We start from the raw sequence: 144,179 nt of genomic DNA, 5'->3' as shown, positions 1-144,179 counted from the left end.
GAGCTAAGATGCTCTGAAATGGACTCCGGAATGTATAACGGGTACTTGTGATAACGAGGGAGGCTGGAGGCCAATATGAGCTTTAGTATACTAATAGGTACCACAGATACCGTTTGTCCCTTGTGCCAGTGATTAGGAAACTGGCCCCTTTGGTAGTTCCTGAGGAATACTAGCTTTTGTCTAACACCGAATTTGGGGAAGTGAAGTTTACTTTGGGCATGACTCACATAAATAAAACCTTTTTTAAAAAAATCATCCTCTATAGCTATACCTTTAGATTAAAAAGAAAAAGGAGCCGGGCGGTGGTGGCGCACGCCTTTAATCCCAGCACTTGGGAGGCAGAGGCAGGCGGATCTCTGTGAGTTCGAGACCAGCCTGGTCTACAGAGCTAGTTCCAGGACAGGCTCCAAAGCCACAGAGAAACCCTGTCTCGAAAAACCAAAAAAAAAAAAAAAAAAAAAAAAAACAAATAAAAAGAAAAAGGATTTTTTTTCCAATTTGCTGACTTGACAAATAAGGAATATCGTAATTACAGTAATCATATTATTAGTTTAGGAAGAGAGACATGTGGCCTTGCATCTAGCATTGCTTTATTAGTGTGACACAATTACAGATTCCTGATCGAGCCACGTATAGGGACAGACAAGAAGAATGAGTTCACTTATTCTTCTCATCAGCCTTCATCTTCTGAGCTGAGATCAACGCACAGCCCAGGCTTGCCTCTGTCAACTCTACAGGAGATGCTGCTGTCCTTGTCTCTAGACTTAAGCTTCCTGAGGGCAGGGACCGGATCGTTAGACCTTTGGGTCTCAACAAGCGTCCAGCAGAGGTGTGATCAACTGCCTTCAAACCACAGCGAAGACATGCTGTGAACAGAGCGAGCTGGGAATACAGACTCAGAGTACAGCAGCGCAGGGTCGCTTCACCCAGATTTCCCTTTCCTGTGCATTCCCAAGTCCTCTGTCCTACTTCATTTTCCGTTGCTGTGATTAAAACACTGACCAAAAGCAACTCGGGGAGGAAAGGGTTTGTTTCAGCTTACCACCTGCAGTCCACCATGAAGGGAACTCAAGGCAGGAACTGGAAGCAGGAACTGAAGCAGAGCCCATGGAGGAATCTGCTTAGTGACTTGTTCCTCGTGGCTTTGCTCGGCCTGCTTTCTTGCGCAGCTCAGAACCACCCACTCTGGAGGTGAGCTGGGCCCTCCACATCAATCGCTAATCAAGAAAGCAAATTCCCCACAAGCCATCTGAAGGAGGCATTTTCTCAACTGAGGTTTCCTCCTTCCAGATGACCCTATCTTGTGTCAAGTTGACAACCTCGTGTTACTTTTTCTCAGGGCCTTCTGCATAGGTGGGAAACAGTTATAATTTCAGTTCCCTCAAATTGTGTACAGATTTCTCAAAACCATCTTACTGCTGTTCCTCTTCTGATTGAGGAGTCATTCTAGAAAAGGGCCATTTCAATTACAAGCCGCACAGTGCCTGTATACCAAATACTCAAAACCAGCCTCCTAAGTGAATAGATTACTGCATAGATCAGACCAGAGGCCCCAAACCCTTTCTGCACAGTGAGGCAAGAGACAAAAACTTCTATGTCCTGAGTCTCTAATAACAGCCAGGCAAAGGGAAATCAAACTGACCAATGATTGAGTTCTCATCATTAAGACGCTCACTCTGCTCAGCTAGTCTCCACGGACACAGCCCGTCTTCAGGCAGTTTTCCTAAGTGTTCTTTCACGTATTGCATAAGAGTACCACAGGAAGTACTCCAAATGCTGCCTGAAAGACGAGAGGGGCAGCCACTGTCACACTTCCGTCCCAGTGTGACAAGGGTAATAGTACATCAGCCCTACACAAAGAACTACAGGTAACTAGGGAGTGTGGGAGAACTGTCTTCCCCAGGGAAGCCACACTAAACGGTTGTTTAATATAAAATGGTCAGACCTGAAAGCAGATACATACAAATAACAGTATGCAGACTGAGAAGGTTGTATTTACGTCATCAGCAATGTATATATACATCTACAGGCATATATACACGCATATGTGTAACAACAATTGAAGAAGACACCATGACTTTGAGAGAGAGAGTCAGGGGAGGCGCAGGGAGGTTTGGAGGGGGAAAAAAAAGGAAGAAAGAAATAATGCCAAATTTTTTAAGGTTTCATAAAATATTTTTTTAAAAAACCCTCCCCCTTGAGGGGAGGGAAATGGGAGGCGGTGGCTGGGAAGAGACAGAAATCTTTAATAAATAAATAAATTAATAAAAAAAAAACCTCCCCCTTGAGCCAGGAGTAGTGACACAAGTCTTTAATTATAGCACTCAGGAGGCAGAGGCAGAAGGATCTCTGATTTCAAGGTCAACCTGGTCTATATAATGAGTTCAAGGTCAGCTTGGTCTACAGGCCAGCCAGGGCTACTTAGATAAACCCTGTTTTAAAAAACTAAAATAATAATAAACCAAAAGTAAAAATAAAAACCTCCCTGGTAGTGCAACATTATTATCTGAAGTACACACACGTGTGCACATGCGCACATGAAGGTGAATAATAAATAGCAAATTTGGCAAAATTAGAAAGAGCAGATAACCCCAGAGGCAACACAGATTGGAAAGACAGAGAATATATAAACAACTTCTGTTGGCAAAGGCCAACAAAATTTGAAAACTGAGAAAAACCTGAACAAACTCATAGGAAAATAGCAGATTTACAAAGAAATGAGAAATCTGAATAGTTACCACCAGTAAGGAAACTGAGAGTAGACTAATAGCTTTAATCTGTCATTCCAAGAATAAGGAAGCTCTTTCAGGTCCCAGCAAAGAGGAAACACAGAGCTCACTCCAGCGAGCCAGCAAGACGCACAGGGCAAAGCACAAGCGGAAAACACAGAGACCGTTTCACTGAGGAAGATAAAGGCAGACGCCGTAAAATCAGTGCAGTGGTTTGAGCAAGAATGGCCCCCACAGCAGACACAATATCTAGTGGATGAGCTTTTTGGGAAGGATTAAGAGATATGGCCCTGCCAGGCAGTGGTGGCGCACGTCTTTCATCCCCGCACCCGGGAGACAGAGGCAGGTGGATCTCTGAGTTCCAGGCCAGCCTGATCTACAAAGTGAGTTCCAGGACAGCCAGTGCTACACAGAGAAACCATGTGTGGGGGGAAAAAGAAAAGAAAAAAACCTCTCAGCTACTGCCTAGTACCATGCCTGTCTGTTTCCCATCATGATAATGACTAACTCTCTGGAACTGTAAGCAAACTCCCAATTAAATCCTTCCTTTTACAGGAGTTGTCTTGGTCATGGTGTCTCTTCCCAGCAACAGAACAGTAACTAAAGCAATTAGCAATACATGTGCAGGGTTGGCTCAGTGGGCAAGGTGACCTGAGTTCAATCCCTGAAACCCAGAAAGTGGAAGGAGAAAATGGATCCCACAGAATAGCCTCTGACCTTCACATACACGCCACAGCACATACATGCAGCACACACACAAAATAAATGGATGCAAAAAAACTTTTAAGAATAAAAACATCTTGAAAATCAGCATTGTAGGGATGGAGAATTGACCCAGTGGTAAAGAACACTCACTGCTCTTCCAGAGGACCAGAGTTCAACTCCTGCCACCAACATCAGGCAGCTCACAACAACTGCCTGTAACTCCAGCTCTCCAAGCGTCCTGGCACTGCTGGCCTACATGAGCCCCTGTACACACAGATATGTAAATTTAAGAATAATAAAAATACATCTGTTTTTTTAATTAGAATTATATAGCCCAGCATGGTGATTTAGGTCTTCATTGAGGAGGCAGAGACAGGGGGATCTCTGTGAGTTTGAGACCAGCCTGGTCTACACAGCAAGTTACAGGACAGCCAGGGTATATTTAGAGATCCTATCTCAAAAATAAAAAGCATTTTATGAAAGAAACATGGAGCTAGGAAGCAGGCTCAGAAGTTAAGAGCATATATGCTTTCCAGAGGAGCTGAGTTCAGTTCCTAGTGCCCACATCAGGTGGCTTGCAACCTCTAACTCCAGCTCCAGGGAGATCCCTGAGCACCTGTACTCACAAACATGTGCACACACGCATGCAGACACACACACATACACACACACACACACACAAAACAAACAAAAAAACAATTTTTAAAAAAAGAAAAGAAAGCCAGGCACATTGGCACAAACTTTAATCCCAGCACACAAGATGCAGAGACAAGTGGATTTGTGTGGATCTGAGCCTACCGTTAAACCCTCTCCCCAAAAAAAGACACCTGACCAAATTGTACTCATCTCAAGAAGACAAGGTCACTTCTCTATTAGATACAGCTAATTAACTAAAAAATTTGCCACATTACTAAATTAAAGGAGAAAAAAACATTATACCTCAGTAAATAAAAAATTTAAATAAATCTTACTATTCATTCAAGATAGATACAAATACAAATCCTTTGTCCACTAAAATGCAATCTCCATCACCTCTGGCAGCCTGTCAACAGCCACACTCTCATTTCCAGTGACATATTGAATGCGTACTTAATGGCTTTTCCATTTAACACTGCATTTGACGAGAGGAATAAAAGTACAGAGATCAGAATGAAGATATTCATTACCCATATGTGCAATAGCCATCAGAAAACACAAAAATCTATAGAGAAATTATTGACTTTAATAACAGTTTAGCAAGTTACTGAACGTAAAACAAAAAACTAATACACAAAGTCACTGAGTTTGCACAATCAGCAACAAATTCTTTTTTTTTTTTTTACGTTTTGAGGCATGATCTTGCTGTGAAGCCCTGACTGGCCTTGAACACACAGAGATCCACCTACCTCTGGCTCCAGAATGCTGGTCTTACAGGTGTGCACCATCACGCCCAGCTTTAATAATCTTTATTCGTCCCATCTCCTGCTGCAGGGATAAAACACCAGGACCAAAGCAATTTCCAAAAGAAAGTTTCTTCCAACTTAGGTTGCAAAGGGATGAGAATCCATCTTGGCAGGGAGGGTGGAGGCAGGAGCAGGAAGCTGACAGCTCATCTCTACAAATGCAGCCAGAAATCAGAGAAAGTGAACTAGGAATGACACACGGTTTTAACTCCCACACCCTCTCTCCAAGAGACTACTCCTTCAGCAAGGCCACACCTCCTAAAGCTCCCCAAACAATGCCACCAACTGAGGCCCAAGGGTTCAAATATCTGGGCCTGTGAGGGCTTCTCACTCAAACCAGCAACATACCAAAGACAAACCGAAATAAACAAATGTAACAAATCGCAGCAGTGTTTTGTGAAAAAAAAAATATAAACTCACTGCAAAAAAAATAAGATCTAAGAAAATGAGAAATTTTATAGATACCTAATTGCTTTTCTTCTAAAATATTTTTTTGAAAACTTAAAAAATTAATTTTTATTTTTTCAAGGTTTTTTTATTAAATTGTGTGTGTGTGTATGAGAGAGTAGTCTAAGTCCTGCATTTTAAGTATTTAAACAGACAGTACATGCGCTCCTCAGAAGCCAGAAGCAGGATTGACAAGAGGAAGTGGGGTGGCTGGCCGTGGGCAGAGGCCCCTACCTGGTCCCACCAGCTCTGAGAGGGTACAGCTGAGTCAGGATGCTCTGTTTAGAAACTCCAATCAAGCCCCAAGAAACTAACTCCAAGAAAGAGGTGCTGGGCTGGGCCCTTCCACTTCCCAGTCGGAAACTTAACCATCAGAGTTAAGTTTCTCTCATTGCATTGAGTTAGGTCTGATGTGGAGCAAGTTTGGTAGGCAGCTCCAGAAAAGGGGTAGAGATGAAGAGGAGACAGAACAGCCATTGTCTCTTCTGTTTGCCCATGAACTAAACCTGAAATTGATTCAACAAGCATTCCCAGAGTGCTAATCTCAATGCTGTAACTGAGAGTCCTAAGGCATGTATGTGCCAGGGCCAACGAGGCAACTTTTACACACTGCCATACACAATGCTCATTCCATGCAACAGCCTTGTGAAATAGATGTTATTCATTTCCTGATCTTACATATTAGGAGTCCAGGCTTGATGTTAAGGGCTGTAGTGAGTTGCTTGGTGGGGAAGGGTATCCATGTGTCCAGGGGTAAAGCACTATATTAACATGTAAGGTCTTAGCTACTAAGTTTGATTACCAAAACTAATAGAGCATTCTCTAAGTAAAGAAAAGAAACCTTGGATTATGAGAACCTCCTGTGAGCTCCTCCAAGGAGCACAGCCACCATCATCGGGGGCATGTTAGTGACGGAGGAGAGCCCTGAAATGTGGCCTCTAGATTCACAATCTCCTCCATGCAGAATGAGGCAGCCAGGAAGCCCCCGGCAGGCAAGTCTATGGTTTTAAGGTTGACCACTGGCAATCAGAGGAGGAGGACACAAGGGCGAGTAGGGTGGAAGGCTGGGTTCACTGCCGGCTGGCCAGCAGAGGAAAACAACTAGTTAAGATAAAGGCTAGAGGGTCACTGAATGGCTCAGAAGGTAAAGGTGTATGCCACACAAAACCAACAACCTGAGTTCAATCCCTGGAGCCAATGGTGGAAGGGAAACTGACCCCTGAAAGCTACCCTCTGACCTCTACACAAAACAGTACTCATACACCTGCATTCACACACATACACACTAATAATGAATAACATACTTAAAAGTTAGCAATATTGTGATAGTAGCACCAAGAACACACTGCAGCCTTTGCAAATGACGGCGGTAAAAACTGCAGCAAAAAAAAAAAAAAAAACCCAAAGCAGCATGGGAAAATACTTGAAAGATAAGTGAAAAAGAAAAATTTTAAGATCACATGTTCCCGTGACTACAAATATCTTTTTAAAGTTTAAGATCCCCCCCCAAAAAAGTAATAATTTTACGGTAAAAATTTATTTCTGAGTTGTGCTATGGTCTAACTGTGTATGTTCCTCACTAATTCAAATGCTAAAGCTCTAACTCCAGTGTAGGGATAAGTCCCGCCCTTAAGGGGGCGTGTTCGCCTCGGGCTAATGTTTGCCTATAAATTTGACGAGCATGCTCCCAGCCACTGCTTCTGCTTTCCTGGTCTCCGCAGGAACGGTGGTTCTGTAAGTCTATTTCTACATTAAAGCTATATATATATATATTACAATCTGTCTGCATTAGTTTACACTGCTACATTTTGGCGCCCAATGTGGGGCTCGAACCCACAACCCTGAGATTAAGAGTCTCATGCTCTACCGACTGGGGTGCAACACAGATGATTAGAAATGGGCTAAATTAATAAGTGAGAATTAGCCTAGAAGAGGCTAGAAAGAAATGGGCCAAGCAGGGCTGGAGAGATGGCTCAGTGGTTAAGAGCATTGCCTGCTCTTCCAAAGGTCCTGAGTTCAATTCCCAGCAACCACATGGTGGTTCACAACCATCTGTAATGAGATCTGGTGCCCTCTTCTGGCCTGCGGGCATATACGTGTATACATAATAAATAAATTAATAAAAAAAAACTTATTTTAAAAAAAAAGAAATGGGCCAAGCAGTGTTTAAATGAATACAGTTTGTGTGTTATTTCAGGCATAAGCTAGCAGGCGGCCGGGGTGCTGGGGATGCAGCCCCGCTGCTCTTATCACTACAACTCCAGTGTGACTGATGTGGACAGAGAACACTGAAGGGATGACCAAGACTACGTGAGGTCATGGGTTCTCTTATGGGCCCTGTCCCATAGAAAGACAATGAGGTCAGAGGAGATGGCTTGCTGGTTAAAGTGCTCAGTGTCCAAGCATGAGGAATCTATGCAAATGAGGGTTGGAGGTGACATCTGACAGCCCTCCTGTAATTCCAGCCTCAGAAGGCATTCACAGGGGATCCCCAGATCAAGCTGGCTGACAAGACTAGTCATATTGGTCAGCTCTAGCTTTGACTGAGACATCTTACCTTGATGAACAAAATGGAACAATCAAGGATATTCCCTACATCAACCTCAGACTTCCACACCCACCCACATATACATATACCCACACACCTGTGCCCACGTACATGGAAACACACACATACCTGAAATGGGGGTAAAAAAAAAAAAGAGGAGAAAGAGGAGGAGAAAGAGGAGATGACACAGCATAGATTCCATTACACACACCTGCAGAGATGCCAGGTGAGGACACAGGTGGTGCCACCTGCACTTCCACTACACACCTGCAGAGATGCCAGGTGAGGACTCAGGTGGTGCCACCTGCACACTAAACAGAAGGCCTCCACAGAACCAGCACTGCCACACCTTGACTTTCCCTCAGAACTGTGGGAAACTGAGTTGTTGTTGCCCCAGTCACACTACCCAGTCTTTTGTTATGAGCAGACCAACTGCAAGCCAATCAGCCACCGGGGCCTATCAGTTCTTCCATTGCCTTCCATTCCAATTCTTGTGCCCATTGCTTCCTCAGCATTCCAGCTGCCAACCTGGCTGGAGACCCCTTGTGCCCAGACACACACAGCAATCTGTGTGTGTACTCTGTGTGTGACTGTGTACTTCCTGCCTCCCTTCTTATATCTTAGCAACCAGTTCCTGCCTTGCTCCATCCTATCACCTCAAGTATCTCAGATGTTTGGCTCTATTGTATTTTCTCTGAGTACCAAGCCTAGTTCCCCCTTTCTAGAACTCTCTGTGCTCACTTATCAGACACAAGCACCTGATCCCTCCAGGAGTACTAGAGTCTCATCATTGTAAACGAAAAGGAAATCTGACTCAGACCACTGCCGAGATGGCTGCACGAACACTGTCCCTCTCTGCCACTACCCTGTCTTGCATCTCTGCCTTTTTTAGTACAATGTTCCCAGGCTTCATCTGAAGACAGCTTTTTCCATGTGAAGGGAAGAGAGAACCAGTAGACTTCAGCCTAAGCTTTCCAGTTAACCAAGCTTCAAGGGAATATCATGAGCATAGATTAGCCCAACATTAACATGTCAAAACCCACAGAGAACTGGAAGGCTCATTCCTGGGTAAGAGTCAACCATTTCCAAGAGGAAGGAGGAGTCTAAAGGTCACTGCCAAGGAAGAGGGAAGGCCCCATGACCACAAGAAGAAACGCTAAGCAGACAAACACGTCTACTCCTACAGATATCACTTGCCGGGCTGCAGCCAAGCACACACACCTTCCCCAGCACTGCTCCCATGGCTTCCGTCTCCCAGTGAGTGGACCTGACTCCCGTGCCGCCCCACCCCTCCCCAGCCCCAGAGAGGCTGTTCCAAGTCATAATCCGGTAGAGAGGCACTAGAGAGCCCTTGGAAGGATGGCAATGCCTTTCTTCTATCATGATTCATGCAAACTTGGCCGAGAGCATCCACAAAGAAAAGAACATGCCCAAAGCAGAACGCTTGAGTCCTTCCCGAATAAAGCTGGGTCTCAATTTGACAGAATGGATTTAGTTTACACAGCAGAGGGGAAACATCTCTCAGCTTTAAAGGTTAGGTTAACACTGGATTAGAACAGAAAATAAATCTACAGATGCTCCATCCTGGGAGACTTTAAAAATACAGTAAGCCCCTCTTGGCAACCGAAAGTGAATTAGACACATGGCTGGTGGTGTTGTCAACCAGAATAAGCCTCTCCGAGAACAACTTACCATTGTATCTTTCAAATACGAAAAATAAAACAAACCAAAAATAACTCTGAGTCAGATAGTGTATGCCTGTAATCCTCGAATTCAGGAAGCTGAGTCAGGAAGATAGCAAGTTCAAGGCCAGTCTCAGCAACAGAATGAGATCCATCCTGTCTGGGGGGAAAGAAAAGAAAAAGGGAGGAAGGGAGGAAGGGAAGAAGAGAGGGAGGGAGGGAGGGAGGGAGGAAGGAAACTACTATTTTTTATCCACAGATTTCATGGCCAACAAAAAATGGAAGATTTATGCAAAAATATGTTTACTATAATATTTTTGATTATAGTGAAAATGTATTAAAAACACAAGATGGCTAAATACATTGTGGTAAATGCTGCCTGCTATGGGATAATCCTCTTGTACACTGTAAAGATTTGTTGCTCAAATTGGTTTAATAAAATGCTGACTGGCCATTAGCCAGGCAGGAAGTATAGGCTGGGTGACCAAACTAAGGATGATGGGATGGACAGAGTCAGGGGTCACCAGCCAGACACAGAGGGAGCGGGAGATGAACATGCCATGCTAATAAAGGTACCACCACATGGCAGAATGTAAATAAGGAATATGGGTTAACTTAAAATATAAGAGCTAGTTAGTAATAAGCCTGAGCTATTGGGTGAGCATTTACAATTAATATAAACCTCTGATTATTTAGGACCAGGAGGTTGGGACTAAAAGTGCTGTTCACAGCTGGCTATGAAATTTTTTTAGTGATTAAAAATTATATTGGCTGGAGGGGTGGTTCAGTGGGTAAAGGCACAAAACCTGACAACTTGAATTCGCTCCCAGGACCCATCTGGTAGAATGAAAGAACCAATTCCCACAAGTTGTCTTTTAGCCTCCACACTCCATCCTGATCAGTAAAGGAATATAATTTTTAAATGAGCTAGGCATGGTAGCACACACCTTTAATCTCTGTTCTAAGAAGGTATAGTCAGACACAACTCTGCGAGTTCAAGTCCAGCCTGGTGTTCATAGCTAGCTGCAGGCCAGCCAGGGCTACATAGTGAGACCCTGTTTAAAAAATAAAAAATGAGGGGGCTGGAGAGATGGCTCAGTGGTTAAGAGCATTGCCTGCTCTTCCAAAGGTCCTGAGTTCAATTCCCAGCAACCACATGGTGGCTCACAACCATCTGTAAAGAGGTCTGGCACCCTCTTCTGGCCTTCAGGCATACAGACAGAATATTGTATACATAATAAATAAATAAATTATACATAATAAATAAATATTAAAAAAAATAAAAAATGGAGTTCTAAGACAGCAGGATTGTTACACAGAGAACCCTATCTCAAAAAAAACATAACAATCATAATAAATTAAAATGCTTAAAAGGCTACAGATAGGTTTTATGTATATGCTTATGACTGCATAAATATCTATCGTATAGTGTTAAGTAAAAAAAGATAAATTTTAAACCATTTATTGCATTAGCTTTTTGTTACCATAACAAACTACTTGAGAGAATCAACTTAGAGGAGAAAACACCTAAGTGGGTTCAGGGCTCCAGAGGTTTCTGTTACCTTACACACTGAGGAAGACCATCATGGCAGGGAACACATGACAAAGCTTCTTCCCTCAGGGCGGCCGGGAAGGAAGGGGAGAGGAAAGAATGTGAGACAAGTCACATGTTCAGCAGGGATGTGGTGCACACCTTTAGTCCCAGAGCTTGGAGGAAGAGAGAGCCAGGTCTTTGTGGGTTCAAAGCCAGCCTGGTCTACCTAGCAAGTTCCAGGCCAGCCAGGACTGCATAGTACAGAGTGAGATTATGTCTCAAAACAAAACCCTTTCAAGGGTGTATCCTCCTCCCATTAGACTATATCTCCCACCACCTTGCTCCCAGGAGTCCCTTCAGTCATGAATTAACCTCTCACCCTCCAGTCACTTCTTCAAAGCCTTGCCTCTGAACTTTGGTATCTAAGCCTTTAACACATGGGGACATTTCAGACCCAAACCATCGATATTATATAGTATTGTCACAATTATATGAAAGGAAAGAAGTTGATATGAAACAGGAGGGGGCGCTAGAGAGATGGCTCAACAGGTAAGAACACTTGCTCTTATAGAGAACCTGGGTTCAGTTCCCAGCACTCATATGACAGTTCACAACTGTCTGTAACTCTAGTTCCAAGGGATATGAAGCCCTCTTCTGCAGGCACCAGGCACGCACTTGGTGCACAGAGATACATGTAGGCAAAACATGCCTACACAGAAAATTAAATTAAATTAAAGATGTATGTACCTGTTTTTTAAAAACATTGAACATCTGGGACTGGAGAGATGGCTCAGAGTCAGAGCACTGACTACTCTTCCAGAAGTGCTGAGTTCAATTCCCAGCAGCCACATGGTGGTTCATCACCACCTGTAATGAGATCTGGTGCCCTCTTCTGGCTTACAGGCATATATATGCAGAACACAGTATACATAATAAATTAAAAAAAAAAAAACATTTAGTTGGGTGTAGTGATACATACTTATAATCCCAGCACTTGGGGAGTAGAGGCAGAGAAATAAAGAGTTCAAGATCAGCTTGGTGAAATGGCTCAGTGGTTAAGAGCACTGACTGCTCTTCCAGAGGTCCTGAGTTCAATTCCCAGCAACCACATGGTGGCTCACAACCATCTGTAATGAGATCTAGTGCTCTCTTCTGCTGTGCAGGCATACATGCAGGCAGAATACCGTATACATAGTTAATAAAAATTTAAAAAAAAAGACCAGCTTGGCAATGTGAGGACCTATCTCAGAAAACAAACAAACAAACAAACAAAAATCTTTTGGCCAGGCATAGTGGTGCAGGCATATAACCCTATCCCTCAGGCAGCTGAGTCGGGAGGATTCGCATTGAGGATATCCCATGTTACATGGCATGTACCAGGTTTCTAAGTTTCCTCTCTGCTGCTGTGAAAAATCTCCGTGACCAAAAGCAACTGAAAGGAAGAAAGGGCTTATTTGGCTTATACTTCCAGGTCATAGTTCATCGTTGAGAGAAGTCAAAGCGAGAACCCAAGAAAGGACCCTGAAGCAAAAACCATGGAGGAGTGCTGCCTGATGGCATGCTCCCACGTCCAGACTAAGCTAGATATGTTTTATACGGCCCAGGACTACTTGCCTAGGGAATGGCGCTACCCATAGCGCTTGTGCCCTTCTACATCAGCAATCAAGACAATGTACAGACAGACCCAGGGACCATCCTGATAAAGACAATTAGTCAACTGAGACTTTTTTCATGTAATTCTAGGCTGTGTCAAGTTGATGGTTTGTTGGAACTAGGACACCAGGCTAGCCAAAACTGCATAGCAAGACCTTGTCTCAAAAAATAAAATAAGGGGCTGGAGAGATGGCTCAGCGGTTAAGAGCATTGCCTGCTCTTCCAAAGGTCCTGAGTTCAATTCCCAGCAACCACATGGTGGCTCACCACCATCTGTAATAGGGTCTGGTGTCCTCTTCTGGCCTGAAGGCACACACACAGACAGATGCATAATAAATAAATAAATATTAAAAAAAATAAAAAATAAAATAAAATAAACTGTTACAAAATTGTGTTAAGAACCGGACAGTGGTGGCACATGCCTTTAATCCCAGCACTCAGGAGGCAGAGGCAGGTGGGTCTCTACGAGTTCGAGGCCAGCCTGGTCTACAAGAGCTAGTTCCAGGACAGCCAGGGCTACACAGAGAAGCCCTGTCTCAAAAAGCCAAAAAGAGAGAAAGAAAGAAAGAAAGAAAGAAAGAAAGGGAAAGGGAAAGGGAAAGGGAAAGGGAAAGGAAAGGAAAGGAAAGGAAAGGAAAGGAAAGGAAAGGAAAGGAAGAAAAAAAGAAAAGAAAGCTGATAACATGCTGGGTAGTGGTGGCACACACCTTTAATCCCAGTACTTGGGAGGCAGAGGCAGGTGGATCTGTGAGTTTGAGGCCAGCCTGGTCTACAAGAGCTAGTTCCAGGAGAGACTCCAAAGCTACAGAGAAACCCTGTCTCGAAAAATCCAAAAAAAAAAAAAATAATAATAATAATAACAATAAAAAAAAAGGAAGGAAGGAAGCAAGCAAGCAAGAAATAAAGGAAGGAAGGGAGAAAGGAAGGGATGGAGGGAGGGAGGGAGGGAGGGAGGGAGGGAGGGAGGGAGGGAGGGAGAGAAAGGAAGGAAGGCGCATACGGTCAGTATCAAAGTCTCCCACTTTTTGGCTCCATGACCCTGCATGAACTAAGTCTGCTTTGGTTTCCTAATTCCTTTTTGCTTTCCTGCCTCGGCAACTGCCTCAGATGAGGATGACACGTAGCTCATAAATCATCCTAAGTGCAGCCACAGCTGAAGACCAGACTCCTGTCAACTGATAGCGCCTCTTAGCAAGCAAATCGCCTGAGTGAATCTGAAGCTATGAAAGGCGTTGGCCCCTCTGACTTCTTGAATCCTCAGAGGGAGGAAGCAATGTGAAATACGGAAGAAACATATGCACAAAGGTCTTAATTAGGGAGGGAATGCAGCCATAAAAAAGTTATGATTACAAATTGCATGTAAGAGCATGGGGAAAAAATTATGGCACGGTGCTGAGGAAAGAGAGCGAACACGAAACTGCAGGCATCCTGTAATTATGACCCCCTAAGAAAATGCATGTGACAAAGCCTGGAAGGTACACACTCAGGGGCTGGCCATGCTTCTGCTCATTTGGTGGAACAATGAGGGAGCTTTTCTCTGTCCCGAAGTGTATTATAATGTGTTAATTTAAAAAATAATGTGTTTGAGACTGGAGAGATGGCTCACTGATTAAAAGCATTTGTTGCTCTTGCAGAGGACCCAAAATCTGTTCCCAGCCCTCACATTAGGTGGCTCACAACCATCTGTAACTCCAGCCTCTGGCCCTCACTGGCATCTGCATTCATATGAACAAATACACACACACACACACACACACACACACACACACACACACACACAGAAAATTAAAGTAAAGCCAGGCAGTGGTGGCGCACGCCTTTAATCCCAGCACTCGGGAGGCAGAGGCAGGCGGATCTCTGTGAGTTCGAGGCCAGCCTGGTCTACAAGAGCTAGTTCCAGGACAGGAACCAAAAGCTACGGAGAAACCCTGTCTCGAAAAATAAAAAAATAAAAATAAAAAAAAAGAAAATTAAAGTAAAGCCAGGCATAGTGGCACTTGCCTTCATGCCCAGCATAGGAGAACCAGAGGCAGGCTGATCTCTGTGAGTTTGAGGCCAGTCTGGTCTACATACCAAGTTCCAAGCCTGCCAAAGTCACATGGTAAGACCCTTTCTAAAAAAATAATAATTGTTGGGCAGTGGTGGCACATGACTTTAGTCCCAGCACTTGGGAGACAGAGGCAGGCTTCAGGTTAAGAACACTAAATTCGATTCCCAGCATCCATACGGTGACTCCCAACCATCTACAACTCCATTTCCAGTGGATCTGATGTCCTCTTCTGGACTCCAGTGGTACCAGACATGCACATGGCATGCAGACACATGCAGGCAAAAACCCAAACATACAATAAATTTTTTTATTAAAATTTTTAATTTAATTAAAATTTTTAATTAAAAATTTAAAAAATAATTAAAAAGTTAATAATGATAATAATATATTCATACGTCTTTGAAAAAACAGGAACTTTGGGCTATTCCATGGAGAATGATTCTTCTCTTTATTTCCTTTTAGAAAAAAAATAAAGCCTTTACATATGTCATTATTATCTATTGAGAAGCCATTTTATACTCTGTATTTTATATTCTAATTCAATGAGCTCAAATGAATCAGAGACCCTAAGACCATTTTGCAAGTAGGAGAAAGTGAGGCTCAGAGAGGTTTAAATGATATACAGTGAGGTGATAGCAACAGGAGGGAGACCCAGCTCTTTCCACAGCATCTCCATAACCACCCAAAGCAATTCTGTGTCTCATGCCCGCCAGAAAGAGCGCTAGCATTTTATACACACGCGCTCATGTAAGAACCGCACTGTGTCCTCACTGTTCAAATAAGGTATCAGCAGCCAGTGTTAGATACACCAAAGCTGGAAAGCAGCTAAGTGGAGAATCTAAGCCCGGTCTGTCTGTTGGTAGCCATAACCCTGCTGTGATCACCATGATAAGAAAAGCCCAGAAACTTTGAGATCCATACACAGAGTACTACCCCCACTGCAGCCACCACCTAAAGGGGAGTGTTCTGCGGGAGGGAGAATACGCAGCGCGAGGAGGTGGGTTCCCAGGCTGCCCTGAGCTGGTCGGACTGGCTCTGTTGTCATTTCTCTACCTGAGGCCTCGGGCTGGATGAGGTGGGGCCATGCACAGACGTTCAAGTGGCCTGGCCTTGGGCCAGCACAGATGTCACGTCCTCTTGCCAGCACTGACAGTACGGTGTTAACCTGCCAAAACGCTTTAAGAAATCTTAAAGCTCTCCTACGGATCCTCAGGGTGGGAGGAAGAGGGCACACCAGCTCTCCTGAGGTGGAAAATTCCCACATCACCTGGCTTGGCGTGAGAAAGTGCTATCTAACCTCTTGGACTGCCTCAAAACCACACCAGAGCCAAGACTGGAGCTTGGTACCAGGACCCAGAGCAAACAGTACAAGTAAGGACTCAAACTCCCTCAGAAGCAGGTCCAGGTCAGTCTCAAGGAGGCCAGAAAACAAGCAAGGCCTAAGGAGAGCCGGAGGGTCTGAGATGTGGGCCCCAGACTAGGGAACTCTGGGGACAAGGAGGGTTGGGGAGTCTCCCGAATTGTCGGTGTGGTTGGAGACGGACCCACGCCTGTAGGAAACAGTTAGTCACTGTCAGGTACACACATGCTCTGCTATGCAGCAGGGTCACTCTTCCTAGCACAGCAGACAAACGCCCACACATGGGCCCAGGATGTTCGTGGAAATAAAAACTGCAAACCCAGAGAGAAGCCTCAGTGGTTAAGAGCACAAGTTCTTGCAAAGGGCCCCAGTCTGAATCCCAGCACCCACAACTGCCTATAACTCCAGCTCTGGATGGTGTGATACCCCTCTGTCATGCTCCAATAAACAATAGTTAAAATTTAAAAACTAAAGCATTATAAAAAGATTTTTAAAAAAAATTAAAAGTGCAAGCAGTCCAAACAGCTATGAGCATGAGAATGAGGCATTTTTTAAAAATATTGTATTGGATTTGGAGAGATGACTCCCTTGTGAGACACCCAGTCTAGATGTAGGAAACTGAACTCAAGTCCTCTGTAAGAGATCGTAAGCACCTGTAACCCTGGCTGGCTTCAGGAAATCCAACAACTTTTTCTGGCCGTTGCAGACACCTGCACTCATGGATACATACCCACACACAATACACAAAAATACACACCTGCACTCATGGATACATACCCACACACAATACACACAAATACACACCTGCACTCATGGATACATACCCACACACAATACACACAAATACACACCTGCACTCATGGATACATACACACACACAATACACACAAATACCCACCACCACTCATAGATACATACCCACACAAATACACACAAATACACACCTGCACTCATGGATACATACCCACACACAATACACACAAATACACACCTGCACTCATGGATACATACACACACACAATACACGCAAATACACACCTGCACTCATGGATACATACCCACATACAATACACACAAATACACACCTGCACTCACGGATACATACCCACAAACAGATACACACAAATACACACCTGCACTCATGGATACATACCCACACAGATACACACAAATACCCACCACCACTCATGGATACATACCCACACACAATACACACAAATACACACCTGCACTCACGTATACATACCCACACACAGATACACACAAATACCCACCACCACTCATGGATACATACCCACACAAATACACACAAATACACACCTGCACTCATGGATACATACCCACACACAGATACAAATACACACCTGCACTCATGGATACATAACCACACACAGATACACACAAATATACACCTGCACTCACGGATACATACCCACACACAGATACACACAAATACCCACCACCACTCATGGATACATACCCACACACAATACACACAAATACACACCTGCACTCACGGATACATACCCACAAACAGATACACAAAAATACACACCTGCACTCATGGATACATACCCACACACAGATACAAATACACACCTGCACTCATGGATACATACCCACACACAATACACACAAATACCCACCACCACTCATGGATACATACCCACACACAGATACACACAAATACACACCTGCACTCATGGATACATACCCACACACAGATACAAATACACACCTGCACTCATGGATACATACCCACACACAGATACAAATACACACCTGCACTCATGGATACATACCCACACACAGATACACACAAATACACACCTGCACTCACGGATACATACCCACACACAGATACACACAAATACCCACCACCACTCATGGATACATACCCACACACAATACACACAAATACACACCTGCACTCACGTATACATACCCACACACAGATACACACAAATACACACCTGCACTCATGGATACATACCCACACAGATACACACAAATACCCACCACCACTCATGGATACATACCCACACACAATACACACAAATACACACCTGCACTCACGTATACATACCCACACACAGATACACACAAATACACACCTGCACTCATGGATACATACCCACACACAATACACACCTGCACTCATGGATACATACCCACACAAATACACACAAATACACACCTGCACTCATGGATACATACCCACACACAATACACACAAATACCCACCACCACTCATGGATACATACCCACACAAATACACACAAATACACACCTGCACTCATGGATACATACCCACACACAATACACACAAATACCCACCACCACTCATGGATACATACCCACACAAATACACACAAATACACACCTGCACTCATGGATACATACCCACACACAGATACACACAAATACACACCTGCACTCATGGATACATACCCACACACAGATACACACAAATACCCACCACCACTCATGGATACATACCCACACACAGATACACACAAATACACACCTGCACTCATGGATACATACCCACACACAGATACACACAAATACACACCTGCACTCATGGATACATACCCACACACAGATACACACAAATACCCACCACCACTCATGGATACATACCCACACACAGATACACACAAATACACACCTGCACTCATGGATACATACCCACACACAGATACACACAAATACACACCTGCACTCATGGATACATACCCACACACAATACACACCTGCACTCATGGATACATACCCACACACAATACACACAAATACACACCTGCACTCACGGATACATACCCACACACAGATACAAATACACACCTGCACTCATGGATACATACCCACACACAATACACACAAATACACACCTGCACTCACGGATACATACCCACACACAATACACACCTGCACTCATGGATACATACCCACACAAATATACATAATTTAAAATTAATACAATCCGATCCTACTCAACACCGCAAATCAGCTATAATTACAAGAATGGATCTCATAAACATAATATTGAGGGGGAAAAGTAAACCACAATATAGTGTTGACGTGTAGTTTCATTTAACAGAAATTAAAAAACAAAACCCTCCATAGTAGGTAACTTTGATGTATTGGATATGTGTCTGTGTAGGGAACCTACAGAAAAGTGGATGGTACACGGAATCAGGATGGTGATCCCCACAAGGGGTGAGGAGAGAGGATGGGATGAGGGAGCACATGGGGTTTCTAGTCTCGGAGACATTAAGCTGTGTGCTGGGTTTCCTGGACACTTTTTAGTATTTTTTAAAGCTGGTTCTGTACTTGTGTGCATATGTGAAATCTTACTCTTTTTGCTTTTATTTGTTTGTTTGTGTTTGAGACAGGGTCTCTCTATGTAATAGTCCTGGTTGTCCTGGAACTTACTTTGTAGACCAGGCTGGCCCTGAACTCACTGAGATCCACCTACCTCTGCCTCCCAAGTGCTGGGATTAAAGGTGAGCACCACCACTGCCCAGCTCATAGTTTTGTTTTTATTTAAAAAAAAAAAAGAAGAAGAAAAATCGTTGTTTGGGGGCTGTTGCTTGTTACATTAAGGTGGCCCAGCACTGGTAGCCTGCAAGGAATGGCCCAAGAAGAAACTACAAACCCAAGCTCTGTTGATTCAGTTAGAATGAGTGTGGAGGGCTGAGGATAGCTCATTAGGTAGAACATTTGCCCAGCATACACCCAGGTTTGCTTCCTAGCACCACATACACCAGGTATTCCAGTGCATATTTAAAATCACAGCAGTTAGGAGGTGGAAGAAGGAAGATCAGTAGTTCAAGGCTGTCCTCAGGCACGTAAGGAGTTCAAAGCCAGGCTGGCCAACCCAAGACATTGCCTTTAAAGTAAAGAGAGAGTGTGGAGGAGAAGACACAGACTTGAAGACAGAAAGGCCAAGTTCAAACCCTATCTGCCATTGCCAATGATGGCTGCATGACATGGTAAGTGTGTCAGCTGCTTGTGGTGATAAAACACCAGATGAAACAGCTTCAAGAAGAGACAACCTTATCTGGCCCATGGTTTCAGAGGACTTTAGTTCATCCAGTGGAAAGAGTCCGAGCCCAGGAATGGGCACCTTACTGTGTGTCTGATCAGCACTGCCCAAGATGGTCAAGGGCAACAACAACAGATCACAAACGGGAACATTTCAAATGACTTCATGTGGCGGAAGTATCTAGAACGGCCAGGTTCCTGGAGTCAGATTGAGCCTCCCTTACCAGAGGGTAGGGGTCAGGGAAAGGAGGAGTTTGTGATTAACGTGTACAAGAGTTATAACTTGGGATGATGAAGAAGTTCTGGAGCTGCCTGGTGGCAATGGTCACACAACAACATGAATGTGGTGAATGCCCCTGAATTGCACTTCCTGGGATCAAGAGTTCAAGCCCAGACTAGATTATATATATCTCAAAAAACAAGAAGTGGGGCTGGAGAGGTGGCTCAGTGGTTAAGAGCACTGGCTGCTCTTGCAGAGGACCCTGGTTTGATTTCCAGCACCCACATGGAAGCTCACAATCAATCTGTAACTTGTTCCTGAGGATCCGGTGCCCTCTTCTGGCTTCCCTGGGCACTGCATGTACATGGAGCTTTGTAGCGTGAATTCTAGTAGCTCTTAATAAAAATCTGGAGTCAGATATTAGGGAGTAAAAGCTCAGAGATCAGAGAAGCAGGGCAACCAGCCATGAGATCTTTTACCTCTACCGAATCCTCAGACCAAAAGGGAGATCCCGCCCTCACGGCCTCCTCAGACTTCACTGAGCTCCTGTCTCCTTCTACCTTATATACCTCTCTCTTCCCAGTCATATCACTCCTGTCTCCACCTCTCTAATGCTTGAATTAAAAGCATGGACTCTCAAATGCTGAGGTCACTTTTGTATGAGCTTTGTTTCTCTCTTAGACAGATTCAATCTCGTGTCACCCAGAGTGGGTTTAAATCAACAGAGATCCCTCTGCCTCTGTCTCCTGGAATTATAGGCATGAGCCACCACTCCCTGACCTCTAGTGGCTTAGCTCTGCACTCTGATCTTCAGGCAAACTTTGTTTATTAAAACACAAACAAAATATGACTACATTTCCCCTGTTTTGTCTAAAACAAAAAGGCAGCTATAACTAATATGAGAAAAACTATATAATAACTACATATAATATATGCAGGCAATAAATACATCAACAATGTATTTGAAAAATTCAGAGAAAATACTCCATTATCTATCCTATCTTAGTGAGTCCAAAGTATTGTACCTAATTCACTTTTTATTCTAACTTGTATACGAACTCAAAACTATCTTATCATATCTCTCAATTTTATATACTTTATCAATCAATAAATAAATAAAGCAAAAAAACTTTATATACTTTACATTTCTTTAGTGAATTTTGTTTTTGAGTCTGGTAAACAAGGAAAACTTTAACTATCTGATCTTCAACTCCCTCAGAGACCCAAGACAGAAATACTCTTGACTAAATAACCAAGCAAGGAAGTAACTTCCAAAATAATGTGATAAATGACAGAAATAGCAGGCTGCCTGGACACTCAAGTTTCCTCTGCAACATTGGGGCATCCATCTTCAGCCTACAGGCCTAGAATAATCAACATACTTTTCTATGAAGGAGGATTTTTAAAGGACTGTCCCACCTTGTCTTGGCAAGGTTTGGTAGTCACTCTCCCTTGTATCCTGTTTCTCCAATTAGGACAGCATACTGTCAGTAATCAAGGCAGAGTGGATTCAATAATCTACCCTTTTATCCTATCATATCTGTATCCCCCTTTTTTCTTTTTAAAACAAGAACCCTGAACCTAATCTCCTTTGTTTAGCTTTTTTTTCCTGACCATTAATAATAACTTGTAACTAATCCCCCTAAATAATGACAATTATTCATAACCCATTAAAAGACCAAAAACACTCATCCCACCTCTTGGGAATGTAGGTGTTGTGTTCTTAAAGTTACTTCCTGCTCTCTGGGGATGATGGCATCTGTAGGGGCTCCTGAAAATTTCTAGTTCTTGATTAGGATATTGAATAAAACATAAGAAAATCTAAATTAGTCATAGATTTTCATAGACCATAAAGTCTCTGGACTGGCCCACCATACTCATCATTATAATAAATGAATATATACATTCATTATAATAAATGTATCCGATGAATATAGCGCATGAATGACAATAGAAACTCACTGGGTGTGGGCTATATGGAAATTCTGTAGCAGTTTCTCAGACTTTTCTAGGTTTTTCTTCTTTAGTCAGTGTTTAAACATATATAACATTACTGAAGCATTTTTAAGTGTAGAGGTCAATGATATTAAGTACACTCACGCTAGCTACTCCATTTTCCTGAAAAGTCTGAACTATGTTAAAATTACATGCTTATATATTCCAAAAGAAAGACAAATGGTATGGGAGGAAAAGAGGGAATGGGGGAGAGGAGAATGGAGGAAAATGGAAAACAGGGCAACATAGGACAAAACACTGACTAAGCCCTTAGCCTCTGCCTGGAGGACTTTCTTTCTGGATCCTAAGTACCAGAGCTCCCCACCCCACCCCACACAGGGTGGATCTCTCCCACAGACTTACCATGTGTCCTGTTACTGTTCTTTTCCTTTGAAGAGGCACCATGATCAAGGCAGCTTACAAAAGAAAGCTTTTAATTGAAACCTTGCTCACACTTTCCAAGAGCGAAGCCATGACCATCATGGTGGGAAGCAGGTAGGCAGGCATGGCGCTGAGCAGTAGCTTAGAGCTCTCATCCTGATCCACAGTGGAGACAGAGAGAGCAAGAGACTGGGTCTGGCAGGAGATTTTGAAGCCTCAAAGCCCACCTCCAGAGACATACCCCCTCCAACAAGGCCACACCTCCCAATTCTTCCCCAAAACAGTTCTACCAACTGGAGACTAAGAATTCAAATATATAAGCCTACAGAGGGCGATTCTCATTCAAACCACTACACAATGTAAAATCCTCTTCCCAGGCTAGGACTGGTGCTCAGTGAGCATGCAGGAGGATCCAGCTAGAATCAACAGTGCCACATAAACCAAGCATGGTAACACACACACACACACACACACACACACACACACACACGTCTATAATCTCAACACCTGCAAAGTAGAAGTGGGGGGATCAGGAGTCCAAAGTTATCCTCAGAAATATAGTGAATGAGGGGCTGCAGAGATGGCTCAGAGGTTAAGAGCATTGCCTGCTCGTCCAAAGGACCCGAGTTCGATTCCCAGCAACCACATGGTGGCTCACAACCATCTGTAAAGAGGTCTGGCGCCCTCTTCTGGCCTTCAGGCATACACACAGACAGAAAATTATATATATAATAAATAAATAAATATTAAAAAAAAAGAAATATAGTGAATGAGCCTTACCAGCTTGAGCTAGCTACAGAAGGAAGAGGAGGAGGAAGGAGAAGGAGAATAAGGAGAGGATGGAAGAAAGGGGAGGAGAAAAGGCCTCTCATCTCCACTTATAGATCCATAAACACTGTGTCTCTCATTCTGTGTAATGTGTCTTTCTCCCCGAACTCCCCCTCCAGACCATTGAGAAATTAATCAATTGCCCCCTTTAAAAAATTTGTTTTAAGGGGGCTGGAGAGATGGCTCAGAGGTTAAGAGCATTGCCTGCTCTTCCAAAGGTCCTGAGTTCAATTCCCAGCAACCACATGGTGGCTCACAACCATCAGTAATGAGGTCTGGTGCCCTCTTCTGGCCTGCAGACATACACACTGACAGAATATTGTATGCATAATAAATAAATAAAAAAATTTAATAAAAAAAATTTGTTTAAATTTCCTTTTCTTTTTGGAGGGAGGTGTTTGTTATAGTGTACATGGAGATCAGAGGGAAAACTCGCCAGAATTGGTTCTCTCTTTCCCTTAAGTAGGTCCCAAGGACTAAATTCAACTCATTAGATTTGGTAGCAAGTACCATTACCCCCTGAGCCATCTTGCTGGCACCTATTCAATTACCTTTATTTTAAATTTCTTTTTAAAATTTGTTTTATGTGTATGGGTGTTTTTCCTGCACGTATGTTTATGCACCATGTATATTCCTGGTGCCCTTAGAGGCCAGAAGAGGGTGTTGGATCCCTTGGGACTAGAATTGCAGATGGTTGGGAACCACCATGTTTGTGCTGGGAATGGAACTCTGGCCGTCCGGAAGAACAACCAGTACTCGTAACCACTGAGCCACCTCTCCTGCCCTGTTTTAAATTTCTTACCTTTGACATTCAACATCTGCCATATCCTCTGAACCATGGCGTGGCAGGTGGCAGCTCCCTGAGAGAATATAGAAAGGCCACCTGAGCTGGAATTGTTGCCTCACCAAGTCATAACTTTTACTAATGCAGAGAGAGGGAGAAACCTCAGACTGAAATCACAGAATCTTTGAGGTCACCCTCTCCCTGACCCTCAACTTGCCACCAAGCAATATGTTAACACTCAAGGGCTCAGGGCATTGTGTCAGACCGCAGCTCGCTGCTGCAGGCAGGACTGGGATTGGAACAAAGTGTCCCGAGTCCCGGGCCTCTCCTGTAGCCTGTTGCTCTCCTACAGAGACAGGCAACAGAGTGATGTTCTGGGAATAGCTGGACTGGACACTACGACCCACTTTCCACTGAAACACTAGGTGAGATGTCCGAACCCTGTGCAGAAGACAAAGGAGACGGCAGAAGAACTCAAACAGGTCAAACAAGAATGAAAAGCAAGAACCTGGAGATGATATAGAAGCCAGATTGTCCCTAAGGTGACGTGGGCAATATGCCAACCCTAATGACCTTGAGCTTTGCAGCTGGAGGCTCAGAGAGGGGAGGTGGAGACAAACCCCAGCCTGGCTGAGGTGAGAGGCCATCAGAACCCTCCTATCGCTGGGATATGGTCTCAGTGGTGAGCTAAAAAAAATGCCTGTCCCCAAAAGAGCATGGGAAATGGCCCGTGTCCAACTTCAAAAGTTAAGGAAAGAAAAATGTTTTACCCTTATGTAGACCACAGTTATCCATTAATTATGTTTAATTTCATACACAAATAGGTTAAAACCCTCAAGCCATTCCAGCAGGGCTTTCAGGGAGAGGGAATTAACTCTAAGACTATATAAGGCTGAATGAGGTCAGTGTTCCCAAAGAGCAGAAGCAGAGGCTGACCTCTGACCTCTGTGAACATATACACTCACAACACACAGGCACACATACACGCCCAAGTACACACACGTATATGCCTACATGCATTATTTAAAAGACTAAAGCTGGGGATGTAGTTCAGTGGTTCAGTGGCAGAGGACTTGCCTAGCAGGCAATGAGGCTCTGTACTCGAGCGCCAGTGCACACATGAACACACACACGCGCACACGTGTGCACACGCACATACACACATGAGGGAATAGTATTACAGGTTCAGGCTGGCTAATAACAGGAACACAAGAAGGTCTCTGGATGTGGCAGGAGAAAGCCAAGGAGAAATAGACAACAGAAGACCAGATGGTACAAGGCCTGGTGTGGGCTTAAACCTCAGACTTTTTCCGTAGGTATTCGTCTCTTTCCTCAAGATAAAACTCCATGACCAGGACAACTTATAGGAGATTGAATTGATTTTTGACTTATGGTTCCAGTGGGTTCAGAGTCCACAGTGGCAGAGGGGAGGCATGGCATGTCAATCACGGTGGCAGGAGCCTGAATCTGAGAGCACGTATCTAGAACCACGAGCAAGAAGAGAGAAAACAAACCAGAAATAGGTGAAGGTTTTGTTCGCTGCTCCCAGTGGCACATTTCCTCCAGGAAGGCTAAACAACCTAAACCTGCTCAAACAGCGCCATCAGCTAAGGACCGAGTATTCAAATGATGGTGACTATAGAGGACGTTTCTCACTGGAACCGCCACATTCTAGAATCGAAGTATTTCAGCGGGGAAACTCTCAGAATATATAAACAGAAACAGACCGGATAGAGCACCGTTCCACAGAGCCAGGTGAAGAAAGATGGAGGCTCCAGGAAGGCCGGAAGGTGAAAGGATGAGGTCATATTTTAGGTGTGTTGCATACACAGAGAATCCATTCCTCGTGTTGGCTGAATATGAGAAACTACCGTGATGCCAAGGTTTTTAGCCGGAGAGACTGGAAGGAAAGAGTTACCATGGACCGAAATCGGGAACAGGCTTAGAGGAGGGGCACAGAGGCTCGGAACTCAATGGGTCTGAGACATCTGTGAGTCAAAGGATGCACCGAGTTCACAGATGTATGGAATGCAGGGGACCATTCCAGCTGCAGAGCCAAGCTTGGGATAGAGTCATGCAGGGATAGCGTATGAAGCCACAGGGCCAGATGAGATCATCAGAGTGAGTGCGAACAGAGCAGAGAAGCAAGTCCTGAGGACCAAGGCATAGCCAACAGAGGTCGGAGGGAAGAAACAGGGCATGGCGGCTGGGATGGGGCAGCCAACTGGGGCCTGAGAATGTGAGGCCCTACAAACCCACCCAAGGTGTGTGGGGGAGGGTGCGTAAGTCTCTAACTGCTGGCTGGTCAGTGGGGCAGGACTGAGCACCAGCCACTGATGAGAGTGGCCTCATGTGGTGAATGAGGCTGTTGGTTATAAAGAGAAAATCACCATAGGCCAGGCAGTGGTGGCGCACGCCTTTAATCCCAGCACTCTGGAGGCAGAGGCAGGTGGATCTCTGTGAGTTCGGGGCCAGCCTGGTCTACAGAACGAGTCCCAGGACAGCCAGGGTTATACAGAGAAACCCTGTCTCAGGAAAAAAAAAAATTAAAGGAGCCTAGGAGCAGAGGTTAGCATACACACACATACACACGAGAGAGAGAGAGAGAGAGAGAGAGAGAGAGAGAGAGAGAGAGAGAATCACCACCCACCAGGGAAGCTAAGATAAAAACTAGCCTGAAATCCTATGTATTGGCAAAGACACAAAGTAAATGAAACTTTCACACACTCCCTGTGGGCGTGGGGATTGGTGTAACCTTTAGGAAACCCTCTGACACGGAAGCTAAAGGTAAATGTGCATGATCTGTGGTCCATAAGTCCAGTCCTGGGTATGCGTCCCATAGCAAGCTGTGCATGTGCTCACCAGAGACATGAACTACAGCTTTCACAGCGTCAGCCCGGCAGCCGCAGATCAGATAACAGTCACAGAGTGACACATACCCCAGCCATGACAGCCAGCGAGCCACTGCTAGATACAATCACACAAATGAGTCACCTGGCTAATGCTGATGATTACAAAGTCATGGGCTGGGGACTCAATGGTAGAGCACTTGCCTAGCATGCACCAGGTCCTAGGTTCAACCCACAATATTACACAGCATTAAAAAAAAAAGACAGGCAGCTGAGTGGTGGTGGCGCACACCTTTAATCTCAACACTCAGGAGGCAAAGGCAGGAAAATCTCTGAGTTCAAGGTCAGCCTGGTCTACAGAGCAAGTTCCAAGACAGCCAGGGCTACACAAGAAACCCTGTCTCTGGGACTGGAGAGATGGCTCAGAGGTTAAGAGCACTGGCTCCTCTTCCAGAGGATCAGGGTTCAAATCCCAGCATCCACATGGCAGCTCACAACTGTCTGTAACTCCAGTCCCAGGGGATCTGACACCTTCACACCAACACACAAGAAATAAAATAAATTATAAAAAAAAAAAAGAAACCCTGTCTCCAAGAACCAAAAACAAAACTAATAATGGGTTGCATAACCCATTTAAAGTTCAAATTCACGTAAAACTGCTACACCCACCAACAACACCACCTCGCACAGTACACTAAGCTGGGTGTTGTGACACACACCTATAATACTCGTACCTCAGAGGCTAAAGCAGATGGATTCAGAATTCAAGGCCAATCTGGGCTACACAGTGAGACTCTATTTCAAAAAAAAAAAAAAAAAAAGCAAAATGTACACTAAGATTCACAGCAGTGATAAAAATGACCATGACTTTGAAAAAGAACAAGGAAGGGTATATGGAAGGATCTGGAGGAAGGAAGGGAAAGGGAAAATGATGTAATTATATTATAATCTCAAAAATAAAGATTTATAGCAATGTTATTCACAATAGCCAAAAGTAGAAAGGGCCCAAGTGTCCGTAAAGGGATGAGAAAATGCTGTACAGCTACACAGTGGAACACTATCTAGCCAGAACAAGGGATGAAGTGCTGAGACATTCTACGACATAGACGGACCTTGAAAATACTAAGCTGAAGGAAAGAAGTCAGACACAAAAGGCCCTGCATTAAATATGGTTCCATTTATAGGAAGCCTTCAGAGTAGAAAAGTCCGCTGAGCTCAAAAGCAAAGTCGTGGCTGGTACAGGCTGAGGAAACAGGGCTGAAGAGAGACTGCCTGCTAACGGGTAGGCTTCTCCTTCTAAAGTGACGCCAGCATGCTGAGGTTAGGAGCGGACTGGTTTGCCCGACACCACGAGTGTGCCGAGCGTCACTGAGTTCTACATTTTAAAATGGTTTAAGATGGTATTTTATGCTACATGTATTTTATAAAAAGATTAAATAGATCTATGGCATAATAAATCAGACCCGTAGTTACTTGATGCAAAGAGAGGGGTGCAGAATCCTGGGGTGCTGGTGGTTGTGATGTGGACAGGTTCACTTTATGAAGAGTTACTGAGAAGACAGAAAGAGCAGCTGATTCCTGTTTGTCTTATTTTCAGACTGTCTCCCAGCTTAGACTTGAACTCACAACAATCTACCTGCCTCAGCTTTCCAAATGCTGGGATTATAGTCGTGAGCTATCCACACACTTTTAGGTTCTTATTTATGTGTCTCCCTGAATGTACACCACATGTGTGGAGATGCCTGCAGGAACCAGAAGAAGGTGTCAGGTTGCCAGGAACCAGAACTACAGGCGGCCTTGAGTTCCCAGTGCGGGAGCTGCGAACTGAACAAAGGTCCTCCGAAAGAGGAGTATGTATCCTTAACCACTGAGCCATCTCTCCAGCCCCCTGAGTACAAACAATCCTTAAGGAGTTTTTCTTCTGCTGGGATAGAGGGCAGTAGTTACAGAGAAACATGGAATTGAGGGAAAGTTGTTTAAAATTGGGAGATAAAATAACATTTTTAAATTATTTATTTATGTGCCCCTGTCAGAGAACAACTTGTAAGAAATGGCTCTCAAGCCAGGCGTGGTGGTAATCAGGAGGCAGAGGCAGATGGATTTCTGTGAGTTTGAGGCCAGCCTGGTCTACAAAATGAGTTCCAGAACAGCCAGGACTATACAGAGAAAGCATGTCTTGAAAAACCAAAAGAGTATTAATAATAATAAAAAATAGTAAATAATATAAAGAAATGGCTCCCTCCCTCTACCATATGGGTCCCCGGGGCTCACACAAGGTCATCGAGCTGACTACACATGATTTAAGCTGATGTGTCATCTCACTGGCCCTATGATAGCATTTTTATACACCAAGGATAATGTAATAGAGGAGGGGCAAAGCAGGGGAAACAAGAATCACACAATAGTCCTTGAACAAAGGAGAAGAGCCGGCTCTACCGTGGAAGCAAGAACCTGAGTCTCGCCGGTGCCTGTTCTGGGGGCTGGAGAGCAGTAGTTAGTCTTCAGAAGTATCTGGAGCTTATTACCACGTTTCTTGTCCCCCAGTTTACTGATGCATGGTCTTACACTCCCCCCACCCCAAAAAAAGACAAGTTTGATAAGGGTCGAACATCTGGAGGCAGAAGTAGAACCATGTCTCTCTGGTTCCAGCTGGACCACACCGACTGTCCCTGAGCCTCAAGCTCATCTCTGTCTCTAAAACTGCGTTTTCTCTTATTTGCCCTCCAACAGCTTCTCGGATTTTTAGAAGTGGTTCTCTAAGCTCATAAGGACTCTGGGATCCAGTGAGCAGGTTTGCTCTGCCCTGTGACCTTGTCAACATCCTGATCATATGGAGGACTTTAATGACATGCAGTCCTTAGCCTCCATCTTTCTAGGCTAGAGGAGTCTCACTGAAGAGGCTGTCTCCATGGTAAAAGCCCTTCATTACTCTGCTATCTGGCCCTCTTCCAATGCTATTACATCTTTCTTGGAATGCAAAGGCCTTAACAAAAGACTCCACACTGGCTTCCATTTTGAAAAGCCCTTCGCAAGGACAAGAGTCCATTTGTATTCCAGATGATGGTCAGCCAAGCTATGGTTTGCCTGAGGGTGCAGAGAGTGTCATCAGGAGAAACTGGTTGAGAATCCCAATTGTCATCATCCCTCCACCATACCTGCCCTGGGCAGGGCTCTAGAGGGGCACAGGGTGTCAATCAAGACACACTCAGAAGGGGAAAGGGGATTGTGTCAGACTGGCTGCAAGCCATCAGGAAGATGTCCAGAACACTGTCATTTGCTTAACGGGGGCTCGATGACGTCACACAGTAGCGCTTCTCTTCTGCCTCGCCATGTGCCGGGGCTGTGGTGGGACGGATGGTGGTCCCTAAAACTATGTCTACTGCCTAAACTCCAAAACCTGTGTAACTTTATTTTGGAAAAAGGGTTTTTCTTCATCCATAATTAAGGGTTTTGAGAGCATCCTGGATTACTCTAGTGGGCCCTAAACCCAACAGCAAGGATCCTTATAAGCCAAACACAGGAGCAAGTCCTGTGACCACACACCCGAAGCAGTGAGGAATGAGCAGGTGCAAGCAGAGGAATGCTAGTGGCCCTCAGAAGCCAGAGCACCCGGGGCCCAAACTCTCCGCGAAGCCTCTGGCCAGAGCCTGCAACACTGCCGGTTCCGATTCCCTGCTGTGCCTTCCAGAACTGAGTGTCTTTTTTTTTTTTTTTTTTTTTTTTTTGCTTTTTCGAGACAGGGTTTCTCTGTGGCTTTGGAGCCTACCCTGGAACTAGCTCTGTAGACCAGGCTGGTCTCGAACTCACAGAGATCCGCCTGCCTCTGCCTCTGCTGGGATTAAAGGCGTGTGCCACCATCGCCCGGCCAGAACTGAGTGTCTTAAGAGCAATTAGCTTTTAGGTAATTTGTTTGGGCAAGTCTAGGCAAAGAACAGAAAGACCACAAAATATGGTTCTGAGAACTAACTTGGTGCCAGAACCCTGTGCACTGTCCCTATGTCCAACAGCGCACTTGACTTTCCCTAGTGCCCCGGGGCTCTATGAAAAAGGTAAAGTTATCAAGAGAAGGGAATGTGAGGGAGGCACCCAGAGGGTCTGTTCAGGTGTCGTGTGCAGGAAAGATGCCATCCCTAAGTGTCTGCTGAGAGAAAAGAGGACATGTGCGGTGGCCCGGAGACATGACCTTCATAGGCTCCAATACAGGACCGCTCGTCCTGGGAAGCGGCTGTACTCTGAGAGCGCTCCTGGGAAGTGCCGCCTTTCCGTGCACCTGGCGCCCCAGCCTGACTTCCTCCACAGGCAGCCCATCCCCACTCCTGCCATCCCTACCTTCTAGAAACAGTTTCCACCCAGCTGGCACACCTCCTGCTTCTGTAACTCTCACTGAGGTCACCGACCCCAGACCCAGCCTCTTCCCACTACCCTCCAGCAGGAACAAGAAGAATCTTCCAAAAGCGAGAACCCGCCATTACCACATTCCTGCTAAAGTCCTTCGGGCTGTCAGCTTCACCCCTCACTATGTACCCCAGTCCTCTCCAGTTCACACTCAGGAGACTGTACACACACAGCTCCCTTGGCCTGGACGATGCCCCTAACCACCTCTTGCCTGACTAAGTCCTTGGAGGGGCTCCTAGCTCCCCCTTTCTTTCCCCACGTACTCTGAGATCACTCCAACAGTTCTCCATGGCTCCTGTGGGTGCCATCACCCTATTCGAATCCCTTTAAAATAGGAGTGTGGCCATCCACATTCATCCCGAGTCTACAGTCCCGAGAACACAGCAGGCGTTCAAAGGTAACTGATGAACTTAGGAGGTGGAAACAGAAGAATAAAGAACTTAAGATCAGCAGCAGCCAAAAGCAAGCTCAAGGCCAGGCCAGGCTACTGAGACTCTGTTTCAAAAAGCAGCAGCCAACACCCATGACTGATGGCTCTGCATTCCTTTTTGCTGGGGGACCCTGTCATGACAGAATTAATAAAATCCCCATGCTTTTGAAAAAAAAAAAAAAAAAAAAAAAACAGCAGCCAAATATCAAACCCACACCAGACTCCCTTGCTTTGACTGAAATAAAATCCATCGAAGATTCTTTTTGCCAAATCCAAATATTTCCCACTTAAGAAAAATAAGCACACGAGCCTCAAATTCATAATCAGACATGAGTTATACCCTATGTTTGTGACCTTGGCCAGCTAGCTGTTTTACCACCCAAGTTTCTCTTTCTATAAAGTGGAAATTATAAACACCACTTCCAGCCAGGCAGTGGCACTCAGTGGCAAAGGCAGGCTAATCTCTGTAAGTTCGAGTCCAGCCTGGTCTACAGAGTTAATTCTAGGACATCCAAGGCTACATACAGAAACCCTGTCTCGAAAAACAAAACAAAACAAAACAGTACTTCCTGGACTAGGAAGATAGCTAGCTCAGTTGGTAGAGGGTTTGTTTGGCATGCACAAAGCCCTGGATTCCATCCCTATTAATAGCCTGTCATAGTAAGGTTTCGAGTATTGACGAGAGTTAGTCAACAAGAAATGCGCCAATTAATCATGTCATCTTGAACCAGATTTTGGAGACTGCAGAGTCAATGTGCTTTTACTGCCACCTGCTGGACGAGAAGAATAAAGCCACAGGTGGCCACTGGGAGAGATTCAAAGGCCTGCCTGCAGTTGCCAAACATATGGCTCTTACTTTTATCTGCCACGTTTGTGCAACAGCTAATGAAAAGTTGTCAGAGCAGATTGCTTCGAAAATCAAAACTACCTCATCAGGAAAAGAGTAAAGAAAGGAAAACGTCACGACATTCAGAGAATGAGAGAGTGCTTCCTGGGACAGCTTCTCTCTGACGTGAAGGGAAAGACCTGTGAGACAGCCCTGCAAGGCGGAGGGAAATACCTCCTTTAAGACCTGCGGCCAGATTGGGCCCCAAAGGTCACCATCAAGTACAAATCCTGTCCTCCTGTCCAGGAGGATCTAGTCTGTCCAGAACCAGCTCAATAGGAATTGCTGAAAGCTGGGAGGTCATTCTTCCCAAAGGTCTTGGCTTTGCAGCCAGACTTGCTAAGTCAACAACGTAAGAGCCAGCTCTGCGCCTTGCCTATCCACTACACCCTGCAACCGGGTGGTTCTTCTTGGCTTGTCACACTTACACACATTAGTGCACACTGAACACACACACCTCCAAAACCGTCACACTGTAATTTGAATGAACTCTAGAATGGGGAGGCAAAATCCAGATGGATTATGACCAGGATCTTTTTTTTTCTTTCTCCCTATTCCAACCCATCCTGTAAAAGCTGGGGCTAAGAATGCAAACTCTGGAAAACTAAGGGCAGTGCAGGTCCAAGATATTTACTTAGCCAATGAGTTTGCTTCTGTCTCCCAGGGAGGCAGGCTCAGATTTCTTCCTGCAGGCTTAGCTGAGTCCAGCCAGTTACTTCTGAGAAGGGACAACGTTCTCGGGAAAGGCCCTGGCTGGCCCAGGCACACAGGCTGGCAGCTTGGGAAAACACCACCCTGCAGAGACTGCCAGAAGTTCCTGGTGACAAGACTGCCATTCTAAACTAAGTTAGAAACCGAAGGAAGGCACACACTCCCCAGATTTCTCAACACCAAGAAAGCCATAAATCAAAATCAAAGGTTATTAAAGTATAAAAATGGGCCATCGAGATCGCTCACAGGCAGAGCACTTACACACAGGCCTCATGACCCGAGTTTAACATGTGGATCCCATAAGGTGACAGGATAATGTATTCCCGAGAATTGTCCTCTGACCTCCATACATGTGCCATAGGCAGACACAGACAGACACACAGACACACACACATGTTAAAGATAGTGCTTGAAAGAAATGACAAAATAAAACTTTTTCAGGGCTACACAGATGGTTTAGCAATTAAAAGCACCTGCTGTTCTTGCAAAGGACTCAGGTTCAGGTCTCAGCATACACACAGTGGCTCACAAGCATCTGTAACTTCAGTGCCACGGACTCTAACACCTTCTTCTAGCCTCAAAGGCACCAAGCACCCATGTGCACATGCATACACACAGGCAAAACACACACTTTTATTAAACTACCTCTTGTGGATCAGGCTGGCCTTGAACTCACAGAGATCTGCCTGGGGTTAAAAGTGTGCACCACCATTGCCCAGCCTGACACACACATTTTTTTTTAAATATGATTTAAAATATTTTTAAAATATTAAAAACAGTAAAAGTTTCTTATGCAGGTATGGTGGCAGTCCCCAAGTCCCAGAACTCAGGTGGACCTCGGGTTTGAGGACAGGCAGATTCTATTCTGTCCAAAACAAGGATTTTTTCCATTTGTCCCTAATAGCCCTCTGCTCCTCATTGGCCAGTTAGCTTTTGCCCTTCTCTGTTTCCTCCTTCTCTGTGCCTTCATCGCTTCCTCCCAGCCTGCTTCACACTTGTGACAGGAGCTGGGCAGCCACCACGGCCCTAGCCAAGAGGAACAGTGGCAAAGGCACAGTTGGGGTGATCACAGGAACTCCCCCGTCTCACCCCACAGCACTATTGCACAACCGCGCTCAGTCACACACCAGCAATGCCCTTTAGTCTCCTCTTCCTTGGCCTGCCTTCGAAGACAACTCCTCCTCCACAGAGTTCCTTCTCAGTTTGGCTTGAGTGGTGCCTACACTCACCGGGTTCTCCCCCTCTGCTTCCACAGCCTGTCCTTGTGACCAGATCCTTCCACACACCCACAACTCTTCACTCCTCAGGAAACAATCTTGACGTCTGAAAATACTGAGATGTCTACTAAAAACTGAGAATGTCTGTTTCCACCTCCAGCCCCTACTCCCTCCCTCCACCCCCTCAGTCTCAGACCCTTAGGATCGCTGCCTGCTGACTGTTTAACTAGATAACAACAGCCAGAGAGAGGAGGGGAATTGCTAACTTCCAGTATTTGAAAGAACACTAGGACCACAGGCTGAGCTGGGCCAATGCACCTCAATAAAAAGAAGACTTTTCTAATAAACAGCAGCAGCCAGCCATGATGGTTCCCTCTATGGCAGTAAAAGACCTGTGATTGAAGCAGGTAGCAGATAGCCTGGACCAAAGTGAACAACACGCATGCTCAAACTGCACACACACACACACACACAGAGAGAGAGAGAGACAGAGACAGAGACAGAGACAGAGAGAGATTCTCTCTTGGCCACAGTCCTCCCAGGGTATTTGGGAAACAACTTAAATACTCAGCTAACTGCTGTGGTCCTCAGGCTTCAGATCTGAAACCTTTTCTAAGGCAGGTAAGAAACAAGCTCTTGGCTTACTCTGATGGACCACAGAGGTCTGCGTCCCACCCAAAGTCCCTCTACCAGGCTTCGCAACAGTGGAGCCAACGAGGCTGCAGACTGTACATATGGATCTCGGTTCGCAGCTTACCACACAAGCCTGGAGAATTCTTACTCTCAGTTTTAAAATGAGGTAATTAGCCCCTGCCCACTGGGCGTACTAAATAAGCTTTTATTTCTCCCTTACTAAAAACAAGCTGGATATGGTGCTGCATGCCTTTGATCCCAGAAGCTCAGGAGATTGAGGCAGGTGGATCTCTGTGAGTCTGAGGTCAGCCTGGTCTACATAGTGAGCTACAGGGTTATGCAGACCCCATCCCAAAAACAAACAACAACAAAATAGTGGCTTCATATAATTATAAGAATTGAAAGACTAAGTAGAAAATAAAAGCTCATGCCAATTAAGGATTATATAATTGCTGTCTTAATTAATTTGCCTTTTAGTTTCTCAGCCAACAGAAAGTCCTAGGAAACTAAGTAAATGTTCCATTTTCTCATTAGTAGAAATAACTAGCAATCACCCACAGACTCACCAGTGTCTGCTGGAGTCCAACCCCTGCTCAACAATGCCAAAGGTATTTTTCCTCCCAGAGCAGTCTTAATTCTCCGGTACATCAGTCCTTAAAGCATAATTCATGTTGGGTGCCTTTAATACCAGCACTCAAGAAGCAGAGATAGGTGGATCTTGGTGAGTCCAAGGCCAGCCTCATCTACATAATGAGTTCAAGAACAACCAGAACTACATAGTAAGACCCCATTTTTAAAAAATAAGTACCAGAGGTGAAACCATGAATTTTTGGATCACAAAACAGACCAAAGAAGCCAGGCTACGGTGGTGCATGTCTTTAATCCCAGCCCTCAAGAGGCAGAGACAGGTGGATTTTGTGAGTTTGAGGCCAGCCTGGTCTACAGAGCGAGTTCCAGGACAGGCTCCAAAGCAGAGAAATCCTGTCTCAAAAAAACAAAACAAAACAACAACAACAAAAAAGAAAAACAGACCCAAGAGAGCATCCAGCATTTTGAGCAGCAGGCAAGGACCTGGAAGAGGAGCAAGTGCTCTTAACTTCGGGACCATTTCTCCAGCCCGTAGATGGTTGGTCTATTTCAGAAAATCCCTGGGAGGCAGAGGCAGGGACAATCTCTGAGTTTGAGGCCAGCGTGGTCTACATAGTGAGTACCAGAACAGCCAAGGCTACACAAACTCTGTTTGGGGAAAAAAAAAAAAAAAGCTAGAAGGAGAAGAAAAATGAACTGGGCAGTGGCGGTGCACGCGCCTTTAATTCCAGCACTGCAGAGGCAGAGGCAGGAGGATCTCTAAGGTCCAGGACAACTTAGTCTAAAGAGTGAGTTCCAAGACAGCCAGGGCTACACAAGTGAGAAACCCTGTCTCAGAGAGAGAGAGAGAGAGAGAGAGAGAGAGAGAGAGAGAGAAACTCCTTAAGCTGTGCTAGAAGTAGAGCCATAACTGAGTCTTGCGCATCGTTGGGTTCTCTGTAGGCTTTACAGCAGGCAGAGAAAACAACCAGGGTGAGGGAAGAATTAAACTTGGATCTGCCTGTTTTTGGTAACTGGTGCAGGGCCAAGACTTCTTGGAGTCTGACATTAGCTCGTGTATTTTTGCCATATTTAAGCATAGCACAATTTTGGGGGAAAGTTTTAAATAACAATCCATGAGCACAACAAAGCTGAAGATGTGTTTACTCTGAAGCTCTTTACAAAGTGCCTAGGGCTTTGTCCATAAGATGGGTTCTTGTTGACTTAGAAGCCATGCTCAAGATAAGATTCTAGGGAGAATGACTGAGGTAAACACAATGCCTGGCCCTGAGATAGCATAGGCTGTCGTAAAATATAAATGACATCTCTCAAAATGCGAGTTTTATGGCCTAGAAGGTTTTAGGGGAAAGGGTCTGGGAAAAGTAAAACCTAACTCCTGAGAGGTGTGGCAGAGCCTGACGGGTCAGACAGCAGAGATCACCCATTCCCAGCATTCCAGAAGGAACAGGTCAACTGAAGGACGCCTGTGTGTTTAACTCTCCTGAGCTCTCAGCGCCGCTTGCCCTCTACGCTTCCCGTGAAGCTTGCTTGTGTGTGGAAGGAGCAAAACACTCATTGCGGCTGGTAAGATGGTTCAGCAAAGGCTCCTGCCACCATGCCTGCCGACAAGTTCTGTCCCTGGGTTCTACATGGTGAAAGGAGAGAATCAGCCCCAACTATTTGTCCTTGTACCCTCACATTCTTGGGCACAGATGCACGCACACAATACATGAACAAATTAAATGTAAACCGTTACCAGTCAGCCAACACTGGAGAGAAGGCTCAGAACTTAGAAGCACACACTGCTCTTGCAAAGAACCGAACCCGGATCATCAGGCTTGGTAGCAAGCACCTTTACCCCCCAGCCATCTCACCGGCCCACTTCTTGGCCCTTGGTACCTCTTGGCCCAATGCTCCTGGAGTAACACTTGTATTTTAGGCTACTAGATAAACATTAGTCTTACACATTTTTTTTTTACTTTAAAATGAAAATAGTCTAACTCCAACTTAGTTGAAAATGGATGCTAACTCTGTTGTTGTTGTGAGTTGTTTTCAGTGGCACTGGAGACTGAAACCAGGGCCTCGAGCATGCTAGGCCAGCACTTTGCCCCTGAACCCCTGGGTTTAAAGAAAATGGTAATCAGCTAGACTATAGTGTGAAGTCGTGTAGGATGACTTGTTTCCTTGTCTGGACCAAGGCCTGACCTGGAACATTTTTGGTGTGGGGGAGGGGAGGGCTAGAATTTTTCTATAGTGAAAGCATTCCATGGAACTGCATCATCTTTATGCATTGCATATCTTACCAAGGAAAGGCAGCCAAGAACTGACTTCTAAGCAACGTATGGTGGCATATGCCTGGAATCCCAGGGAAGAGGAGGCAGAAGCAGGAGTTTAAGGTTATCCTCAGCTACAGAGGGAATTTGAAGCCAATATGGGTTGCATGAGACTATGCTTAAAAGAAGAAACGAAGGAAGAAATTGGCGATTTACTTCTCCTCACCAGGCATACATCTATTTTCTTGAATACTCTCTGAACACTGCTGGCTTTCGTTTCAGACTGTGTTCTCTCTGCAGAAGGCACTACTTCCTTCTCCTTGACGAGATTGAAATTGCCTAGGATACAAACCATGGAGTTGCCTGTGAGGTCACCCCAAGTGTTCAATGAAGGAAGAAAGGTTAGACCATCCTAGGAGCTAGGGGCCCAGGCAAGATGGCTCAGTCAGCCCAGGTGTTTGGTGCCACGCCTGAGGAGCCGAGTTCAATAGCTGAGACCCACCTGGTAGGAGAGAAGCGACTTCCCTGAGGTGTCCTCTGACAGCCACACATGTACTACAGCATGAGTGTGCACACACTCACAGTTTAAGGAGAGGGCAAGTGAGTGCACGAGTATGCATTGCTCTCTGCCTCCTGACTAGAGGCACAATGTGGCCTCACCTGTCTTCCTCCACACCGCTCCCATCTCAACGGCCTGGACACCAAAAGTCTGTGCCAAACAAAATATTCTTCCACGATGCCGGGCAGTGGTGGTGCACGCCTTTAATCCCAGCACTCGGGAGGCAGAGGCAAGCAGATCTCTGTGAGTTCGAGACCAGCCTGGTCTACAAGAGCTAGTTCCAGGACAGGCTCCAAAACCACAGAGAAACCCTGTCTCGAAAAATCAAAAAAAAAAAAAAATCCACCTTTGTCTTTTGTCAGATGTTTTGACAGAGCAAGAAGAAAAATAACTAATACACCCAAAGTCTAAAATTTCCAGAAAAAAATAATTGTTCTTCTGTTGTCTCCCTACAACTTTATAAATTAAGAAAACAAAACCAAACTTTAAACAGTCAAAATTATGGCGGTGGCAGTAGTGCATGCCTTTAATCCCAGCACTCAGGAGGCAGAGGCAGGCGGATCTCTGTGAGTTCGAGACCAGCCTGGTCTACAGAGCAAGTTCCAGGATAGGCTCCAAAACCACAGAGAAACCCTTTCTCGAAAAACAAAAACAACAAAAAAAGACATATTATATATACTCAATAGGAGAGAGGGTTATTAACTAGATCTAGAAGTTAGCCTAGACTATATAGCAAGATCCTATCTGTAAATAAATAAGATCAATACACACATACATAAAGAAAAAGCCCAGAAACAGAGGCAAAATATCTCTTCCTTGAGTAGAGAACGTGTTCTTCTGACAGCTCCCAGCTACCCCATTCCCCATCGCTCTCCACAGAGAGCCTTCCTTTCCTAAATGAGGGCCTTTCCCATGAGTGTGATCCCATCATTACGGATGCCCTGGACTCCACTGGCTAAGAAACTAATGAAGGAAGGTCTTAAAACTGATAAACCACAGGTCTGTTCAGGCCCTTATTAAACTCTGGGCCGACTTCCCAAGAGAGCAGCCAAACAGCCTACAGCACTCTTGGGTTATCCGAGCATTTACAAAAAATATTTGGTTGATGCTTTTAGAAATATGATTGGTCATCTCCAACAAGAGGCTTTATCTTAAACAAGACCATTAATTGCCAAGTCCTGGAATCCACATGGGGAGCCTCATGCAGGTGACAATTCAGGGCCATCTACATGCCAGTGGCCAAAGTGTCTCTAGCAGATGAGACATGCTTGAATTTTGTTCTGCAGCTCTTCTCTTCAACCTCAAAGAGAATGTTAAAAGTGGGTGCAGATGAAAGGGGGAGTTAGGAGGTCAGAGGTGCAGGGAGAAAAACAGGGCCTGTCCAGTCACAACAGGCAGCCCCCACAATTCTCCTGCCTTCTGGGAAGTTGGAATGTACACTGTTAAAAAGCCTCACAATACTGGAAGAAAGCCTGGAGAAAGACAATGGATTTCCAAGCAGAATGCTTTCGTGGTGCCAGGGACCAGGGTGGGAAAGGACTCGGCCTAAAAAGGCATGGTGTGACGACGGTAGCAGTCACAACAGCTCTAAGTGGTGAGACAATCAAAGCACAGGGTCTGGAAGCAGACTGGCTGGGTTCAAATCCGCCCTGCTGATTACTAAACATGGGTCTGAGCAGTGACCAGTTAGCTAATTCCTCAGTAACTTAGCAGTACAGGACCCAGCGACTCCACTTCTAAATGCCCCAAGGAACTGCAGACAGCATTAGACAAAACAAGGATGCTTGTAGCAGACCAGTCTCCAGCAGGAAGACACATTCCAGACGTCTGTCCATTGATGGATGAGGAGCAACAAAATGTGGTACATCCAATGCTGGAAGTATTCATCCGCAGAGAGGAATGAAGGGCTGACACACCCCGCAACATGAAGGACCCTCAAAACTATGCTGAGATGAGAGAAGCCAGGCATGGGAGACCATATATTACACGATTCCTTTTATAGTCAACTCACATTTTCCTACCCAGAATAGGTCAATGGATAGAGACAGAAAGATGAATGACAGCAGGCTCAGGAGCGGGGAAATGGAGTAATGACTGGCACGCAGAATCTGCTTCTGGAGTACTGGAACATTCTGGAACCAGATGGTCATGATGGTCATAGAACACTTTCACCGTGACAGATGCTTCTGAAGTATACACCCCAAATAGTTAAGTGACAGATTTATGTTACTCATCTTTTCCAACAATCAAAACTGTCTTTAGCTTACTCTGTGCCTCAGTTTCCTCATCTATAAAATGGACATAGGGGTTGTTAGAGAGTATGTTTTTAAAAAGGGGGCGGGGGGTGGAGAAAGAAGTCCCCTGGCAATGAGTACCCAGCAAGGGTAAGCCATGTGCTTCAGTCTCTCATGCATGAGAGCTTTCTCAAAGTCTGAAATACTTTCAAGTCTGTCTGGTGAACAGTGCCACGTGTTCCCTCCAAGCTCATGAAATGTGGCCAGGATTTCTCACTTTATAAATAACAAACTCCAGGGTTGGTGGCTACCAACTATTGAACTGGACAGTACAGTTCTAGATCCTCCTGCTCCATCCTCAGAACAACCTGAAGAGGCGGTTATTATCAGCCCCATATTAGAGATAAAATGTAAAATGGCCCTCACAGGCTCCTGCGTGAACACTTGGTCCCCAGTGGGTGGCGCTATTCAGGAAGTTGTGGAGCCTTCGGATGGGAGGCACAGGTGGTGGAGGTGGGTCAGGGGACTAGCACCCACGGGGCAATGCACGACCACCTGGAAGAGCCCAGTTCCTGGAGCTCTAATGCCCCTGTGGTCTGAGGGCATCAGGCATGCACACGGTACACATACACACACATAGGCAGGCACTCACTGGTACTTATAAACGTTTGGCACTTTCAACAGCTCTGCACTACCACATGAGCACCCTGTCACTTGTACACATGCATGCCCATCTACTTCCTAACCCTATTTGTCTGCCTCGGCCTCCTCTGGGACCCGGCACTTTCTCTTCTCCAGTTTGAGGAGGCCACCACCCTTTCACCATGGAGAAGAGTACATGCTGTCCTGTTCTGTCTGCCCTGACAAAATTGTCTCACCCAACTCTGCAACCCAAAGTGACTTCCTTTACCAATCTATCTTCATAGTCTTTACTGTGTGCCACCTTGGATCACTAGCCCAATTACTGTGCATATGCACAGAGCCAGGTCCAGCCTAAGCATAGTCCTACTGCCAAGGAGCTCACTGCTAAAGCAGGGCCCCACACTGAACAAGGGCAGCTGAGGACTGTAATAACTGTCTTGGATGAACCAGAGGCTGACTGGCACAACATTTGGGTTTCTTTAAATATAAAACAATGCCCAAATGTCTTTAAATATAAAAGAACACACATAAGCGACCTGGTGTTCAGGGTGAGCTGAGCATCCCACCAACATGGAGGCATCTTTAGATGAGCCTTATCTCCTGTTGCCCTTAGCTGGCCCTCATCCAGGCTCCCCAACCGCTGTCCCCCGCTCTGCCATCAGCTTCAACTCTTATTTACCAAGACACAGAGGAACCTCCAGCCTTGTTGGCCTTTTGAGGGCCATCTACAGCCATGGGCTTCCATTCCCCGCAGCCTCTTCACAGGCTATCACTGTCTCTGCTTGCCAGCCCACAGGCTTCCCCCATCCACGGCACCTGCCCACACCTTCCTACCCCAGGCTGCAGGCGCCGGCAGAGCTCACTTCTGAGCTGGGGGAAGCTTCCCACAAGCTCCACGGCAGCTGGCCTGGGGTAGTCACGTGGTCTCTAGCACCTGACCACAGTTGCCTGAAATTCCAAACCCCACTGCCAGTGTTCCACACCTGGGAAACCACTTAGCCACAAGACACCCAGGCTCTGGCTGCTGGCTAAAGAATCTACTGCAGCCGGGCGATGGTGGCGCACGCCTTTAATCCCAGCACTCGGGAGGCAGAGGTAGGCGGATCTCTGTGAGTTCGAGACCAGCCTGGTCTACAGAGCTAGTTCCAGGACAGGCTCCAAAGCCACAGAGAAACCCTGTCTCGAAAAACCAAAAAAAAAAAAAAGAATCTACTGCAAAGGTCTGTCCTCATCAGTGACTGCTCTGGGTGAAGGGGACAGGATTGCTGTCAGAAGAAAACTGGGCAGACAGTGCAGAGGGCATCGTGTGCCGACAGGACAAGCACTCCCCATGGCCCAGTGCTGGTTCAGAAACGACTTCTGGGGACTAATTCTGGCTGCAACTACCTATGTAGAGCTTACGGCTGGACGGCTAGCTGCTTCTAAAAAGGCAAGCCTAATTCCTACCCATTAACTGCTGTGAGCTTCAGCTTCAACACTTGAATTCCCATCACAGTAGAATGGCCCGAGTCTGCCTGATGGAATAAAAATGCCTCTGAAGTTCCAACCACGTTCCACCCAATATCTCACAGGTTTTTCTTTACTTCTAAGATGCAATTCATCTGTAATTCATCCACAAATGAGTTCTCAGCAACCAGGCCTCCCACCCTGAGTTAAGAATGGTTTTAGGGTTAACCCATTCAACACCAAAATAGTTGGTCAAAAACTCCTACATCATGTGGACCCAGTATAAACAATGACAATGTTCTGTCCTGGGACGGACTCTGACCAGAACCTGGTCACTCTCCTTGTTGCCTCAAAGCAAATAAGGTAGCACCTGGGACAGGCAGTGCTTACAGGGGAGAAACCCAAATGCAGACAGCCTCCACTGATGCATTCCCTTCTGAAGACTCTGGAAGTCCCACCCTGAAATTATATAAGCAACACAAAGTGCTGGGGGAGACTTCAGGAGTTGCCTGCGAGTTGGGGAGATTCAGCTTGTGGGCTTTTCAATCAACCATGTTCTCTGGTTCACTGGGCCACACTCGGTAAGGTCTATTGGAAGTGCTGGTGTGTGATGAACAGAGTGTTCACATGTCCCCAGGAGAAATCAGACAGCTGTCTACTTCCCCACCCCACCCCACCCCTGGTACTCTAGCTTTGCTCACCAAGAAACCTTCTCAGTCTTTTGAACATTAGTGAGTCTTTTCAACTTTATCTACCCCAAAGGATGTGTTAAATAACACAAGGCATTACGGGAAGAAAATAGGGTAAAGCTGACATATAACATTCAATGTTAGTTCCCCCCCCCCATGTAGACTTTCCTACAAAGAAGGGTATGTGGCCAAGTGTGTTCTGTTGTGCTGCTCACAACTCAAATGTGACTGCTGCCACTGCACTCCCTATCAGAATCTCTTGCAAAAAGGGAAAACAAAAGGTCTATTATCTGTACTGTCCAACATGGGTAACCACACGGCGTCTATTTAAGCACTTAAGATATAACTAGAGTGGCCCCTCATAGCAGCACAGACCTTCAATCACGTGGGGAGACAGAGGCAGGTGGATTTCTGTGAGTTTGAGGCCAGCCTGGTCCCACTGAGTCCCAGGCCAGCCAGAATTACAGTGAGACCCCGTATCCAAAAAAGAATAGAAAAGAAAAAAGAAAAGAAAAAGGTAACCAGTGTGGATAGCTAGATGCATATTCATAATGTGCATGATCAGACGGGGTGCCCCACCCTTGTGCCCTTGCCCCTAAAATAGACTACCACCAACCTCTTTGTTCCCTAGCCTACAGGCACCATGTACCTCTTCCAAAAATAAGAATATCACTCAAAAAGCTGCGCTTCCCAGGTCCAATTCCCAGCACCTCACCTCTGATGCCTTCTTCTGGCCTCCAAAGACATCAAGCATGCAAATGATACACAGACATAAAGGTAGGCAAAACACCATAAATATAAAATAAAAATTTTAAAATGCAAATGACAGGAGCCGGAGAGATGGCTCAGCGGTTAAAAATACTGACTAGTCTTCCAGAGCACCTGGTTCAATTCCCAGCACCCACATGACAGCTAACAACTGTAACTCCAAGATCTGATACCCTCACACAGACATACAAGCAGGCAAACCACCAACATACATAAAATAAATTTTGAAAAAAAAAACAAATAACAAGCAAACCTCAGTACAAAGGCTCAAAATAAAAACTACTATATACTCTAACCCACATAAGAATTCAATATATACTAAGGATTGTATAATGAACCAAACAGAACAATCTGACTTGTTTCCTAGTGCTACAGAAGTTGTCAACTACTTTAGAGACCTGAGTTGTCCTTGGCAAGTAGAGAGACTATAAAGTCTTCAATACTGAGGGTGTAGATAACAGTGTTTACCTCTCATGTGTGAGGCCCTGGGCTGATCTCAGTACTGGGGGTGGGGAGGGCATCACAGAAAAATTCTTCTGGGCATCAAAAACACCAAACAAAAGGAAGAGGAAACGAACTTATTTGTAAGAAATGAAAGACAAACAAAAGACTAACACTCTCAATTTCTTTTTAAAACATAAATTAGTAAGAAGTAGTTTAAACAATGATGCATCATTTTCATGTACAAAATGGAGAATTATAAAATGATGAAAATATGTAATTCCCAGTGAAGACAAGGGTATTGCCTTCTTCATATGCTGCAGGAAAGAGGAACCTGGTAAAACATCACTATTCTATCTTTTACCTAGATCCAGCAATTTCGCTGTCAAATAAGTACCCTAAGGAAGCACCCAGGGATGCGACCAAAGATTGACAAGAACCATCATCAACAGCATTTATAATGAAAACAAATATTAAATGGCAAGGTCTAGACACGGGATTAATAAAGTAAGACAATGGAATGCTATGAATTCATTAAATGTTTTTTAAGTTCATTTAATAGCATGAGAAATAATGTAATATTAATTAAGGCTTAATATTAAGTATCTTGTTCTGAATACTTTCCCAGTGATATCAAAACGCTAAGTTAAAGCCAGATCTAGTGATTCAGGCCTGTAATCTCAGCTACTTGAGAGGCTGAGGCAGGAGGATTGAAAGTTCAAGGCCAGTAAGAACTTAGACCAGCTCAAAACAGAAAATTAAAAAAGAAGGCTGAGGAGCTGTCTCAATGGGAAAGCACTTGCCTCAGATGCATAAAGATTTAGGTTCTATCTCCAGGATCAAAATAAGTGAAAGGATTTATTTCAAGCAATTTCCTTCCCTGCTCCCTAAATGCCCTCCTTTGTTCCAAGCCACCCCGCCATCCCTCCATCTCCCCCACGGGGGCACTGGGGCACTTCTCCACTCCCCAGCCTGCCCTTTTGTTTCTGGGCCTCCTCCTGGCTGTCAATCCTTGGGGTAAATCATTTTCTGCATTACTTTAATCTTCTTAAAGGACAACTCCCCCACACCCAGCACCACCTCCTCTGTTCCTCACCCAAGTCTCCCTTCTTTCCTGCAGGTGAAGGAAGGCCCATATTTCTTGAATGTACAAATATGTACAATGTATACATACAAATCCAATCTTGATACAGGAAATCAAGTCACTTAGATTCAACCTCATTTGGATTACAGATGGCTTTCTTCTCTGCACTGCCCTAGTCCCTCTTGTCTCCCTGATATGCAGGCTCTCACAATAAGGAGAGAGCACACAAAGCTATACTTTCTTGTGCATTTGAACTGGCTCCATCATACCTAGGCTGGATTAGAGCAGTGTGTGCTTGTCCTGGAACAAGAAATGAAACTCAAGCATATGATCTCCATGTATTTTAGATTTAACAGGCAGTGACAGTTCTCTTCTCTGGAACCAAAGAGTAATGCCAAATTAAAGTATGTCACAAAATCAATCAGCTACCCTGTCTGCCACGTCTCAACAATTCATACACACTGACTCATATTACAAACCACCCCAGGGGCTTGCAATACAATTTCACTGAATTGGTAGTACTCTTCGCTAGTGGCCAGCCTGATGCATGGCATGTTTAGCTACAAACAGCTCCGCTGACTGTCCCTGTAACATTTTCATGGCTCGCCAATAGATCTGTCCACAGTTCTCAGGTCTACCGAAGGGGTGGCTCAATTCTTCTTTGATGTAATCCATCCAAAGATCTTTAAAGAAAACAAAAAAAAAATTAATGTAAACCTAATTAGAAAGCTGGGAAAGCCTTATTAGGCAAATTCAATTATTTAATACTAAGCCAATTTAAAAGTTCTAAAAAACTTCCACACATAAAATTAAGTGAACTTAAGTGAAATTTTAAAATATATTGTGAAGAAAACGAGGTGCCATGTAATACTGATACAAATAAGCACTGTGTAATGTTTAAATAAAGTTACGCCTATCTTTTTCTGAAACATTCATCATTTCTTCACAGCAAAACTTTCAAACTCCTTTCTACTTTTTCGTTGTTGTTTTGGTTTGGTTTTAGTTTTTGGTTTTTGAAGACAGGGTTTCTCTGTGCAGTCCTAGCCGTTGGGAACTCACTCTGCAGACCAGATTGGCCTCAAACTCACAGAGACCTGCCTACCTCTGTCTCCCAAGTGCTGGCGTACTTCTCAGAACTCACTCTGTGAACTTGCCTCTGCCTTCCAAGTGCTGGGATTAAAGGGGATCACAACCACCACCCAGCACTGCTAGGTTTCCTTTCTACTTTTTAAAAGAGATGGTACACACTGTTGTTATCTAGTCAGCCCCGACTGTGCCACAGCACACTAGCCTTAGTGTAACTGACCAAGCACTGACTGACCCATCTTTTCTACTATGATGACCAGCTGTGACTACTGGCCTACACTAACGTTTTCTTTATAAATACTAGTCTGATTTAGTTTTGATTTTTTTAAATATTTATTTATTATGTATACAATATTCTGTCTACATGTATGGGCACCAGACCTCATTACAGATGGTTGTAAGCCACCATGTGGTTGCTGGGAATTGAACTCAGGACCTTTGGAAGAGCAGGCAATGCTCTTAACCACTAAGCCATCTCTCCAGCCCCTAGTTTTGATTTTTTAAGACAGGGTCTCATTCTATAGTACAAGCTAGCCTAGAACTCACTACATAGCCTAGACTGGTCTCAAACTCCTGGGAATACCCCTGCCTCCACCTCTGCAGCAATATTATAGTCATGAACCACTACATCCCAACACACATAATTTTTAAAAAGTTATTTACTGGGGCTGGAGAGATGGCTCAGAGGTTAAGAGAACTGGCTTCACTTCCAAAGGTCCTGAGTTCAATTCCCAGCAACCACATGGTGGCTCACAACCATCTGTAATGAAATATGCTGCCCTCTTCTGGCTTGAAGGGACATATGCAGACAGACCACTGTTTATTTAATAAATAAATAAATCTTTAAAAAAAAAGTTATTTACTTTATATTGTGTGTATGTGTACACACCTGCATGTCATGGCACACGCGTGGTCAGAAGACAACTTGTGGAAATAAGTCCTTTTTTTCTACATGTGGGCTCAAGAGATCAAATCCGTGTCTTTATGCTTGAAAACAAGTGCTTTTAGCCATTGAGCCATCTCACCAGCCCACGTAAACTTTTCTTTTTACAGGCAGATGTTTAATCCCAGCACTCGAGAAGTAGAGGCAGGCAGATCTTTTGTGAGTTCAAGACCATTCTGGTCTACAAAACGATTTCCAGGATAGCCAAGGCTACATAGAGAAACCCTGTCTAGAAAAACAAAAAGAGAGACCCAAACCAAGCAAATCTTTGCCTGATCCAGAGTTCTTAAGAGAACTAGTGGACACGATGGCTTACAAACTTAAAAGATAAGGAAAATCCTGTGCTACAGAGTAGACAGGAATACTACCAGTCTGAGGCTAGTCTAGGTTATGTACTGAGTTCTAAGGAAGCCTAGACGACAGGGTGAGACCCTGTCTCAAAAACCACAAGAGAAGGACAGTGCAAACCAGAAACACTATTCTACCCAGGTAACAGCTCAGAGAGTGCAGGAGCAGCGCTCACACCCGTAACTGAAAGTTTACTTACCAGAATCAGTAGAGCCAAACTCTCTCAGCGCCCTCTCATAATATTCCCGTAGGTTTGCCATCTTGCAGGGGTCCTGTAACAACAACCAGATCTGCCTTCATCCATCCAATCATAAACTCATTTTGCCTCTATTTTAAGCAACTACTATCTGTTAGGTATTTGAAGGAGAAGGATCAAACCAGCCTAGTTCTCAACTTATCCCAAAAAAGTATGAAAAACCAGGATGCTGGGATGGCTCAGCAGCCAAGGACACCTGACACCAAGCCTGACAGCCTTAGCTCAATCCCCAGCACCCACATGGCAGAAGCTGAGACTCAGCTCCCAAAAGTTGACCTCTGTCACACTCACACTGTGGCACACAAAAAATAAATAAGACCAAGAGAAGAAAAAACACGTTTACCAGAATGAAGTGAATGTCGACCAGGAAAGCACTTAGCTGGCTGACACAGGGAAAAGTCTAATTGCGTTGTCAGGGTGGAACTGGCGAGGTGTCACAGGAATAACACTTGAAACCCCTGAGGGGCTGAGTGGAATTTAAGTGAACAAAGAAACAGACAGTTCTGTAGCCTATGCTAGGATTTCTTCCTTTTGAGAATTTGTGCTCTAAGTTACGACCACCTTAAAACCTTTTTTTTTTGGGGGGGGGGACAAGATTTCATCATGCATTATGCATCTCAGGTTGGCAGAAGTTCATAGTGTTTGGTCAGCCACTGACACCCCTATATCCAAAGTCTGGAATGTTTGGGTCCAGGCTTCGCCCCAGCCCCTGGCATCCATTCTGGAATATTTGGGTGGAACTTTCCATCCAAGGCCCCTCCCCTGGTAGTTGCCTCAGTCCACTCCACATCCAAGAAAGCACGCCAAATGGTGACCCCTCCCCAGAGAGGCTTGAGACCACTCCCACAGGGTATTTAAACTGTCCCCAAGAGAATGAACACATGGTCTTCTGGTCTTCCTTTCCCCTCTCTGTATTTTCCCCGGTCTTTCCTCTCTTGGGACTGGAAGGCCACCTGGGAGTCCTGGCACCCATTAAACCTGAGCTTTTTCTAATTTGGTTTGATTTGGTCTGATTTGGATTATTGTGTCAGCAGAGGTTTGTTAGGCAGCAAAAACCTTTCACAGAGCAATCCTCCTAGGTGCTGAGATTAAAGGCATGAGTCGCCATGCCTAGCTCTAAAACTCCTATCACAATAACACATAAATACAAGTACATGATTATCAAGCTCCTTGAGGCTTCTAACATTAAGTACTCCTTCCCTTGGAAAGCACCTCAGCACCGTTACAGGCCACAAAGTGTGGCCTATGTCAGAACACAGTCCAGGAATGGAGTCAGTTGAGGAAAAAGAATTCTTGTTAGACTACTCCAAGAAAACAAGACAGAATCTTGTGACCTCAGTTTCTTCAAAAACACAGAATCATTCTTAGAATGTGTTTTCAGGCTCCTTCCAGGTGCAGCAGATAGGAATGACTTCACTTCAGATTACTCGTTATTGCTTGCTGTTGTTACTCAATTATCCTTTATATGCCTTCTATGGAAAGCATATTTTTGCCAGTGGCTCGTCCTTGTAATTATATATAGTCTGAACTCATGAGAACTTTATACATGTGACCTGTCTTCACCCTGAGTATAAATTGTCTGAGGCTCCAAATAAAGTTGGCTGTTGCATGAGATTTTAGTCCACCTCGTTTATTGGCTCCATTCTCCTAGGCCCTCCCACCTCTAGAGTGATGACAGGCTATGACCTAACAGAATAGTGGGCACTGCTTTTGTAGCTCTGGCTGTCATTGAACTCTGTGTAACTAAGGATGACATCTGGAACTCCTGGTCCTCCTGCCTCCACCTCCTAAGTGTTGAGACAACAGGTGTTCTTCACCACACCCAGTTTTTGTGGAGCTGGAAATGAAAGCCAGGGCTCTGCGAGCTAGGAAAGCACCCTACACGGCACCTCTAGCTCCACTTAGAGTATATTTTCACAGCAGATTAACATCATCTAAAGTCTTTTCGTTGTTATTATTTTGTGGTTGTGTGTGTGTGTGTGTGTGTGTGTGTTTTGATTGTTTTTGGTTTTTCGAAACAGGGTTTCTCTGTGTGCCCTACCTGTCCTGGAACTCACTCTGTAGCACTCTGTAGACCAGGCTGGCCTCGAACTCAGAGATCTGCCTGTCTGCCTCCTGGTTACCACCATCAGGTAAACTGAAGTCTTTTGTATGGGGCCGGAGAGATCTACTCAGCAGTTAAGAGCACTTGCTGCTCTTGCAAAAGACCTTAGCTCTTTCCTAGCCTAATACCTGGTGAGAGGTATTTTTATCGAAGCTTGTTCCTGACAATTGCACTATACATATTCTTTCTATCCAGTATCCCATTGGGCCTTACATGTCTCATACACTTTTAGCAGGCAGAGGGCCTTCTTATATAGATGAGGCTAAATTATACAATTAAGTGACTTGACCACAGCATAACTATGACATTAATAATCCAGAGATTGGTTATTAAATATTTTTTTTTAAATATTTATTATTTATTATGTATACAATAGTCTATCTGTGTGTATGCAGAAGGCCAGAAGAGAGCACCAGACCTTATTACAGATGGTTGTGAGCCACCATGTGGTCGCTGGGAATTGAACTCAGGACCCTCGGAAGAGCAGGAAATGCTCTTAACCACTGAGCCATCTCTCCAGCCCTGGTTATTAAATATTATGTTGAACTGTCTCATCATGTAAGACTATACTATACTTCAGCACAATAGGTACCTGACTTAAGCAACAATAGTCAAAACCATGAAAACAAGAGCTCTTGGGGCCGGGTGGTTGTGGCGCACGCACCTTTAATCCCAGCACTCAGGAGGCGGAGGCAGGTGGATCTCCATAAGTATGAAGCCAGCCTGGTGTTCAAGAGCTAGTTCCAGGACAGGCTTTAAAACTACAGGGAAACCTTGTCTTGAAAAACAAAAACAAAAAACAAACAAACAAAAAAAAAAAAAAAAACAGGAGCTCGACCTCACTAGTAATTTTTCAAATTTCAAATAAAAATAAATCCCTCCCATGTGAAATATAACAAAATCAAAGAAACAAAAAAAAAAGCTTTAATACCTAGAGAAGCTATGAGGAAATAGGTATACTCATCTATTAGCCATCTCTATAAACAACTATAATCCTTTTGGAAGACTATATATTAGTAAAGTAACTGTTAATTCTTTTGGAAGACAACATGTTAACCATATATAACATATATGGTGGTACGTATCTAAGTTTTTTTTTTTTTTTTTTTTTTTTTTTTTTGGTTTTTCGAGACAGGGTTTCTCTGTGGTTTTGGAGCCTGTCCTGGAACTAGCTCTTGTAGACCAGGCTGGTCTCGAACTCACAGAGATCCACCTGCCTCTGCCTCCCAAGTGCTGGGATTAAAGGCGTGCGCCACCACCGCCCGGCCGTATCTAAGTTTTTAAGAATTTTTTTTTTTTTTTATAGATTTCTCTATTTTTTTTGTCTGCATGGAAGCCAGAAGAGGGTGTTTGATCCCTTGGAACTGAAGTTACGGACAGTTGTTAGGAGTCCTGTTATAAAGCCCTGGCTGGCCTAAAACTCACTACATAGAGCAGGCTGACCTCAAACTCTCAGAGGTCCTGAGTGCTGGGACTAAAGACAAACACTACACTATCACCCTGAGTGTGTAACTGATTTTCACCCTCCTCATAAGTCACAGTTAAAACCACTGGGAACAGTAATTAAGCGCTCATCTATAGCCCAAGACAGGAACAGTGCACCTTGGCAGCAAGCAGCAGTGCAGGAAGCTTCCCGGGCATCCGGGCTTCCTGCTCTCAGACACATGCCTTCTCATCTAGGCTTGATTACCATTCTTAGCAGTTCTATGGACAGAGGCTGATCCAGGGGACCAGGAGCTCACACTCCACTCTAACTAAAGTTTAAACAAAAGATGCTGCCCTGAGTAATAACCACAGAGCCCCGTTTCCAGGCAGGAAGTGCTCAGAATACTCACCTGCTCCTTTTCAAACTGTATCATTTTCCTGAAAAAATCAACTGAAAACGGGCGGCTTTCCTGCAGACTAAGAGGAGTGGGTAAATGTTAGTTCCCACAATGACAGAAGGCCTTTTACAGCTTATAAGCATGGATACATAACAAGGTTTTGCTTCCACAACAGCTTTAACAAAAACTCAGCACCAATCTCAGGCACAACTGGACCTGACGGAGTCATTCCCATGCCTCAACTGCGAGTGACCGACCCCTTACCACCCTTGAACAGTTTCCCACACACATTTTCTGTGCTGTTGCTGTTCGTCTGTTTGTTTTGTTTTTATAACATGTTTCTCTATGTTGCCCTGTTTGGTCTCTATGCACTAGCTAGGTTCAGATGGTCTCCTAGGGTTACAGGCATGTTCTACCACACGAGGCTCCACACATCTGCTTTAAACAACTCCTGCTATGGAGCAGCCTCACTGCAGAGGAAAGTAGACAATCCAACGCTTAGCGATGGTATTCAAAACTGGAATTACAGTGTGCGTCAACTATGTAAGACACAATCACTAAGATGATGTAATAGGCTAGAGATCCAGCTCCGTATTCAACCCCTGTCTAAGTGCAAGGCCCTGGCTCAATCCCTACTGCTTTAAAAAGAAATGATCTGTGACCGAGCTGTTTGTACTAGTGACACAATTACAGTCATCAATGAGCTAAATGTCATTTCCTCTGCGTGTATGAATTGTTTTAACTATACAAAAACAGAAAAAGGAAGTGAGTTTTGAAAGTCTGATAGCACTTCAGACACTATTGTAAAGTACATAGTCTGGGTGTGAAGGACTGAGTGTGGGCAGGAGCACTCGCCAGTACCTTTTAAACACTGTTCTGGCCTTTTTGTAGCCACCACTTCGATAAGCCCAATCCAGGTATTTCTCCTTCAGAGTTATTGAACTGGCACCTGTGACAGCTGAAATAGCTCTCTACATTTAAAAGAAAAGAAACAAAAACAAGCTCTGTAAAGGAACTTAGTGATATCAAAACATATTACTAAGACACACCACAAGGCACTAAGTAGAGGCTTGAGCTATGACCACAAGGGACAGAAGAGAGGGCCTGTACCTTAAAGATTGCGTCAGTGTCCTCCTGGCTTTTAGCACTTTCACTCCATTCGGCCCAAGAAATCCACAAGGGCAGACAAGCCTGCTCACAAAAACAACAACAAAAATTGTTAGATTTGACTTTCCCAGCACTGTGCTCTGAACACTCATCACTGTAAGGACAGGGTCACTGCAGCCTCCTAGCCAAATCATCCAGAGGAACACTTCAATAATTGAGTTCAGTTCTGACGGGAATCCTGGCTATAGTCATCAGGAGCCATCGCCTTTCAGTTAAACAAGCAAATAAAAGCCACACACAGTCAGCCCCACAGCTACCCAGGTCATGAGTCTGTGGTCTGGGAGCACTTCATAAGAACTGATCTAGGCTGGCCTACCTGACCGTCACTGTGGAGAGACAGGTAGACAGCAGAAAGCAGTAATGTACTTTGTTCCCCAAAGTAAGTTTAGAACATTAACATTTAGATTTTTGTGATTTCAAGATGAGTTTATGAACAGATGTGGATGCAAAGTGAAAATATTCTATTAGTGTTTCTTATTTGTAAACCATTTAAGCAGAATAAGAAATCCTACATGATTTAGTAAACTTACAAATAAAGGATTAGAAATAGAAGTAACTTCTCTTCAATCCTCAAACCATTAACATTTAATAACAATTATTCTAGCATTTGCTCTCTTTAGACAAGCTTATTTTACTAATAAGCTTTCATAAAATCTTAAAGGTTTCTGAAAAGACGGTTGGAGGGCTTGAGAGATGGCTCAGAGGTTAAGAGCACTGGTTCTTCTTCCAGAGGTCCTGAGTTCAATTCCCAACAAACACACAGTGGCTCACAGCCATCTGCAATGAGATCTGGTGCCCTCTTCTGGCCTGCAGGCATACATGCAAACAGAATACTGCATTTTTTTTTAAAGAGGGCTGGAGATACTCAGTTCATAGAGAGCTTGTTTAGCCTGGACAAAGCCCTGGGTTCAATCCCCAGCACTACATAAAGCAGACATGGTGAAGTGTGCCTATAAATCCCAGCACTCAGGAGGTGGAAGCAGAAAAATCAAAGTTCAAGGTTCTCCTTAGGCCAGTCTGGGCTACATGAGACCCTGTCTTTTAAAAATGAAAAATGAGGGGCTGGAGAGATGGCTCAGAGGTTAAGAGCACTGGCTGCTCTTCCAGAGGTCCTAAGTTCAATTCCCAGCAACCACATGGTGGCTCACAACCATCTATGATAAAATCTGATGTTCTCTTCTGGTGTGCAGATATACATGCAGGCAGAATGCTGTATACATAATAAATAAATCTAAAAAAAAAATGAAAAATGAAACAAACAAAAACCAGTTTTCCAAAAAGAGCTGAACTGGGAGTTGGTTCTGTGATCAAGAACATTTGTTGCAAAGGACCGGGGTTCCATTCCCAGCAGCAATATGAAGACTCAACACCTCCTTGGGCACCATACACACACGGGACACAGACAGGTAAAGCACTTATACATATAAAATAAATAATTAATTAATTAATGAAATATGAAAGACACAATTCACAGACCTGGGGTTTGAGGTGTGCAAAGGCTTCTTCAAAATGCATAGCTACATCGGGGCTCTTTGACCCAATGAGCACCTGTAGCTTCATCTGCCACATTGTTGCAGAGTCTTTGAACAAGTCAGTCCCAGCTTCTGCCACCTGCAAAGCTTCTTTAAAGAGGTCCTGGCGCAATAACAAGTCAACCTGAGAAAGACAAAGCACATGTAAAGTGCCACTTGAAAGCAAATGACACATATAAAGAAAGGCATATAAAGATTATTTATGACAATAATCTCAACAGCCTTCCCACTACACCTTTCCCCACAGCTGATATAGGGCATCTGGAATTCCCTTCTTCCCCTGCTCCTACCCATAGGACAACCAGAAAATCAGAGAGACGGGCTGAGGAGAGAAATGGCTCAGCAGGGAAAGAAGGCTGCCCGGCAACCCAGTCAGCTGAGTTCTCTCTCAGGATCCCACACTGAAAGGAAGAATCACTTCCCAAAAATACCTCTCCTCACACACGGCATGACAGATACATACACAAAATCATAGTATTTCCTTTCAGAAAATAGATATATTCATTCAATGTACTTTACTGGTATAACTTTTCCAAACGTAATTTGACACTATATAACAAGAATCATGGAGGACTAGAGAAGTTAACGTTCAGGGACTAAGAGCTCTAGCTGGAGCTGGAGAGATGGCTCGGAGATTAAGAGCATTGACTACTCTTCCAGAGGTCCTCAGTTCAATTCCCAGCAACCACATGGTGGCTCACAATCATTTATAACGAGATCTGCTGGGCAGTGGTGGCGCATGCCTTTAATTCCAGAAAAGGCAGAGGCAGGTGGATCTCTGTAAACTCAAGGCCACCTGGTCTACAGAGCGAGTTCCAGGACAGTCAAGCTGTTTCAGAGAAACCCTGTCTTGGGAGAAAAAAAAAAGTGTTTGTGAGTGTACGCATGTGTGTTTTGATATAGGGGTGTGTGTGTGTGCGCACAAGCATGTGCACATGAAAGCCAGAGGTTGCTTTCCACATCGCTATCTTTTTTTTTTCCACGAGTGCAGTCATGCAGATGGAGGTCCAAAGCTGATGTTAGCTTCAGCCATAGCTCTCCACCTTACTCACTGAGGCAGTGTCTCTCAACTAAACCCAGAGCTCACCACAGAGCTAATCTAACTTAGCCAGGTTACTCTGAGCATTGTCTTTCCCTTCAGCACACTAGAATTCCAGGCATTTACATGGATACTGGTCCTGACACTGTACAGCAAGCACTTACCAGCTGAGCTATCTCCCAGCCCTCCACTTTATGTTTTAGGATAGTGTTTCTCACTGAACCTGGAGCTCATCTACTCAGCTCAACTGATGACCTCCAGGGTCTGCCTGTCTCTGCCTTCCCAGCACTGGGATTACAGTGCCACTACTGCAAAAATGACAAGAGTAAGAGAAAGCAAAGGGAAGGAGGAGGGAGGAGAAGGGGGAAGGGAAGGTGAAAGGGAGGGAACCCAGGAAGGGTGGGAAGCAGAAGGGAAAGGAAGAAATAGGGAAGGGAGAAAAGAGAAAAGGGCTGGAGAGAAGGCCCTGCAGTTAAGAACACTGGTTATTCTTCCAGAGGACTGCAGTTCAATTCTCAACACCCACATGTCATAAACAACCATCCGTTCCATGAGATCCAAAACCCTCTTTCACCCGCCACATATATGTTAGACATACATATATGCAGGCTAAACACTCATATGTATAAAACAAAAAAATAAATCCTTTGCTGGATGATGGTGGCACACACCTTTAATCCCAGCACTCAAGAAACAAAGGCAAGCAGATCTCTGAGTTCAAGGCCAGTCTGGTCTACAGAATGAGTTCCAGGACAGCCAGAGCTGCTACACAGAGAAACCTGGTCTCAACAAAGCAAAAACAAGCTGGGAGGTGGTGGCACATGCCTTTAAAGCTCTCAGGAAGCAGAGGCAAGTGAGCCTCTGTGAGTTCAAGGACAGTGCCTTGAACAGGACAGGCTCCAAAGCTACACAGAGAAACCCTGTATCAAAAAAACAAAAACAAAAATCCTTTAAAAAAAAAAAAAAAAAAAAAGGAGGAGGAGGGAACGTGGAAGAGAAGAGACACAGAAGGGAGGAAAAGAGAAGAGAGGGAATGGTAATGCCGAGTAGGCTTACTCTGATTTTCTGCTTTGGTGTTCTATAAGTTAAATCAGAATGAAGTATTGAAGTATACGTAATTGGCGATGAAAATGCTTTCTATGGCCTTACCCACTGCTTGTACTGGGCTTCAGAAAGGAGCTTCAGTTCATGGGCCTTTCTGAATGCAAGCATGGTTCTTTCCAGCCTCTGAAATCAGAAATATCTGGGGTCATTAGACAGAATCTGGCAGGGGCCTCTGGCCACGAATCTAGGCAAAGTGCTCTTGAACATTTCTGAGAATTCTGAGATGGGACCCAGTTCTGAATGGGGGTCACTCCTGGATGAGATGAGCTATGCACCTGCACCTGGCACAGCCCAGTAGGGGGGCAAAACAGACTAGATCTTCATGATGACAGGTCACCCATAGCGAAAGTCAAGTGGTTAAGTCTGAAATTCTGGGAGCTAACCCAAACCCCAAAAGAACTCTGTCCTTGTTTGGTAGCTATGCAACGGAAATCCTTACCTGTCCTCTGAGGGGTACACTACTGGTCTTCTTAGAAAACCTTTCCAAACAAAAGTTGATGTAACACTTCCACATGGCCTCTGGAAAAGTCAGGTGACATTAATTAGCTCACTATCCTTAGTCCAAACATCTTCCTTTCAAAGGGAAACTCCTCTAGAAAAAAGTTGAAGTTAGCAGCTAGAGATGCCCCAGTGGTTGAGAACATTTGCTGCTCTTCCAGAGGACCTAATTTAGGATCCTAACATCCTAACTGAGTGGCTCACAACCACCTGCAAATCCAGCTCCAAGGGATCCGACAACCTCTTTTGGCTTCTGTGGATACCAGCACATGTGACATTATTCACTCACCGGGACAAACACACATACACATAAAATAAAATAAAATATTTTTAAAAATAATAAAAATCATTTTTAAAAAGAAATTTTAAGCTGGGCACTGGTGGCGCATGCTTGTAATCCCAGCACTTGGGAGGCAGAGGCAGTAGGATCTCTGTGACTGCGAGGCCAGCCTGGTCTACTGGGCAAGTTTCAGGACAGCCAGAGCTGTTACACAGAGAAACCCTGTCTTGAAAAACCAGGGGAAAAAAGCAAAAGTTTAAATTGACCTGGACTTAAAAAAAAAACAAAAAACTCCCATTACAGAGAATCAGACATCAATCAGATACTGGGGGAAAGCAACTGAGTAATGACATAAATTCTCTTCTTTTTTTCTCTTCTACTGGGGACTGAACTCAGGGCACACGCTTGCTCTACCACTGAGTTACATCCCTCTACAGGAGACTCCCATAGCAGTTCAAGTGTTGACAATGAGACAATCAGTTTCACATTCCTGTACTGTTACTCTCAGCACAGACAGACTCACCTGTAGGCAGAGTCTTCACTGCCTCTTCGTACACCGCACAGCATCTTTCCTCCCTTCGGCCCACTTCCACGGCTTTGGCTTGCTTTGATACAGGCTGCTCTTCACCTGGCTGGGACTCGATCTCTAATTCTCGCCGTGCCACATAATCCCAAGTGAGTGGGTCATCGGTGTGCAGAGCTTGAAGGCTGAAAATTACAGCTCACTGGCACCTGCCCCCACGGTAAGAAACTAATTCCAGACTAATGGAGTTCTGATGATCTACTAAAGGACACGGGACACCCTTTTACAGCTGCAGTAAGTCTATACATTGCCAGAACAGCTTAATGTATAGACTTATCAATGGAACAGAGCTGTTAATTATCAATAAAATTTCAGAATGTTTCAGGCACCATTACAAATGTTAACTTTTAGCTGGACATGGTGGCACAAGCCTATATTCCCAGCGAGTCCCATAAATTCAAGGCCAGCCTGAGCTACATATTAAGTTCCAGACCCTGCTTTTAAATAAATAAATAATAAACAAACACCTAACAAATATTAACTTTAAAATTATAATAGCTCTTGCCGGGTGATGGTGGCGCACACCTTTAATCCCAGCACTTGGGAGGTAGAGGCAGGTGGATTCTCTGTGAGTTTGAAGCCAGCCTGGTCTACAGAATGAGTTCCAAAATAGCCAGGGTTGGCCGGGCCGTGGTGGCGCACACCTTTAATCCCAGCACTCGGGAGGCAGAGGCAGGCGGATCTCTGTGAGTTCGAGACCAGCCTGGTCTACAAGAGCTAGTTCCAGGACAGGCTCCAAAACCACAGAGAAACCCTGTCTCGAAAAACAAAAAAAAAAAAAAAAAAAAAAAGCCAGGGTTGTTATACAGAGAAACCCTGTCACAAAACAAACAAAGAAAAAATTATAATAGCTCAGGGAATGAAAAGATGGTTCATGGTTAAGAGTACCAGCTACAGCCGGGCGATGGTGGCGCACGCCTTTAATCGCAGCACTCGGGAGGCAGAGGCAGGCGGATCTCTGTGAGTTCGAGACCAGCCTGGTCTACAAGAGCTAGTTCCAGGACAGGCTCCAAAGCCACAGAGAAACCCTGTCTCGAAAAAAACCAAAAAAAAAAAAAAAAAAAGAGTACCAGCTACAGCTGGGCGGTGGTGGCGTACGCCTTTAATCCTAGCACTTGGGAGGCAGAGGCAGGTGGATCTCTGTGAGTTAGAGGCCAACCTGGTCTACTATTCTAGAGGTCCTGAGTTCAGTTCCCAGCATATATGTGGCAGCTTACAACCATCTATAATTGTAGATTACAACCATGTATAATTGTATTAATGTATAATTGCATTTGGTGTGCAAATGTACATGCAGGCAAAAAAACACCCATGCACATAAATTAATAAATCTTTTTAAAAAATTATAATAGCTCAAGCTGGGCAGTGGTATCCAAGCACTCAGAAGGCAGAGATAGGTGGACCTCTGTGAGTTTGAGGTCATCCTGGTCTACAATGCTAGTTCCAGAACAGTGAGGGCTACACAAAGAAATCTGTCTCAAAAAGAGAAAAACAATTATGATAGCTCTCCAAATCAGATCAGCAGTTATCTGTGGCCACAGAAGCCTGGAGAGCCTGGGCTCTTGAATTCTTGTAACAGAGGCAGAGAAAAAGTACAACCTAATCCTGTACCAAAACCCTGAAGACATCCAAAGAACAAACTGATGCATGGTCTAGTTTACCTCCCATGACCCCAGAAATGGAACCTAAGGAAGGAAGTAACTAATGTAAGCGCTATGCAGTGGTTTGAATGAGAAACATTTCCCCCAGAGGACCATGGATTTGAACACTCGGTCTCCAGTTTGAAGCACTGTTTGGGGAGGTTATGCAATCTTTCAAAAGTACAGCCTTGCAGGAAAAAGGACATCAGTGGGGGCAGGGTTTGTGGGGTTATAGCCATACTCCACTTCCGCTCACTCTCTCTGCTTCCTGTGTGCAGGTAAAGATGTGATCAGTCAGCTTCCTGCTCGTACCAGCATACCATGTCTTTCCCACCATATGGACTCCAGCCCTCTGGAACCATAAACTAAAATAAGCCCTTTCTTCTGTAAGTTGTTTTTGGTCATGGTGTTTCATCACAGCATAAAAATTAACTAATACATGCAAATAATTCTTAAATACCTGAACCAGACATGCAGCTTAAATTATCAACAATAAGCTATAAAAAATTATGAACACAACTCTGATTTTGCAGAAAAGAAGAATATATACTGACATAAGCTTTTAGAAAAAGATGGTAAAATGCACTCTATTTTAGAAACAAAGCCCATTATTTCAAAAAAAAAAAAAAAACCACTGCAGGAATATATATTTTCTATTCATAATATAACATAATTTTTCCTAAAGTTTGTAAAGCATATTTTTTTTTCCTTTTTTGAAACAGAGTGTCTCTGTATTGTCCTAGAGCTCACTCTGTAGACTAGGCTAGCCTCAAACTCAGAGATCTGCCTGTCTCTGCCTCTGCCCCCCAAGTGCTAAAATTAAAGGTGTGCACCACCACTGCCAGGTATATATTCTTTTTCACTTCTCCACAGCCTCAAATATTTATCACAAGACCAGAAATAGACATGTTCACTTTACCATTATTTAACTTACTCATCATAAATTTCTTTTTGTAGATCTTTGGCAAAATCAAATAGTTGTGCAATTGAAAGAAGTGACACATGAAATTCTGCACCTAAAATTTAAAAATCAAGGGAGGTTTATTGTTAGTTAAATTGCAAAGACAGACTTCTGTTCCCAACATATAAACAAAGACATTAATATTTTGAAATATTTCTAACTACTCCTAAGTTTCATAAACTAAAGGGCATAAGGCAAAGAATTAAATCATCTACTACTTTTCAACTCCCCCAAATCAGTTGACTACTCAACAAAATCTTTGAAATGCCCAATGATAGCTCAGAAGGAAACTTTGTCACACGTTAATAGTTCTTTTCATCACAAAGAGAACACCAACCCCCCCCAAAATCCAGAGAATACTTACCTTTAATCTTGCTTACAGAATTTTTGTAAATGATTCGTGCCAACTCGCCCTCAAGGATTTCTTCAGGATGATCAAAACTCCCCTACAAAGTGTACATCAACCATAACTGAAAAGGCAATACCAGAAAGTACAAACAAACAAAACCCACCAGGATGGAAATTAACTGTCCTAGACAACAGTGCACATGACTTCTGACAAATCCCAATTCTGAGGCCAGTCCCCTCACTTGTAAAGTGTGCAGCTTGAGCTGGGCGGTGGTGGCGCACGCCTTTAATCCCAGCACTTAGGAGGCAGAGGCAGGTGGATCTCTGTGAGTTCAAGGCCAGCCTGGTCTACAAGAGCTAGTTCCAGGACAGGCTCCAAAAGCTACAGAGAAACCCTGTCTCGAAAATCAAAAAAAAAAAAAAGTGTGCAGCTTGAACCTCACTAATCATCCTGCTCCTTCTCTCAGGTGATCTTAGCCTCACTCTCCATTTAGACCAGAACAGATTGGGTTACACATGCTTTGACGACCCCTCTATATAGTATCTTATTTGAATAAAAAAAGTTCTGAGGACTGGTGAAATGGGTCAATTGATAAGGTGCTTGTCACAGAAGTATAAGTAACCAAATTTGTAAATCCCCAGTATTCATGCAAAAAAAACAGGTGTGTACCATACACCTGAAATCCTAGTGGTAAGAGGAAGGAACCAATGGGGCCAGCTAGTCTAATCAAATAGATGAGTTCCACATTCAGGGAGTCTCTCTCTCAAAAAAAAAAAAAAAAAAAAAAAAAAAAAGGTGGAAAGGACCAGGGAGATGGCTCAACAGGCAAAGGCACTTTGTCACCAACCCTTATGACAGTTCAGTACTTGGGACTCATGAGGTAGAAGGAGAAAACCAACTCGCACAAGTTGTCCTCTGACCACCATACACATACTATGGTACCTGTGTGCTCCTGTCCCAAACACACATACAAACAGATGAATAAAAGTATATTACATCTAGGCACAGCTTTAATCCCAGTACTCAGGAGGCAGAGGCAGGCAAGTGGGTCCCTATGAGTTCAAGGCCAGTCTAGTCAACATATGAGATCTAGGCAAGGCAGAGCCAAATAAGAGATTCTGCCTCAAAAATAAATAAACAAATAAAGTATAGTAATTGTTTTTTAATTTTAATAAGGGCCAGTGACATGGTTTCATGCATAAAGATGCCTGCTGCCAAGTCTAATGATTTGAGCTGGATTCCTGGGGTAACTGATGGAAGGAGAAAACCAATTCCTCTAAGTTATCCTCTAACCTCTACAGGTGCACTGTGGCACACAAATAAATATAATTTAAAAAACAAATTAAGGGCTGTTGAGATGGCTCAATGAGTAAAGATAGCTGCTGCATCCTGACCACCTAAGATGGATCCCCAAGGCCCATGTGATGAAGGACAGAACCAACTCCTACAAGTTTTCCTCCACACACATACCATGATATGTGCTCCCCACAAAACAATATTTTCAAATGTAATTAGAAAATAAGATACAAGGTGAAAAAGCAACCTTTGGCTGCCACATACATGTACATACACATACAATTCTTACACTCCCTTACATACAAATGCAATGCATAACATATACCACATGTGCATACCCCACCTACACACAAAGTTCTGAACTGAAAACACAGTTAACAGTATAGCAAGTTCCTTTGTTTCTGTTTCTGCTTTATCTTTTGAATACAGGGTCTTGGTATGTATCCCAAGACGGACTAGAACTCACATTCCTTCTGGCTCAGATCACAAATACTAGGATTACAGGTATGTCCCATATTACCAGCCCTAACACTCAGTGCTCTTTATTTAAAGTTATTCTGTCACATTTCAAATTATATAAAAAGGAAAAGAGCTAGAAAGGGTGGAGCACACCTATAATCTCATCTCCCTGAAGGTTGAGGCAGGAGGATCAAGAGTTCCAAGTTTGCTGGGCAGTGGTGGCATACACCTCTAATCCCAGAGGCAGACAGGTGGATCTTCGTGAGTTTGAGCCCAGCCTGGTCTACAGAGTGAGTTCTAGGACAGGCTCCAAAACTACACAAAGAAACCCTGTCTTGAAAAACCAAAAAGAGGAAAAAAAAAAAAAAAGAGTTCCAGGTTTGAGTCAGAAAGATGGTTCAGTACAAAAAGGATCCATATGGTGGAAAGAGAAAGAGGGAACAGTTCAACTCCCTCAAACTATCCTCTGACATCATGACATAAACAAACACACATACACGCAAATGTAATTCTAAAAATTAAAGTAAATTACAAATGTATCTGTAAGTGAAAAATGTGACATTAAATTGGAAAGGAAAATGTATCTCAAAGATTCTTCTTTTACTTGTAAGCAGGCTCAAAAGACTAACAACTGAAGCACACTGAACTCTTACCATCTCCATGGCAGCCTTTTCAAATTCCTCCTTTTCCTTCCTCAGTTTCTCGGCATGCATCAGCTCCATCCTAAAGTACTACAAAAAGGAAATAATGACCTAGAAATCCTTAGAGATGCTTTTTAAATTAAAAATATCCAAGATGGCTTCTTTTAAATCATTAGTATCAGATATAGGGAAATGAGGGACCATATTTTACACTGGAATGAAACTAGCTGTTATTGATATATGATGGAAGAGATTATTTCACATGTAATCCAAGTGTATGAGCCAAAAGACTGAATGGAAGTTTCTGCAAGTAATTTCATTTAATCTCATCCATACACAGTAAAAAGTATCCACAAAGGCTGAGTAACTCAGATTTCTATCCCATTTAGCAACAAAGAAGCAGAGCCATGTGAAAATACGCTTACTAAACACAAACTGTCACTTCCTTAGGGTGGTGTTTGAATGAGAACGGCCCCACAGGTTTATGCATTTGAACGGTTGGTCCCCAATTGGTGGAAAGATTAGGAGGTAAGGTAAGATTAAGGAGGTGTGTCCTTAGGATAGGCTTTGAGGTTTCTAAAGCACACATCATTCGAATTAGCTCTCTTTCTGCCTCATGCCTGTAGATCAGAGGTAAGCTCTGATCAGATATTGCTCCAGCATCAAGCCTGCCTGCCTGCTGCCATGCTCCCTGCAATGATGGTCATGGACTTTAACCCTCTGGAACCATGAATCCCTAAATTAAATGCTTTTTTTAATAAATTCTCTTGGTCATGGTATTTTGTCAGGACAATAAAAAAGTAACTGCAGGGTGCAGAGGCTCATACCTTTGATCCCAACACTCGGGAGGCAGAGGCAGGTAAATGTCTGTGAATTCAAGGCCAGCTTGGACTACGTGGTGAGTTTCAGGATGGCCAGGGCTACGTAGAGAGACTCAAAAAAGGGAAAAAAAAAAAAAAGGAAGGAAGGAAACTAAGACATTTAATCTCACAAAATAATAGCCACAATAATGGATTGTGGATCACTAATTATAACAAGATCCAGGAAAGTATCGATGCATACACACATGGCTCCAACATCAACCTTTTACTCCACATGCACATACACACGAAACAATAATTCTTGCCAGGCCTGGAGGTACATGCCTTTAATCCTGGCACTAGGGAGCCAGAAGCAGAGGCAGGCGATCTCTGTGAGGTCAAGGCCAGCCTGTCTACATACATAGTTAAGTTCCAGGACAGCCAAAGATACACAGAGAAACCCAGTCTCAAAAAACCAAATAATAGGGGGCTGGAGAGATGGCTCAGTGGTTAAGAGCATTGCCTGCTCTTCCAAAGGTCCTGAGTTCAATTCCCAGCAACCACATGGTGGCTCACAACCGTCTGTAATGAGGTCTGGTGCCCTCTTCTGGCCTGCAGACATACACACAGACAGAATATTGTATACATAATAAATAAATAAATATTTAAAAAAAAACAAATAATAATAAAAATAATTTTTAAAAATTAAAAAATCCACTTTTAAAAATTAGTCATATTGCCGGGCGGTGGTGGCGCACGCCTTTAATCCCAGCACTCGGGAGGCAGAGGCAGGCGGATCTCTGTGAGTTCGAGACCAGCCTGGTCTACAAGAGCTAGTTCCAGGACAGGAACCAAAAAGTTACAGAGAAACCCTGTCTCGAAAAACCAAAAAAAAAAAAAAATTAGTCATATTTGTCAGGCAGTGGGGGCACACACCTTTAATCCCAGCACTCATAAGGCAGAGGCAAGTGGATCTCAGTGAGTTCAAGGCCAGCCTGGTCTACAAGAGCTAGTACTAGGACAGGCTCCAAAGCTACAGTAAAACCCTGTCTCAAAAAAACAAAACAAACAAATAAATAAAAATAAAGGCACAAAATTTTAAGAAAACACAATTACCCATTAGGAAAAAGAAAAAAATGCAGAAAGGGAAAAAAAATAACTGCATTTGAAGCAGTATACTCACTTCTTGATAGAGTTTAGGACACTCAGGATGAAATCGTAGAGCCCGAAGAAATAACTGTCTGGCACTTTCTGAAGACAAACGATCTTCCATTTCCCATTTGGCTGCCATAATCCACAAAGCTATAGGAAAAAAAAGAAAAAATATCAGAAACATATTCGCCATGTGTGCCATATTTGTCACATGGGCCACGTTTGTCATGTGTGCCATATCTGTCGTGTGTGTCATATCCGTCATGTGTGAACCAGTCGAAACCGGTCAGAGACTTGTCTGGTCCGGTCTGAACCAGACTGAGACCGGTCTGGACCCGTTAGGACCAGTCGAAACTGGTCTGGTTCGGTCTGAACCAGTCTGATCCTGTCTGAACCGGTCTGACAGATATGACATGCATGACGGATGCGACACGCGCGGCAAACATGACGCACGTGGTGAAACCACCACACATGACAAACACGACACATGTGACGGGTGCAGGCAGCACGACAGATCTGACACACGTGACAGATCCAGCAAACACGACACGTGCGGACAGATCCGACACGCGTGTCGTGTTTGACACACATGGCAGACGCGACACGTGTGCCAGATTTGACACATGCGGCGGGCTTTGACACGCGTGCCAGCGGCACACGTGTCGGGATTTAGCGCATGTGTCTGATGTGGCACATGTGTCAAATTTGACGCGTGTGGTGGGCGCGGCACACGTGTTATGTTCGCTGGCGTGTGTCATGTGTGTTGGTTGTGTTGTGCGTGTCGTCTTTGTCACACGTGTTGTGTTTGTCATGTGTGCCGTTTTCACCGCGTGTGTCGTGTTTGCCACGAGAGTCGCGTCCGTCAGGCCTGTCATGTCTGAGACCGGCCAGACCAGTTTAGACCGGCTCAGACCAGACCAGACCGGTTCAGGCCGGTCCCAACCAGACCAGACCAGACCAGTTCAGACCAGACCACTGAGCCGCCTCTCCAGCCCCAATAAGTTATCTTACCAAAGGGAAAGGGAGTTTCTTTTTTTTTTTTTTAAATATTTATTTATTTATTATGTATACAATACTCTGTTTGTGTGTATGCCTGCAGGCCAGAAGAGGGCAGCAGACCCCATTACAGATGGTTGTGAGCCACCATGTGGTTGCTGGGAATTGAACTCAGGACCTTTGGAAGAGCAGGCAATGCTCTTAACCTCTGAGCCATCTCTCCAGCCCGGAAAGGGAGTTTCTAATGTTTTGATAGAATTTGGCAACTCTAAGCTAGAAAAAAGGCTGCCAAGCCGCCTCATCAGGAAAGGTGCTTGCCAATCTAATGACCTAACTTTGATCTCCAGGACCCCACAGAGTAGAAGAAAAGAACAAGCTTCCATAAATTTTCCTCTGAAGTCTACATAATGTGCATGTCTATACAAGGCATGTGCATGTCCATGCATATACACACATGCTCATACATACACAAAATAAAAAAATTATGTACTTTAAAAAAAAAGTTTTAATTAGAAAGAGAGGGCTGGAGAATAGCTCAGCAAGTGAACATTTATTAGAATGCACAAAGACCCTGGGTTTGGTCACAAGGACTGCAAAAAGCAAGCCTGCTTTTGGTAAAAATGACCCCTGGTTGGAAATCACAACTGGACTTTCCTGGAATCACAAATGGTGGAAAGCCACTGCTTTTAGCTTTCTTGAGCACGTGACTCCTAAAACTGGGTACTGATCTTTCCAGAATTTTCTGTACCCATGGGTTACCAAAGTAGTTCTCCTATCCATTCATGTAGTCCCTCCAGAAACCTCAACTTAAGAATCACACTGACTTTTAGTCCTAAAAATTGCTAAGCTCACTTGAGTCTTAAGTCATATAAATCTCTGATTGAGCCTAATACTGTGAGAACAGTTACTGGAATACCTCCACTAAACAAGAGCATGCCCCTTACCACTCACAAGAATGTTTCTTTGTCTCTCTTACAAAACCAGGTACAGGCCAGGTGGTGGTAGCACACACCTTTAATCCCAGCACTTGAGACAAAGGCAGGCAGGTCTCTGAGTTCAAGGCCAGCCTGATCTATAGAGTTCCAGGACAGCTAGGTATATACAGAGAAACCCTGGCCAAAAAAAAAAAAAAAAAAAAATCCAAAAACAACAACAAAAAACAGCACACACTTTGTGCCAGGGAACCTTACAAACTATGTTAATATTTTATCCTTCTGGGGCTGGAGAGATGGCTCAGTGGTTAAGAGCATTGCCTGCTCTTCCAAAGGTCCTGAGTTCAATTCCCAGCAACCACATGATGGCTCACAACCATCTGTAATGAGGTCTGGTGCCCTCTTCTGGCCTGCAGACATACACACGGACAGAATATTGTATACATAATAAATAAATAAATAAATAAATACCCTACAGAACTATCAAGTTTATTTTTCATCAGCTAAAAAGATAAACCATCCTTTCTATCCACAATTGCAACACCTGGCACTTGGACGAGACATACAAAACAAGCAGGGATAAACTAAGATGTAACAAACAGTCTAAGCCAAGTACTCTAAATAATTTCCTAGGTTCATCGAGCACAGTAAATTCCAAAATGGCTGAGTTTGAATAAAATGTAGAATAAAAACTGTTGAAGATTTTGATATACCTGGTTTGTTTGAATGAATGGCAAGCATGGCCGAAAATATCTTGCTAAGTTGAGCTTTGGTACCCTGTAAAAGAGGAGAAAAACACTCACTTCCTGCACAGAAAAATAATTGCTATTCATCTGGAAGCAATATATATACCCTATTAACTATAAAATCCAATGGAAAAGCTAGTTTGGTGAATTATGCCTTAAACTCAGTACTTGGAAGGCAGAGGCATCTGGATCATTGTATGTTCAAGGTCAGCCTGGTCTACATAGCAAGCTCCAGCCCAGCTGTAAGTACACGGACACACACTGACACACACACTTAGTGGGAAAGATCTGCTATTGCTAGAGATATAACAACAAATAAAGACAGGGTAAACACAAAACTTTCTAGCTCCAATTTTTTTACTGAACAAATATGCATAAAAATGATTTTCTTGGGGGCTGGAGAGATGGCTCAGTGGTTAAGAGCATTGCCTGCTCTTCCAAAAGTCCTGAGTTCAATTCCCGGCAACTACATGGTGGCTCACAACCATCTGTAAACAGGTCTGGTGCCCTCGTCTGGACTGAAGACATGCACACAGACAGAATATTGTATACATAATAAATAAATAAATAAATATATTATTTTAGAAAAATGATTTCTTTACAACTGACTGAGAATATTCACACAGTCGGATCTACAAGTGTGAGACTGAGGCTCAGCTCCGCGCCCTGGCTTCTCTCTCCAACTGTTAACCGCATCCCTCCTGAAAAAACAGTTCAGTAACATAGAATGGAGCTTAAGGAGCAGATTACAGATGGGGAAGAAGAAGCTACAAATGGCTTTACTCACCCATTTCTTACAAAAAACTATATAGGACAGCCAGAGTTGAACATCATCCTGCAAGAAAAGCACAGCATAAGCTGCTTGAATTTGATCTTTACATGAATTCACTTCACTGAAAACAGGCAAGTTTCAAAAGATCCAGTGTGCCACACAATCTTCATCTACGAGAGTCTTCCTCACTGAGCCTTGGATCCCTTACGAGAATTCAGTCTAACCCTCTACTCCCACCTACCACAGTCTAAGAAAAGAATCGGCATCTATCTAATTTGTCCAGTAAAATTCTAAAAACTTCTCAAACCAGGTAAAGAAACTAAAGCCTTACATTCTCAGGAATATAAAGCACGTCTGATATATGTTTATTTATGTATATATAGATCAGTCCCCATCAAAACTTGAACATCAACTACTGAGGTACTACTGCCCATCTCCAAGCCATCACCCAACTATCTCCCTGGTGATTTTTCTTTTTCTTTGAGACACAGTTTCATGTATAGTTGGGGCTGTCCTGGAACTCACTCTGTAGACCAGGCTGGCCTCAAACTCACAGAGATCCACCTGCCTCTGCCTCCTGAGTGTTGGGATTAAAGGCCTGCACCCTTTTGGTTTTCTAATCTCTAATAATGTATTAAATAGAGTGTTCAGTGTCATCCTCACAGAGATCGCCTGCCTCTGCTTCTGGCTCCCTAGTGCCAGGATTAAAGGCATGTACCTCCAGGCCTGGCAAGAATTATTGTTTCGTGTGTATGTGCATGTGGAGTAAAAGGTTGATGTTGGAGCCATGTGTGTATGCATCGATACTTTCCTGGATCTTGTTATAATTAGTGATCCACAATCCATTATTGTGGCTATTATTTTGTGAGATTAAATGTCTTAGTTTCCTTCCTTCCTTTTTTTTTTTTTTTTCCTTTTTTGAGTCTCTCTACATAGCCCTGGCCATCCTGAAACTCACCACGTAGTCCAAGCTGGCCTTGAATTCACAGACATTTACCTGCCTCTGCCTACCGAGTGTTGGGATCAAAGGTATGAGCCTCTGCACCCTGCAGTTACTTTTTTATTGTCCTGACAAAATACCATGACCAAGAGATGAGATAAACTTACTTTCTTTTTTTTTTTTTTGGGGGGGGGGTTTTCGAGACAGGGTTTCTCTGTGGCTTTGGAGCCTGTCCTGGAACTAGCTCTTGTAGACCAGGCTGGTCTCAGAGATAAACTTTCTTAAAAGTTTGTGTGGCTTATACTGTTTCAAGCAATGGCACCATCATGCAAATACGTATTGAGAACTGGAGAGGAGCAGAAAGAACACCCAACTCATAATATGCATACTGTGTATCTTCACGCCTCCTCAGGTATGGGCTGACCACTTACTTTCCACTTTGCTGAAGCACGACCAAAGATACCTTGTACTCGATGTACAATAGAATATTCAATCTCATCCTTCTTAAATGAATATTTAATTCTCTAAAAGGGACAAAAACAAAAAACAACAAAAAAAGCCTCAGTTAACCACGTTTATCCAATGTAGCGTTCACACATGCTCACTCTCAGTTCCTGACAAAAACAAAAAGACAACAGACAATTACAAGCATCTACTTTGGGCACAGCATAGGTTAACAACCATCAGTGCCTCCACAACAGCAAAACCAACTTAAGAAATTAAACATGAACTTACTGCTCTTCTTCTCTGGATCAGCTCCAAAAGATTAATTTCATACTGTAGGGGATACAAAGGGAAGCGTGAAAGCGATAACCTCTGAAGTTAAGACGTGAAATAAAAGATAATTTGCTACCGGCAGAATTTTTTTGTTTTGCTTTTGTTTTTCGAGACAGAGTTTCTCTGTGTAACAGCCCAGGCTGTCCTGAAACTCGCTTGGTAGACCAGGCTGGCTTCGAACTCGCTGAGATCTGCGATAGGCAGAATTTATAACAAATCTCTAGAATTCACTGGAAATTCACCTTAGCTCCATGAAACTTAGACATTTATATAGCAACAGTGACTGTGGGCGACTAAGATTCAAAGACAGCACATTACTTGAAAAGCATGACACCTATAAGATCTATAACATCAATTAATCCAACTCCCTGACTTAAATTTAGCAGCATGTTCCAATTTTCAGTTTAAACAAAAAAAAAAAAATCTAAGTCAGTCATTGTGACACACATCTATACCTCAGAGGCTAAGACTGGAGGAAGGTCATGAGTCCAAAGTGCTAGGAAAGTAAGCCAAGAGGCACAACAACTGCCAGTCAGTGTTACACTATATTCCATTCACCTCAGCACTCCAGAAGCAGACAGGTGGATCTCTGTGAGTTCAAGCCTGCCAACCAGGACTACATAATGAGACTCTATCTAAAAAAGCAAGACTTGCCTAGCATGCACAAGGACCGCAACACTGCCAAGTATAGCAATGCATACTTATAATCCCAGAATTTGGGAAATAAAAGCAGGAATGCTTTTTCTTTTATATTTTATCTTCTAGCATTTTGAGATAGCACTTCATGAAGCCCAAGCTGGCTTAGAGCTTACTATGTAACCAAGAATGACCATGAAGCCGGGTAGTGTTGGCACACGACTTTAATCCCAGCACTCGGGAGGCAGAGGCAGGCGGATCTCTGTGAGTTCGAGACCAGCCTGGTCTACAAGAGCTAGTTCTAGGACAGGCTCCAAAGCCACAGAGAAACCCTGTCTCAAAAAAACCAAAAAAAAAAAAAAATGACCATGAACATGTGATTCTCCTGCCTCCAGGTGCTAGAATTACAAGGATGCTAGGATTACACATGGAATTCTAGCCACCACATCCAATCTTAGACAGTGCTAGGGACTGAACTCAGCTTTGGCAGATTAGGCAAGCACTCTACAAACAGAGCTATTGCCCCAGCTTAAAGAAGAAGCACGATTTCAAGTTAACTTTTCAGCACAGCCACACCTGACATGGTGACACAAGCTTTTGTCCCCCTTTATTTTTATGTGTATGGGTGTTTTGCCCAAATATATTTGTGTATGCCATGCATGCAGTTTTCAGAAGCCAGAAAAGGGCATTAGATCCCCCGGGGACTAGACTTACAGATAGTTGTGAGCAATCATGTAGCTGGAAATCAAACCTGTGTCCTCTTAACCATGGAACCATCTCTCCAGCCCCATGATACATGCCTTATTCTAAGGCTCAAGAACATGAGGTATTGTTGGGTGGTGGTGGCGCACGCCTTTAATCCCAGCACTTGGGAGGCAGAGGCAGGTGGATCTCTGTGAGTCTCAAAAAAAAAGTGTGTACAACCACAGAATCCTGAAATTCTGTAGAAAATTGTTAAGTCCATTATTGCCTGAGTTAAAATTCTAGGATTTTTTGTTTGTTTGTAATGTACATTGGTGTTTTATCTGCATGTATGACCTTGTGATGGTGTCAGATCCCTGGAACTGAAGCTACAGGCAGTTGCAAGTTGCTATGTGGGTGCTGGAAATTGAACTCAAGTTCAGCGCTCCTAACTACTGAGCCACCTCTCCAGCCTCCCAGTTAAAATTTTTGAAGGGACTAAAAAGCTATGGAATCACTCACTTGAACATAATTGATAAAGTCTTCCTTGATAAGGGTTCTCCGCTGTATTTTGTATTCTAGATCAGATGCCTTCTTGATGATAGCCCTGCAGAGAAAGCTGGTTAAACTGTAACATTTGAAAAGTTAAACTTGAATTTAAGATTTTTATCCTGGATATATTAAAAATACACATTTAACAAAACATCTAGTTCCTGAATACAATTATCTTCCAGAGGCAAAGTACTTACTCTTTTACATTACCTCTGTGCTGTTAAGAACATCCAGATAGCCAGGCGGTGGTGGTGCACGCCTTTAATCCCAGCACTCAGGAGGCAGAGGCAGGTGAATCCCTGTGAGTTCGAGGCCAGCCTGGTCTAAAAGAGCTAGTTCCAGGACAGCTAGGACTGTTACACAGGGAAACCCTGACAACACTTTATATTACTTATACATGCTACTAACAAACATTTCTTCTCCAAACCTAAGTTCCTTGGGGGGTGGGGGAGCTTTTTTTTTTTTTGCATTCCCTAGAATCAAACCCAGGCCCTTGTGCAGGCTAAGTAAGCACTCTGCGTTGCTCTTAGATGCATCCTCAACTCTAAACGCTTAGGTTTTTATGAGAACCAAATCTCTATCCCAAAATCTTGATTTCTATATGGCCAGTATGTAAATTCTTAAAAACCTAAACTGTCTCTATCTAAAAAGCTTTATTACTATAAAACATTTATGGGAGAAGACAGCCCATCCTAAGTGAACACACACGTGTTTTAGGAAAACTGAATGCAGCATTTGCGCAATAATATTTAAGAACGTCGATCCTATACTCACATTACTGTAATTCATCCGGAATCATTGTAAAGTGGACTGTCACAGAAAATCTTCAAAAGCAATTGACTTTTAACAAATTACCGAATGTCAGCTATATGCCCGGCGCTATAGCAGAGCTCTAAAGAAGTGTCTGAGACGAATGAAATGATCTCCAGTCTACCCACTTAGGAGTCCTACCCACGCCCCCTTGGCTTCCAGGGCAATGGCCTCGAAACTCTAAAGTTGTATACCCCAAACATTTAAACTATAACCAATTTAAAAAAAATTTTAATCTGAAGCCTCCCGCCATTCACATAGCCCAGGAAGCCCTTGATGGGCTGGAATCCGGGCTACATCACCTCTCGGGCCCCAAGACCCTGACCACCGAATGACGGTCTGTATGACAGGTGAGCACACGGACTGACGGAGTGCTTCGCAACGCGTTAATTTCCATCAAATTCCAACAACGGGCTTTTTCCTCCTTAATCACGTTAGTTAGAAACAAACTCGGAAAAGTCTCCATGCCTGAAGCTCCCCTCAGCCCGCCCCAGTCCTTCCTCCTCCCCGACCCGCTCACTTAATTTCCGCGCGGCTGAAGAGCCCGATGCGCTCTAGCTGTTCCAACTCCGGGATTCGATCTTCTATGCGTTCCTGAATTATCTCCGCCATGAGGCTGGAACTTCACAAGCCGCCGGGCGGCCAACACGCGTAGAAGCTCCCACCTCTCAGCCTCCGGGATGTCTTAGTGACTGACTGAACGTGCTTCGTAGGTCCCGCCTTTTCCGCTTCCGCCATTAGGACCGTCCTCCCCGCTATCGAGGCCGCTGTCGCCTCCCTGTGGTTGACTGTAGAATTGCAGCGAGACCCCCTTCCGGTCTGATATACGTCTTGTGCGGATCCGGGTTGGGCGGGACTGAAAGCGGGGCCAAATCCTCGCTCCACCGAGACCAGAAAAAGCTCTTCTCTTCAGGCTTTACCTGAGCGCCTGAAGAACGCTTTCTATTGGATGTCGTCTGTTTTAATCATTCTCCTATCGCAGGTCCTCACGTCCCTTCACCGAGAACCTAAAATATGCAATTGAAGATGATATTGTTAGTTATGCAAATTCAATGTGGCTCTAAGACAGACAACCGGCTGCCCCAGCTAACATTGTGCTAGCTTCTTCTGGAAAGCAATGTGGAGACTTGGATATTTCACGTGCCAATTTAAGCCTCTGTATGGGAGGTTCGTTTTAAAATGGTGAGAAATGCTTCCTCATTTAAATAATTAGGGCTATCGTGCCACCAAGCCTGGCCACCGAGTTCAGTGGAAGGAGAGGACTAACTCCCGCAAGTGTCCTCTGACCTCAACAGTTTCTCTATGCCACACCGGGCGCGCGCGCGCACACAAACACACACACTCACGATTTTAAATTTAAAAAAAAGAGATATTCTGACTTATGTAGACAAAATATTTAAAAAAATATTAGACTCTGATAGATATCAGAGACTGTCATTTGTTTTAGAAAACAGGATTTTGGTAGTGAAAAGTTTGAAAGTTGGTGAAATAAGTCAATATTTACTCAGCTCTTCCTTACAGCATTGCCCAAGCAAATGAACATTTTTAAGAGAACCATCCTGCAACTAAACTGAGAAGCAATATTGGTGGTATAGTTACTACAACTAAAAAACTCTGGTTCCCTTCTCTTTAAGTCCTGGGAGATGATAAAGCCAAAGCAGGGGTCTCGTTAGACCTGCTATTGCGACACTCACATCCTTGCCTGATCCCCGATGCCATTTGTGAAAGACTCAGCAATTACCCAGTTCTACCCGGTTCTCTGCCTTCCTTTTCCTCCCATTTCATGTCTTGTCCCACGAGACTCAGAACAGACACAGAGGCTAATGTGGGGTTCATCGTTTCTCAACCCCTTTTCAGGGGTAAGATCTGAGAATGGAAGGAAATCACAGATGCAGTTTCTCTGTAGAAGCAGGACTGTCAGCCACCAAACTGACCTGGAGTAGCAAGCTCAGTCTGCACAGGGAGTCTCCCACACGAGAGAGATGCCTCGCTCTAATAGAAGGCCCACAAATGAGCACACAGTGCAGGGCTTTCACAAACTCTAAGTGCGAGGAAGTCAACAAGCTCTGGCAGACGGGAACCCTTTATTTCCAGGTGATTTTGACAGAGACCTTAACGAGCTAACTACAGTTCTTAAATCAACTATGCTCTCCTCTCTTCTTTTGAAATTTAGTTATTTTAATTATCTTGCCCCTAAGAATAGTTATAATAGAGATGGTAAAATCTCCTTTTCACTTCTGCAATCTCACAATAACATCTGTCTCGCTATGGTCTAGAGAGCTGTGTGCGCTGCTCTAAGACCTTTATGTGTCAATCCTCCTCATCACATCACATCAATATTTTATTTATTTGGCCAGCCCTAGTAGCACACATCTTTGACCCCAGTATTCGGAAGGCAGAGACAGGTGGCCTCTTACTTGTTTGTTTGGGGTTTGATTTTTTGTTTTGTTTTGTTTTGGTTTGGTTTTGGTCAGCCCTGGCTATTCTGGAACTCTCAGTAGATCAAGCTGGCCTCAAATTCAGAAATCCCTCTGCCTCTTCCTCCCCGGTGCTTGGATCAAAAGCATGTGCTATCACATACAACTCTATTTTTTTATCATTATTGCTTTTTTAATATCAACCTAAAAGGGCTGAAAGCACCTGCTAAGGGCTGGAACATCTAGTTCAGTGGTCCAGAGTTAGAATGCAGAAGGTCCTGAGTTCGATCCCCAGATGACCCCCTCCAAAAAAAAGAAAAAGAAAGAAAGAAAGAAAAAAGGAAAGGAAAGAAAGGGAAAAGAAAGGAAAAGAAATCCACTTTCTTCTCCAAAGCATTTAAAACAGTATGTGAATTTTGCATTCTATTTCGTGTGTCTCATTCTGACTTCAAACTTGCTATTGCAGCCAAAAATGACCTTAAATTTCCGATCCCCCTGCCTCTGTCTCTCAGGTGCTGGAGTGATGATGGGCTTGTGCCATTGAGCTTGGCTGTTTTTCTAATGTAGTTTATTTTCCATATATGAATTTTTACACACATCTGTATATGTGCACCACTTATCTGGCGCCCACGGAAGTCTGAAGAAGGTGGCAGATACCCTGGAACTAGAGTTACAGATTGTTGTGCGTTGCCTTGTGGCAAATCCTCTGCAAGAGCAGTAAGTTGGGGACTGGAGAGATGGCTCAGCGGTTAAGAGCATTGCCTGCTCTTCCAAAGGTCCTGAGTTCAGTTCCCAGCAACCATATGGTGGCTTACAACCATCTGTAATGAGGTCTGGTGCCCTCTTCTGGCCTGCAGGCATACAATCAGACAGAATACTGTATAAATAATAAATAAATAAATATAAAAAAGAATAAAGAATAATGATATATATATATATAAAGAGCAGTAAGTTCTCTGAACCACTGAGCCATTTCTCAAGCCCCCTGTGCTGGGCTTTTTCAGGACTTGCTTTGCTTGCTTTAATCTTGTGTGTGTATATTGTGTGCTTATGTGGATGAGTGTGTGGAGCCCCAGGACAGCTGCAGATGTTGGTGCCTGCCTTCCACCTTCTTTGACACAGGAACCCTTTTTGCTGATGGCTGTAACAGGATAGCTGGCCCTTGAGTTTCCCGGGATCCTCCTGCCTCCACTGCTGTAGAACTGGGATAGCAGGCGGGTGTTTTACATGACTTGTAGGGATTCTGGTTCCTGGCCTCATGCTTGTGTGGCCAGCACTTTACCCACAGAACCAGCTCCCAAGTCCAGTGATCATTTTAATTTGAATTTTCATGCTCTACATACCCCACCACCACCCGATTGCCAGGAAAGAGTGATGCCAGAAAGATGTGTTCTGATCAACTATGGCTTTCAAGGAACAGTTCGTTCCCATTTTGGTGCTGATGAGCCAGTCTAGAAACAGCAAACAGCCCTCAGTTAAGGTCCTGAGACAATCTCACAAGGAGCCCACCAGAGGAGCCCTAACCAGAAGCTAAAACGTCTGTTCTTGCCTTTAGTGCACTTGAATGCAAACTTTAAAGTAAACTTGAACTTCTTGGAATGGTCACATTGTTCATCTGAAGACAGAGGTCATAGAGAGCTTGGTGACTCAAAAGAGCAGAAAATACCTACTTTCAGACACAACGAGAGGCAAAGCACCTGGGCTTCCCACCCCCACCCCACCCCGTCTCCCTCTCCCACACCGCGAGCCCTGAGACTTCAAAGTCCGGCAGCAGTGATAGACACAGACGGTCTTTGATGCCTGAGAACCTCGGAGCCCGCGGTTAGAGCCGCGAGTGGAGCATCTGCACTTAGCAAACCTTCCGTGTGATCTAGCACTGTAGGCAGCAAAAGCGTCCAAGCTCTGGGTAACGTATGTTACTCGCATTAAAGTCTTTGGAACCGCTAACTTTTCATTTCTTTTTCTATTATTTATAGCCCCCTTTTTCTCTGAAAACTACGCTGGAGAGTAAATTACTTCTGGCACTCAGCCTTGTCAGCTTGCCAGGCTCACACTGGACCAAGTTTTTACAACCCAGCTAATAAGCCCTCAAAATGAGGAGGTCGGTCTAATGGAAATAATGACACGGTTTTTAACTGCAGGAGCACAGGGTGACAACGTGACATTCTAGTCGATTCTACTGCTTAACATTTTTCCCCCTAATGAAATTGTCGTGTTTTTAGGCTATTATAGTTCAAAACGCATGTAAATGGAAAGGGTTAAATGGGAAGAAAATTAGTTTTGTGTCTTTTTCTGAAGTTTAAGTTCCTGGTTTTTGTAAACTCGAAAATAATCAATAGGTAAACAGATAAATAAGTAAATGTAGGAGGGGCAAGTGAGACAAGGAAGACCGAGAATATGGCAGTTTGGGTAAACAGCCTGATTTTAAAACTCACTGACATCTTTCCAAACCATGTTCCAAAACGACTGGCTTCTAGACCCGGTAATTGTCTGTGCGCAAATGCATTCTACCAACGCCGTGACTGATTAGCTACAATTATTATTTTTTCCAATTTTCCCAACTGCAGTCAAAATTAAGTTCTAGCCTTCTCAATGAAAGTGAATATCCTATTTGACGTTTATCATTGAGAGGAACTTGAGAAGCAGCATCCATCTCTCTAAACTTAATGGTGACATCTGATCCCACTCACGGTTTATGATGCGAAGACGTTTGTGAAGCGTGTGTGCATGTGCGCGTGTGTGCGTGTAACCACTAGCCACGTGTCTATTGAGTGGCTAGAGCAACTGAGAAACTGAATTTTCAAAAAGTGATGGTTAATATTTCTTTAATTCGTTTCTGTTTTTAAAAACGGGGTTTCTCTGTGTAGCCCTAACTGTCCAGGAACTCCCTCTGTAGACCAGGCTGGCCTCAAGCTCAGAGATCTGCCTGCCTCTGCCTCCTGAGTGCTGGGATTAAAGGCGTGCATCACCAGTCCCAGCCCTATATTTTAAATTTGCATGTGTATATGCACCTCCAGTCTGCTCTCATCCCAGGGCACAGGGATGGAGGTCACAGGACAGTTTACAGGTGTGGGGTCTCACCTTCCACCAAGTGGCAAGCCACAGCCAAGCCCAGTCCGTGAGGCTCGAAAGCAGGCCCCTTTGCCCGCAGAGCTGTTTCACCAGGTGCAAGGGAAACTGCATTTTCAATATCACTTCGTTTGTTCTAATTTTAACTGCCACGTGTAGTTGGTAGCTGCTGGCTTGGACAATACTGATCTACCTTCCAAACACAGCACCAGTCCCAAATTCCAGACGTATGCTAGTCTACCCAGCTGCCAATTCAGCGTCTCCGCTTGGAGATCTGAGAAGCTTTTCAAATGTAATATGTCTGTACAATTGAGACTATAGCTCGGTGAGAGAGCACTTTCCCTAACACCATCATGTATAATATGGTTTAATGTATAACTATATGTACACAGAGAGAGACCCAAGCTCCTAATGCTCTGATTCCAAAACTTGCGCTGGTGTCAAGGTAGAGGCACTCACCGCGACTCCAGTGCTTAGGAGACTGAGGTAGAAGCATCATTTGAGCACATTAATTCAAGACCAGCTGGGGGAGCCATTGAGACGCTCACTGGGTAAAAGTGCTTGCTGCCAAACCTGACAGCTGGAGTTCAATCCCTGACTCCCATGTGGAGAAAGGAGAGAACCATTGCCGCATCCTTGTCCTCTGAGACTGTCCTTCCACTCGCGAACCGGGTGGTGGTTTTGCACACCTTTAATCCCAGCACTTGGGAGGCAGAGGTAGGCAAATCTCAGGGCTACACAAGAAACTTTGTCTCAAAAAGACAAAATTAAATAAATGGAGAAGAAATAGCTTTTTCTTGTGTAGCATAGCTCTGATAGACTGCTTGCTTAGCATGCATGGGGCCTTGGGTCCAATCCCCCAACTCTACAAGAAGAAAAAAAATGTAAAAAGAAAGTTATTTGGTGAAGATATATTATTTACAGTCAAAAAGAACCTATGAGAAATAGGACCTTGGCAAAGGAAAGGTGATTATACTTGGTTTTGGGGGCAGATTCTCACCTTGTAGCTTCTTTGGTGCCCACAGTGATCTCCTTCCTTAGCATCTCAAATGCTGGGATTGCAGGTGTGAGCCACCACACCCATCCATCTCACAAGGAAAGTTAAGGAAGCAAAACATTCAGTAGGAACTATGTAGTATAGGAACGTTATAGACTAAAGGAGAAAGGGAAGAGCACAGCACCTGGGAGAAGACTGGAGAGCCAGTGAGTCGCCCTGGAATGCGGATTCACAAGCGTCTACAGCTGAGGTCCCATTTTGACCTGTTTAGAATTGTAGTCTCAACGATTTTTATTATGTACAGTGTTCTGTCTGCATGTATGCCTGCAGGCCAGAGGGGGGCACCAGATATCTTTACAGGTGATTGTGAGCCACCATGTGGTTGCTGGGAATTGAACCACTGAGCCATGTCTCTTCAGCCCCTTAGCAACATAGTTTCTTGAAGCTCTGTGCCTTTGATGTCCTCTGTGTCAATTTACAAAAGTGCCAAACTACCAAATAAAGAAACACCCTAGTCTCTACAAACAAGCCCCTCCCACAAACAACATTGGAGTGCACAGCTGCTGCCACATATAAAGAATGAGGGCATTTATTTTCATACTTTCTGCCCAGTGATCCATTAGGGATGCGCTTCAAAGTCCAAAGCAGATGGAGCCCATGGAACTTTGAACATTTATTACAAAGCACAGGGTGAAATACTGTCTTTGGAACCATTGAGTTTGTCAAGAGAAAATACAAAGAGGATCATGAGCAAATTACAATTATATTTATGTATGATAATATCACAGTGAGGGGCTGGAGAGATGGCTCAGCAGTTAAGAGCACTGGCTGCTGCTCTTCCACAGGTCCTGAGTTCAACTCCCAGCAACCACATGGTGGCTCACAAGCTGATGCCCTCTTCTGATTTGTAGGCATACTTGCAGACAAAGCACCTGTACACAGAAAAACAAAGGTATTTTTTTTCCTGAATATTGGTGTTTTGCCTGTATATACACATGAAATACCACAAGTGTACAGTGCCCTTCGAGACCAGAAGAGGACAGCAGATCTTCTGAAACAGGAGTTACAATGCTTTGTCAGCCGTCATGTGGTGTTGGAAATCAAACCCAGATACTCTGAAAGAGCAACCAATGCTCTTAGCCACTGAGCCATCTCTCCAGCCCCTAAAGATATTTTTTAACATAGTTTTAAGCCCAGGGGTTGCCTTTTTAAATGTCTTCACACAGGCTGAGTGTGGTGGTAGTATTGCATGCTTTTAGTCCCAGCAGAGGCAGTTTGAGGCCAGAGAATTCTGGGATGGCCAAGGCTACACAGAGAATTCCTATCTCAACAAACAAACAAACAAAAATGTGCTCACAACTTTTTGAGGAACTGTGGGGTGTATAGTTAAGACCACTAGGCTTAAAAAAAAAGTCACCAAGCTTTCTTTATTTTGAATAGTTCGGCGATATCTGTCCACATTTTAAACACACATAACTTAACCCCACCAATTCCAATATTTCCAAACCTTTCCTGTGCAAGAACCGCCAATATAATGAATTTTATGGAGTACTATATTTTTTTGTTTTGTTTTGTTTTGTTTTTATTTTTTATTTGTCCAAAACAGGATAGCTTTAGAGTCTGTCCTGGAACTAGCTTTTTTTTTTATTTAAAAAAAAAAAGATTTATTTATTATATATACAGTGTTCTCCCTGCACGTATGCCTGCAGACCAGAAGAGGGCACCAGATCTCATTACAGATGGCTGTGAGCCACTGTGTGGTTGCTGGGAATTGAACTCAGGACCTCTGGAAAACAGCCAGTGCTCTTAACCTCTGAGCTATCTCTCTAGCCCAGAACTAGCCCTTGTAGATCAGTCTGGTTTCGAACTCAGAACTCACAGAGGTCTGCCTACCACTGCCTCCCTAGTGCCTGGATTAAAGGTGTACACCACTGCCTGGTTACAACAAAACAGAAGCGCTATTTGTAAAAGTTTAAAAAAGAAGCTGGGCAGTGATGCTGCATACCGTTAATCCCAGCATTCTGGAGGCAGAGGCAGGCAGATCTCTGTGACTTTGAGGCCAGCCTGGTCTATAGAGCAAGTTCCAGGACAGCCAGGGCTACACAAAGAAACCATGTCTAAACAAAAAAAGAGAGAGAAACATAAATAAGCTGTCAAAAAAAAATAACTAAATAGTACATGTATATAATAGTGTACTATTTGTGTGTATGTGTGTATAACAATTGAATTACAGTATTACAGCACAGAGGCACATGATGTCACACCCAGCTTTTTTATGTGTGTGCTGGAGATTAGAACTCAGATCCTTATGCTTGTACAACAAACACTTTATCCACTAAGCCCTCTCCCCAGACCACACTATAGAACTGCTAAAGGGAGTGAGGTTCAACACGGTGCTGCACATCTGTAATCCCAGCACTTAGAAGACTGGGGCAGCAGGCCAGCCTGGGCTCCATAGACGGACTCTATCAACACAACACAAAACAACAACCAAAAACAAAAATCCAGAAGGGCAACAACAATGAAAAGAATGGACATATACAATGGAATGATAAGAGGAGTTACACACATGGTTAAAATTTTAAAAGGCAAATTGAAGAATAAGATATTGTATATTCCACTTTAGGAGTGTGTGGGAGGTGTTTAGACAAAATAAACATACAAGGGTTAGCTCGATGGGTAAAGGCACTTGCTACACAGCCTGGCCACCTGAATTTGATCCCTGGAACCTATGTAAAAGTGGAAGAAAAGAACTAACTTCACAAACTTGTCCTCTGACCACCTCAGAAGAGCCACACACACACATCATGCACCCACGCATACAAAAATAAATTAAGTAAATTTAGTTGATAAGTAAATCTTAGAGGATTGTTCCCGGAACCATTCAAATTTGTTATCAGGGGGACAGTGTCGTCACTGTGAATCATTTAATGAAGGATATTGATTTTGTTATCCCTGTTTAAGGAAAACATTTAGTAGAGTCTAAAGAAAGCATTGGAATTAAGCTCTGGTTCAGATCGCATGTTCATTGTCGTTTTAGCTTTAGCTAGGATGTTAAGGTGAAAATATACTTTACCTGAATTTCTCTCTGATGAGTCATAGCAAATAACCTCAGCTTTTCTCCTGGACAGTCTAAGTTTTGTCAGAGACGCTTCTGCCTAATGGAACGGGAGATTCATTTTTCGTAGGAGAAACACTTTTTGTAAAGTGAAATACGCAATAATGAATAAAATGTCACGCTGGAAGACTCTGTCCCCTTTTGTCCCCCATCTCACCCTAAGCTTCTACAACCTGGGAACTGTCCAGGTACAAATTAACATTTTAAAAGACCTCAAACTCTTCACACAAGCAGCTCTATTATGGGTCGCTCTTTGACAACTTTGGTTTGCTCAATAAACCCACATTCAAATTGGATCGCCTCCACTCCAGCTCCTCGACACACAGGTATTGTGGACAAGAGGCCGCTTTTTGACTACAAACTGCCTTATTCATTTAGAATACCTTCATTCATAAGGTTCTTTGGACTTCTAGTCTGTGCCCATCACAGGCTGCACAAAGCAATTTGCCTACCTTGTCATTAGCTCTTAAGCAGCTGTGTTACTACCCTCATTTAACAGATAAGCAAACCAGGCTCCTAAATGAAGTTACTTGGCCAAGATCACACAGCTAGTAAGTGGGGAGCTTGCTGGGAAATTTAAGACTTGGAGTAAACAAAGGTGACTAGCGGTTCTTTTAAACAGTTTTTGGTTACATTCGTTTTGAAAGCCAAGGAGCACTCTAAGGCTGTAAAAATGATAGCATTCCCTGCCGCCTTGCCTCCCCTCTCGCTTATTTTAACTTCCCTGTGCAATCATATGGGCCGTCTCCGGCTGTTTCTGTTGATTTCCAAGTTTCTAGATGTTCCTCAAAAATCAACGTACACGCACCTTGATATTACCCAAACACCACCCTCCCATTAGCTCCTTCCGTTCTTTTCTACCCAAACCCGGAGATTTCCTGCCCAGGTTGACAGCTCTGCCCTGCCTCGTGCTTTGAGGTGGAGAGCCGGCTGAGGCTCGCTTTGATCCTAACACACCCCGCAGAGATTCGCGGCAGGGCTGAGGGGTGGACCTGGTCCAGCGGGGGTTGTGGAGAGTACGTGCAGCTCAGCCACCTGCCCTCCGGCCTGCGGCATTTCGGAACAGACCCTTTCGGGAATAAGGGCCTGGCGGGGAGACAGCTGGGGCAATTCTCTGGGCTGAGCTCTGGGTGAGAGATCCAGCCCTGAGGTGAGTCAGGCTGAGGCGAGGCTAGGGGTAGGTCCAAAGTGTGGAAGAGGATTCCAGGTCTGGCTTGAGGATGGGATGGGGAGAGGCCCATGGTCGGGGAGAGAGCTCGAGATCTGAGGGGATGGGGCTAGAAGGATCCAAGTATGAAGGGAGGAGGGTCAGGGAAGGTCCTGGGCAGGATATGCCAGTATGGTTTGGATAAGGCTGGGATTGCGAGAGGGATCCAGGTCTGAGGGGGGGAGGGGATGAGGCTGGAGTGGAAGAGAAGGATCCAGGTCTGGGGTGGGGGGTGGGGGGAATGAGGCTGGAGTGGAAGAGAAGGATCGAAGGATCCAGGTCTGTGGGGAGGAATGGGGGGGGGGGGTTTGAGGCTAGGGTGGGAGAGGGATCCAGGAATGGGGTGGGGTGGGGGATGAAGCTGAAGTGGGAGAGGAATGGGCTGAGGTGGGTGTGAGAGCAGAGGGCTTCAGGTGAAGTCTTGAGTTGCGAACAGCAGATGGGTCTTAGTTTTGCTGGCCGTTGCGGTTCAGAGAGCAGGGATGGAACCGCTGCTTCCCTCCCGCGGCGGCAGCGCCCCTATGGAAGTCTCCCACCCGCCCTGGACCCACGACCGCACTCCGACAACAGGGCCGGGCCTTGTCCTCTTGCCTGGACCCAGCTCAGAGCTCCCGCCCGGCTAATCGGCCGGAACTCGGCGCCAGCACCTCCTGCACAGCTGCAGAGCCCTCTGCCCCCAGGCGGATCAGCCTCTCCAGGCCACGCGTTCCTTGCGAAAACAGGGCCATCTGGGAGCCCTGGGCGACGCCAGAACTTCTGGCTTCCAAGACGCGGCTTCCTGGGCCTCCGGGTTGAGATAACACTGCCCGCAGATTCCTCCAAAGCAGTTGGGAGCAATACCGCCACCCCGTTCCAACTCCCTCGACCCCCGCCATCAATCTCTCCGCTCTCGTCCCTGATCTTCCTTATAAAGTGTCCAAGATCAATCCGAAGGGGGTTCAAGACTGCAGGAAAACTTCCCCTGTCTTCACCGAGAACAGAGGGGTCTGTTTCCCACTAACCGTGGTATCGCGTTATTGGTCCCTCGCCAATTCAGTCCTTCATTCATCTTCCCCGCATCCTCTCCAAACGTCAATTTGCTTGTGGGCTAAATAAAATTTTAATTTACATTTTTATGGATTCAGTACTACTATTAACAGAGTATGTAGCACAAAGCAGCTGTATTTCCTTTATCAGCCTTTCATTTTTTTCCCCGGGATCAGTTATTGTCACACTTTTTGGTTTATTAAACTTTCTATGTGCCCAGCATTAATTTCCGCTCCAATGCTTTGTCAGAACTGTAAATATTCACTCGGCCTGATCAAGTTATACACATTTTCGGCTGTTTCTTGGAAAAGCCTTCCTAATACAATCTTAACTGTTGAATACTAAGCCAGTTGCATAACTATTCTGGGATTTCTCTTCAGTGTTATGGTGGGATTTCATTCTTGTGTGAGTCCTTTGTGTTCTGGATTCTGTATTGATTTTTCTCTTACATTTTGATAGAGCGCATCCTCCAGTAACTTTCTGAAAAAGGGTAAGATAATAAATTTTTTTTAAAGATCTCAGTTGTCTCAAAATATCTTTATTTGATCACCTCACTTGATTAACATGATAATTTGTCTTCCAAAACCTAAGTTGGAAATTACATTACTTTAAAACTGGAAGCCGAGCGATGGTGGCGCACGCCTTTAATCCCAGCATTTGGGAGGCAGAGGCAGGCGGATCTTTGTGAGTTCGAGACCAGCCTGGTCTACAGAGCTAGTTCCAGGACAGGCTCCAAAAGCCACAGAGAAACCCTGTCTCGAAAAACCAAAAAAAAAAAAAAAAAAAAAAAAAAAGCCCGCCCTGCACCCCTCCTTCCTTGCCCCGCGCCCGCCTGGTGGTCCCTCTGCTCTTTCTTCCCATCTCTCATCTTACACACCGGCCGTCCAGCCAACTAACTTTCGGACCATGGCCAACCTCGAGGGTACCTTCATTGCCATCAAGCCAGATGGCGTGTAGCGTGGCCTGGTGGGCGAGATCATCAAGTGCTTCGAGCAGAAGGGGTTCCGCCTGGTGGCCATGAAGTTCCTTCAGGCTTCTGAGGAACACCTGAAACAGCACTACATTGACCTGAAAGACCGTCCTTTCTTCCCAGGGCTGGTGAAGTACATGAACTCGGGGCCTGTGGTGGCCATGGTCTGGGAGGGGCTCAATGTGGTGAAGACAGGCGGAATGATGCTGGGAGAGACCAATCCAGCTGACTCTAAGCCAGGCACCATTGGAGGGGATTTTTGCATTCAAGTTGGCAGGAACATCATTCATGGCAATGATTCAGTGCAAAGTGCAGAGAAAGATGAGTCTATGATTTAAGCCTGAAGAACTGGTTGACTATAAGTCTTGTGCTCATGACTGGGTATATGAGTAGAGATGGATAGTTCTCAGCATTACTGATGGATCCCTGGGCACAACTCTTCATTCCACAGAATGGATCATCTTTTCTAAAACAATAAAGACTTTGGAACTGGAAAAAAAAACTGATTGGATCCTACCTTCTGGTTTAACAGCTGAACAGTTTCATGAAATCCTTTTGTCAATCTACATGTAGAAATACATTTGCACCGAGCTGTTTTCGTTGTTAATTCTGGAAGGCTCTATCTTTGATGTGCATTTCTTCACTCACTGAGCCAGACAGTCAGGCTGGGTTCAGAAAGTTGTAAGTTTAGTTCTGGAAACTTTCTTGTGTTACTCTGTCTCCCTTTCCATGGTTCATTACTTTTTGTTCTAGCTTTATTTCTCTTGCTTTGATAAAACACCCTGACAAAAAGCAATTCAGGGGAGAGAAGATCTACTTTTGATCACAATGGCAGGTTACATACAGTCCGTTATTGTGGGGAAGTCAAGGTACCAGGAACTTGAAAATAGCTAGATACAAAAAAGAGAAGCTCTTCTGAGTAAATTAGGAGTATGGGGAGCATGGGAGAGGGTAAAAGGGTAGGGGAGAGGAAGAGAGGGGAGTGTAGAGAAAAATATATAGATCAATAAAAACAATAGAAAAAAGAAATAGCTAGTCACGTGGCATCCATAGTCAAGTAGAGAGAAAGGGTTGTATACTTGCTTGTGTTCAACACTCTCTCTAACCTCACACAGTCCACGAACCCCTGGCCAGGAACTGTACTGCTCCCGGTGGCCTGGATCCTCACACATAGTCAAGATCCTCTGAGCTGCCCACAGGCCAACCTGAGCTAGCCTATCCCTCTCTGAGACTCTCTACCCGAGTGATTCTCCATTGAGTCAATCTGACAATTAAAACTACCCATCACAGTCTCTTCACACACACACACACACACACACACACGCACACACAGCACTCCACTCGCCATCCTCTGCTCTTTCTTTTCAGATTCCTGTTACTTGTATACACCTGTCTGTAACTCCAGTCCAGGGCATCCGAGACCCTCACACAGACATACATGCAGGCAAAACACCAATGCACATAAAATAAAAATAAATAAATCATAAGAAAAAGAAAAAAGCCCAGCACTCAGGAGGCAAGAGGCGGGCAGATCTCTGGGAGTTCAAGGCCAGCCTGGTCTACAAGAGCTAGTTCCAGGACAGGCACCAAAGCTACAGAGAAGCCCTGTCTCGAAAAACCAAAAAAAAAAAAAAAAAAGTTTTCCTTTTGAAATGGATGCCAGACTGATCTTGAGCTCCTCACATAGTTGAGATGCTGGGATTACATAGCGACCACCACGCTCTCTTTATACAACGCTGTGCAATGAACACAGGACCCTACGCTTGCTAGGCAAGTAAGCTACATCCCCAGCTTTCTAAACGTTTTTGAAGCAAGAGCCAGTAACTGGGCTCTAAAGAAGGTCTTCATGGCTCAGTGCTTTCCCAGCTCTTTATTACGTATCATACTGCTCTCTCCAGAAAATGTTTCAATTATCGCAAAACACCGAGCACAGGATGTAACAAGTTCCTTATTTCTATTTTTTTATCATGGAATTTTATCATGGACTCATTCTTTCTGTGACTCTGTTCTTTCTTTTGCTTGTCAAACATTTAACTAAAAGGCAAAGTCTTCTAAGATACAAAACTTGCCCGTTAAGGAGGGGAAAGGGAACTCTGCTTTAGTTAATGGCATAACCAACATGATTAGAATCCTAAACAATAGAATTCATGGTAGAGTTTTATAGTCCTCATAGTGAACTGAACACATATTTATGGTGCGGACTGATCTATCAGGAGGAAATCTCCCTGCAAGCGGCACCACTAATAGGCAGGCCTTTAGTTCCTTTGCTAGCCCTATGGTTTCTTTCTTTCACCAACACTTGCTGCAAAGGGTGCCACGAAAACTTGTCTAACATTTGGTGATCATCTCTCTCCTCTCAGATTTTTCAAGGTCCTAGGAAAACAAGAGAGTCTTCCTCGCTAAAATGTCGTGGCATTTGGTAAATGCACGAGTAACTAAATTAACAGCACTCTCTGGGGCCTAATGATAGAGTAAGTACTGAGAAAAGGAGATTTCAAAAGAAAGCCATTCCTTAGAAAACAGGTTCAGCAGGAAACCGGGCTTGTCACACATTCCTGATGACCTCATCTTGGTCCCTGGAACCCATGTAAGGAAAAAGGAGAGAAAAGACTCCATAAAATTGTCCTCTGACCTCCACACGCATGCCGCAGCATGTGCGTGTCCCTGCTTCCTTCACAAGCACACGTACGCACCGAGTAATGATAAAATAAAAGTTGAAAAATGCTTGGTGGTGTAGCCCTTTACCCCCAACACTTGGAGGCAAGAGGCAAGCAGATCTCTGTAAATTCAGGACCACTTGGTCTACAGAGCTAGTTTCAGGCTAGCACACTGAGATCCTGTCTAATACAAGGAAACAAAAGGAGACACTGGAGGCCCATAGCACCAGCAGGATGAGCAAGTATCGTGGTTTTCAAAGTTTCAAAAATCTCTGTACGTACCAACATGACCAGAAGTAGCATGATAAACAATACAAGAAAGTCGGTTGGGGCACAGTCCTGAAGGTAAATCCTTTTAGAATGCTTCTCAGGCAAAGGAAAAGTAAGGATTGAGGCCAAACAACCGAATTCGGTTATCAGGAAGTATGTTAGGATCCAGCTGATAATAAATAAATAGGTAAATAAATAGGAGGAAAAAAGAAAGAATTCAGTTTTTTTAGATTTACTTATTTTTATTTTATGTGTATGAGTGTTTGCCTGTAGTATTCATATGCACCATGTATGTGCAGTAGTGCTGGCAGAGGCCAGAAAAAGGCACTGGATCCCTGGAACTGAACTTACAGATGGTTATGAGCCTCTATGTGGGTGCTGGGAACAAAAACCCAGGTTCTTTGAAAGAGCAACCCAAGGTTTTATGCGCTAAGCCATCTCTCCAGCCCTGAAAATTTTTTGTTCCCAGAGCTGGCTGCTCAAATTTTTTTGAGGAAAATGAAGTTCTAGTTGCTGAATTTGCAAAAAGGTAGTGTAAAAGGTAGTATTTCTAGAATCTGCTTTGATGTTTTTAAAGTAGCCAATGTGTTTCTTATGTCCCTGGACAATGGTAAGAATGAAAGCACAAGGGGCTGGAGAGATGGCTCAGAGGTTAAGGTCCTGAGTTCAATTCCCAGCAACCACATGGTGGCTCACAACCATCTGTAATGGGGTCTGGTGCCCCCTTCTGGCCTGCAGGCATAAACACAGAATATTGTATACATAATAAATAAATAAATATTTAAAAAAAAAAAAGAATGAAAGCACAAGACCATAAATTTCAAAGATGGAAACGCAGTAGTAATACATTATGACATCCAAAAAATGCCAGTGAATTAAAATCGGAGCTTTCAGTATAAGTTCATGCATACCTGAATATGGGTAGATACAGAAATAATTGCAAATTTATGTGCATATATGGAGATACACATACACATGCATACACATAGCACACCTAGAACTCATGTTTCACTTATTAACTCTATTCTCCAACAGAAGGAACAAAGACTTCTTAGGAAAATGGCTTCTCCACTGGGTAGTGGTGGCGCACACCTTTAATCGGGAGGCAGAGGAGGTAGATCTCTGTGAGCTCGAGGACAGCCTGGTCTATAAGAGCTAGTTCCAGGACAGGCTCCAAAAAGCTACAGAGAAACCCTGTCTTGAAAAAACAAAAAACAAAACAAAAAGAAAAAAAAAAGAAAGAAATAAAGAAAAATGGCTTCTCATGCTTGGTGATGGTGGCACACGCCTTTAATTCCAGCAAGCAGGAGGCAGAGGCAGGTGGATCTCTGTGAGTTGGAGGAAAGACTGGTCTACACTGGTCTACAGAGCAAGTTCCAGGACAGCCAAAGCTACATGGAGAAACCCTATCATAAAAAGAAGAAGAAGAAGAAGAAGAAGAAGAAGAAGAAGAAGAAGAAGAAGAGGAAGAGGAAGAGGAAGAAGGAAAAGAGAAAAGGCTTCTTTAGGTCTATAGTAGAGAATACACAAGATGAGGCTGGCAGATCTTGTAGTACTAATGTAAGACTAATGTAAGGCTGTGAAGAAAAATGAGGAAGAGGAGGAGGAGGAAGAGGAGCAACAACAGGGCTAGTAGGGTAGGGCAGTGGCTCAGTAAAGCACTTCCTGTGCAAGCAGGAGACCTGCTCTTGATCTCCAGCACCCACTTACAAACCAGACACAGAGGCAGGCACACACACACACACACACACACACACAATGCCAGCTCTGGGGAGGTGAAGCTAGGAGGATACCTGGGACTTGTTAACCAGTCAGTCTAGCCAAATCAGTGAACTCTATGTCATAAGCGTATATTTTTCAACTAATGAGTAAGCATTTTATCGAAGAATTGCAAAGGGCCAACAAGATGGCTCTAGCTGTCAAGCCTGATGACCTGAGTTCCACCCTCAGGACCCACAGGGTAGAGGGAGAGAATTGATTCCCAAAATTTACCCCCAACCCTCCACACATGCAAATGTGGTGCACACGCCTACCCCCAACCCTCCACACTAAATAAATGCACAACCAAAAATCCGGTCTAGTGAAATGGCTCAGTGGGTAAAGACACTTCCTGCCAGGCCTGATGACCTGAGTTCAATCTCTAGGACCCACATGGCAGAAGGAAGGAGAAAACCAACTCCTGAGTATTGTCCTTTGACCTTCACATGAATGCTGTGTCAGGTACACACACACACACACACACACATACACACACACACCACAATTTACTAAAAGAATAAAGTGGAGAACTATTGAGGAAGATACCTGAGGTTACCTGGCCTCCATATACCGCCACACATGCCACACACACACACAAATGGATAAGGGGCTGGAGAGATGGCTCTGCAGTTAAGAGCTCTGGCTGCTCTTCCAGAGGACTTAGGTTTGATTTTTATCACCCACACAGCAGCTCACAACTGTCTTTAACTCCAGTTCCAAGGAATCTAAAAACCATTTCTGGACTCTGTGGGCACCAGGCAAAATACTCATACGCCATAAAATAATAAATTTAAAAAAATTAATCTGGCAGTGGTGGCACATGCCTTTAATCCCAGTGCTCAGAAGGCAGAGGCAGAAGGAGCTCTGTGAGTTTGAGACCAGCCTAGTCTACAGAATGAGTTCCAAGACAGCTAAGGCTACACAGAGAAAGCCTGTCTCAAAAAATAAACAAACAAAAAATTAAAGCAATACAATTTGCAGTTTTTTTTTTTTAAAAAAGATGGCTATAAGCCGGGCGGTGGTGGCGCACGCCTTTAATCCCAGCACTTGGGAGGCAGAGGCAGGCGGATCTCTGGGAGTTCGAGACCAGCCTGGTCTACAGAGCTAGTTCCAGGACAGGCTCCAAAGCCACAGAGAAACCCTGTCTCGAAAAACAAAAACAAAAAACAAAAAAAAAAGATGGCTATAGATAACAATAATACACTGTCCTTGATTTGAACACTACACAATGCACAGAAATATGGAAACATAAGACACCTCGGAGCCCTGGAAAAGCTGGCTATCCATGGTGGTGTATGCCCTTGGAGATATAATTAGTTGGGAGGTGGAGGCAGGAAAATCATCAGAAGTTCCCAGTCATCTTTAGCTCCATAGCAAGTTCAAAATCAGCCTAGCCATGTGAGAACCTGTCTCAAAAACAAAACAAACAAGCAACCATGAGGCTGGAGGAACGTCTCCATGGTTAAAACCACAAGCTGTTTTATCAGAGAACCTGAGCTCCATTCTCAGCATCCAAATCAGGCAGCTTACAGCACCTGTACCTCCACCCTAGAGGAGACGCAGCACAGCTGATCTCTGCAGAAACCAGGATTAATGTGCTTATAACCCTCAGACACATACACACATTTACACATGCATACATTTTAAAACAAATAAAACTTTGAGATATAGAGAAGTTATATTCCTTAAAATCATATTGAATTGAGGAGAAATTAAAATCTTGATACATAGTACAATTAATTCAAAGATTATTTTTTTTTGCAAAGTAGTATTTGAGAAAAAGCAATTTTAAAAACAGAAATAGAAAGCTCTTCTGGTAGTATATGCCTGCCATCCCAGCTCTCAAGAACTATGTGAGGCAAGGAGCTAACCCAGACTTGTAGACAGCTTGGGTGTTTTCATAGAACAAAAGAGCTCTTTTCAAGTCGGGCGGTGGTGGCGCAGGCCTTTAATCCCAGCACTTGGGAGGCAGAGGCAGGTGTATCTCTGGGAGTTCGAGACCAGCCTGGTCTACAAGAGCTAGTTTCAGGACAGGCTCCAAAGCTACAGAGAAACCCTGACTTGAAAAAACAAAAAACAAAATAAATAAATAAATAAAGAGCTCTTTTCAATCAGATAAAAATGTCCTGTGTCTCTGTTACTTTGAGTCTGAACTTCTAGAAGTACAGAAATTTATCCTGACATCAAAACACTACCCAGCAATCATTTATTCTCTTTACAGTGCCTCCCTGGATAAAAATGGCTACAGAATTCTGAATGCTTTATAATCTCAAGAACTTTGTTTCTGGGCACACAGCATATAAAATAATACAGTAGCAGCACGCAAACCCTAAGTTGTTCTTACAAAAGCAGATGCTAAATCTTCGGTGCTTTCTTTGGGATACCTCCTTACTCAGTTCAGCTGTGAAGGCAGCTGCTTGCTTGAGGCTGCCTCTGCCCATCCTCCTCTCCCTCCTCTTCTTATTCTTACTTTTCAGACAGGGTCTCTCTACATAGCCCTGGCTGTCCTGTATGTAGACCAGGACAGCCTTGAATTCACAGAGATTCCTATGTCTCTGACTCCCAAATGCTGAAATTATGTAATTAAAGGTGTGTACCACAACTTCCAGCTTGGTAGCACTTTTTCTTTTTTCTTTTTTTTTTTTTTTGTTTTTTTTGTTTTTTTGAGACAGGGTTGCTCTGTGTAACCATCCTAGATGTCCTGGAACTCACTTTGTGGACCAGGCTGGCCTCCATCTCAGAGAGTTCCTCTTGCCTTTATCTCTCTAGTGCTGGGATTAAAGATGTGCACCACCACTGCCTGGCTGATAGCAGTTTTCTTTCCTTTTTTCTTTCTTTCTTTCTTTTTCTTGATTTTTGGTTTTTCAAGACATGGTTTCTCTGTAGCTTTGGAGCCTGTCTTGGAACTAGCTTTTGTAGACCAGGTTGGCCTCAAACTCACAGAGATCTGCCTGCTGGGATTAAAGGCTTGCACCACCACCACCTGGCTAGCAATTTTCTTAAACTGGCCCTGTTAATAAGTTATTAGTATTTTCCATAAAGAAAGTTAACTTAGAATGGTAATAGGTGCAGGGAACAAGGAGAGGCAATGCTTTTATAAGGCTTGTAGAAAGTCCGATGGTAATGGCACACACCTTTAATCCCAGCACTCCAGCACAGAGAAAGGCAGATCTCTGTGAGTTCGAGCCTGGTCTACAGAGTGAGTTCCAGGACAGCCAGGGCTACAAAGAGAAACCCTATCTCTGAAAACAAACAAAAAGGCTTCCAGACAAGTTTCCAATCACTAAAGGGTTGGGGGGATTCTTTCTACAGTTTAAAGGACAGGAGGTCATGAGTATGAATTCATTCTCTTTCTTCCTCTCTGGGGTGTGTGGGGTTTGTGGGGTGTGTGTGTGTTGCTATGTTCTCCAGGTTGGCTTTAGACTCTTGAATTCAAGTGGTCCTCTTGCCTTGGTGTACCAAGTACTAAGTTAAGACTACAAGTATGTGACACCAAGCCAAAAAAAATTCAACTATAAATAATTGTAATACTTTTCAAAGAAGTCATTTTACTGGCTAGTGTGCAAGCAGAAATAAAAAGCCCAAATAGTATAAGGCGAATGAAGATGTTTTGTTCTTTGTTTTGTCTTGTTGTTTTCAGAGACAGGGTTTCTCTGTGTAGCTTTGGAACCTGTCCTGGAACTCGTTTTGTTTTGTTATTTTTTTTTTTTTATGAAAAATTTCCACCTCCTCCCCTCCTCCCATTTCCCTCTCACTCCCCCCACTCCCCCTCTCCTTCCCTCTCCAGTCCTAAGAGCAGTCAGGGTTCCCTGCCCTGTGGGAAGTCCAAGGTCCTCCCCCTCCATCCATGTCTAGGAAGGTGAGCATCCAAACAGACTAGGCTCCCACAAAGTCAGTCCATACAGTAGAATCAAAACCCAGTGCCATTGTCTTTGGCTTCTCAGTCAGCCCTCATTGTCAGCCACATTCACAGAGTCTGGTTTGATCACATGCTCATTTAGTCAAAGTCCAGCTGGCCTTGGTGAGCTCCCATTAGGTGGAACTCATTTTGTAGATCAAACTGGCCTCTAAACTCACAGAGATCCACCTGTCTCTGCCTCCCTTGTGCTGGGATTAAACGTGTGCACCACCACTGCCCGGCTAGATATGATTTATGAGGGACAATGATCTAGTGATGTGGTTTTAATATATTTCCCAATGTCCATGTTTTACTCGGAGCCTCAGCGTTGAGGTGACTAAACCATGAGTGTAGAAAGCACAAAGGTCTTTTGATCACAGATAAGCACTAAGGCACCTGGAATGTTAAGCAACTGGGCTGTCCTTCCGGAGAAGGAATGTATTATCTGTTATCTGCCCAGAAGGCTGGAAAGGATGTGTCCTACCCTGCTGACCCTTGCACTATATGTGTGGTCAGAGACTCTGAGGCACTGAGCCCTCCCCCAGACCCTTACTTTGCTCCTCATGGAGTCTATGTTTGCTGTGCTCATGGGATTGAGCTAATTATCACCAGAATAGTTTTGTACCACATCGTGCTGTGTCTAAAACGAACCATGTAGAGTCAGAACAAAGTTGAACAAATGCAGGGCGCTGAGTTGTGTTGTGCCTTCCTGCCTCTTGTCTCCCATGGCTCATCACCCTGCTAGCCCTGGAGGTCTCAAAGACCTCACACATGAGAACAGGATCCTCATGGCTGGGCCAATGACACTGTTGCAGAAGTGGGTTTATGTTTGACAGTGGGTTTGTTAGAAAACCAAGTTCAATGCTTTCTTGTCTTAACAGGCTTGTTAGTTTGGGTTTGGTTTTTGTGGGATTTTTATTTTTGTTTTAAACATGTGGGACACTTCTTTTTTTTTGGGGGGGGGGCACTTCTTGTGTAACAGTTTCCTCCAAGATTGAAACAGTCCATCTTGCCAGGAAGTTCCTAAAGCAGGAAAGTAAAGAACTCAAATAGCTTCCAAAATTTCTTGAAACTGGTCAGATTCACTCCATCCTCTCCCTATCAAAGCAAGCAAGAAAAGCTGAGAATCCCTCTCCGAGGGAGTGAAACAGCTGCGGAGAAGATTCTCAGACAAGAGCTGCCTGGGAAAGATTTAGACCAGCGAGGCACCTGAGAAGGACTCTCCAAACTGCATAGCAGCACGGAGACCCTCACTAGGTGCATCCTGGGTTCTGAGATTCTTGAACAACTTCATAAACTGTCAGCCAAATGGCCTTCTACAATTTACAAATTGTTCAGTCTGTAGTATTCTCTGTTACAGGAATCAAAATGGACTAATGCAGTGTTCCTCCCCTATGAAAATTGAAGCAAACATTTATTTTAAAATAAAAGCAAGGCATGGTGGTGCAGTCCTTTAACCCGAGCACTCAGAAGGCAGAGGGAAGCAGATCTCTGTGAGTTCCAGGCCAGCCAGAGCTACAGAGTAAGAACAGCAAAACGTCGAGGTAATTCTAACAAGACTAAATTTTTTTCTAGACAGTTATATACAGATACTCTTTTGCTTATAGTATGGTTATATCCCCATGAGTCCATTGTAAGTTGAAAATAAAAATGTGTTCACCTGCAACCCTGCTTCAGAGAGCAGGGAGTTGTTACTACTTTTCAATAAAACCTGGCTTGCTTGCCTTTAATATTGCTATATTAGTTCAGCAACACAGTGCACAGAAAAATGTCATTTGTTTCCCATTGTGATCATGTAACATGTCACAGAATGGGATGCTGCAGCTGCCAGTGCCACAACAAAATGTCACATTTCACATCTCCAGCTTATGAATAAAATAACATTGAGGTCTAGGGATACAACATGATTGGTGGAGTGTTTGCTTGGCATGCACAAAGCCCTGGGTTCCGTCCTCAGCTCCATATAAGCCAGGTATATCAGATCAATCCCATAATCCCAGCACTGGGTGGGGGGTAGTGTACGGGAAGGGAGGAGGAAGACAAGAGAATCAAAAGTTCAGCTATAGTTTGAGTTCAAGATCAGTCTGGGGTACACAAGATCCTGTCTCAAAAACAAAATCAACAAAAGAACAACAACAAAAACCAACAAATAATAATAAAAACCAAAACAAACGAAAACCCAACAGACTAGAGAGATGAGTCAGTGAGTGAAACAAAATAATCACCGTTGGGTTTGTTTCTAGAGCTCTTGAATTTTGAGGTATATTCCAGAACACACAATTCATGCTGTTAGTGATTCTCACTAGCAGATTCTAGAAGATAAGTGTAATGTAGTGGTGGAAGAGAGGAACTTAGCAAGGAGAAGCAGTTCCTTCAATGATGCGTAAAGAGATAAAAAACGGAGCAGTTTTTACTGAAGATCAGCTGAGCTACAGACCTCACCACAGTGTAATTTACCTTTCTCCCTGAGAACCTTCCTGAAACTGTGGGGCTTCCCAGACGATAGCCTGGCCTGAATCTGGGCGATTCAGGAAAACATGTGGGCTGTTAAACTCCCTTGGTACTGGGTTATGTGCTTTTATCTTTACTTTTTTCTTTGTTTCTTTTTAGAGAGAGCCTTAAGTAGGCAAGGTTGGCCTTCAACTCCTGCGCCTCTGCCTCCTGAATGCAGGCATAGAGACACACTGTTCCCTGCTTCTGGCTCTGTAATTAGGCCAGTTCTTCCCTTTATAAACTGCTAGGTGGATTACTTAATATGAAGTTTATGTGTGTGTGTATGTTTGTATGGTGTTTCAAATATAATTTTTTCTTCTTCTTTTTTTTTTTAAGATAGGGTTTCTGTGTAGCCCTGGCTGCCCTAGAACGTGTTCTGTAGACCAGGCTGTCTTCAAACCCAGAGATTCACCTGCCTCTGCCTCTGGAGTGCTGGGATTAAAGGCGTGCGCCTCCACCACCATCATTACTGTTAATGATTGTTATATGTTGAGGATGTTTAACAAATATCAATCTACCTTACTTTTAAAATTAAACATAAAACAACTTGTGCCAATTTTTAAAAATGAGCATAATAGCGGTTTCCAGGCACAGGGTTCTCAAAATCCAAGGGTAGATAGTTTCAATTTGGCTCAGGTGGTTTATTTTCCCTCTGGTCATTAGTGTCAAGTTCCTTCTTGTCCCTGGGGTTCTAACTATGGCTTGCTACCATCCGTATTATTTCCAGTATACTCTAGATACACACAAACACACATCAGTGGGTTATTATGAAAACCTAATCATGCACAGCAAATACCCCATGGTTCTTATGTTTTTCTTTTCCAGACAAAGAAAAAAAAAAACGATTTAACATTTGGTCTTAAGCTTCAAATAAGATCAGTGAAACTACTCCTTCACACCACCACCTATTAGGCAGGTTGCTGCTATTTTTATCTTGGGACATTTTTGTTTCTGTTATTTTAAAGTTGGATTATATTTCTCTCAGAATTAACATAAAACATAGCTAGTTTACTCAAAGCATGACAAAACCAACCAGCCAACCAACCAAACAAAACCAGGTTTGAGATCTTGGATAACTTTAGAAAATACACAGATACTTATGACTGACTTGGTATCAGGGGTAATGTTTACTACCTTTCTGTGCTTAATAACGACAGACACATTATCTTCTCTCTGTAAGACTCTGAAATTTTGTCATATGATGCTCACAAGTGAGGCTGCTGGGGATAGATTGTATGGATTAGCATCTCAGCCCCAGGGATGCTGAGATGGCTCAGCAGGTACAGGTGCCTATTGACAAGCCTGAACACCTGAGTTGGATTCTCAGGAGTCACGTACTAGAAGACAGAACAAAGCCCTAACCTTGCAAGTTGTCTCTGACACTGCCCACAAACCCATATAAATACATAAATGTAGTTTAAAAAAATCTCTGCTCCAATACTATGTACAAGTTTCACTATTTTTTCCTTATCAGTGAAGTGGAGATCATATTATCTTAGGTGGCTAATCAGAATATTGAGTGAGCAAGAATATTAAAAACTTACTATATTGCCTGGTACATAGTAAGCACTCAAATATTATAATTTACAATTGTGTACAGGTGACTGTCCTTAGTGACATTCACTGAGTTGGCCTTTATATAGACACAAGCCCTATCCAAGGGTTTATTTCAGAACAGAATAAAAAAGATTTGCTAGTTGAATATGGTGGCTCTGTAACTCCAAAACACAGGATGTTGAGACAAGACTGCCATGCATTGTGGGCCAGCCTGAGCTACAGAGTAAGAGCCTGTCTCAAAGCAATGAAAGGGTTAATGCTGTGCCTCAGAGGTGTTTGCTTTGTTTCAGTGCTGGAGCTTCAACTCAGGGCCCTGGGCTTGTGAAGAACATGCTCAAGCGTGGACCTAACTAGCTTCCATCCAGTTTGTCATTAAACTTGAATATGATCCAGTTTGTGACTATGAATGGGGAGTAAGGTCTCTATTTACCTTATATTTAAGTGAAATTTAGTATTTCCTTCAATTATTAATATGGGGGGGGATAAATCATAGTAGTGTTAGCCATTTTTGTGGCTTTGTTAACAAGAGAAATGACAGCTCGCTCTTTCTGTCCCCCTCCCCCCCGAGACAGGATTTCTCTATTTAGCATTGGCAGTCCTGGTACTCGCTCTGCGGATCCACCTGCCTCTGCCTTCTAAGTGCTGGGATTAAAGGTGTGCATCACCACTGTCTGGCTAATAACAGCTATTTCTGTACTGCTTTATATAGTTCTCTCAGTATTTCAAAACGCAACTTAACCTTATCACTATTTTGTTTTGATAGTTAGACTGTCCTATGACTAAATCTTCTATCAATCATAGGACTGTATTCATAAAGAAACATTTCAATCACTACAATTGAATCATTTTGCTGTTTTGGGATTAATATTTTATAATTTAGAAAGCAACCCAAATTCATTGTTTGGAAGGGGAATCAGACATTCGCATCATTGACCGTAAGTTGGCAATCACAAATATCAAAAGCACTTATATCCCAAGTAACAAAAAGGCAGTCACAGTCAAGACCAGCCTAGATGGTCTGCAAATGCTTTACCCTTCTGATTGAGATGATGTAACTAAAATGACCCCTCAGTTAGTTCCAACTTTTTTTTTTTGCATTCTACATACACTTTAGACAAAGAATATAAAAGTGAGAACCTAGCAACAGTACCTCTCTCAATAACGCCATGACTGGCTTTTTCATGGTCAGCGTTGGTTAGCTCAGATGTGTAACATCACATCACTGTCTCGTGCTGCCATTTCCTTTAAGAATAACCCAAATCCCTCGGGTCCATTTCTCTTTTCATCAAAGATTCATGATAATCTTTCACTTGGTTATTTGACTGTTCCCCCATTCTTTCCTCTCCAACAACAGAGCCCTGACAAATGCTGAAGAGGGAGCATTTCGACAGCTATATGTATGCCTAATTGAATTAGCACTAGGTATTTTGGAATTTGCTTAGAGTGATTTAATTATCCAGACTCCGACAGAATTTCCCAGCACTACAAAGCGAGAGATGGACAGCTAAAACGTCAGAAATCTCAGTGGGATGGCACTAATCAGAGATGCACTTAGAAATCTAAAGAAAAAATCTTGTACTTACTTTGCAAGGAAAACTATTTTTAAATACATAGACTAGTATAAAGATCTGAGAGCATTCTAAAGTTTTGTCTTTAGAATGCTCTCAGATCTTTATAGGCTGGGGCTGACTTATGGCTGCACTTAAGAGCACCGGCTGCTTGCTCCTCCAAAAGACCTAGGTTCGATTCTCAGCACCCACCTGGAGGTTCACAACCATTTTGTGACTCCAGTTCCAGGGAATCCAACGTCCTCTTTGGTCTGCAAGGACAGCACACAACCGTGCTATACACTTATATGAAGGCACACTCATACACATAAAATATTTTTCGTATAAAAATATTGGCTGCTAATTTTGTCCAATTTGAAATTCCAGTCTTTCAGTGTATTAGCTCAACTGTAAGCCAGTTTGTACTAAAAGACTTAGTCGGGCCTGTGCATCCGTCTTTTTAAGCGAGACGCTCAAAACACGGACTCCCTGACAAGCTTTTGACAGCACAGTGAATAGTCAGTCTCCAGAAGTGTCCCTACTTCGAATTACCCATTCTTCTTGGAGAAGAAAATTAGTATCTACGCTGCCTGCATCACGTTGAGGGACCACAATCTTAACCTTAATCGGGAAGGATCCTGAAGCCGCACAGCACCTAAAACTACAGGTCTTCTTATTTCTTTTGAGACACGGCCGCCACAAAATAGACCGCTCCCTTTGGCGGAGAGCGCCCGTACACGTCCGACAACGGCCGCCGAGGAGAGCCTGTGGCTGCGCGCGTGGATTTCGGCCGGGGGTGGTTCGGGGCACGTGGCGGCGTGGGGACAGGGGACCCGGTTCCCTCCTCCCGCCTCCGCGGAGAAGAGACTGTGAGCACACCTCCACCCCGGGGCAGGCCACTTCCTAAGACCACACAGCCTAGGGATCCGCGGAGGAACCCCCGCTCCTCTCAAAGGCCCCCTCGCCCTCCGTTTCTCCGACACCCGTCTCTCTTCAGGGGTCCTCGACCCCCTGGGGGCGGCGACGGACGACGCCCCCGAGGCGAGAAACGGCTCCCTAATCCGCTCTCTGGTCCCCCTCTGCCCACAATGCACCGGGACCAGCAGGAAGGCCGCTCCGACCCCTAATTTTCCCGCGAATTCAGTTCAAAGAGGCGGCCGGGCCCGCGGTCGGCAGCGCGCACGGGCCAACCAAGCCGCGCCTCCGCGAGAAGCGCCTCCGCGTGACTGACGGGGCGATCTGCGGACCAACGGGCTGGGCGGCCGGGCGGCGCGCGCTCCCGTCGGCCAATCAGAGCGCCGGGCGGGGAAGTGGGCGGAGCGGGGCCAGGGTAGGGTGAGCGGCCTCCGAAGCGGAGCGGGGCTCGCAGGAGACACTTTTTTTTTTCCTCCCTCCTTCCCTCCTCTCCTCCTCCCTTCCCTTCCCCTCTCCTCCCCTCTCTCCTCCTTCCCCCCTCGGTCCGCCGTAGCCTGCTGGGGCGAGCAGTTGGTGTAGCAGGCGCTCACTCTCCGGGGCCGCCCGGCGGGTAGCTGGCGGGGGGAGGAGGCAGGAACCGCGATGGCGCCTCAGAAGCACGGCGGTGGGGGAGGGGGCGGCTCGGGGCCCAGCGCGGGGTCCGGGGGAGGCGGCTTCGGGGGTTCGGCGGCGGCGGTGGCGGCGGCGACGGCTTCGGGCGGCAAATCCGGCGGCGGGGGCTGTGGAGGCGGCGGCGGTTACTCGGCCTCCTCCTCCTCCTCGGCGGCGGCGGCGGCGGGGACCGCGGTGTTACCGGTGAAGAAGCCGAAGATGGAGCACGTCCAGGCTGACCACGAGCTTTTCCTCCAGGCCTTTGAGAGTGAGTGTGAGAGGCTCCGGGAGGGCGAGTGCCGCTGCTTCGCGCTCGGGGCACGGGGCGCTCCGCCGGGCTTTCGCGGAGTGCACTTGGTTTGGGAGTGGAGGGAGGAATCGGGGGACGTCCCGGCTCCCGGGGTCCGGGCCAGGTCCGTGACTCCCGGAAGATTCGCCCCGGGGCCCCCACGTCCCGAGCAGCCTCGTAGGTGAGGACGTGACGGTTGAACTGAACGCGGTCGGATCCCGAGACGAGTTCGTGTTTTCTTTTATGTCTTCCCCACTTTACAAGTACTGGGGCTCCAGCTGTAGGTTTCGGGGTGCAAAGATGTGCGGGCGGGAGTGCAGGGAAGCCGAGGAAATTGTCAGTGGGCTGAAATGCCTTCGCACGCACTTGGGCTGCGTGTTAACACGGCACGATTTGAAGCCTTAGCCTTTTTGACCTATCTGCCCATTTTATGGATACGTAGACTGAGACAGAACGGGCAGGCGTCTTCTCCGGGGACGACCTCGGAACTGTATCTTAATTCCAGAACGTTTTTTTATCTCAGCGTTTTGTTACAAAAGATGCGTGGAGGACAAAACTATGACTTACTTGGGAAAGGGAACACAGTGTCTGGAAACAAACAATAGAATTTATAAACAACATTATGACTACGAATAAAATTGTTACTTAATAGATATCTTATCCTGATTGTTCTGCTTCGCTTTTGTGTAGATGCTGTAATTTGGGCAGTCTTCTAGCTAAGTATTTTACGGCAACTTGAATAAACTCAGCTTTACCGTCGAATGTCTTTATTTACAATATTACCGTGGCATATGCTATGGGCATGGTATCAGCTGTGCTTGAAAAAGACGTTTTACATTGTTTAATACTCTTATTCATTCTCATAAGCGCTTCACGAAATTCTAATTGGAATTTAATAAAAATAATTTTGATTTTTATTGACAAATATTGAACGTGCTTTAGAGATCATTATTCTTTTGCTTTATATGCTTTTATAAAAATCTGAGAAGCTTTTACGTGAAAATGGAACTGAAGGAGAGTCATAAAAATAAACACGCTCGTTTCTACCTCTTCTAAAATATCCCATCTCCGTTTAATTTGAAACTAAAGCTAAACTGGAGATTAAGTGGAAATTTAAAACTTTCTAAATGTTATGAGAAGATAAATCCTCTAGGAAGGCTTTAACTACTTGTTTGCAGATGAGCCCACCTGCGAGAAATTGTCATTAAGGGTTAGAGCTCCCCCCCCCCTTCTAATGTTGATTTCAGTTTTGGATGTTTAAGTTCTTAATACAATATTTAGGTATTCATAATTAGATTAATACTCAAAGAAATGTGATTCTGGTAGCTTACTAATAACACTGGATGGGGGTATGAAGATATATTTTCAACTTTAACCTAAGTCTTTTATAAAAATGAAATGTTAAAAGCATTAAAAAGATTGTTCTGGGAACCTGTTAATTAGGAGTTTACAATGTAGTGAATTTTATAATGACTTTGAGCATATCTGTATTAGAATGTTTGGGAAGAGTTTAATTTTGGCTAGTTACTCCAAGTTTTTGTAATTGCCAGTTAATTGACTTTAGTAAGTTTTTGTGGAATAGAGTTATCTCTAGGTACTTTTGGGAGGAAGGAGAATTGTTTTGTGCTGGTTAAAGTGTGGGTTGCATGGGCTGAGGTGATGGTTTACTGACAAGTTCTTTAAAAAGATTATGTTTGAATTTTGTTTCCTATTTCCCAGAACCAACACAGATCTATAGATTTCTTCGAACACGCAATCTTATAGCAGTAAGTAGTCAACTAAATTTACTAATATTATTTGATTCTTATAACTTCATCTGTAATTTTAATATTTTTAATTTTTTATAGCCAATATTTTTGCACAGAACTCTTACTTACATGTCTCATCGGAACTCCAGAACAAGCATCAAAAGGTACATTTTATGAATCTTCTTTCAAGCCGGTCAAACCACTAGGAAACTTTGTCTTAGAGTGGATGAGAGATTCTCAGGAGAGAGTTCTTCAAAGTTTTGTCTTAAAATTTCTAGTTACATATTATAAAAATTGAAAAAGCAAGTAGTTGAATTTGTAATAATTTTATTAAAGTATCATTCTTGTAATTCTAGTTTATCTCTAGTTTTTTCTCTTCAATAGAAATTATCTAGTGAAGTTATTTTTACTGACTCAGTTTTACTCTTTGCTGTTCTTTTCAAGTTTGGTTGAAGTTTGGTTGCTAGGACTTAATGATTTCTAAAGGGCTGGGGTAACTTACCTATCTTTGATAGTTTTGAAGTTACTAGAAGAGTCTCTGGAAAGATGTTTTGATCCTCTGCTCTTAGAGCAGAGTCTGGATGTGTTGTACAGGACTTATTTTTATGAACTACCCCTGTGTGATTTAGTAGTTAATCAAAGGTAATGATGGAAGTCAAGTTCCATGATTTAAGTTCAAGATTTACTTATTGAGCATATCAAAACTTAAAACTTTCAGTTGAAAAGAAAGATCTTCCATTAAACTTTTGGTATCAACAATATAGTCTTACTGTCTGTTGAGTCAAGGTCTTGCTAGGTACAAATGGCAGGCCTGAAAACTCACTACGTAAGCTAGACTGGCCCCAAACTTGTGACTGTTCTGTCCCAGTACTAGCATTATAGATGTGAGCCACCATGCCTATCTATTTTTATAGTCCTGACTTATAAAACAATTAAGCTACTTCAATATGTTAGAAACTAAGCTGGTTTCAAAAAAAAGAAAGAAACTAAACTGCTTAGTTGCAGGAATCTTGGTTATTATGAAGGCATCACATTTCCAGAGCAAGATACAGTTTTATAAATGCATTATAGTTTAATATGAAGAATTGGAATGTAAGAGACTGTCTTCTAGCAATTGAGGGAGCTGGGAGAAAGAAATTAACTGCATTTAGTAGGTGAAAGTAAAAGCTGCTAAGCACTCAAATAACTAGGAAGACAATAACAAATTAGGCAACAGAATTAGATTGTCACCGCATTATTTGATCTGTGCCAAAAGTCACCAAACTTTTTCTGTTAAAGGAATAGTAAATATTTTAGGTTCTTGTGGCCAAAAGACAAAATCAAAAATATTATCTGTGTGCTTAATATAAAGAAAAAAGTGTTTGTAAATGTTTTATTAATGAAATTGTATATATAAGGACACAATGTACACTGTTTTGTAATACAAGACTATTAGAAACATAGAATCAGCTGGGTGGTGGTGGCGCAAGCCTTTAATCCCAGCACTTGGGAGGCAGAGGCAGGTGGATCTTTGAGTTCGAGACCAGCCTGGTCTACAAGAGCTAGTTCAGGACAGGCTCCAAAGCTACAGGGAAACCCTGTCTCAAAAAACCAAAAAAAAAAAAGAAAGAAAGAAAGAAACATAGAATCCTTTTTGGAGAAGAAAGAATAATTTCCTTAATGATAAGGATTCACAGTCTGTTTCTATCATCAGATCAGCTATTCATCTTTATCTTCAAAGACCATTCTTGGCTTGTGGGCTTATATAAAAACAGTAAGCCAGATTTGGCTTGTGGTCTGTAGTTCAGTTACTTTTGATTCATTCTGTAGAATTTTGTGGATTTAACTTTTTTTAGTTAAAGCTTTTTAATATAGTTAGTTATTTCAGGATATGACCGGATTTTGATTTTAAAAGATAGTTTAGGTTTATTTATTATGTAGATAGCATTCCTTCCATGTGTGCCCGCATTCCAGAAGAGAGCACCAGATCTCATTATAAATGGCTATGAGCCACCATGTGGTTGCTGGGAATTGAACTCAGGAACTCTGGAAGAGCAGTTAGTGCTCTTAACCACTGAGCAATCTCTCCTGGCCAAAAGTGATAGTTTTTGAAAGCTAAATTTGGATTAATTTATAAGTAGATTGAATATATATCATTTTCATAACGTTTGCTTATTAGCCTGTCTCTTGAGATATATTATATGCTAGTAGATATAGTATAAAAAGTGGGCATGGCATGGTGGCGTATGCCTTTAATCCAAACATTGGAATGGCAGAGGCAAGTGGGTCTCTGAGTTCAAGGCAAGCCTGGTCTACTTAGCAAGTTCTAGGACAGCCTGAACTACATAATGACACTCTGTCTCAAAAACTAAGCAAAATTTTGGTTTTTCTGGTTATTGACTTTTGGATTCTTAGAACGGTCTTCGGGGGATTTTAAAGCATATTTACTAGCCTAGAAGCCTTTAAGTTTCATTTAAACTATGTCCTCACAAAATACATAGGGATTGCTTAATTCTTGGCCACCAGTGACTTTGAAGGTTTATTGTTACACAGTAAATACCTATATTTGCACTTATGTATGATATGTATTATTAGTATAACATTATTTTGCGGGGAAGGGTACTGTTGGAAATTGAATCCAGGATTTTAGGCTTGCTGAACAAATGCTTTTACCACTTAGCTATATCCTTAGCCCTCATATCTTATTCTCTTCGAAGTCAACCATTAGTTGTAATATTCATTCTGGTGTATTTGTTAGACTTCATTTCAGTCTTACTTCATAGAAGATTTTATTTAAATTTTTATGCAAATACTATAGGCTTACTCTACTATGACAAAGTAGGATTAAAGATGAGGTTTGCTTATTTATTCATTTATTTAGGGAAATGATTTCACAGTGTATCCCAAGCTGGGCTGGAAGTTGTAGTCCTTCTGGCTCAGATTCCAAGGTACTATGATTACAGGCATGCAACCATACACCTTACACAAGAAAGGTCTTTTTATTTAGTCTATTGTTTATTTTATTATATATCTTTTAAGGTTTTTTTGAACCCTACCAGTGTGTTGTGAGCCTCCCCCCCCCCCAAGTTCATGTAATTTTAATCATTCCGTTTATTGGTGACCTTGCAGTCCTATTTCATTTGTTAATCTCAGGTGTGGTATGGGGTTACTTTTCTAAAGAAGTGCTTGTGGTAGGAGAGATGCGGTTTTCTGTGGTGTCTTCCTTTTTCCCTACAGAAGGCCGGATCATCCTTATGACCTTACCTATTTCAAACTGTTGCTACTGTTCAGTTCTCTTGGTTTCTCCTGTGTGAAACTCAGTATTGGAAGAAATGCTTGGATTTTGAGTCTTACCTTTCTTTAGACAAAATTTAAATTTTTTTCTTTGTCCCAAAAAATTAATATTCTTAAATATTTCCAGTAATTAAAAACCCTTCTTTAATATTTCTACTGAAGTTCTTTGTAATTAGCCTAAAAGAATCCTTCAGTTTTCCTCTTTTATTTGTAGATTGAAAATACTTATTTTTCTAAATTACTACTAGGCTCTATGATAAAACTTTAAAATTGATTTTGTTATTCTAAAGATAGAGATTTTTTTAAAAAAAATCTTTATTAATGGAGAATGATTTTGTTCACTTAAAATATAGACAATACCGTTCTGTCAATATTTTACTGTAATGTATTCTTATTAGCATTTTCTTATAAAAAGTTTTTATTAACACAGTTGAGTATTTGAACCAACACAGTGGCACTTGTTTGTAATACCAGGTTATTGAAGGGCAAAGAAGGGAGGGTCTCAAGTTTTAGCCTGTTTGAAGGGGGGGGGACTGTTTTTAAAGACTAAGCCTTCATACATATGTAATTTCTATTATTTACACACAGGAATTAAACTGTTACTGAGGGGCTGGACAAATGGCTCAGTGGTTAGTACTACTAATAGCTCTTCCAGACCTGAGTTCAGTTCCCCAAATCACATAATAGCTTTTTAACTATTTATAATGCGGTCTAATGGCCTCTGCTGTCTTATGCTTTTTTTTTTTTTTTTCCCCCCGAGACAGGGTTTCTCTGTGGTTTTGGAGCCTGTCCTGGAACTAGCTCTTGTAGACCAGGCTGGTCTCGAACTCACAGAGATCCTCCTGCCTCTGCCTCCCAAGTGCTGGGATTAAAGGCGTGCGCCACCACCGCCCGGCTGGCCTCTGCTGTCTTATCCTTTGTCATGCAGGCATACATGCAAATGGAGCTCTCAAATACATAAAATTCTTTTGGTTTTCAAGAAAGGGTTTCTTGTTAAACAACCCTTGCTGTCCTGGGACTTGCTCTGAATACCAGGCTGACCTTGAACTCACAGAAGTCCACCTGCTTTTGCCTCCCCCCAGCGCTGGGATTAAAGGCCTGCACCACCATCGCCAGGCTACATTAAGTTTTTCATGTCCTAATTTTGAAAATACCTCTCTATAAAAGAGAAACATTTGTTTTCTGATTAACAAATTTAATGAAACTACATTTTCACCCTTCTGTCTCTAGGACATAGCTCACATTGAGAACTAAAACGAGGCATATTTTTTAATCCAATCAACTTTCATTGTGTTGGAAGATTTTAAGTTTTTATTTTCTATGTGTGGCAGGGAATTTGTTTTCTCTTAAAGCAGGTTAAGCCAGATGTAGTGGGTATGTCTGTAACCCTCAAGACACCGAGGCTTGTGTTTGAGGCCAGCTTGAGCTTGCATAATGAGTGCTAGGCCAGCTAAAGCTGTATAACAAAGACCCTCTATCAAGAATCAAAAGTGTCAAAGGGGAATACATAATTTTATGGTTGAATGGTATGTACCCTAACTTTATTGTTACTGGTTTTTGTTGTTGCTATTTAACCTTTTTGGTGTGGCATATCATTTAGCTGAAAATTTGCCTGTAACCTTTGAGGATGTTTATGACTGTCAGTTACAGTTTATAGTCTGGTATAATGGCTCTTACTGTAATCCCAGAATTTGAGCAGCTGAGGTAGGAGGGTTGTCCTGAGTTCAAGTCTAGTTTGGGCTACAGAATGAGACACTACTTCAAAAAAAGATATACAAAGAATAACCATGGTGCTGGTATATATTTGTTGGGTTGTTTAATAGATAATGGGTGTTCCGGCAGGCTGTGGTGGCACACACATTTAGTCCTAGCTCTAGAAGGCAGAGACAGACAGATCTCTTGAGTTTAAGGCTAACCTGGTCTACAAATTCTTGCGTTCCAGGATAGCTAGGGCTACAGAGAGAAGTCCTGCCTTTAAAAGCGAGCAAGAAAGAGAGAGAGAGAGAGAGAGAGAGAGAGAGAGAATGGATGTTCCAAAATTATGATGCCATGGGTAAGAATTACTCATGACTTAGAGATAATTACAGAAGGTTTCATGAAAAATAACAGTTATAATTGAACTTGAATAGGTGTCTACTGTATTATAAGATATTGTCCAAGAGTGTGTGCATTGTTATGAACTAGCCTTATAGTTTATTTTGAAATAATCAAAATTGAATTTCTACTTTGCTTATTATAGTATAATTTTGTATTTTCCCCAGTTGCGGATTATTATGTTTATCTGTTTCTTCCAGGAAAACTTTTAAAGTTGATGATATGTTATCAAAAGTAGAGAAAATGAAAGGAGAGCAAGAATCTCATAGGTAAGATAATTTGTCAGTTTACATTAAATGATATACTTGAGGAAAGAGGGATAGTTATAGTGATTCTCCCTAGTGATAACCACAAGATTGTTTAAAAAAAAAAAAAAAAGCAAAACCTGAGAATCAGTTGTCCTAGGTACATGTATGAGTCAGGAATTAATTTATGTTTCATCTCTGGCAAAGACTCCTCAAAACCATCTCTAATGTTGGAAACTGTTTTTTAGCACATAGGTCATCATATATCTCTTAACATTTCCTGATGTTTTTAAATAAAATTCTTTAGTTCAGGCACTTGGTCTTAATCCTACTACCTGACCTGAGGAGTGGCAACTAGAATTTATGGTATAGGTACTTTTACTTCACAGTACTGTATTGCCTCTAGGTCAGTGCTTCTCAACCTTTCTAATGCTTTGGGAACCTTTTAATGCAGTTCCTCAGGCTGTGGTGATCCTCATCCATAAAATTATTTGCGATTTTGCTACTACTAAGATTTTTTATTTGGAGGGCGGGGGGAGCAGGGTTTCTCTTTGTAGTTCTGGCTGTCCTGGATCTCACTCTAATGGACTAGGCTGGCCTCAAACTGAAGAGATCTGCCTGTCTCTGTTTCCCAGTGCTGGGGTCAAAGGTGTGCACCACCACTGTCTGTCTGACCCAGCTATGAATCTTAATGTAAATATCTGTGTTTTCCAATGGTCTTAGGTGACCCCTGTGAAAGGGTCAAAACCCACAGGTTGAGAACTGCCGCTCTAAGTAAATTACCCTTTTTTAAAAATATTTATTTATTTATTTATTATGTATACAATATTCTGTCTGTATGCCTGAAGGCCAGAAGAGGGCGCCAGACCTCTTTACAGATGGTTGTGAGCCACCATGTGGTTGCTGGGAATTGAACTCAGGACCTTTGGAAGAGCAGGCAATGCTCTTAACCACTGAGCCATCTCTCCAGCCCCTAAATTACCCTTAAATATGAGAGAGGGTCCCCTTTTTTCATGCTTACTTAGCTTAGTACAAAATATTCATAATGCCTTTAATCTACAAGTCAGGAGAAACAGGCAGGCAGATCTTTATGAGCTCCAGCACAGCCTGGTCTACTAAATGAGGTCCAGAATAGTCAGGGCTGTTTACAAACAGAAACCCTGTCTCGAAAGAAGAAAGGAAGGAAGAAAAAAGCTCATTGTTCCTTTTGAATATTCCAGAAATTAAGGTGCTGCTTATTTATTGACTAGTTTAACCTACTTTTTGAGAGAATGTAGAAACTGGAAATTGTAGATGACTCTCCATCCACCAGACCCTCAGCTGTGTTGGAGTTGAATACAGGTTTTTGTGAACATTAGGCAAGTGGTCTGGTTAGCTGTACGTTCTGTTCCTTAAAAAACAAAACAAAACAAAACAAAAAAAACTTGATAGAGAAAAACTGTGACAGTGTATTTTTCTCAAAGTTTTTGTGTGGAGAAAGGATCTTGCTTTATAAATTCAGTCTGGCCCCAAACTCATGACCCTCCTGTCTTAGCTTTAGACAGGCATGTGTCATTTAATATTTTTTCCAATCAAGATAGGATATTGTCTTAGTTTAGGATTTCCAGTGTTGTGATAAAACACCATGACCCAAAGTATCTTGGGAAGGAAAGGGTTCATTTTAGCTTAGTTCCACATTATAGTCCTTCATTGAAGAAAATCAGAGTAGGAAATCAAGAAGGGAAGGAACCTGAAAGCAGGAAATGAAGCAGAAGCTGTGGAGGAGTGCTATTTACTGGTTTTCTCCTCTAAGCTTGCTCATCCTGCTTTCACTTGGGACCACTAGCCCAGGGATGGTACCATGAGCTAGGTCCTCCCACATCAATTAAGAAAATGCCCTATAGGTAAATCTGGTGGGGACGTTTATAGATTTAGGCCCTCCCTCCCTCTCTCCCTTCCTTCATTTACTTACTTACTTGGTTTTTCAAGACAGGGTTTCTCTGTGTAGCCCTGGCTGTCTTGGAATTCATTCTGTAGACCAGGCTGGTCTTGAATTCAGAGACCCTTCTGTCTCTATCTCCAGAATTCTGAGTGATGGGACTAATGGTGTGTGTCACCACACCTAGAGGGGTTCCCTATTCTAAGATGACTGGCTATGTCCAGTTGACATACAACCAGCAAATACTCATACTTAGTTTGCATATTTCATTTAGTGATTTTTAAATAAAGGTCTTAATTCCCCCCACCCTTTTTTTTGTAGTTGCTTGTGTTCATTGGGATTTGTTACTTGAATTAAGAAACTTCATCTTTATATCCGGTAATCTTGTGTGATTGAAGTGTAGTTTGTATTTCCATTTATGTCTAGGCCAGTTTAAATTTATAAGTTCTAGGGGGCTGGAGAGATGACTCAGAGGTTAAGAGCGCTGGCTGCTCTTCCAGAGGTCCTGAGTTCAATTCCCATCAACCACATGGTGGCTCACAACCATCTGTAATGAGATCTGGTGCCCTCTTCTGCTTGCCAGGGATATATGGAAGGCAGGCTGTATACATAATAAATAAATATTAAAAAAAAATAAATTTGTAAGTTCTAGAACAAGATAGAACTGAGAGTTTTCTCAGTGCCTGTAAGTTTTAGTTTTTTCTTAGATTTTTATTTCAGATGCTTATCTGGCCCTTGAGAGAACTCTGGGGTCCCTTAGGGATTTTTAGTAGTACTATGTGGTGGTAGTGCTAACCACATGCCTACATCTCCTGCTTGTGGTAGTGCCTCATAGTCTAGTTAGAACCTGATCTGCTGACCTGACTTTTTTCTTCTGATTCCCTTCATAATTTGCCCTCTAGTCATAACCTTGGGCCATTAAAAAAAATTGCATCCCACTGGGCAATGGTAGCACATGTCTTTAATCCCAGTAAGAGGTGGTCAGATTTCTGAGTTCAAGGCCAGCTTGATCTATAGAGTGAGTTCCAGGACATCCAGGGCTACACAGAGAAAACCTATCTTGAAAAGGAAGAGAAAAAAAAAGAAAATTTGATTCCTTTATCTTCCTTAGCAGAATTTAGTTTCATCACTAATAAACCCTGCTACTTCCTCACTGTGACAGTGACTTTAATAAGTATCACAGCATTTCTCTAAGAATATATATTGTAAGGAAGGTACATGAACTGGTGGTCAGTTCTTTCTGATTAGCTGCCCTCTAGTAATTTTCTTCCTTTTACCCAGTGACTTGAACTGGAATTCATAGAAACATCAGCAGATTATATAAAAAAACTTTTTATATTTTTATTTTTTTATTCTCTTTTCCCTTTGACATCAATTCTTCAGTGGTTAAACTACTATAGCTGTATTAATCTTGCTTTGTGTTTTGAGGTGGTCTTACTATGTAACCCTGAGTGACCTAGAATACACCATGTAGATCAGGCTGTTTTTGAACTCATAGTGGTTCACTTGCCTCTGCTTCCTGTGAGCTTGGATTAAAGGCGTATGCCACCATGCCTGCCTGGCTATATAAAATTTTGGAAGTCCTTAGATCAGGTCATACATACATCTATACACACTTATATCATGTACACTCAAAATTATGAACCCTAGCTGGCTAGTGAGCTTCAAAACATTACTCTGAACCCCAGTGCTAAAATTAAAGTGTTTGCCTGACTTTGTATGAGGGTGCTACAGATCTGGACCCAGGTCCTCATGCCTGCATGTTTGGCAAGCCATTTCCCCAGCCACTTGCCCATAAATGTGGAAGACAAATTTTAGATCTTTAAGATCTAGTTTGGTGGGGAGGAGAGATGGCTCAGTGGTTAAGAGCACTGGCTGTTCTTCCAGAGGTTCTGAGTTGAATTCCCAGCAACCACATGGTGGCTCACAACCATCTGTAATGAGATCTGGTGCCCTCTTGTGTGTGGGCACACATGGAGGCAGAATTTGTATACATAATAAATAAATCTTAAAAATAAAGAAATCTAGTTGGGTACAGCAAATTTGTCATTTAAACCTCTCAGGTTTGTATAATACTGTCTCAGTGTTGTTCCCTAACGTACTAAGATAATTTGAGAAAGTTTTTCAAGTTTCTCCTCAAACTCCACAGTAGTGTTGTTTCAGTGCGTTTTCCTTCTTAGATTACCTGTAGTCTTATTGTAGTGTCGATTTATTACACGGGGTTATAGAAAATATCTTAGAAAGCAGTATGTAATGCAGGTACTATGAAACTATATAATCTGTTGTCAAGTTCGTTCTTAGAATAATGTAAGCCTTTGTTGTTCCTTGGTATTAATTAAAGTTAAAATCTTAGGTCATATACAAGAGCATCTCTATTCTATTTATCTTCTGTGCATTATCACAGACATGAGAACCTCATTCAGGTTGATCACAGCTATGTCTCTTCAACACCTAGTAGTCAAAGTGTCTTCTGCAGGAACTCATGTTCTTTCATCACACATTTCCAGGATTAGACTAGACCGTTTTCATGCCTAGTGTATTTCATTTCCCAGAACTAAAGGGAATTCTAGATTCACAAGAATATCAAGAGTACTGCAACACAAAATCTAGTATAAATGCCTAAATTAGTTTTGATATTTTGTTAGTTTGTTTTTGAGACAGGGTTTCTTTGTATAACAGCACTGGCTGTCTTGGAACTTTGAAGATCAGGCTGTCCTCAAACTCAGAGATCTGCCTGCCTCTGCCTCCTGAGTGCTTGGTATTAAAGGAGTGTGTCACCACCACCCATTTTAGTTTTAAGACTTATAGCAAGTAAAAACAACCAAAATATTAACTTTCATATCTGTAAAACAAGTTGCTGGCCGGGCGGTGGTGGCGCACGCCTTTAATCCCAGCACTAGGGAGGCAGAGGCAGGCGGATCTCTGTGAGTTCGAGACCAGCCTGGTCTACAAGAGCTAGTTCCAGGACAGGCTCTAAAACCACAGAGAAACCCTGTCTCGAAAAAAAAAACCAAACAAACAAACAAAAAAAAACAAGTTGCTATTCCATGATTTTTTTTATACTTTAGCTCTACAGTTGTCTTACATATTAATTATAGAAACTTGTTAGAAGAAATTATGGAAGAAAAAAAGATCATGAGTCATTTAACTTCCTCCCTCCCTCGCCTTGGTTTTTTCAAGATGATTTTTGTTTAGTCCTGACTGTCCTAGGGGCCACTCTGTAGACCAGACTGTCTTCAAACTCCGAAACTCCCTTGCATCCTCTGTCTCCTGAGTGCTGGGTGTCACCATGCCCTGCTTTTCTAAAATTTTTGTCACAAAACTGAGAGTTGTTTTGATTTTTTTTGGGGGGTGGGTGTAGGACTAGCTCTTATAGACCAGGCTGACTTTGAACTCAGAGAGATCCTCCTGCCTCTGCCTCCCAAGTGCTGGGATTAAGGCATGCGCCACCACCATCCAGCAAGTTATTTTGATCTTAAAGTACAGTGATAAAACTATCATTTATACAAATTATTGTTTGGAAAAGTAGCATCTTCAAAAGCAGCATACTTCAAAGCACCTAGCAAATTTTTGAGACTCATCAGGGTCAAATCAGCTTCCCAGGTTTTCTGAATTGTCTCCTTGCTTTTTTGGTATGATTGTATATACTTTAAACACTTTTTTCTAACCTTTGTAGAATGCCTAAAATGCCTTGTCTTAAGACTGTTGGTTTTGGTATTCTAGTTTGAATTTGTGGGTTTTGACTAAGCATTGTGGCTTATTAGAATAAATCTCATGCTTTTCTCTAGTTGTTCAACCTAGATTCTAGACAGTAGCAATTCTACTGGTTTTAAGATTCTCTAGTCAAAACTCTTCACTTAAAACTATATCCATGGAGAATCATATCATATAAAAATTTAAAAGTTGAGTTTTATTCTAAAGGCGTCTCCTAGGGCCACGTGAGAAGTAAAATGTCTTCTGTCTTCCCATTACCCTGTTCCATTTTTGGTTTAATATTAGTTACTGGATAAATCTCCAGAAAAGTTACCTGAACTAGGATTTTTTAATTTATTTATTTCAATTATTTGAGAGGTCTTGCTGTTTCCCAGGTTGGCCTTCAATTTGCTATCCTCCAGCCTGCCTTAGCTTCCCAGATGTTGGGATTATTGGCATATGATACCATGCCTTGCTGAAGTAGAAATTTATTAGTTGGTTTTTGTAGTTATTTTGTTGTTAGCATTGCTGGGAAGTTAACCTAGGGCCTTGTGCTTGCTAAGCAAGCTCTCTAACTTTTCAGAGATATCCTTAGTCCTAAAGGACCTTTTCTCTCTGTTTTTGTAAAACCTAAGCTTTAAAGTTACTTATCTTCCTTTTGTAAACATCCCTATTGGTAAGCATCTTTTTCTACAATAACAAGGTCTGTATCTGTATTTTGAGCCAGAGGAGTGTGTTATTTCCTTAGTGTGCCATGTCCCAAGTAGGGATATAATGGTGAGCGAAATACATCTGCCTTTTGGGAGGAAAAGACATTTATAATAATGATGACGGTGGTGGTGGTGGTGGTAAAAAAAAACAAAAGTACAGATAAACAATGAATGTATACAGCAGGAGAAGCAGTTCTTTTTTGTTGTTTTTTGTTTTTCGAGACAGGGTTTCTCTGTAACTTTTGGAGCCTGTCTTGCTACTAGTTCTTAGAGACCAGACTGGCCTTGAACTCGGAAAGATCTGCCTGCCTCTGCCTCCCGAGTGCTGGGATTAAAGGCTGAGAAGCAGTTGAATATGGGAAAGTAATGGCCAAGGAATCTTATCTGAAGAAATAAGTTAAATTTGAAAAATAAATGTAGGAGTAAAGTGATAGAGAAATGGTTCTGGAAAAATGAACATTATGTAAACAGCCTTTGAGATCAAAGTGTCTGAGTAGAGAGAGCAGGAAGAGTGATATGAGAAGCCTGAAAAAGATGCCTATGACCAGTCACTTCAGGTTCTTAGAGACTATATAAAGATGTGATCTTGGGGCTGGAAGATGCTCAACAGTTATGAGCACTGACTGCTCTTCTAGAGGTCCTGAGTTCAATTCCCAGCAACCACATGGTAGCTCATAGCCATCTATCTGTAATGAGATCTGGTGCCCCATTTCTGGTGTGCAGGTGTTCATGGAAGGAATGTTGTATACATAATAAGTAAATAAATCTTTTTTTAAAAAGATGTATTTCTGGGCCTAGTGTTGCACACTTTTAATCCTAGCTCTCAGGAGGCAGGTGGATCTCTGAGTTCAAGGCCAACCTGCTCTGCATAGTGAATTCCAGGATAGACAGCTACATAGTAAGATACTGTCTGGAAAAAACAAATTGAAAACCCAATTGAAAATGTCATATTTAAAAAGTAAGTTATGTGGGGCCGGCAAAATGGTTCAGTGGTTAAGAGCACTGGCTGCTCTTCCAGAGGACCCTGATTCAGGTCCTAGCACCCATTTGGAAGCTCACAACTGTCTGTAACTCCAGTTCCAGGGAATCTGACACCTTCATACCAATGCATATAAAAGTTAAATTATTTTTAAAAACTAAGAAAAGTAAATATACATTTATAGTAACTTTGTGATTGTGTGTTTTACTCTTAATTGTGTGTTTTACTTTTTTTTTTAATATTTATTTATTATGTATACAATGTTCTGTCTGTGTGTCTGCCTGCAGGCCAGAAGAGGGCACCAGATCTCATTTCAGATGGTTGTGAGCCACCATGTGGTTGCTGGGAATTGAACTCAGGACCTTTGGAAGAGCAGGCAATGCTCTTAACCGCTGAGCCATCTCTCCAGCCCCCGTGTGTTTTACCCTTAATTGTAGAATAAAGTAATGTGTTTGAAGGTTGAGGAGGTCACTCAGAGGTAGCACACTTTCCTCACAAGGAAAGTATTAAATAGCACCAAGAGGAAAGTATTAAATACTTCTATATTGATTTAGATTCCATTTTCAGATTTTTCCTTTTTAACATTGAATGATAGGAAACCTTCCCCTTTATAACAAAGATAGTAAAACACTGTGGTAATGGGACACCGTTGGTAGTCTGCTCTTTTTTGGCCTTATTCCTTTTGTGTTTTTACTTATACTTTTGTCAGCTATGTGTGAGGGGAGTTGGTTGTGGTTTTGATTTTGTTTTGGGATAGGGTCTCACTATATCGTTTAGGTTGTCCTTGATCTGGATGGCTAATATCTTTCTCTGCTGAGCACAGATTACAGAGACTGTGCTTACCGCAGTATGTCTCTGTGTGTGTTGTAATGGAAGTAGGCATTGTTTTGTTACAGTTAGGAGAGCACATTGAGTTCTGAGCCTCAGTGGTTAAGGGTGAGAAAATCAAACATTCATAAACTGTCTTTGCTCTCAGAGTATTTTAAGGTCTGTATGACGTTTATTACAGATTATTAAAGTGATAATTTTTTGTTTTATTCAGCTTGTCTGCTCATTTGCAACTTACATTTACCGGTTTCTTCTACAAAAATGGTAAGTATTATAGTAGAAGAGTTGTTCATTCTGAATTCCTTGTGTTCATGGATTTGTTTTGGTAATTTCATTTGTTTGAATTTCTTTTTATTTTTTTCTATGTGCTGGGTATTACACCCAATGTCTTTCTCAAACAAAGCACTGTGTTACCACTGCACTGTGCCCATGGCCTTCTGATGATGCTTTTCAATTTTAAGTTCAAAATATAATGATAAAAAATTTTTAAATGGTTATCCCAGAAGTAAGAAGCCAAGGATCTTGGCATGAGACAGTTACATAGATGTTTTGTGTTTATGTTGTCAAGTAGAACAATAAACAACTGAAATAACCACTACTACTAATGAGCCATTATCAGTGTCAGTCACTGCCAAGAAAATATGTTATTTTATGGTTGTTTGAGTGAACACTAAAAGCATGTTGCGAAACTTGTTTTAAAAGGGGATAAGTTTCAAGAGTGGTAAAGGCCAGGCATGGTGGTGTATGCATGTGGGAGGCAGAGACAGATCTCTGTGAGTTCAAAGCCAACCTGTCTATCTATATAGTTAGTTTCAGGCCTGCCAGGACTACAGTCAGTAACTTAAAAAATGAATATGGAATCATTGAGATGGCTTAGCAGATAAACACGTGACCAAGCCCATTGACCTGAGTTTGATTCCAGAACTCACATGGTAGAGAGAACAGACTCCCACAAGTTGTCCTCTACCTCTATTCACACCTGCTTATACACAAACACACACATTCCAAATAAGTCATGATTGCGAAAAGAATAGATACTGCCTGTCAGCTTGTTCTTCTTAATATATCATCTTAATCAGTGTAATAAAATTTTTACCAGATAAAAAAGGCTAAGTTTTTCTTTGGAATAGTTTAGTTAAGGAACAAAGTTTAAGGGACTGAGGAGTAGAGTGGTGTTATGATTGCCTATTATTTCTCTTAAGTAATTTATAATCTATAATTCCTGTTTTTAATCACATAAATTTGTTTTCTGTTGTACTCATATTTTAGAAGAACTCACATTTAGAACTCCATAATTTAACTTTTATCGATTCATTTCCAGTTTGCAGGAACTTGTTTAAAACATACATATATTAATACTAAAATGAAAATTTTTTTGGCGACCAGCTGGTTAAATTTTTTTTCCTTGTCAAGTGTAATGGCATACAACTTTTGATTGCAGCAGTCAGGAGGCAGAGATAAAGGCAGGTGCAGCTCTAAGAGTTCCAGGCCAGCTGGAGCTACATGGGACCCTGTCTTAAAATAAAAGTAATGGAAGTTTAAGAATTAAAAATTTTTTGTTTTTGAAAAAGATACTTAAACGAGAATAGAGAACCAGCTTCGAAGTTCCTAATACTGCTGGATATAGTGGTATGTGCCTGTGTTCTTCACTCCAGCTTCTGGGAGGCCTAGACCAAAGGATTGGTAGTTTTGCAAGATCCAGGTCAACTGGCCTTTTTTCAGACAGACAAAATGGCTAAAATAGCAGAAATTACTCGATTGTTAGGGCTCCATTCTCACGGTAAGCATTGTTTTGACAGTCTTTCTGTTTTAGACACTGGGTTATTTTTGCTTTCTTAAAATATTTTTATTGTGATTATAATTTCCAGAGATTCTGATTCAGCCATCTTCTCTCTCTATACTACATATAAAGATTGAAGTGAATTTTTTACATTTTAGTGCTTTTTCTTACTGCTTTTATTTTTGTTTGGGTGCAAGATATCAAACCTATAGCCTTTAGCATGCTAGGGAAGCAGTCTACCCCTGAGCAGTGCCCATAGTCGAAGAAGATTGATTTTATATAGGAAAGAAAGTTACCTAAAAATACCAGAAGGGGAAAAATTGTTTTCAGTATATATGTGTGTGTGTGTGTGTGTTTACGTATACGTGTGTATGTATATATATATTAATGATCTAGTAATAGTTCTGTATATTATTGAAGTTTAGTATTTAAATATTTAGGTTTGAACTATTAATAACTTTGTAATTTTAAATATTAGTAAGTATTAGGCAGTTCCTTTGGAGCCTTGGCTTGCCAACGTTTTTGTTTTTAATCAGAAAGTATAGACCCATTACTTAAAACTACAATTTTTTAAGTTTTGTAAGCCAAAGCATCCCCAAGAAGTAATGAACAGCTAGTTTTGCTATTGCCACTTAGACCTAGACCTTTGCTTGCTTGCTCTCGCTCTGTGTCTCTCTCTGAGGAAGGTCTTATTATGCATATCACGATGGCCTCCGACTTACAGAGATCTACCTGCCTTTATCTCCCAGGTGTTAGGAATAAAGATGTGTACCACCATGTCCACTAAATAAATTTTTTAGTAATAATTTTGGGAGAAGAAGCAACATTGAACCTTTTTTTTTTTTTTTTTTTTTTGGTTTTTCGAGACAGGGTTTCTCTGTGGCTTTGGAGCCTGTCCTGGAACTAGCTCTGTAGACCAGGCTGGTCTCGAACTCACAGAGATCTGCCTGCCTCTGCCTCCTGAGTGCTGGGATTAAAGGCGTGCGCCACCACCGCCCGGCTAACATTGAACCTTTTTTGTGTAATCCTCTAGAACTGTTTTACTAAAGCTTCTTCGCAAGAAGCTTTGCCTGCTTTTGTCACTTTTGAAGAACACTTTCTGCATTATACATATTAAATTTTCAATGAGAAGTAAGTAGATTAAGTGTGAATTAAAACAACTGAGTCATCTTACTCAAATTGGGAGAAAAATCTTACTCTATAGGCAAATAGATACATATATGTGTCTTATGAAAGATTTATTTTTAAAAAGCGTGCTGCAAGTCTGGAACTAAACTGGGAAGGAAAAAGAAAAATAGAGCTTGTGATGTTTTCATTATAGGAAGTCTTTTGAGATTCCTTAACTTAGGAAAATATTTTTTATTCTTTTTTACATTAAAAAGATTTTTAAGACATTGGTTTTTCTATTTAGATAAGTCATCACAAAACTCAGAAAATGAACAAAATTCTGTTACCCTGGAAGTCCTGCTTGTGAAAGTTTGCCACAAAAAAAGAAAGGTAATGTATACAATGCTAGTAGATGAAATAGAACAATCTTATTGAACATGTTTCTGCAAAGCTACTATAATTGTGAGCCAGTTTTAAAACCTCAGAAATGAGGACTATGTTGAGGCTGGCATGGTAACACACACCTTTAGTCCTAGCAATTGGGAGGCAGGGGCAAGCCAGGTTTGCATAGTGAGTTCCAGGCCTACCATAGCTACATAGTGAGATGGTGTCTCAGAGAGGGACAGGGAGTCATCTACATTGGTGGCTGACTTAATCATACTATTACTATAACCTGTTGCCACCCTTCCTAATTTTTCCCCTGATCTGAGCATCTGTACAAAACATTGTCCAGTAGGAATCACAGGAAGAAGTTGTGGTGTCTTAGGGCAGATTCAGCTGCTTTTACTAATCTCAGAGGTTGTTCTTTAGCTACTAGTACATTAATACGGATGTAGTCCTTACAGTTTTAAGTAAGACTTTTTTCCCCCAAAAGATATTTCTTATATTTTTGGTTGTAAGCGTAGCCTTAATGTCTGAGCAATTTCTCCAGCCCTAAAAGATTTTTTTCTTCTATAGCACAATGATGGGGAAAAAAAATTTACTGTCAGCATTATCAGCCATTAACTTAATACATTTCTTCAGTTTGTATTTAGAAGATTAAATCATTTTATCATAGAAATAGCTGTCATAATGGCAACATATATTTCCTGAGCAACCCACCAAAACCAACAGTATGTACTTCTTGTAGACTTGTATTTAAGGCAACAAAATTATTAATGACTACAGATTAGAAATAGGTATTTCTTTCCAAAGAGGATGTAGTTATGTCCAGTAGGCATAAAAAAGGAATTTTTTGTTACTGTTTTTTTTTTTTAATATTTATTTATTACATATACAATATTCTGTCTGTATGTCTGCAGGCCAGAAGAGGGCACCAGACCTCATTACAGATGGTTGTGAGCCACCATGTGGTTGCTGGGAATTGAACTCAGGACCTTTGGAAGAGCAGGCAATGCTCTTAACCACTGAGCCATCTCTCCAGCCCCTTGTTACTGTTTTTTTAATTAGAGTGTACATATGTATCATTACATCTTAAACAGGAATTGAACTATATAGAGCTCCTGCTGGTGATATTTTTCCATATGGTTTTAAAGTGATGAGGGACTTAAAAACTGCCAGAGTCATAATAGCAATATGCCAGTTCATAACTGGATAAGAGACACTTATGTAGCATTAAAAAATATATGTAAAGTTAGGATATACTACTAGTTACTCATACTCCCATAAAATTTATAATAAGTAAAGTTGTAAAATACATTATTTATGAGGAAAAATGGTAGTTATGACAGTGTGTCTTGTTTTGTGTTTCAGAAAAATTAGTAATTGTAAACATCTTCAAGGGACAAACATACCAAACTGTTTTAGTCGTTTGTGAAATGGGAGGTTTAAGGTATGAATGAGGCTTAGATTTCTCATGTAGAATAGGATTTTCTTTTAGTTTGTAAGTACAGATTTATTATGATTATTATTTATGGCTATTTTGCCTGAGTGCATTATCTATGTACCCACCATGTGGATGCCTGATGCCTAAAGAGGTGTCCCTAGAACTTGTGAGCTGCCGTATAGGTGCTGGGAATCAGACCTGGGTCTTCTGGAAGAGCTGCCAACGTTTTTTTCTGCTGAGCCATCTCCAGCCCGTTTTATTTCTTTTAAAGAAGTTACTAAATTGGTTGTGGAGATTAAGTCAAGAGCATCATAGCTTTGAGGTCAACTCCTGGGTTGTCCTGCTCTGTAGTTGCCACACGAAATGCAGTGTTTTTTTCTACTGTGCTCTCAGTATAATTATTTATGGAGTGAGTATTTCTCAGATATTTGCTGTTTCTTCTATTAAAGTATATATGAAACAGATACGGGTTTAGTGTTTGGTAACAATGGGGTTTATTGGTATCTTTCCCCTGCTGGTGCCTCCTCGCACCGCCCCCCCATTCCCCATTTTTTCTTTGAGACAGGGTTTCTCTGTGTAACCTTGGCTGTCCTAGAACTCTGGTTTGTAGACCAGGCTGCCCTCCAATTCCAGAGTGCTGGGATCAAAGGTGTGCACCACCACCACCACCCAACTTTTATATTTATTTTGGGCTTTTTTGTTTCATTTTATTTTTATAAGTCAAAGGATTTCATAGCCCTGGCTATGGAATTCAGTTTTGGTAGACCAGGCTGGCCTTGAACTCACAGTTCTACCTGTCTCTGTCTACCAGGGACTCATGCGTGCTTTACTACTGACTTTATCACAAGCCCTTTAATTCTGTTTTTTTTTTTTTGTCCTTGTATTTCCAGATATTTTGTTCGTATTTTAGGTATTTATTTTGAGGAAGCCTTAAAATAGAGCTTGACCTTGTCCAGATCCTGCCCCATACCACTCACTATGCCTGTTCATAGAGTGCACACTCGTGGCTTTGTGCATACAAGGGAAGCTAGATACTGGATATGCTCTTTTCTCTCTTCACTATATTGTAGTAATCTTCAATTGCTTTACTATTGGGAATCTTAATTGTTCCATTTTTGTTTTTGTTTCACAGTTTTCAGCAATATGATTCTTTACTTACCTTTTGGTAAATCATGACTTATATCATGTTTCCTGTAACTTTGATTAGAAGTTTTACTGTAATTTATCATTGCTTATGTATGAATGTAATTATGAATCTCTACTTTGCAGGATGTAAGTTGTCCAATAAGGCAAATTCCTACCGGTAAAAAGCAGGTGCCTTTGAATCCTGACCTCAACCAAATAAAACCAGGAAATTTCCCATCACTGGCAGTTTCCAGTAATGAATTTGAACCTAGTAACAGCCATATGGTGAAGTCTTACTCACTACTATTTAGAGTAACTCGTCCAGGAAGAAGAGAATTTAATGGAATGATTAATGGAGAAACCAATGAAAATATTGGTAATTTTATATCTGTAATTTCACTAGATTTTATTGGATATCAAAGTAGTGAAAATATTTGCACTAGTATTCATAATATCTAGAATTGTGTATAAAGTGTTGGGTTTTTTTTGTTTTTTTTTTTGTTTTTTGTTTTTTTTTTTTTCTTGAAATAACCTTCACTTTCTGCTAGGTGTGGTAGTTTGTGCCTGTAATCCAGTGCTCAGAAGGCTGAGTCACTACAACATGAGTTTGAGGCTTGCCTGAGCTGCAATGTAGCGAGACCATATCTCAAAAACAAACCATAAAACCCTATTTCTTTCCAAAGTTGGAGAGACGGTTTTTCTATTGTTATTTTGCTATGCTGGAAATTGACCTAGGGCCTTCCTTATGCTGGGTGTTTGTCTGCTCACTACTTAGGTTAAACCTGAGCTTTCCATTTTTGTCTTCCTGTCTGTGTGTCTACCGGTATTTTTCCCTTCTTTCTTTCCTTCCCTGCTACTTTTCCTTTCTTCCCTCCCTCTTTCCCTCTCCTTATCCTTTTCTCTCTTCTTACTTTCTTGCTTTTTTCCATTCTCTATTGATACATGGTCTCACCATTGCCTCAACTAGTCTTAAGACTCGACGCATCCTTCTAGCTTAGCTTTCAGAGTGCTGGGACTACAGGTGCATGCCATTGTACTATCTTGAACATGAGCAATATAATATATATTGCATTGGTCCTGTGCCCATTCCTTTCTTCCAGCAGATCTGAATTCATCTTTGAGATAATCATACAGTTGTTGTATAGCTGCCTACTGTCAATACAAAGATAAACATTCTCAGAAGCCTTACAACCCAGTTTAGGGAGAGAGATATGGAATAAATAATTGCATTGAAATCAACAGTGGTATAACGGGTATATGTGAAGTACTGTTTAAAAGTTATAAGGAGGTGGAGAGCTCCCTTTAAACACTCTTAAGAGACTTGCTGCTCTTCAGAGGATCCACATTTGGTTCTCATCACCCACGTGGCAGTTAACTGCTGTCTATAACTCCAGTTCTAAAGGATCTGACACTCTGTTCTGGCCTTCATGGGCACTATGTGCAAATGGAACACAAACATAAATGAAGCAAAACCACTCATAAAATAAAAACAAATCTCTTTTTAGATTCTTATAATGGAACTCTGCGTACTGTAATGAGGAGCCTACCTAGCATGAGTCATTCCAAACAAGTTAGCATTTGCAAGGATGAATTCTGATGGTCAGTGTTGTCAGGAAATAAGGGCAGACCCAGTTGAGTTGTACAGACCTATTGTCCCAGCACCCAGAAGAGCATTTGAGTTGAAAGACAGCTAATGCATAGCCATTTTCAAACCAGCCTGTGCTGTATTAGAATCTCATGTTGTAAAAAATAAAGATGGACATAATACATGTTAAAAATCCAAAGTTGAAACAAATGAATGTGAATATTGAAACATTGTAATTTGCTCATTTGGATAAAGTAGCACATTTTACCTTGCAACATATATTGCAGATGGCACACTTTATTTTTAAGTAATTGTTTTACAAAAAATAATTTATTTAATTCAGATGTCAGTGAAGAAGTTCCATCCAGAAGAAAACGAAATCGTGAAGATGGGGAAAAGACATTTGTTGCACAAATGACAGTGTTTGACAAAAACAGGTAATATTGATGGTATTATTATTAATATTGCTTCCGTATTCTGCAGATGTTTTTATTCTGAAGAATAACTATGGTATTGCATATGTTTGTTCTAATAAATGGAAAAACAAATTTGCAAATACTGAGTTTTTCCTCTATCATATAGAGAGCAGTAAGCAGAGCTAAGGAACTATGAGTGACTCACTTCAAATTGTTGATTCAACAAGTGTTTTCTGAGTGCCTGCTCTTTTTTGTTTTGTTTTTGTTTTTTTTTCCAAGACAGGGTTTCTCTGTAGCTGTGGAGCCTGTCCTGGAACTCCCTCTGTAGATCAGGCTGGCCTCTAACTCACAGAGATCCACCTGCCTCTGCCTCCTGAGTGCTGAGATTAAAGGTGAGTGCCACCATGACCTGGCTTGAGTGTCTGCTTTTTGACAAACACTTCTAACTGATGAGGAGGCACAAAATCCCTGTCTTGGGGGCTGGAGAGATGGCTCAGAGGGTAAGAGCATTGCCTGCTCTTCCAAAGGCCCTGAGTTCAATTCCCGGCAACCACATGGTGGCTCACAACCATCTGTAATGAGGTCTGGTGCCCTCTTCTGGCCTGCAGGCATACACACAGAAAGAATATTGTATACATAATAAATAAATAAAAAATATTTTAAAAAAAAATCCCTGTCTTTTTGTAGCTTAACATAACATCTAATGCAGACTGTAGAGAACTCCACAAAATTATCAGTAAGTTCTGTGAAGAAATTAGGAGATGTGTGATTATTTATGGAAATAATGTTTGAAACAGAGGTCTATTGAAATAGGTTCTAGATAAATCTCAAGATAGCAACTAAAGCTAAGAAAGTCTAAGTTATATATATTCCTGTGTGACTGACTATATATGTACATCTGGTACAGGGTATTGGGTGAAACATCTTTGCACAAGTAAAAGAAGATGTAAGAAATAAATACAGCATTCTTTTTACATAAAGTTGGAGAATGGTGCCTGAGATATCATGATTTCTTATACTAGGCTGATTGCTGGTGCTTAGCAATAAAACTCAAGATAGTATATCTATGTTTCCAGTTGTAAACAACTAGAGGGCTGGCTATAGCTCAGCTATAGCGTGTGCTAACTTCACTTGCACATGACCTGAGGTGTGATTCCCTAATGTGGAGCCTAAGAGAGGAGGAAGCACAAAAGTAAAAACACTGGAAAGCAGTGGAGTCTCGTGTTGAAGCAGTATAATGTACCTGTACTAGTCTTGGCTGATCCTGAGATTGTGTTCTGTGCCACTAGGGGCACATTGTATTTTCTTTTTTCTTCTTTGTACTTCATATATATGCTAATATATTCTTTTTTTCTTTTTTTTAAGATTTATTTATTAAGTATACAGTGATCTGTTTGCATGCATGCCTGCAGGCCAGAAGTGGGCACCAAATCTCATTACAGGTGGTTGTGAACCACCATGTGGTTGCTGGGAATTGAACTCAGGACCTTTGGAAGAGCAGGCAGTGTTCTTAACCACTGAGCCATCTCTCTAGCCCTAATATATTCTTTATATGCAATAAACTTCTGTTTTTGTTTTAATTAAAAATGCTAGGAAACTAGATGAATTTTTCCTCATGGTTTAATTTTGAATATGTATAGACATAAGTTCAAGAAATATGTGTGTAACATCCACATACCCTTTACCATTATTTGTAGCATTTTACCTCATTTGTTTTCTTTGTGTTTAATTTTTGTGCTGAACCGGTTGAATATATACTTCATCTCTGCCTTGCTATGCTTGAACATGTATCTCCAAGTAACAAAGGCATTTCCTGATAACCACTTCCCCACACACAGCAAGTCTATCAGTGGCTTCCCATTGACCTTGTAATGTCTTTCATTTTGTTTGGGATGGTCTTACTATTTATTTGGCCCAGGCTACTTTGAAACTCTTGATCCTCCTGCCTCAGTGTTTAGAATGCTGGGAATACAAGCTGCCAGGTATCATTATGTTCAGCTCTTTTTGTTATTTTTATTTCAAGTGATACTGGGTATTGAACAAAGCCTTGTACATGCTCCCTCCCCCACATCATTTCTCCATGATATTCATTGGCACTTTTCTGTAAAGAGGATTACTTCCCTCATTTTTAGGTGTTTTGTTTTTTAACCAATGTGAATTACGTTAGATTATATTTTTAGTGAGTTTGTTTTTATCTGTTCATGTTGTTACTCATTTTAATGCTTAGATTATAAATTTGTTTAAAAGGAGCCCTTTCAGATTCCAGCATCTCTTTTTTTATATTTTTAGGTTTTCCTTATTCAAGACAAAAATCTCCTTTTCCTAACACTTCTGAGATTGTCTTTTCTTTCAGAAGTCCTGGTATTGCTTTTAGTAAAGAATTATATTTATGAATCAGTCTTGAGACTAGATATATTAAAAAAATTTTCTTGTAATCCTACATTGAAGTCTTTGAAAGAAGAACCCAAATGTAAAAAACATGTAGAGGAAGTTTGAAATACTGAGCACCAAAGAAAAACCTAAGGCTTTCAGAGAACAAAGGCCACCTAACCTAACAGAGTGAGACTGTCTATGATAGACAGAAGTGGTGTCTCATGCCTATAATCCCAACTACTGCAGAGCCTAAACAATAGGCTTTTTTTTTTTTACCTAAGATAATTAAGGCCAGTCTCCAAAAATGTGACAGATGGGGAAGTTACTTTGAAATCATCTGTTCAGAGTTCTTATTTCTATATTATAAAACTATTGTGCAGCTCTGAAGGGCTGCAGCCTCAGGAAAGTGAAGTTCTTGGTACTTTTCATTGTCTAATGGGACTAAAAAGACTAAAGAGAAGCCATGTTCTTCCTATGTGAAATCAGTTGTTACCATGATTAAGGAAAGTTTTTAGAATAGTCGTGAATGCCATTGTTTAAGAATGGAAGTAATAGTCGGGCTGCAGGCCTTTAATCCCAGCACTCGGGAGGCAGAGGCAGGTGGATCTCTGTGAGTTCGAGACCAGCATGGTCTACAAGAGCTAGTTCCAGGACAGGCTCAAAAACCACAGAGAAACCCCGTCTCAAAAAACAAAAAAAAAACAAAAACAAACAAACAAAAAAAAAAGAATGGAAGTAATAGGGCTGAAAAGATGGCTCAAAGGTTAAGAGCACTGGTTGCTCTTCTAGAGGTCCTGAGTTCAATTCCCAGCAACCATCTAGCTGTTCACAACCATCTGGTAATGACATGGTGCCCTTTTCTGGCATGCAAGCATACCTGCAGGCAGAACACTGTATACTTAATAAGTAAATAAAAAGCTTAAAAAAAAGAATAGAAGTAATATATAAATCATACAACATATGTTAGAACTATGTATATTTATCCACACGTTAGAACCATGGTGTATAATTTTCTTGACTGATTGATTTCTTCATTCATGAAATATTTACTGAGCTCCTTTATGTGCTAGGTTCCCATGGGTACCCGTAGTTCACAGGTTTGTTGAATCCTTAGTTTCTGAGCAAATATGAAGGTTCCAGTTCAGATACCAATGTGCATACTTTGTAATAATTCCCTAAGGAAGGAATTTTCCACACTGCTGTTGTGCTGATTTCAAAAGTATAAAACTTACTAGGCCAATTTAAACTTAATATATGAAATTAACTAGGTTTTTAAGACTTTAGAAATATTATAGTTCATATTTTTTAAGTTATGTCTAGCTCCAGTAATACAATTCTCTATAATTATGATTGCTTTTTATTAATATTGTTTTTCTCAGAACTGGAGTGTAAATAATTTAAAATCCTGCTGTGTATGTAAGGTAGTATACAAATTTAATGCTTTTTAATGTAAATCTGGAGTGTAGACTTTGTCCTTATAGTAATACACTGTTTACTTTATAAAGTATATGTGTTTCTCTAACAGGCGTTTACAGCTTTTAGATGGGGAATATGAAGTAGCCATGCAGGAAATGGAAGAATGTCCAATAAGCAAGAAAAGAGCAACATGGGAGACTATTCTTGATGGGAAGGTATGAATGACTTAGAAGATTGAACACACTTTAGTTGTCAAATCTTATTTTGATTGATGTTTTCTTCCCCAAATGCAAATTGTATTAGAAATAAGGAGTCTGTGTTTCTTGTTTTTACAGTAAGCAATTATTTTATTTGTGAGATAGGGTATTAACTATACAGCTCTGACTTTCCTGGAACTCTATAAACCATGCTGGTCTCAAAGGCACAGATTTCCCTGCCTCCCACCAAATGATGGATCAAAGACATTGTACCTCCACATTTTACACTTACTTACCTAAACACCATGGTACAGGTTTGGTGTGAAGTGCCTTTACCCACTGAGCCGTGTTGCTTGCCCTAAGAGTCCTTTGATCTAAATACTTAGAAATAATCCAAGTAAAATGGCCCATTCAGAAAATGTAATAGAGGGCATTGTGCTTAAGAACCTATTTATCTATTGCCCAGTGGTGGCACATACCTTTAATCCCAGTACTGGAGAGGCAAAGGCAGGCGATTTCTGTGAGTTCTAGAACAACCAGGACTGTTAACACAGAGAAACCCTGTTTCAAAAAGTAAGAAAAAAAATCCTGGCTATTTGAGTCCTATCTCTGATGTTAAATTTGTGGCATTTGACAAGTTAACTTATATTTCTTGTTTATTCTGTAAAATGAGGGCTACAATGGAAAGATTTAATAGGATAATAAATACGCATGTGTCTGGCATTCAATATTTGCTCAATGAATATTATATGCACTATTTTATTTACATTCATAGTGACAGCAAGTAACATGTAATAACTAGTATTAAGTTTATTAAGAAATCTGTAGGCCGGGCGGTGGTGGCGCACGCCTTTAATCCCAGCACTCGGGAGGCAGAGGCAGGCGGATCTCTGTGAGTTCGAGACCAGCCTGGTCTACAGAGCTAGTTCCAGGACAGGCTCCAAAACCACAGAGAAACCCTGTCTCGAAAATCCAAAAAAAAAAAAAAAAAAAAAAAAAAAGCCAAAAAAGAAAAGAAATCTGTAAAAATTAGATAAATCACAGCCAATATAACATTTAAGTTTTTTTCTTTTTTTGTGTTTGGTTGTTTGTTTGGTTTTTTTTTTTTGTTGTTGTTGTTTTGGTTTTTTGGGGTTTTTTTTGGATGCAGGGTAGCCCTGACTGTTCGGGAACTGACTTCTGTAGACCAGGCTGGTCTTTTTTTTTTTTTTTTTTTTTTTTAGTTTTTCGAGACAGGGTTTCTCTGTAGCTTTGGAGCCTGTCCTGGCACTAGCTCTTGTAGACCAGGCTGGCCTCGAACTCACAGAGATCCGCCTGCCTCTGCCTCCCGAGTGCTGGGATTAAAGGCGTGCGCCACCACCGCCCGGCCAGGCTGGTCTTGAACTCAGAAATTGCCTGCATCTGTCCCCTGAGTGCTGGGATTAAAGGCATGTGCCACTATTGCCCAGCAAGGGAAGATGTTCTTCAAAATTGGTTTCTGCCTCTTAAGAAATTTAGCCTATAGTTCCAGTACTTAGGAATCTGAGTACTGAAGGATGAAAAGTTCTAGGTCAAGGTCAGCATGAGTTACATAGCACCACAGTATCACCAAAAAAGAAAAAACATCCAGGCGGTGGTGGCGCACAACTTTAATCCCAGCACTCGGGAGGCAGAGGCAGGTGGATCTCTGTGAGTTCGAGACCAGCCTGGTCTACAAGAGCTAGTTCCAGGACAGGCTCCAAAGCTACAGAGAAACCCTGTCTCGAAAAAAAAAAAAAAGAAAGAAAGAAAAGACATAGCCTGGCGGTGGTGATGCATGTCTTTAATCCAGCACTTGGTAGGCAGACAGAGTTTCTGTGTAACAAATCTGGCTGTCCTAGCACTTTTTTTGTAGACTAGCCTGTCCTCAAACTCTGCCTGCCTCTACCTCCCTGGCACAGGGTTTATAGGTGTGCACCACCACCGCATGGCTAAAAAATCTGAAATTCTGGCTGTTACATGTCATTGTTTCCACATAGTAATTCAACATTTGTTGTAAATAGCTGCCATTGCATACTGCTTGAGCTTTCCCTTTCTCTAGTGAGGACTTAAGTACTCTCTATACATTATTTGGCTGTGCTTATAGCTTTTGGACTTTAAAAGTAAATGTATTTGGCTGGAGATCATGTACTGTTCTTCCAGAGAATCTAATTGCAATTCCCAGCACCAGTGTTGGGCACTGGACTCCAACACCAGGGTGTCTTTGGCTTTATTTGGCACTGCACTGAAGCGTGAACATGTGCCCATTATTTAATTTAAAAAGTTGTATTGGTTTTAAATAAATTTACATTGACATATTACACTTGATCTTAGCCAAAAGGCTGAGCAGCGATCATGTTGACATATTACAATGAATATTTTTCATTCCTGCAATGCTTTTGATGTTGTCATAACTCTTCTCATATGCTTCTGTTTGTTTCTTGGTTCAGCGGCTGCCTCCATTTGAAACATTTTCTCAGGGACCTACATTGCAATTCACTCTTCGTTGGACAGGAGAAAGCAACGATAAGTCTACAGCTCCTGTTGCCAAGCCTCTTGCCACTAGAAATTCAGAGAGCCTCCATCAGGAAAATAAGCCTGGTTCTGTTAAACCTGCTCAAACTATTGGTAAAAACATCATTGCTATCAAAATATTATATTTTGCCGGGCGGTGGTGGCGCACGCCTTTAATCCCAGCACTCAGGAGGCAGAGGCAGGCGGATCTTTGTGAGTTCGAGACCAGCCTGGTCTACAAGAGCTAGTTCCAGGACAGGCTCCAAAACCACAGAGAAACCCTGTCTCGAAAAAAACCAAAAAATAAATAAATAAACAAAATGTTATATTTTTGTTACATGTAATTAACCAAGAAATGCTATTTGACTTATTAAGTAATCATATTGTTAACTGATCAATTAGAATTTGCCTATACTCAGTGTAAAGTTTTAGGTTAAAGGACTAATTAATCCCTTTTCTAGAACCATTTGTGGTGGATGTTTCTGGGAATCTCACTTTTTCTTTAATATATATTTATTTAATATATATGTAGTATGTTTACCATATATAACACCTTCAGGTGGATCTGTAAATATCTTTATGTCAAATTAGAACAAAATTTTTCACTAATTTGTCTCATATAGGAAATAATGGTTTTCGATGCATTATTAAAATGTAAAAGAGTTGGGCTGTGTAGAGTATTTGCCTGGCATACACATGGCCCTTGGTTCAGTCTCTGATACTGCCATTAAAGAACATGTACAAGCAGAGCTCTGTGGGAAATACTTCCTGAGAAATTTGTGGTTTAGGCACTTTTCAAGATACTTTTTAAGCTAGTGAAATGGGCAAAAAATCACAGGGAACCCAAAAGCTTTATGACAGAATTGTATTTGTGGGATCATTAGTTTTGTCACACAACACACTAAGTAATTTTCCATTAAGTCTGAAGAAATATACTAAAATCATCTTTAAGGTTTATTATTTTGGTGTTTGAAGTATATATAAAACAATCAGTTTTCACTTTCTGATAAGCTAGCGCTTAGAGGATGACTGCTTGCTATTGTGCACAAATAACCACTCAAAACCACTGTCAGGGCTAGGTTTGTAGCTCAGTGACAGCAGGTGAATGAATGTGTGAGGTCCTGAGTTTAACCACAGCACCACCCCAAACAAAACAACACCCGTGACTTTGAAGTATTTCAAAACTTTGTGGTAACTACATAGAGTTTCTTTGGTATTATTTTTATTATGATTTAAGATATCAGAGGATAGTCCAGGTTTGGTGGCTTATGTCTTTAGTCCCATTACTTGGCAGAGGTGGCGGCGGCAGAATTTCTAAGTTAAAAGGCCAGCCTCATCTACAGAGTTAGTTCCAGTATAGCTAGGGATCTGTTATATGTAGAAACTTGTCTTGAAAAATAAAAGCGAAGCCAGGCAGTGGTGGCATATGCCTTTATTCCCAGCATTTAGGAGGCAAAGGCAGGTAGATGTCCTCTAAGTTCAAGGCCAGCCTGGTCTACAGAGGGAGTTCCAAGAGAACACTCCAAAGCTACAGAGATAATCTTTCTCAAAAAAAAAAATAAAAACAAAAATATATTGAGGATGTTCTTTGAGTGTTTGTGCGTTTTTTAAGAATCCTCAAAATAAACTCATACCTGATTACTAATCAGATATTAAATAATGTTTTCCTAGTGTATCTTTCATTATTTGTTGAAGGAAGAGCAGAAATACCAAATACTACAGTTATAAATCTTTATTTAATAATTTTGGCAAGATACTTTATAGATCAGTCTTTCCATCAAATAAACACGTTTATATTTTCAGCTGTTAAAGAGACACTGACTGCAGAGCTGCAAACAAGGAAAGAAAAGGATATTTCGAATGAAAATCGCCAGAAATTAAGAATATTTTATCAGGTAAGCACAACTGGCTGGTTCATTTTACGTAATTGTGAAATAGAATTTTATATTTTGTATTTGAATATTTTTTGCATTAAACTTTTTTAGAGAAGATAATGAAACAGTGCTTGGAAATGTGCAAGTTGTGAGCTTGACACTTTCTGTTTTTAGTTCCTTTATAACAATAATACAAGACAACAGACGGAAGCCAGAGATGACCTGTCCTGCCCTTGGTGCACTCTCAACTGCCGTAAGCTGTACAGTTTACTCAAGCATCTGAAACTCTGCCATAGCAGATTTATCTTCAATTATGTAGTAAGTAGTTTTTCTTGCTTGCTTACCAATAGTACACATCATGCATAGAATAACAGTAGAGAAATTGCACTTTACAGGTAAATAGTAGAATTTCTGTCCAGATTACAATGCGTGATTGAGTTTATTATATTTATGTTGAATAATAATAAATATTTGTATATGCCATATATTCATTGAATATCATTAAAGGAAATTTCTTTCTTGAGAAAGAGATACTTTGTGCAAAGTCACCAAACCAATAAATAAGATCAATAGATTTTAATTTGCTTTTTGTGGGGTTTTGTTTTTTTAAAACTAAGTCTTATTTGTAGCTAGGTTCCCCTGTCTTCCTGTCTCTGCTTCCTAGGAATGGAGATTAGAGGTGGAGTCACCGTGCCTGGTCTCCTTCTTTCCTTCCTTCTTTCCTTCCTTTTTGTTTTTGTTTTTTTTTTTTTAAAGTCTTCTGGTGTGCTTTTCTATCAAGCTGATGTTTCTCTTTAGTTTTCAAAACATTAAGAACTTATAGCTAGGGCTGGAGAGATGGCTGAAAGGTTAAGAGCACTGACTGACTGCTCCTCCAGAGGTCCTGAGTTCAATTCCCAGCAACCACATGGTGTCTCACAACCATCTATAATGATATCTGGTGCCCTCTTCTGACCTGCTGGCATACATGGAAGGAATGTTGTATACATAATAAATGAATAAATCTAAAAAAAAAAGAATAACTTATAGCTATATTTTATTTAAAAGAATGTTTGTAGAGTATAGGCTTATTGATATTTTCTTTCCTAAACATTCTGTTTTTGTTTTTTTATTTGTTACAGTATCATCCAAAAGGTGCTAGGATAGATGTCTCTATCAATGAGTGTTATGATGGTTCCTATGCGGGTAATCCTCAGGATATTCATCGCCAACCTGGATTTGCTTTTAGTCGAAATGGACCAGTAAAGAGAACACCTATAACACACATTCTTGTGTGCAGGTAAGCATGTGCATGAGTGTGTGTCAATTTGTAGAAGTTGGTTCTGTGCTCCCACCATGTGGGTCCGAGGGATTATATTTAGTCAGTCAGGCTTGGCAGCATATACCCTACTTTTGTTGATCTTCCTAGACCCTGTTTCTATTGGGTTTTTTTTTTCCTCTTTTACTTTGAACCTTCCAAGTTTTATTGTTGGTGTGCTACTGAGGATTAAACCCAGGGCTGTGTGGATGCTAGAGAAAACACTATTGATGTAGCCCTTTCTTCAAGTATTTTTGCATTTAATCAATCCTATCTAGGTTTTTTTTCTGTTGGTGTTTTTGTTGTTGTTCTTTCGAGACAGGGTTTCTCTGTATATCCCTGGTTATTCTGGAACTCACTCTGTAGATCAGGTAGGCCTCGAACTCAAAAAGATCCACTTACCTCTGCCTCCCAGGCCCCAGGGTTAAGGATGGCCTGCAGGCAATTATTTACTAATGTTGCTACTCCTTCATTGATTTGTGGACTTAGCAAATTCTTTACATTGGGGCTAGAGAAATGGTTAAAATCACTTGCTCTTGCAGAGGACCCAGGTCTGTGTATATACATACATAGGAATCTGCAGAGAAGGAATATACTCTACTTGGGTAATATGAAATGCAAATGATTCTATCTCTGTCACCCAAGGTGCCATCTGATGCTATCCCAAGAGAGCTGACATTATGTCTCCTTTCATTGGAACTTTATAAACGCACAATAGGAGTGAGTTTGAAGGAAATTTTACTACTGAGATAAGTTTTATCTTCCTAAAACATAAAAAACAAGCAGAGCTGGTAGCCCACGCCTTTAATGTTAGCACTTGGGGAAGCAGAGGCACGTGAGTTCAAGACCAGCCTGGTCTACAAAGTGAGTTCCAGGACAGCCAAGGCAGTTACACAGAAAAACCCTGCCTTAAGAAACTTGAAAATGAAAAAAGAAAGAAAAGAAAAGAAAAAGAAACCTGAAAGGCAGAATTTTTACTTAGATGTGTATCTGCAACTATTCTTTTGGTTTTGAACTTTTGTAAATTAATATACTTGTGTTAGTATATTTATAATAAAACAAATACTGGGCTGGAGGGGTGACTCAGCCATCACAGACTAAGCTCACAACCAAAATAATATAATTATACTAAACAAATCTGATATATAAAATTAGTAATTTTTGTGACAGTTTTGCTATATGATACACTGGAATTTATATGTAAGTAAATGCCATTTGCATGTGGGTGCCCAAGAAGGCAGAAGATGGTGTCAAATCCCCTGGAACTGGAAATAGGCTTCTTGTGATCGACCTCATGTGGATGTTGGCAACTGATCTTGGATCTTTTGCGAGCACACATTTTTGTTATTGTTTTGGTGTTTTGTTTTGTTTTTGTTTTTCAAGACAGGATTTCTCTGTAGCTTTGGAGCCTGTCCTGGAACTTGCTCTTGTAGACCAGGCTGGCCTCGAACTCATAGAGATCCGCCTGCCTCTGCCTCCCAAGTGCTGGGATTAAAGGCGTGCGCCACCATCGCCCAGCTTCTGAAAGCACATTTAATCACTGAACCATTTCGGCATCTTACCTCAAATGCTTCTTTTTTTGTTGTGACTGTTTTGTTATTTGGGTTTTTGTGGGGGGGTGAGGTGGGGGGTGGGTGGGTGGTTAGGTTTTGTTTTTTAGTGATGGGGTTTCTCTATGTAGTCCTAGCTGTCCTGTAATTCACTGTCCAGATCATGCTGGACCTCAAAGTTCTCACAGAAATCTACCTGTCTCTGCTTCCCAGGTGCTGGGAGTAAAGGTGTGAGCTACCACTATCTGATCCTTGTATATATACATTTTTAACTTTTTCCTATTTTTTTCTTAAGTTTATTTTTCACACCCAGAAAGACACTTTTGTCCTTGAAACTTTGATGCACTATAGTTCAGGCTTTGATCTCTAATTCTTGCGGGGGGAGGGGGGAATTGTCTTGTGTCCACTTTTTATTATATATCGAAAGAAAACAGGGCTGGAGAGATGGCCCAGTGGTTAAGAGAATTGACTGCCCTTCCAGAGAACCCAGGTTTGATTCTAACCACCCACATGGCAGCTCTCAACTCTCTGTGACGCCAGTTCCAGGGAAGCCAACACTGTCACACAGATACATGAGGGCAAAAATGCTAATGCATATAAAATAAAAATAGAGTTTTAAAAGAAAAGAAAGCAGTATTAAGGGGATGCTGCCTCAAGTCTTACTATGCTTTAACAGATCTTGGCTCATGCTCAGTATTGTATAAGGTATATAAGTTGTCTTGTGTCAGCCTTGATTTCTTTTCATTAGGCCAAAACGAACAAAAGCAAGCATGTCGGAGTTTCTTGAATCTGAAGATGGAGAAGTAGAACAGCAAAGAACATACAGCAGTGGCCACAATCGCCTCTATTTCCACAGTGATACCTGCTTACCTCTCCGGCCACAAGAAATGGAAGTAGATAGTGAAGATGAAAAAGATCCAGAATGGCTGAGAGAAAAAACCATTACTGTAATTACCACTGTTTTCCTTCTCCTCAGCAGTGCTCATGCAAGTTTTGTACTATGTCATTTTAAAAGTTATTTAAGTATGGAAAATATTATTTTCCTTGTGTGAGTTTGTATTGGGTACTTTGATTTCTTTTTTTTTTTTTTTATTGCTATTTTGTAACTTAGGATTTCCTTTCTAAGATAACTGTTTAAGTAAAAGTTGGTGTTAAGAATGCTGCCAGGGCCGGGCAGTGGTGTTGCATGCCTTTAGTCCCAGCACTTGGGAGGCAGTGCTGTGAGTTCGAGAACAGCCAGGGCTACACAGAGAAACCCTGCCTAGAAAGAAAAAAGAAATACTGTTTCTTTGCTATTTTTCAATTACAAAACATGACAGTCTGTTTTTCTTAGAAATATTACTTATGTTACATATGTAATAGGTATTTTTCTTTTTCTTTCAGCAAATTGAAGAATTTTCTGATGTGAATGAAGGAGAGAAAGAAGTAATGAAACTGTGGAATCTCCATGTCATGAAGCATGGGTAGAGTGTTTCTGTTCCATTACTTCGTTCTTTTTGCTGCTTCTCATTCTTGAGTCTGTGCAATTTTTTTTAGTTAGTTAATATTTTATGTGTATGAATGTTTTGCCTCTGTGTGTGTGTCTGTGTGCCTTCTGTGTGCCTGTGCCTCCAGGCGACAAAAGAGGGAGTCTTGTCCTTGGAACTGGAGTTAGATGTTTGTAAACTGCATTGTGGGTGCTGGGAATCGAACCCAGGTCCTCCACAAGAACAGGTAGTGCTCTTTAACAACTGAGATATCTCTTCAGTACCCACCTCCCATTTGTTCTGAGGCAGTGCCTCATGAAGCTTAGGCTAACTTTGAACTCCCTATAAAGCTAAGATGACCTTTAATCCTTATATTCCAGCCTCTGTGCTAAGATTATAGGCTTGCAATGTCGTGTGTGGCTCATCTTTATTATTATTACTATTACTATTATGTGGGTGTTGGCACACATAAGATGCTCTGTTCACGTGTAAAGATCCTTTGGCATCAGCTGTCTCCTTCTGTTGTTGATTCAAAGAGCGTGGTACAAGTGCTTTTCCACTGAGCCATCTTGTACCCCTTTTCTGAGTAGACAAGATAATTTTTTTGCTTTTGTTTTCTTTTTGAGACAGGGTTTCTCTCTACATACCCCTGGCTGTCTTGGAACTCACTTTGTAGATCAGGCTATCCTTAAACTCACAAAGATTTGCCTGCCTCAGTTTTCCTACTGCTGAGATTAAATTAGGCATGCAACACTACACTATCAAAGATCATTTTTATTTTGTGCCCTGCAAAGATTGCAGGGAGTGTAGTGATGATAGGTGAATCACCTGTCATAATCTTAAACTTACTTTAGATATGTGTTCTAATATTACCCTCATCCAGAAGTATATTAAGTGTATGAATTAATGAATTCACTAATGATGCTTTGAGAATGGACTGCAGTAAGGGCCTTCATATTCTCAAGTATTTATATATGTGCATTTTCCATCAGTTACTACTAAAGAGTGATCTTAAACTTGTGAGTTCAACCCATTCTCTTTTTTCTTTTTTCCCTTTTTGGGGAGGGGGGTAGGATTTATGGATATGTGTGCTTGGGCATGTTTGGGGTAGGGAGTGTTTACCTTTGAAGGCCAAAAGATCAGATCCCTCGAGAAGGAGTTACTTGTGGTGGTAGTTGTGATCCACTTCACATGGTTGCTGGGAACAAACTCAGGTCCTTTGTAGGAGCAACAAATGCTCTCAACCACTTAGCCATCACTTCAGCCCCTCATCCCATCCCCTTGACTCAGCATCCCAAATAACTAAAACTGTGGACATCTGCTACCTTCCTTGATGCCTTTTTTCCCTTTTTATTGCCAGTTAATACAAAAATAATGTGTACTTAAAAATTATGAACCTTAGATGTTGTGGAGTGCTATCCCCACAAGAATGCTAACCTGAGATGAAACCCTTGAATGAACAGAAGTGTGAAAGGAAAGAACCAACTCCACAAAGATGTCCGACCCACATATGGAGCTAGAAATCTTTTTTTTTTTTTTTTTTTTTTTTAATGATGAGGGACTGGAGAAAGACTCAGTGGCTAAAAGGAGAGCATCCACGTTCCATTCCCATCACCCACATGGTGGCTCACAGCTGTCTGTAAGCCCCGGCACAGGTGCACGTGCTGACAAAACATCCATATACATTTTAAAAGATAGTAATTGGATTAAATGTGTTTTTCTTTTTTCCTGATACACCTATTTCAAGATGCAGTTTTAGACTGGGAAAAATGTAGGCTATGGTCTTAAGTAGATGGCTTGCCTAATGTACAAGGATCATCCTCACACCACTAAAGTCATGGTTTTAGTCAGATTCCTCTCAATTATATTTCAATTCTCTGATCTAAAGTATTATAGCTAATGAGGCTCCTGGTTAATTCCTATGCCTACTTAGATCATGTTTCTAAAATACCTGGCTCAATTGTGGTTGAAATGTCATGTCTTGCTGGTGACTTTGTGTTAAGTCATATGTTAAGTTTGGGTGTGTTTGTCATGTTACACATTGCTTATCTGTGTTGTTTTCACAAAGGATTTGTATCACTATTAATGCTTTGTTTTTCTTGAATAGATTTATTGCTGACAATCAAATGAATCATGCCTGTATGCTGTTTGTAGAAAATTATGGACAGAAAATAATTAAGAAGAATTTATGTCGAAACTTCATGCTTCATCTAGTCAGCATGCATGACTTTAATCTTATTAGCATAATGTCAATAGATAAAGCTGTTACCAAGCTCCGGGAAATGCAGCAAAAACTAGAAAAAGGAGAATCTGCAACCCCTGCAAATGAAGAAATAACTGAGGAACAAAATGGGACAGCAAATGGATTCAGTGAAACTAACTCAAAAGAGAAAGCTTTGGAATCAGATGGTGTCTCAGGGGTTCAAAAACAGAACAAGAAACAAAAACTCTGAGCTCTGACCCCGTGTTGTGGACACTGAAATTGCTTCTAGGGAATTCAGCCTCTAAGAAGAGTTGTGATTTTAGGTTGTTTGGTTTTTAATCATGGATTCGGAACAGGCAGTGTTAGATGAAGTCAGTGATTCCAGCGTGGAAGTTCTGTGGGTCTGCTTCCCTTCTCGTGTTTATCAGCTTTAGTGATGTCATCACCATTTGGTTTAGGTCTGAGAAGCAGTATTTCAAGGAATTGTTTTTAACTGCAACAACAGTCATCTTATGAAATATATTGGGTTAATCTAGAAATTTTACGCCTAAATTATAATACTTTTTGGATCTGTGACTGGCTGTTTTTCTGCTTTGTAATTGTGAGATGTTTTCTGGGGAGGGAAAGTTGGGCTGTCATTTCCCCTTAGAAATGGAGGATTTTGTGAAATTGTTACATTACCACTTTTTCCCAAACGTTGACCCTTAATTCTGACATCAGTTCTACATTTGGATTGGAAAAGTGCAAGTTCTGCCCCAGTTCTTGTTCAGTTTTAAAGTAGCACCCATTCACCTGCCTGTTGGAGACGACACTAGGCCTCCAGGCGCAGTGTGCAGTGAGGAAATTACCATTTGTTTTTCAAGTGGATAATTTTAGTACTTGCTTACCCAATATATATGTTTTTTTTTTTTACTTGAACACGTTTTTAGTTTTTCTCTTTAATTAGGTAATCCCATGGAAAGTTCTTCTGTGCACATCTTTGCATTAGGATTAAAGCAAGAAAACAGTTGGAGACTTTATAAGATGCCACTTTGGGGGTGGGGGAGAGGGTTGTCCCTGAGAATGAACCAGGTGTTACACATTGTTTCCTTGTGATGTACTTTATGATTAGAATATTCAATGCAGATAAGCTGACTTGAATTGTTTTGAGCAATTTTCCCTGTGTTGTGTGTTTTACACACATTTTTACGGTTGGATTTTCTCCAACAGAAAGCGGTTTCACTACTGGCGTATTAATAAGCACCAATAGGTTTTTATTCCAACTCCAAGCACTGTGGTTGAATAACATCACCTCAATTTTTTATTATCCTTTAAAGATATTGCATTTTCATATTTTATTTATAAAGGATCAATGCTGCTGTAAATACTGGTATTTTTAATGTTGTAATTTCATTCCACCACCATCAGATGCAGTTCCCTATTTTATTTAGTGAAGGGACACAAGCTTTCTCGTGGTGTCTTCAGAGATTTATAAGTGTAAATACTGATTTGGCTGGTCTTTACGATGTGTTTAACTGTGACGCTATTTAAATAGTGTGGATGTGATTTGTCATCCAGTATTAAGTTTTTAGTTTCTGGTTTTTGTGTTTAAAATATAGGGAAGAGGGGGCTGCAGTGTTGGCTGCTGGTGCCCTGGCTGGGAAGCTCTCCTCCTGACTTCACTGAGCTCTCAGTTGGCCACTGGGTGTGGGTTCTGAGCATTTCTCTTGGGCTTTAATTTGCTAAAGCTGTGCACATATGTAAAAAAAAAAATAGATTATTTTAGGGAAGATGTAGATGTAGAATTATTGCTTATGTCATTTCTTAAGCAGTTATGCTCTTAATGCTTAAAAGAAGGCTAGCATTGTTTGCACAAAAAAATTGGTGATTTCCCTCCCCTGAATAGTAATGAAATTACTTCTGTTGAATAAACTTTTTAATGTCATCTTATAATAAAAGCTGAAAAATCCCTTTGTTTCTATTTATAAAAAAAAGCTTTTCTATATGTACCCTTGAAAACAGATTTTGAAGAAATCATGTAAGATGATAAAACATTTGAATGGTACAATAGATGTAAAAAAAATTCAGTTTAAAAAGAAACGTTTGTTTTTACATTAAATGTTTATTTGAAATCAAATGATTTTGTACATAAAGTTCAATAATATAAAGCTGTATTCTATTTTTCTTCATTCATGGTTTCCATATGTACATTTAGAGTTTTGCTTAGATGGCTTAGGGAAGGATACAGAAAAGTACACTAGTTACGGAAGATTTAATAGGGAGGGAGTCAAGGGGTCAAAAAAGGAATGCTCTCAGCATTCCCAGGTGTACATGCTGTGTGTGGTGTTGAACTGGAGCCTTGCCATCCTAGGCAGTGGCTCCGCTCTAGTTTCTCTATTGAGATAAATTCTAGGCTTGAATTCACATGAAAAATTATTAGCCCCAAATAGTTTCCTAAGTATATAGTTCAAAGCAAAATGAGTAAATCACACCGATATCTTTAGTTGTAGATTTTGTGTGTTTTATTTTTATTTATTGGTTTTTCAAGACAGGGTTTCTTTGTGTATCCCTGGCTGTCTTGGAACTAGCTCTATAGACCCAGAGTGTTGGGATCAAAGGTATGCAGTACTATTTCTGGCAACATTTTTCAGTATTTCTTATAAAAAAAAAAAAGAATGTGTCTTCAAAAAAGTTTAGAGAGTAGGGATTCAAGTAAATATATAATCAAATGATTGGTTTACAGTGGCTCCATTTTATAACGGTGTAAAATTGATAGGCTGAATAATGGAGATGAGAGTGATTTGGGGCTCTTATCTTTTCCTGGGCTAGTCATAGATGGCACTAACCCACCATGCAGCTACTTGTTCATGGTGGTCATTGCCAGTTTGTAGGGCACCCTTCCTAATACTGGTTGGCTGTGGTAAATGTGTTTCTTTTGAGATGTTTTTAGCTAAGGAAGATTTAAGTTCGGTTCCTGGCACCCATATCAACTTTTAACTCCAGCTCCAGAGGA

At 42.3% G+C, this 144,179-nt stretch overlaps 2 protein-coding genes and 1 pseudogene across 2 annotated transcripts; 2 read left to right on the top strand and 1 right to left on the bottom strand.

Moving 5' to 3' along the window:
- Window positions 1-46,558: 46,558 nt before the first annotated feature.
- Utp6 (UTP6 small subunit processome component) lies at window positions 46,559-74,857 on the bottom strand. Its single transcript, XM_041665718.1, has 19 exons — window positions 74,656-74,857; window positions 73,296-73,380; window positions 71,415-71,456; window positions 71,111-71,203; window positions 69,755-69,802; window positions 68,935-68,998; window positions 66,325-66,443; window positions 64,354-64,431; window positions 61,961-62,042; window positions 61,570-61,651; window positions 58,936-59,120; window positions 58,074-58,153; window positions 57,680-57,757; window positions 55,436-55,615; window positions 53,903-53,983; window positions 53,654-53,763; window positions 52,805-52,871; window positions 48,809-48,881; window positions 46,559-46,915 (listed from the first exon to the last, which is right to left on the bottom strand). Exons 1-19 carry the CDS (start codon window positions 74,745-74,747, stop codon window positions 46,761-46,763), a joined length of 1,794 nt encoding a protein of 597 aa, XP_041521652.1. The 5' UTR covers window positions 74,748-74,857; the 3' UTR covers window positions 46,559-46,760.
- A 12,018-nt stretch (window positions 74,858-86,875) lies between these two features.
- Window positions 86,876-87,332, top strand: LOC121456767 (annotated as a pseudogene).
- Window positions 87,333-102,449: 15,117 nt separating this feature from the next.
- Suz12 (SUZ12 polycomb repressive complex 2 subunit) lies at window positions 102,450-143,303 on the top strand. The gene is made up of 16 exons (XM_041665107.1): window positions 102,450-102,953; window positions 104,694-104,740; window positions 104,822-104,886; window positions 110,290-110,358; window positions 118,677-118,726; window positions 121,654-121,739; window positions 124,444-124,675; window positions 126,228-126,321; window positions 130,199-130,304; window positions 132,734-132,911; window positions 134,601-134,692; window positions 134,846-134,989; window positions 135,793-135,950; window positions 138,267-138,465; window positions 138,902-138,981; window positions 141,092-143,303. Exons 1-16 carry the CDS (start codon window positions 102,677-102,679, stop codon window positions 141,435-141,437), a joined length of 2,223 nt encoding a protein of 740 aa, XP_041521041.1. The 5' UTR covers window positions 102,450-102,676; the 3' UTR covers window positions 141,438-143,303.
- Window positions 143,304-144,179: the final 876 nt, after the last annotated feature.

This window comes from Microtus oregoni, unplaced genomic scaffold (genome assembly GCF_018167655.1).
Source record: "Microtus oregoni isolate MIOR12 unplaced genomic scaffold, Mior012 000015F_ref0000493, whole genome shotgun sequence".
Taxonomy (NCBI): domain Eukaryota; kingdom Metazoa; phylum Chordata; class Mammalia; order Rodentia; family Cricetidae; genus Microtus; species Microtus oregoni.
Note: the sequence above shows the minus strand (reverse complement) of the source record. Positions and strands in the feature narration are given on the sequence as shown.

Coding starts and splice junctions, on each gene's coding strand:
- Utp6 (XM_041665718.1), bottom strand. CDS start 74,747: ATGGCGGAGATAATTCAGGAACGCATAGAAGATCGAATCCCGGAGTTG. Junction 62,043..64,353: donor AAAAGGCTGCCATGGAGATG/GTAAGAGTTCAG, acceptor TACACTTTGTAG/GGGAGTTTTGATCATCCTGA. Junction 53,764..53,902: donor ACACTGACGCAATCTTTAAG/GTACAGGCCCTC, acceptor TTTTAAATGTAG/AGAGCTATTTCAGCTGTCAC.
- Suz12 (XM_041665107.1), top strand. CDS start 102,677: ATGGCGCCTCAGAAGCACGGCGGTGGGGGAGGGGGCGGCTCGGGGCCC. Junction 121,740..124,443: donor TTTGCCACAAAAAAAGAAAG/GTAATGTATACA, acceptor TCTACTTTGCAG/GATGTAAGTTGTCCAATAAG. Junction 138,982..141,091: donor CTCCATGTCATGAAGCATGG/GTAGAGTGTTTC, acceptor TTTCTTGAATAG/ATTTATTGCTGACAATCAAA.